The 142,605-nt window shown below is 36.7% G+C and overlaps 5 protein-coding genes, 1 long non-coding RNA gene and 2 pseudogenes across 15 annotated transcripts; 3 read left to right on the top strand and 5 right to left on the bottom strand.

Annotated features, from left to right (window-relative positions):
* Positions 1–4,496: 4,496 nt before the first annotated feature.
* Positions 4,497–60,081, bottom strand: LOC139783131 (uncharacterized protein CG3556). 9 transcript variants are annotated; one of them, XM_071722261.1, is made up of 8 exons: positions 59,852–60,081; positions 55,239–55,392; positions 54,872–55,103; positions 54,693–54,749; positions 47,053–47,162; positions 46,523–46,781; positions 27,031–27,275; positions 4,497–5,049 (listed from the first exon to the last, which is right to left on the bottom strand). In XM_071722261.1, exons 4-8 carry the CDS (start codon positions 54,746–54,748, stop codon positions 4,607–4,609), a joined length of 1,113 nt encoding a protein of 370 aa, XP_071578362.1. In that variant the 5' UTR covers position 54,749; positions 54,872–55,103; positions 55,239–55,392; positions 59,852–60,081; the 3' UTR covers positions 4,497–4,606. The 9 variants fall into 9 exon arrangements, with proteins under 9 accessions (XP_071578362.1, XP_071578364.1, XP_071578363.1 ...); XM_071722263.1 differs by having other exon boundaries at positions 46,523–46,763; positions 59,852–60,080; XM_071722262.1 differs by lacking the exon at positions 54,872–55,103.
* Positions 12,860–22,847, bottom strand: LOC139783130 (uncharacterized). Its single transcript, XM_071722260.1, has one exon. The coding sequence runs from the start codon at positions 21,956–21,958 to the stop codon at positions 20,660–20,662; it is 1,299 nt and encodes a 432-aa protein (XP_071578361.1). The 5' UTR covers positions 21,959–22,847; the 3' UTR covers positions 12,860–20,659.
* On the top strand, positions 50,217–50,838 carry LOC139783129 (uncharacterized). The gene is made up of 2 exons (XR_011721132.1): positions 50,217–50,609; positions 50,666–50,838. It is a non-coding gene; the product is annotated as an uncharacterized lncRNA (long non-coding RNA).
* A 34,005-nt stretch (positions 60,082–94,086) lies between the features above and the next one.
* Positions 94,087–98,655, bottom strand: LOC139783126 (serine/threonine-protein phosphatase 6 catalytic subunit-like; annotated as a pseudogene).
* Positions 98,656–101,255: 2,600 nt separating this feature from the next.
* LOC139783124 (uncharacterized) lies at positions 101,256–117,474 on the bottom strand. The gene is made up of 4 exons (XM_071722256.1): positions 117,336–117,474; positions 103,187–103,643; positions 103,002–103,103; positions 101,256–101,397 (listed from the first exon to the last, which is right to left on the bottom strand). Exons 1-4 carry the CDS (start codon positions 117,424–117,426, stop codon positions 101,256–101,258), a joined length of 792 nt encoding a protein of 263 aa, XP_071578357.1. The 5' UTR covers positions 117,427–117,474.
* LOC139783127 (uncharacterized) lies at positions 104,659–110,460 on the bottom strand. Its single transcript, XM_071722257.1, has 7 exons — positions 109,514–110,460; positions 108,332–108,497; positions 107,786–108,172; positions 107,073–107,189; positions 105,862–105,974; positions 105,164–105,377; positions 104,659–105,096 (listed from the first exon to the last, which is right to left on the bottom strand). Exons 1-7 carry the CDS (start codon positions 109,655–109,657, stop codon positions 104,924–104,926), a joined length of 1,314 nt encoding a protein of 437 aa, XP_071578358.1. The 5' UTR covers positions 109,658–110,460; the 3' UTR covers positions 104,659–104,923.
* Positions 110,596–116,535, top strand: LOC139783128 (uncharacterized). 2 transcript variants are annotated; one of them, XM_071722259.1, is made up of 5 exons: positions 110,596–110,836; positions 112,101–112,218; positions 112,303–112,407; positions 114,076–114,850; positions 115,050–116,535. In XM_071722259.1, exons 2-5 carry the CDS (start codon positions 112,102–112,104, stop codon positions 115,088–115,090), a joined length of 1,038 nt encoding a protein of 345 aa, XP_071578360.1. In that variant the 5' UTR covers positions 110,596–110,836; position 112,101; the 3' UTR covers positions 115,091–116,535. The 2 variants fall into 2 exon arrangements, 1 of the variants encoding a protein (XP_071578360.1); XR_011721131.1 differs by having other exon boundaries at positions 110,602–110,856; positions 114,076–116,535.
* Positions 117,475–120,814: 3,340 nt separating the features above from the next.
* On the top strand, positions 120,815–125,378 carry LOC139783125 (serine/threonine-protein phosphatase 6 catalytic subunit-like; annotated as a pseudogene).
* The last annotated feature ends 17,227 nt before the right edge of the window (positions 125,379–142,605 follow it).

Below are 142,605 nucleotides of genomic sequence, written 5' to 3' on the forward strand. Positions count from 1 at the left end.
GCGAATTGTTTCCTTGACGACGGTTTTTGTTTTGCGGCGATTCGAAGCCGAGCTTTGAAACTGATTTGACGTGTCGCACTGTATTTCTTGTAAATAAAGCGTTCTTCTTTGAGAAGTCGGAGAGTCTTTATTTCGCGAGTGCGGGAGTGCACGAATGCGGCGCGACTGCACGGGTGAGCCATGCGAACGATTCCACCGCGAGCGCAACAGGATATATAAAAAAAATTATAAAAAAAGAATGATAAAATTAAAAATAAAAAAGATAATTTTCGCAGTTTTTTTTTACAAAAAATTAAAGTTTGAGGAAATGAGAAAAGTTGCATATACAGCGTGTTTCCTAACATGTGAGACCCACTTCAGTAGTGAATAAGAAACAAAAACAATAAAAGAAGTTTATATATACATGCACTATTTGACCTTGTTTCCAAGTTATAGCCATTTTTATGCTCTAGTAATTTACAGCTGCTTACCTTTATACTCACAATTAGTATTATATACGAATCAGTACCTACACAGCAAAATATATCTGAGATACAGCCAGATATATTTACGGCTACAATTTTAAGTCAAATCTGAGATATCTTATTTTCAGATATTCACACAATATCTGCAGGACATTATTACTCGATATCACATTATATCTTTGAAAAATCTCTGCAACATTTGCATACAATTATATGCAAGTCGATTCACAGTTAGTTTTTATATTTTATAAAGATCAATTCAAGTTTATTTGTAGCCAATAATACAATCTGAGAGGACTTGGACGCCGTACCGATTCGTCCCGGCGAAAGCCACACGCCGCGAGGGGACTTAGAAAATTTTTGCTCGGGCGGCGCCGAAAGTAACGACCGCGGTGCGAAATCAATACGCTGCAAGGGGACTTAAAAAACTTTTGTTCGGGCGACGCCGGAGATAACGACCGCGGCGCGAAATTAACACGCTGCCAGGGGACTTAGAAGACTTTTGCTCGGGTGGCGCCGGAGGTAACGACCGCGGCGCAAGAGCAACACGCCGCAAGGGGACTTAAAAAACTTTTGCTCGGGCGAGCGCTATTAACATGCGCTGCCGCGATACGGCTACATGCGCCAGTACCTTCTCGTAAGCAAAAATCCTTACGCACTAGGATAAAAGGCGAGCCTATGAGATACTTGACTCTAATATTTTTCGTGATACCTCCGAGATATCACAGTGCAGAGATGGCAAAGTGCATTAGTACATTTTATGTTCTTTCTAATTGTAAAACAGAAACTGGATCAGAAGATTTTTGATAAATCCTTTTTGGATAAATCATGAAGAATTCTTTCTTATTCTTCTTCAGATACAAATTAGCGTTCAGATAAAGTTTCATATTGGAATAGTATCTAAGCATAATTAAATTTATTGCGAATTTTTATGAAAAGAACTTCTTTTATATCTGAAGAAGGATTCAGAATTGGTGACATAATAATGAATTTTTTTTTTAACTCTTAAGAGTCATTTTATTAAGAGTTATTTATTTCATAAATCGAGAATTTGGAAAGAATTCTTTTTTTCTTCTTGCTATTTAGGTTGTATATAACATTTCTGTTTTTAAATGAGGTATAGATATCCGATATATATGCAGAATCAGATATCATATCTAAGATAAAATTATCATGGCTTTTTATAATCTTGCAAATGTCTCTGAGATATTCTCATGATATCTCGACAAGTGTTGCATAATTAGATATTCTGTTATACAGATATCTTCTAGATATCTTAGTGATATATTTTGTTATATGGGTAGTTATACTGTTATAACGTTTTCTAAATATAAAAATTCAATTTATGAAGTAAAACGAAATTTATTTACAAATAACTCAATATTTCTTTTCTAAGCATTTATTCCGATAATTTTAGTAATGCAATTTAACAACTATTTTTACCTATTTTCACAGCAAAGAACAATATAAAAAGAGCGCGACAACTTTTGAGTTATAAGTGCTATTAGATATGTAATGAAAAATTTGAGAGTTGTATAGAAGTAAAATATGTTTGTCGTTAAACTTAAAAATATATATATTTATACAAGTATAATTATATTTATCTGCATCCAATAATCCGATCCAAAATCTAATCCAATGTAATCTAATCTAACTTTTGTTAATCATCTGTATATGGGACGTTCCACGTCAACCGGACCACCGCTGCGTCCAAAAATTTCCGCAATGGAATGAGACGTGTGACGGCTCAAAATGTTCGTTAGGACAGCGCCTTTCAAAAGCCATGTGGCCTTTCCGAAAAATCCAATATGGCAGTGCCAATATGGCGCTGACAATCTGCTGACGTGGTCCCTGATTGTACGAAATCTTTGATTTACGTGCCAAAACCACCTGGAATGACTCCAAAATCACTATTGGAGAGTTTTCAAAGCCGGTGAACATTAATCCGTACCTAAATTCTCGAAACTTTATATGGCGGATCCAATGTGGCGACTATATATCTCAATCCACCGTTTATCACAATATGTCCTTTTCCACCGTGAAGATTACTCAAAATGTCTTCTAATTTCTTATCTGGAGGTTTGTAAGGTCAATGAATATGATCTTGGAGCTTGGAAGTATGCGTAATACAAGATGGCGAATCCAATATGCCAGCGAAAACACTTGCAGTTTCGTTATAAACTCAGCTGAAGCGGAAGAAAACTCAAAATAGCTCGAAGTCGACCACATGTAAAGCGATGACGTTAATGACCATGAGTTTGTAGCCAGAATAGGGAACACCAAACTCTATTGAAGCACTTTTGAACCTATTATTATTCAGTATCAAAATTTTACATTGAGCACAGTCGAGTCTTCTTTGTGAGATTATACAGCACCTTAGGATACTCGAATTCCTGCTATTTCTAGGTGCCCTTCCAGTCGCTAGGTGATTATCATCACGACAAGCAGTTTTTCATCAGTTGTTTTCACGACTGTTTGTGGCGAACTGTTGGCGTTCCCTATTGTGGCTATAAACGCATGGTCATTGACGTCGTCGCTTCACACGTGGTCGACTTCGAGCTATTTAGAGTTTTCTTCTGCTTCGGCTGAGCTTATAACGGAACTGCAGGTGTTTTCGCTGGCATATTGGATTCGCCATCTTGTATTACGCATACCTCTGGACTCCAAGATCATATTCATTGACCTTACGAACCTGCAGATAAGGAATTAGAAGACATTTTGAGTAATCTTCACGGTGGAAAAGGACATATTGTGATAAACGATGGATTGAGATATGTAGTGACCATATTAGATCCGCCATATAAAGTTTCGAGAATTTAGGTACGGATTAATGTTCACCGGCCTTGAAAACTCCCCAATAGTAATTTTGGAGTCATTCCAGGTGTTTTTAGTGGATCAAAGATTTCCTACGATCAGGGACCATGTCAGCAGATTTTCAGCGCCATATCGGCACCGCCATATTGGATTTTTCGGACAGGCCACATGGCTTTTGAAAAGCACTGTCCTAACGAACATTTTGAGCCGTCACACGTCTCATTCCATCGCGGCAATTTTTGGACGCAGCGGTGGTCCGGTTGACGTGGAATGTCCCATATACATTAGAATATTAATTAAATTATTTAAGATAATTTTTGCTTCAATGTCTTTGCATCCCATTACATTATTTTATTTGTCTCAATAAGAATAATTGGTCGCAGTATTTGGATTTTATTATAATTTTCAGCGCGTTTGAAATATTTCCGAAAATTATTCTTATATTATGCCTCAGAATTAGCGGAATTATTTTTTAATATCCATGTTAAATCGAATAATTATTTTGAAAAGTTAATCCTTTGGCTACTATGCGCCACTGTAGTAATTTCCCGCTAACCGATAACGAAACGTCACTATACAGGATGTTTTAGAACCCTTGTTACAAACTATGAGAGGTGGTAAGACTTGATAAAAGCATCGTTTTTCATTAAGCAACTCCTGTCCTTTGACGTGTTCTTAAGGAGCTACGCGTCCTGGAATCCTGGCATCCATCGGTAGGCAATCCAACGGTAAGGGGCAACCTGGACCAACAACACCACAAAAGATATTCCAAGTGTCTTTTCCTTACTTCATTGTACTTATTACATCTGCGCAACGTTGACCTGACGGCGCAACCACCTTACATTTTCAAAAATGAAAGAATTGTTCCTGATTTGGTGAACGTTTTATTGATCTGGTCAATCGTTCCTTCCTGATGTCAAGGGGGGTGACGTATCTACATAGTACTTTTGACATGCCCCTAGTGGTAAAAATCAAGAGGGTTGAGGTCAGGAGAGCGTGCATGTCATGCGATAGGCGCCAGGACGCGTTGCCGTGTCGGAGGACAGAGGTTGCTTAATAAAAAACGATACTTTCACTGAATCCTATCATCCCTCAAAGTTTGTAACAAGGGTTTTGAAACATCCTGTATATGACGCACCTCTAAACGACTGTTTAAGATAAAACATTATACTGATTCTTTTCTGTACTCTGAAATCGCACTATTAAGAATGTCTTAAATTGTTTTGATTTGCATTTATTTCATTAAAAGAACGGTCGCATTTTTTAATCGTGTTCTGTGGTCGAGTTGCGCGTACAGTAGTACTGCTCCACGTTCAGCTCAGTTCTAGCTAGAAGGTTGTAGTGCTTGTTTCGAAACTTTGTAATATAATAATAAATGATTTACTGTTGCTTGTAGTCAGACGAGGTGGTGAATTGTCCGATAAACCCTGTCCGCAGTCAAGAGCTCGAATGCTGGCCAATCCACGCGGCGCAACACCTAACATTGCTTCGGCGGTGGCATGGACATTGCCGTGAAACGAACCATCTGGTTGTTGCTGATTGATCAGCCAGGTTAAGGCTGCAGATCTATTCCAGTTATCGGCCGGTTCATTTTCGACTTCTTCTAGCGCTTGCATCACCAACACGGTATTACGCAGGTCACCAAAACTGCCGTCATGCCTTTGCTGTCGTGCCAGCTCCATTGACGGTTTACGAACGATGTGATGAAGGTTGCGATGCCGATGATCTTGAACGATACACCGCAGTGCCAGGATCAACATCGCGATAGTATCTAAAAGTTTTATTCATTGATAAAAGTTTATAGTCATGTAAAGAATCTAAGCAGTGCAAAATAAGAATAACATTAAAATATATTGTAGAATTTATGAAAATTTTATGAGGTCTGAAAAACGCTGTATCTCCGAATCTTTTGAGGTACATACAAACGAAATAACAAGCACTACAAACGAGTACGAACGAACTACATTAACCATTTTTATTTTTTATAAAGTTGGGCGCTAGGTTCACATCATCATCAGTGCAACGCGATCGGCGCTGGCGGCTCGCAGTTTCGCTGATCGCGCGCAGTTAAATAAATTTTTTTCCTAGCATATAGAACAAAACTGCATTATCACACATTTTTCTGTAAATAAAACCTTTCCGCTAAAAAAAGTTTTATGTCCACTAGTGGAAAAATAAAATGAGTTTTATAACTTATATTTTTTATACAAAAAAATTAATTTTTATACCAGTGGATAGCTTTCGAAATTCTGTATATTTTGTACATTTAAGAAATTACTCTATTATGCTTGTTAGTTCAGAAGTTATAGCCGAAATTAATCAAGGTATGCTGATCGACCCAACTGGCCAAATTTTATTGATCAAAAAAACGCTACGTTTCGACCGTAGATTCCGGTCCTTTTCAAGCGTATATACTCACAACTCACAAATATTAATTAGTCAGACATAATGCCCAAACTACGCCGAATCTAAAAACTAAACGACAAAATTGAGCACTCCGCAATAAATATGAAAAATATATATAAACTCCATAAATGATTGTATAAACCAGAAACTTACATATTTGTGCGTCGAAATTAAAACGATAAAATATTTGTCAAACGGCATGATTCGTTAGATGTTTGTGTCATGTCAGAGCCGTGCGGTGGTAAAAGTTAAACTGATAAACTTGACAATATGAAACAGACTAGTGCCGTCAACAATAAGCAAGGGCGTAGAGAGGGAAGTGGCAAAGAAGGAGAAGGCAACTATGTTTCTTTTATAATATGTTCATAGAGAACGTTAAGGTTCTCCGTGTCCTTTTGTAAATTAATGGTGTCGTCAAATTTTTTAATAAAAAACATCTCCGCTAATTCCCTCTTTCTGATCTGTCTCTCTTTATGTATTACTTCTGGTTTTCCCCAATCAAAATCGTGCCCATAGGATATTCGGTGCTCACTTACTACAGAATGCTTGCTAGTGTGTTTTCTGATATCGCTCTGGTGTTCCCTGAGACGCGTGCACAGATGTCTTTTAGTCTGCCCAATATATGTAGCATTGCAATCTTTGCAATTAATCTTGTATACTACTTCGGTCTGTTTCAGATCATCAATTCTATCTTTACCTCGTTTAATTAAGCAGTCAAGTTTTTTAGGAACTGTAAACAAGGTAGTAATGTGGAGCTTTTTTAACGTACGACAAATGCTATCACTCAACCTTTTGATATAAGGTAACGGTATGCAGTTCTTTAAATAAAAAATTATATTATTGTCAGCGAGAGTGTTATGTGTAGTGTTACGTGTTTTGAGAATGTTTAAACGTTTAGCAATGTGTTTATTAATAATTTGTTTAGGAAAACTATTGTTCTTCAAAATTTCTTTAACTATTTTAATATTACAGTCATGGAATTTTTCGTCAGAAAGTAAAATAGCGCGATCCACTAAGCTAGTAATAGTATTTAATTTATATTTTAATGGATGGTTAGAGTGAAAGTTTATGTATCATCCCGAGAACGTCGGTTTTCGATACCAATTAGTTATCAGTGTATTACCGTTCCTGATAACAGTCGTGTCAAGGAAGTTGAGTGACGCATTCGTTTCTATTTTATACGTGAACTTGAGTCTGGGATGATACTCGTTGAAAACCTTTAATATCAAGCCCACACTCGTTTTGGGGACAACCGCAAAAATGTCATCCACATATCTAAAAAATACCGAAATATTAAAATTTAAGAGGTTTAAGCAATGCGTCTCTAAGTCATCCATAACGATATCAGCAGCATCAGGAGATAAAGGAGATCCCATAGGGCTGCCGAAAATTTGTTCATAAATTTCACCATTGAAACTAAAACTAGTGGACGATAAAATATGGTCAATTGCGTGTAAAAACTGTGGTAAATTGAGGTCAGTCTTCTTGGAAATGTGGTACCATCTCTTTTCTATTCCCTTTAGAACTAAATCTTTAGGAATGTTCGTAAATAGTGCCGTAGCATCTAGTGAAATAAGTATTTCGTCATCTTTAATTTCCTTGTTATTAATGTACCTCGCAAAGGACCAACTGTCTTTTATGTGTGATTTAGGTTTTGGGATCGACTAGTGTAAAATCTTTTGGAGGAGACTAGCAACATTATAGAGCGGGCTTCCCAACGCTGAGACGATAATGCGTAACGGGAAGCCAGCTTTATGAACTTTCGGCAGTCCGTAGGCTCTCGGTAGATTTCCATTAGTACAATTAAGTTTCCTATATACACCGTCACTGATGATGCCATTGTCATGCCAAGATTTAACCAATTCATTAATTTTGGATGTAATTTTATTTATCGGATCTTTCTTCAATTTTTTGTAAGTAGTTTGGTCATCAAGCATTTCAGTCATTTAGTTTACATTGTACATGTTCTTATCCAAGATGACAGTTACTTGGCCTTTGTCAGCTTTGGTGACAAGGACATCATCATTATCCCGTAAGAATTTTTTGCAAGCAATAAATTCTCTTGTGAAACATCTGTCGATATGGTTAACGTGTCTATTCATACTAAGAAACTTTTTATTAAAAAATTTGACGACACCATTAATTTACAAAAGGTCACGGAGAACCTTAACGTTCTCTATGAACATATTATAAAAGAAACATAATTGCCTTCTTCTTCTTCGCAACTTCCCTCTCTACGCCCTTGCTTATTGTTAACGGCACTAGTCTGTTTTATATTGTCAAGTTTATCAGTTTAACTTTTACCACCGCACGGCTCTGACATGACACAAACATCTAACGAATCATGCCGTTTGACAAATATTTTATCGTTTTAATTTCGACGCACAAATATGTAAGTTTCTGGTTTATACAATCATTTATGGAGTTTTTATATATTTTTCATATTTATTGCGGAGTGCTCAATTTTGTCGTTTAGTTTTTAGATTCGGCGTAGTTTGGGCATTATGTCTGACTAATTAATATTTGTAAGTTGTGTATATACGCTTGAAAAGGACCGGAATCTACGGTCGAAACGTAGCGTTTTTTTTTATCAATAAAATTTGGCCAGCTGGGTCGATCAGCATACCTTGATTAATTTTTAATTATTCACTGGCGACTTAAGTTCTCAAGTTTTGTTTATAGCCGAAAGATGAAAATTTGGTTGGAAAAACGATTTTCGAGGGCTGATTTCACTCCTTAAACATGTTGATAAAAAAATATCAAATATTTTTATCCCTTCTATAAATGCACCAAGTTTCATTAAAATCGGAGAGGAACATCTGGGAGATTTTTCTTGTCAGTTACCGTTTGAGCCGGACGAGGTAGTTGTCATTTAAAATCATGACTGTCTTTTGAGTACATTGTTGTCTTAATTATATATAAGTACGGAAATTTTGCTTTTTGTATATAACACTACATGAAATTATATATAATCATATAAGATTTATATATACTTCCATATGAATCTTATATGTATCCCCATACATGAGTGCATATATGATCTATTGTTACCCACACAGCAAAATATATCTGAGATATAGCCAGATATCTTTATGCCTACAATTTTAAGTCAAATCTGAGATATCTTATTTTCAGATATTCACAGAATATCTGCAGAACATCATTACTCGATATCACATTATATCTTTGAAAAAGACATCTCTGCAACATTTGCATTCGAATATATGGTCGATTTATAGTTAGCTCTTATATTTTATAAAGATCAACTCAAGTTTATTTGTAGCCAATAAAACAATTCGAGAGGACTTGGACGCCATACCGATTCGTCCCGGCGAAAGCCAGACGCCGCGAGGGTACTTAAACAATTTTCACTCGGGCGGCGCCGGAGGTAACGACCGCGGCGCGAAAGCAACTCGCCGTGAGGAGACTTAAAAAACTTTTGCTGGGGTTGCGCCGGAGGTAACGATCGCGACACGAAATCAACATGTCGCGAGGGGACTTAGAAAATTTTTGCTCGGGCAAGTGCTAGTAACATGCGCTGCCGCGACGCAGCTACATGCGCCAGTACCTTCTCGTAAGCAAAAATCCTTACGCACTGGGATAAAAGGCGAACCTGTGAGATACTTGGCTCTAATATTTTTCGTGATGCCTCCGAGATATCATACAGTGCAGAGATGGCAAAATGCAAAATATTGGAATAGTATTGATGCATAATTTTGAATTTATTGCGAATTTTTATGAAAAGAATTTCTTTTATATTTGAAGAAAGACTCAGAATTGATGACATAAAAATGAATTTCTTATGAACTCTTAAGAATCATTTTAGAACAGAGAATAAATACGGAAAAAAATACGGAATAAATACGGAAAAAGAATTTCATAAATCGAGAATTTAAAAAGAATTCTTCTTTTCTTCTTGCTATTTGGGTTGTATGTAACATATCTGCTTTTAAATGAGGCATAGATATGCGACATATATGCAGAATCAAATATCATATCTGAGATAAAATTATCATGGCTTTTTATAATCTTGGAGATGTCTCTGATATATTCTCATGATATCTTGCGCAATCAGATATTCCGTCATTCAGATATCTTCTAGATATCTTGGTGATATATTTTGCTCTGTGGGTAATATTTATAGTTATATTTGGAATTATATATGCCTACACGGAGAGAAAAATCAAGTCGTAATACTATGTGAACCTGTATTATAAATACCTTATACTTTTCTCATGTTATATTTACAATAAATTCAACTTCTTATCCTACAAAATTCATGTTTTTAGAAGGTGGATACTGTTTTTATTAGAAAAGCTTTATAGATATATGTATTATCATACGATTACCAAGTTTTAATTACTAGCGTCGCCACCTGATTTAGTTACTAGCGTCGCCACCAATGCGTGTCATTTAGCTGTCTTACAGTTACTATTGACCCACGACATTTTTCGGTGGGCGTTTAGTAAAAATACGTATATACTAGGGATCCATGGTGCTAGGCGGCTGAGACTTTACATGAGCGACATGGTAAAATCCGGTGGGTCGCATGTAAATTTAAAGAGGCAGAGCGTCTGCTGTTTTTATAGTGGCGTTGTTATTAAATAAAGATTTATTTCGAGTAATAATCCTAGGACAAGCGTACTTAGTATAAGATAGCTGTCAAACACGTTAAAAATACTTTAATTCACAGGATAATAACATGAGAAATAGATAGAAATTTAAGGTGAAAAATTATCACGTAAAAATAATTTGATTTTTCTCTCCGTGTATATATAACGATATATGGACCCATGTATAATTTTATATAAAGTACCAAATTTCATATATAATCACATATAATTTTATATATAATCACATATATATAAATCATATATATTTATATATATAATTATATATTGCGACGCTATTTCCCACGGTCTCGCTATCCGGAGGAGAGCAGTCGCGGATTTACAAAACGCGAAGTTAGGTTGAGAGACGAAAAGGTAACGCGGGCGGATGCCCGCAGATAATTGCCAGATGAACGTGATATAATGGACGCCAGGTGCGACTATTCGCAACACCGTACAATACCTTAGCACCAATACCTAACGCGATACCTCAGGGCGTAGTTTCTTTTTTCTGGAGATTTGGAGAGGAGGCGTGACGCAATTAATTATACACAACTTAACAGAAATAGAATAATATATAATCCAAATCAATCAGAAAAAGATATAGCATAGTTGAAATTAGAAACATCAGAAAAAGATATAGTATAGTTGGAATTAGAAACAGATATAGTATCGTCGAAATCAGTAAAAGATACGCAGGGACATCAGGGAAGATATGCGGACAAATATAAATGCGGCGAACCGCCTTCCACGCGAACGCGCTACTCAAAATGGAATCGCAACAAACCTACCGCGCAATACCGACTAGTTCTTACGCATATTCCCGAATCCAACGCAACGACGTCTACACGCAAAGACGCGATAACATTTAACACGAAATACCGGATACGCACCAACGAATCCAACGCAACAACGCATTCACACAAAGATTCGGATCACAACGAACCACGCCACTGTACCGAATTTACTCACGCAGTCTCACGAGTGCTCAAGCCACCACGATTCACGTACGACGCAATAACTGCGGGCGATCTCGCCGTATCGGCCCTGCCGACAGGCGATCGGCCTCGCAAATAATACCTACTTTCGGCGGGCGATCTCGCCTTGCCGATCACGGCAGACGATCGTCCTCGCCTCGGATATCCCCAAGCACAAAACGACCTAAGCCGCGGACGATTCCGCGGCTAGCCACGCTAATCCCGAGATTTCCCGCGAAACCCGGTGATTCCACGGCACCGCACCAATCCCGACGACTCTACGGTCCTACCTAACGTAAGACACAATATTCGATCTCCTTGCGGGCCCGAGTACTCTACGACTTACTTTCACGCCAACACACTAAGTGCGAAACCGAGTGCCATCCAAATATACATTGCCACTCGCGAAACGCATTTTCACTAAATTACCGCGTGACCGCCCGAATCCGCAACACGAATTACGCGATCGCGACTCTAATCTTTACCACGATTATTCCACAACATTTAACACGATTGACCGAACACGCAACGTGACTGTCGGCCGTGACGGTGTTCCCGGGGAGGGCGTACCTGATCTCTACTTGCTCGAGGATTCGTTCTCGGCGAGGCCCCTTCGTGGATTCCAAACCAGTCTTCTCGACAAGGTAGAGCACAAGGTAGCGATGGGCGCTCATTCTCCAGATAACAGGTATCGCCAGATATTCCAAGGTAACTGACACGCGATGGAAACCGAGGCCAGCGCCTCGAACGAATCCTCTTCACCGCGGGGACGCCAGAGTGGTGACCTTACAGAAAACGATGTCCTTGGCAGCTTTTGGCTCGGTCGTCGAAGGATGCTTCTCTGTCCCGGTCCGGCACGACAGTGCGGAGACAATGGCCCGCCGGGATCGCGCCGGTTCCCCGCGCCTGCGCAGTGGCGCACCGCTTGTAGTGTCCGCCGATCCGAGCGCGCTCCCATGCACCTAATGCCGCTCCTTCCTGCGGCGCGGCTCGAACTGACTTCGCCTCGCGCGGCCCTTTTAAATAATCCGGCTGTCCGGGCCGCTATTATTTGGCCGGCGTTACGTAGGCCAGGCTGGCCGGGCCATGGCCACGTCCACCGGCAGCCCCTCGGGGTGGCGGCCACAGGGCTATGCACGTTCCCTGGGCCGTACTGCTGCACCCTAGTCTCCATGACATTACGACAGGGCGTCCCCCGGGGTTCTTCGGTTTCAAACTTCTGCGGTGGCCGAGCTCGGGGTCGGATTTCATACGGCGGCCTTTGACGTTGCGCTTGCGGGGAGGTCCGGGCGTGACCCGACTGACAGCCACGTCCCTCGGTCGTTTCCTTGGATGTGTCTTCCGATTCCTCCCTCGTGGCGACTCAAGGCCATTACACAAGATACCCGGTCATCACCGGCAATCCCCTTAAAATATAAGCTTAGTATGCTAATTACTAATTCCGCCGAAGCGGTGCAATCGCCCTCCCCCGCTCCGAGCGAGGAAGCACCCCCGAATTTCCCCTCGGCCGAGCCCGTCCGGGTAGCGGACGCGACTTGTCACGTCACAATATAATCTTTTTTCCCGGGTTATTTCTCGCCGGAGAACGTGAGATTATTTTGATTTTATTGTTACCGCTGAAGATCGATGGCTCAAAGCACAATAGAAACGTCCGATGTATAATTATGTAGGGTAGTTCAACAATGAACCAGTAGTACACTATGAACTATTGCGATATTTCGTAAATGTGACGTTGTCAGATTGTGCTGTTGTCATGCAGCGACTCGCATTTGAACCCCTCTTCGGCTCCTCAATCGGCCGGCAGATCGCGCGAAGGACGGCCATTTGAGGTCACATTTTGTGAATTTTGGGTGACAAACTAACATAAGTTTTTTTGTAAGTTTTACGTGTTTTTCATGTTTATGTTGTTATATCTATCATTTTTTTTCATTATTCTATAGTTTATTGTGTATATTTGGCTTTTATAATTCTGTAAGCAACTTTTTCTATTGTATTATTTTACCGTATTATTTTAAAGATTATCATAAAAAATGTTATATGGTCTATAATAAACCATTTTGTTTTTGATTAGTTATCTGTGTTATAAGTCTTATTAAACTGACTAGTTGCTACAATAAATAATAATTTAAGTGAGAAAAAGTCTGATTAAAAATAATAATTTTGATTGTAAGGTTCAAATAATAAAAACATATAACATATATAATTAAGTTGGCTTTAATTTAAATTTATACTATCCTAACCTTACATATCATGTCTTACAATTATCTCTTCCCTAAATAAACATTTTAAAACATGGTAAAAATAAAATAACCCTAATAATTCACAGTATAAAACATGTAGTTTATTGTCAAAAATGGCTAGGGTTCATTGTGTACACATAGGGACGCATCTTTCTCGCATTTAAAATACATCCAGCCGCGTATATAAGCAGACCCCCTGTGAGGCGAAAAGTAGATTTGGTTTCGAAACCTCCATTATCATTAATAAAAATTATTCTTCTAACGACAAGAGTAAACGCTCGTTAAACGCTCAATAGAGGCTGGATGCAGTTTCCAATGATAAAAGTAGGCTGTGGTCCACTTGACGCTAAAAATGCTTTGAAATGTTCTTCTTCTCTTTTGCTTCCTCATAGAGGAAGCTTTGTTTTCGTGAATTTCGTATATGAACCTTCGATTGCATTTAAGTTGGGTTTAAGTCAACCAAATTTAAAAAAATTATATATGAAATAGGGGTAGAAGAAACCAACGAAGAGATTGGTTTTTGAGTTTTTTCTGCCAATATGTTCAGATAGTTGTAAAACGTCGAAATATCGCCTAAAAAAAAATGTCTGTGTGTGTGTATGTGTAGATTTAATGTCCGTGGTTACTCTAACTTCCGCAAATATTGAGATATCGGGCTGTTTTTTTTTTTAATCGATAGAGTATCATTCAAGGAAGGTTGGTATTGAATTTGGCGATAATCGGTAAAGGCGTTCTTTTTTAAAAAAATTTTGAACTTTTTTAGAAATGTCCGTGGTTGCTCTAATTTCCGCAAATATTGAGATATCGGGCTGTTTTTTTTTTTTTTTAATCGATAGAGTATCATTCAAGGAAGGTTGGTATTGAATTTGGCGATGATCGGTAAAGGGGTTCTTTTTTAAAAAAATTTTGAATTTTTTTAGAAATGTCTGTGATTGCTCTAACTTCCGCAAATATTGAGATATCGGGCTGTTTTTTTTTTAATCGATAGAGTATCATTCAAGGAAGGTTGGTATTGAATTTGGCGATAATCGGTAAAGGCGTTCTTTTTTAAAAAAATTTTGAATTTTTTTAGAAATGTCCGTGGTTGCTCTAATTTCCGCAAATATTGAGATATCGGGCTGTTTTTTTTTTTTAATCGATAGAGTATCATTCAAGGAAGGTTGGTATTGAATTTGGCGATGATCGGTAAAGGGGTTCTTTTTTAAAAAAATTTTGAATTTTTTTAGAAATGTCCGTGATTGCTCTAACTTCCGCAAATATTGAGATATCGGGCTGTTTTTTTTTTAATCGATAGAGTATCATTCAAGGAAGGTTGGTATTGAATTTGGCGATAATCGGTAAAGGGGTTCTTTTTTAAAAAAATTTTGAATTTTTTTAGAAATGTCCGTGGTTGCTCTAATTTCCGCAAATATTGAGATATCGGGCTGTTTTTTTTTTTAATCGATAGAGTATCATTCAAGGAAGGTTGGTATTGAATTTGGCGATGATCGGTAAAGGGGTTCTTTTTTAAAAAAATTTTGAATTTTTTTAGAAATGTCCGTGATTGCTCTAACTTCCGCAAATATTGAGATATCGGGCTGTTTTTTTTTTTTAATCGATAGAGTATTATTCAAGGAAGGTTGGTATTGAATTTGGCGATAATCGGTAAAGGGGTTCTTTTTAAAAAAAATTTTTACTTTTTTTAAAAATGTCTGTGGTTGTTTTAACTTGCGCAAATATTGAGATATTGGGCTTAATTTTTTTTTAATTGATAGAGTATCGTTTAAGGAGGGTTGATATTGAATTTGGCGATGATCGATAAAAAGGGTCTTTTTAAAAAAAATTTTTTTTAATTTTTCTAAAAAAATTTTCAGGGGTTTTTTTTTAAAAAATTTTAAATTTTTTTAGAAATGTCCGTGGTTGCTTTAACTTCCGTAAATATTGAGATATCGGGCTGTTTTTTTTTTAATCGATAGTCTTGTTCAAGGAAGGTTTGTATTGAATTTGGTGATGATCGGTAAAGGGGTTCTTTTTCTCTTAATGTTTTTTTTTTCGATAATACACATTTTTTATATGGAATTTTTAATCAATATATTTTACTTTGTCTTGAGTATTTTCTAACTTCGCTGTTTACTCACTTTCAGATTTTACTGCTGCTCAAATCAGAAGTTCGTCCCGAAATATTTATTTAAAAAAAAAATATATATAAATATATGAAAAAGTCGTTATTATTTTTTTTAACAAATACTGAAGAATATAATAAAATTAGAAATAGACTGATATAAAAAAATTTGCGAAAGTTAGAGCAACACAAACATTTCTACAAAAAGTACAAATTTTCTTAAAAAAGAACAAGTATTATATAGATTATTATTAAAAGAAAGTTGATATTAAGCAGCAGAGAAATAAGCTACTGAGAAAAAAGCAGCGGAGAAATAAGCAGCGGGAAATAACGAAAAATAACGATAAAGAAAAGAAGAAAAAATTTTTCATATTTTTTAAATTTTTATTTCAATTATAAATTTAAATTTATAAAAAGTATATTGTTTTTTATTCTGGACATTTTTAAAAAAATTTGGTTAATTAATCAATAATTCTTTAAAATTTCTGTTTAAAAAAACAGTCAAGTTCGCTCACAAAGCTTCCTCTATGAGGAAGCCAAAATAAATAAATACTAATAATTATACATTGAATAAAATACAAGCTTCCTCATAGAGGAGCTTTGTGAGCGAAGACAAGTTTCCACTTGCACACTTTAAAACTATGAGGAAGCAATGTGCAAGTTTCTACTTGCACACGTTTTACTTGTTTTTCATTGAAAGAAAGGAGAAGAGAAATGCTTCGATGCATTTGTAGCGTCAAGTGAACCGTAGCCGTAAACGCCTATTAAATGCTTAACAGATAAAAAACGCTATGTACAAACGCCTTTTAAACGCTGCAGTGTGCCAATTTCCGCTTTATGAAATCTTTACTGACCGTTTCCAAACTCTCAACAAACTCCCGCAAACGCTCACGTAAACGCCAAAGAAACGTTTACGAAACTTCTCATTTTCGCCAGGGTTATCTTATACAATATGTAGCCAACTAAATTTATGAACTGTATGCAAAAATACAGATCTTCAACTTAATAATTGAGAGAGATATATAAGCCTCTGTACATGGTTCATTGTTGGACTACCTACCCTATCCTATTAATTACACAGGAACACAAAAAAATTTTTTTGAAAAGCAACTGGGATCAGAGTAGGTGTTTCTTATAGATTTTGGGTCACTGAATCCGAATTCGTAAACCGTTTTGCTCCATCACGTCTAGATTTTTAGATAATCGAGAAAAATAGCCGAAAATCTGTGAAAATTGAAATAAACATTTAAAGAAAGAGCAAAAGTATAACATCAAAGAAAGAGAAAAAGTATAACATCAAAATGCGGTCGCAGAACTGATTTAAATATATTTTGGTAAGTTAAATAAAGTGCAAAAAAGGAGGATGTTAAAAAAGGGACGAATTTCGCCCAAAAAGGTGTAAGTAAAAAAAATAGTGTTTTTTGTAGATCTTGATCTCCTGAATACGATAAAGCTAATAAAAAGTTCGTGGTGCTTGGGAAACACCTTGAAAATTGAGCATAAACGTGGTGTATTTACAGAAATTCGGATGAGATATATGCTATATCATAAAATGTACTGGTGAAAGATTTGTTGGGGAGAGGGAAAAGGGGGAAGAAAGAGTGTTTTGTGTGCGTGTGTGTGTGCATGTGTGCGTGCGCGAGTGCGGGTGCGGGTGAGGGTGCGTGTGCGGGTACGGGTGTGTGCGCGCGTGCTTAACTTAAATCTTTTCCAAAAGACCTTTATCCGTGCTCCATTGCTTCTTACGCCAATATCCTGTAGTTAGATCTATTGGGATTTTTTCTGTAACTGCTCTATAATCCATGTCAAATATTTCAAATCTTCTTCTTACTCCAGTCTTTCTTTTACACCATTTTATTCTTCTCCATGTTTCTCCTATAATGCTTCTCTTGTGCATAGGATGTCTGTATTTCGCAAAGTCTTCATGTTGTATCAATTCTTTGATGCGCTCTCTCTCTCTCTCTCTCTCTCTCTCTCTCTCTCTCTCTCTCTCTCTCTCTCTCTCTCTCTCTCTCTCTCTCTCTCTCTCTCTCTCTCTCTCTCTCTCTCTCTCTCTCTCTCTCTCTCTCTCTCTCTCTCTCTCTCTCTCTCTCTCTCTCTCTCTCTCTCTCTCCGTATACGCTAATTTTATTTAAAAAATTTCTTGCCAGTAGTTCCGCTCTGTTTCTTAACAGTGTGACTTTCGCTTCCGCCACTATCATGTTATTCGGGGTACTATTTCTATATCCTAATGCTGTACGTATTCCTAAATATTACGCTCTTTCTACTTTTAGTTTTTGGGCCTCTTCTTTGGGAAAGTATTAAAGTTGCCATAATCCGTTATGGACCTAACCAAACTTTTGTATAACATCAACGCTGTGCTAACTTCCATACCTTTCGATTTTTTTTTAAATATGACATTAGAGAATTCGCCTTTTTTACTTTGCCTTTTGTCTCTTGAACTTGTTTGTGATAACTTAATTTATTGTCTAACCATATCCCCAGTTTCGTTTCTTTTTGAATATATATATATATATATATATATATATATACGAGTATTTTGTAATTCTATAAACATATTTCTATCCCATCCTCCATGTTTGGAGAATTCTACTAAAACTGTTTTTTTTTTTGGGTTGTAATTGTAATCCTAATTCATTTAATTGAACGTTTATACTATTCACAGCCTTTTCCAATTTCCGCTTATTCTCTATTTTATTACTACCTATAACATACGCAGCTATATCATCCGCAAATAGCACTGAATCAAACTCGAACTGTATCCTTATTTGTAACATCACATGTATATAAAGAGTATAAGATCGGGCTAAGTACTGCCCCTTGTGGAAGACCCTTAAAGACTCTCCTATGTTCTGTTTCCTGCCCATTTACAATAAACTCTGTGTCTCTGTAAAATAGCCATTTACTAATAAATTTTAAAATATCCTTTGGGCATTTAAGTTTGCTCAATTTCTCCGTACGTTATATACGACGTTATCGTAAGCCGATGATACATCCAAGAAAGCTGCCAAAATATACTGATCTCTGTACATACCGTTTCTGATGTCTGTCGTTAGCTTTACCAAATTTTCTGCACACGAGCGTCCCTTCCTAAAGCCATTCTGGTCTCTCGCTAGCTTATTTTTTCGTTCTGCCCACCAGACAAGCCGCTCGTTCACCATTCTCTCCATAACTTTCCCGACACATGAGGATAGTGCTATCGGTCTCACTTTCTCTTTGCCTATCTTGTCAATAAACATAATCTGGTATTTTCTCCAATCTTCCGGGAACCAATCCGTTGTCCAAACCTTATTGCATATATCCAGTAGTACTTTTCTTATTTCTTCTGTCATTTCTTTCAAGATTTTATATTCGATCCGTCTCTTCTTGGTGCAGTATTTTTTCGTATCATCTCAAGAGCTCTTGTCATTTCATCCATAATGAACTGTCCTTCTAAACATTCTTCCTTGTATGATTCTCCGGTTCTTCCTTTCATCTCTGTCTGTGCACTCGGAGGAACTAATTCTTCGATCTCTCTTCTAATTTCCTCTTCCCTATTTTTGTGTATCCAGCTAATCCAATTTATCTTCTTCCTCACATTCTTGAATATTCTCATTGTGTTTCACACGTATGCTGGGCTGGTGAATCTATTGATCGACGCACAGAAATCATTGAAATTTTCTCTTTTCTTACTGTTAATTATTTTTCTCGTCTCAGCTCTTTTTTTCTTATATTCAATAAATGAATGTAGGTCCTTTTTCCTTCTAAATTCTTTTAATGCCATCTTCCTCTTTTCAATAGCTTCCTCGCAATCAGAGTCCCACCAAGAAATTTATCTTCCTTTTGGATTATCTCTGCTGTTCTTTTTGTTCTTCTTATCTTCATCTGTCGATCTTTTTGCTTTCTTCTCATTGCCCGAAATAACCTCAATTGTCTTTCTAAATACTTCTGTAAAGGCACGATATCTTTCTTCTTTATTGACATTTTCTCCTTGTAGTATCTCTTTAATATTCCCGTTGTTTTCCTCGAGTAGTTTACGCATAGTATCATTGAAGTCCTTCCATCTTGTTTTCTTAGTTGATATTCTATTTGTCTTCTTAGTATAACTTCCTATTTCTGTCACTATTCTCATTTCTATGGGAAAATGATCCGATTCCTATGTATCATTTAGTTGTTCATACTCTATGTTGTCATAGTAATTTGCAGTAGTGAATATCAGATAAAGAAGAGGCGTGATCCACCTTCTCCAATCTAGATAACGTATCTTCGTTGACGCATATGAAATCCTGATTATACATCATTTCCCATAATCTCTCGCCATTGACGTCCGTATCTAGACAATTTTATGATGTATGATGGGCGTTGAAATCGCCTAAAAATATCGTTTGCAGACCTTTATTATCGAATTTGAAGATTCCTTCCCATGCGTTCTTCGAGAGGGTGTTTCCCGGTCTTCTATATACTGCTATTACATTTATTTTCTCAGTTGTGTTCTTCAATCGGACTCCTATAATATTGAATCTCTCGTCTACATTTTGCCCCATCCAGATATTATCTCAAACTCAATATTATCCCTTATGCAAATTGCCACTCCTCCGCTATTATCAATACTCTTCTTATTATACGTTTTATATCCTGAAAAATCAGAAAAATATATATTGTTTTTACTACACTTAGTTTCTGTTATAATCATAATGTCATAGTCTTGTATCCTTTGCTTTATCTTATTTTTTTTATTTTGTACACCTCTACAATTCCAAACCACCACTTTTAATGCAAACATGCTGAAAATTATCATGTGGGAGATGGCGTGATGGTCCAGGTTGTGTACCATCCCGTACCTCTCCTCGTCCATCTTTTCTCCAGTATTCTTTCTTTATTTCATGAACGATGATTCTCTGTTTCCTTGTTTTTTCTGCTAGTTCTGGTTCCTTCTTCCTTTGTAATATTTCTTCCCTAGTCCTAATGGCATCCTCTTGATTTCTTATCCCTAGTTCTTTTATTTCGGATCCCTTAACCATTTCCTGTATAATTCTTCTGAATTTCCAATCCTGGTCTGAATAAAACTTTAGTTTCGCAGCCAGGTTAATAACAATGTCTTGTTCGTATTAAGCCCTGGAGGAATCTTCTGTGTTAAACTTTCCCTTCTTCCTTGCGGATGTACATCTACTTCCTCCTCCGATACTTCACTTTCCCAGGTTTCTTCTCTTTGTTTTGCTTCTTTATCCTCGTGCCCTTGTCTAATAGCTAAGCCTCTTTTATCCTTCGTTACTTCTTCCTCTCTGTTGTTGAATCGTCTATAATAACAATTTTTATCCTTATCTCGCATGTGCCTATCTGAATCAGAGGCGGCCCTTACTCTGTAATTTCGTGGTAAAGCTCTTCTTTGTTTGAAGATATTTCCTTCATCTTTATACTGAATCACTTTCCTTGACGTTGAAGGTATATCGCTTCTATCTATTTCTCTTTTTGGTGACGGTAACTTCGGCCACTCCTTAGGCTTTTCACACCTGTCATAATCTTGTATCCTGTTCATTTCTCGGCCTACTAATATTCTCTCCGCCTTCTTACGAGATACATTATTGTACCCCATTATCACATTAATATTTTTATTCTTTTCGTAGACTGTGCATGCTCTATAAGTGGACCTATGCTGTCCTACGCAATTTCTACATTTTGTCATTCTATTACATTTACCATGTTCCAAGTCTCCACATATTATGTACCTTTCCTCACTCTTACATACAGCTTTGATATGTCCAAACCTAAAGCACTTGAAGCACTGTTTTACAGCCGCTATGTAAGGCCTAATTTTGATTGATGTCCTTTTTCCAAATAGATCTATCCTTTGTCTAACTCTATCTCCTTTAAATGTAACAATTATGTTTCCTGTATCCTTTTCTATCATTTTCTTGGTCTCTTTGTCCCACTTCTTCCTATACATGCAACCTATTCTTTCTATTTCACTGTGATCGTCTATAGAGTCCCAGAGATCCACTACGCTGTCCGGCCAGTCCGTGATTACGTCCACAAATTTCTTCCCTCTTTGCTCTATATTGGCTGTAATGCCAACCTCTTCCGAAAGCCGGTTCACTGTCTCTAAACATATATTAGCTTCATTACATTTATTAAACCTACATAGCGCTGACGTATAAGTTATCATCATAATTTCTTCCGAAAAAATCTTACTTCTCATTAACATTTTCCATATTTTAAAATAATTCTTACCTCTTTTCGTTTGAGTTCTATCATTTTTAAGCTTCAATACTAACTTAAAAGAATCGCTAGAACTTTCCTCAAACTTATCTTGTCTCTGGCCCGTAATCTCGGATGCATCAATTTCGCTCATTTTCCTCAATATTACCATACAGTTAAGGTATTCCTCCTACCTTGCTACCTGCATCCTTCTTTCTTCTTCCACCGTTTTCTCGTTATTATTTCCTTCTTTTCTCTTTGCAATGACCTTCGCACAGATACTGTTTACGTTGTCCCGCTCTTTGGCCGTGAAAGCCGACGTTTGCATGTTTTCCTCTTCCACTTCCATACTCGACGCTGATTCGTAGATCGAATCTTCCGTGTTGAGAGACGCTAACGCTGATTGGTTGTCAGCTGCATCTTCCTTGTCGCTGACCATCATGGCCGTCTCTTCTTCGTTTGGCGTCTCTTCGGAATTTGGAAACAAAATTGCATGTTTTTTTACGAATATTTTCATCAAAATTGATTTAAATTCGAAGAAAATATTCATAAAAACATGCAATTTTGTTTCCAAATTCAATTGAATTTTGTTCAAACTATATAAGAACTTTAGATGTTATTAATTATTTAATAATAATTGGACAATAAATTAAATAATTAATTCAATACAATTAATATCTTAATTTATTAAAATCAATTTTATTGTATAATAATATAAGTACAAAATTACCTTTTTCAAAAAAGTGCCAAGTACACACAATGTATTTTATAAATCCAAAAATCCAACCTAAGTGGTAGTAGCTTTATTTCTCCTTAACAAAATTATATCACAAAATTGCGTTACCTAACTTAACCTAAGTGATATGTATAAATCCAAAAATTTAACCTAAATGATAGTAGCTTTAATTTCTCCTTAACAGAATTATTATATCACAAAATTGCGTTATTTAGCTCAACGCAAGTAATATGTATTCCAAAAAATATATGAAATCTTTAAATTGCGCTAATTACAAAGAGAATATATATATTGCTTTAAAAAATAATTGTTGTGCAACTACTTTTAAAAAATAAACCCCAAGTGGTACATATCTTTGTGTTTCCATTCAAGGGTCTTTCTATCCCAATTCAAGTAGTAGTAGCTTTAATTCTCCTTAATAAAATTATAATATTACAAAGAATCATTTTAATCACAAAGAATTAAAGAGGTAACATTACAAAATAAAAATATTTAATTAAAATAAAATGAATAAGTTTTTCTTGTAAAAAAACTTGGTACTGTTTTTTTACTCCCGTCGTATTTTTCTCTAAATTATGTTTATTGTTTTTTTTATTCAATCAAAAATTTTAGTACTTTATTAAATTTCTAGCAGAGGTCTAGCAGCGCCAAGTTTTTTTACAAGAAAATTTTATTTATTTTATTTTAATTAAATATTTTTATTTTGTAATGTTACCTCTTTAATTTTTTTGTGATTAAAATGATTCTTTGTAATATTATAGTCTTATTAAGGAGAATTAAAGCTACTACCACTTGGATTGGGATAGGAAGACCCTTGAATGGAAACACAAAGATATATATCACACTTGGGTTTTATTTTTTAAAAGTAGTTGCACAACAATTATTTTTTAAAGCAATATATTGTATATATATTCTCTTTGTAATTGGCGCAATTTAAAGATTTCTTTCATATATTTCATATATTTCTTTGAAATACATATCACTTGAATTGAGTTAAATAACGCAATTTTGTGATATAATAATTTTGTTAAGGAGAAATTAAAGCTACTATCACTTAGGTTGAATTTTTGGATTTACAAAATACATTGCGTGTACTTGGCGCCTTTTTTTACCTTTTTTGAAAAGGTAATTTTGTACTGATATCACGCATTTTGTAGTGCATTAAGCAGGGAAACAAATTAAATTTTTATTGAATTAGCAAATTAGTAATTAGTCACAAAAAATTACTAATTAGGTACATAAAAATGAATAATATTTAGATAAAAGTGATTTACGCATTACTTAAGGAATTGGTAATTTTTTAGAGAAAATTTTCTAGTTACGTGAAAATTAGTATTTAGGTAAAAATGAATTAATTTCTTTTGTAAATTGGTAATTAATAGGAATAAATTCTTTATTATTAAAATAAATTAATATTTGTCAAAAATAAATTACTACTTATTTATAAATTAATAATTAGTGGAAAATAATTATTAATTTTTTCAATAATAAATAATTAGTCTCAAGTAATAGTTACTTATTTTAAAAATTATTAATTAATATAAATTGCGCTACCTATATATCACTTTCTCGTTCTCTTCAACTTTTACAATTTACAAGACCGCATATACGTACATACGAGTGCGATTTTGGATACACTTTCTTTCTTAAAGATCTCCTCGATATCAGCTCCCTACGATCAATATATATTGATATATTTGATGATTACTATTACAACGGTCACGACTGTCACTACACTGATAAATCCGACCCACTGACATTTCGCTTCTTGTGACGCCCATCCTAACGGTTAAAACTACTCGGATTTGAACGTTTTTTTTTTTAATGTTAGGTAATTAAAAAACACTACAATGTTTATGGGTTAAAAATTGACGCTAATTGTTTATTTAATAAATTTTCAGGTTTATTTTAATTATAAAAAAAAGCGTCAATTTTTAACCGATAAACATTGTAGTGTTTTTAATTACCTACATTTAAAAAAAAAACGTTCAAATCCGAGTAGTTTTAACCGGTTCCGAGATAACGCACTTTTTTGGTCTAATTTGCCTCTATTAATGGATGGATATAATATGGACGTCCATTAGACGTCTTTTATAAACATATAACCGCGAGCGTTAGTAACCCGCACTGCCGCGACGCGGCTACCATGCGCGAGTACTTTCTCGTAATAAAAAAACATCACGCGCTAGTATATTAAGAGGCGAGCCTGTGAGAGGCCTGACTGCGATAATTCTTTGCTGCAGATCATCTGAAGTGATACCTCTGGTATCACATAGCAGGGGTCTTCAAATCGTGACACTTCGATCTTTGCGTGACGCGACCGAAATTTGGAATTAAACGATCGTATTTAACGATGAGAGACCACGGTGTTGCACAATACATATTTCTAGGTTATAACTGACTGACAGCGCGCTGAACGCACTGTCTGCACTGAGCGCACACGCACACGACGCACATGTACGTATATGCTGTCTCTTTTCAATAGTCTCAAATGCCATCTATTGATGCAAAAGCAACCATACGTACAGCGACGATGACGACGTTTCTTAATTGTAAAATTTAACATTTCAGACTTTACGTCGCAATATCTCCGCTCGTAGGGCACATAGCGGAAAAATAAAAACACTTTTATTACATAATTCAAACCTAATTAGCTATTGATTAAGCCTACTTATTGTTAGAACTTGATTCGTTCACTCGTTATTGAGATCTCAAAATCTCGGGTACTTGCAACTCGTCCGTTCGCGTAAAGATGCACGACGGTCTCGCGCTGCGCGTGTACTTGGCGCGGGACACTACCGTGTCTCCTTGATAGAAAGTAAAAGTAACAGTTCGTAGTTGAATAACCTTTTTTATTTTTAGAAAAATCTTAAATATAAAAAATCCTATTTTTTATATCTTACAATAATTTTTGTAACACTTTTTTTTATAAAAACATTACCAACATATTAATGCTACAAAATAAATGTTAAATATTATTATGACAAATGTAAACATAATCTCATTATTCTTCAAACATGTTTAAATCCTTTTTTTCATAAAAAAGTAATTGCTTAAAAATAACTTTCCGCGTATTTTTAGCAATTATGAACACTTAAAGCGAAATGTCAGAGAAATTTTAACACGTTTTCAGAGAAATATCACCAAGTTTTCAAAAAAGTTTTCGGAAAAATTTCAGTTTAATTTCACAAAATTTTCAGCAAATATTCAGCAATTTGGCCAAAAATCCTTTTCAGCGAAATTTTAGAGAAATATCAGTAAATTTTCAGAGAATTTTTAGTAAATTTTCAGATAACTTTTTGGAGAAATTGTAGCGAATTTTTAAACAATTTTCAACAATTTGGCTAAAAATAACTTTTTAGCGAAATTTTAGAGAAATTTCAGCCTACTTTTAGAGAAATTTCAGCAAATTTTCAGATTTACGAAGAAATTTTAGTTTAATTTTAGCGAAGTACTTTTGCTGAAAAAATCACTTTTAGAGGAATTGCAGTAAAATTTCAGCGTCTTTTCAACAATTTTGCTGAAATATTACTTTCACCAAATTTCTGCGAAATTTCAGTAAAATTTTTCCACCAGGGCGGACATCCGGGTACCCGCCCGCTTGTCCGTTACCAGTTGTATATGGATCTGGACCGGTTCCGCGGGTATCCGGATAATTCGGGTACCCGCATCCTATAGGTACTTAACCTAACTCGAATTATCTCTGCATGGGTACTCGCGGAACCTGTTCAGATCTGTATACAGCGGGTAACGGGCGAGCGGATGGATCTCCGGATACCTGGGTATTCCGAGCTCTAGTTTTGACGAACACTTATGGCTAGGTCGGCTAGGATTTCTTGGTTAGCTAATAGCTTTATACATATATCTTTCTTTCTCACACTTCCGGTTTGACTCCAAAAGACAGAGCCAATCAGAGACCGTTAACGGTTTGTCTGATCTCTGGTTAAGGATTTCTAAACTTATGTATGTACTGTCAACCGTGTTCTACTTTCAAAGCGCTTGTTACTTATTTGAAATAAAAATTATTATATTTGCATTTCTTCTCTCTACTTACATAATTATGACAAAAATTTAAAACTTACTTTCTTCTAAATATTAAATTTAAAGTACTAAAAAAAGTGGAAAATTTTTATAAAATAATTTTACGTAAAATTTCTTTTATTATTTCTAACAAAATATAATAAAAAAATAGAATCTGTTATAATCAGACATAAAGAATAAAATATAACTGTTTAAATATTGAAAATATATTCCTTAGAGTAAAATAAAGCTAATAATTCTAAAAATTCTCTCAGACAAAAACCTTATATTTTGATACCTATTTAAAATATAGCACATTGGTACTTATAAAATAACAATATAATTTTTGAAAAGATGGTTTCGATAAAAATTCCCCGAAAATTTCGAGTTTTTTAAGTCTTTCTAGATAATAAATACTCTGATTCATTTATTCGTTTCTTATTATTTTTGATGACATAATCATTTTTAAATAAAAGGAAACAACTTACCGACGTTATGATCCTGCGCGGCATTCGCGATATCCAAAAGACGGCGCATCTGTCGTTTGCGCACATGCGCTTGCGCACTGCATGCTGCCAGGGTGGTAAGCGCGAAATCGTAATCGGTTGATGGATCATGATGTTGCAAAGTACCGATTAGATCGTGTCCGTGAAATTGTCTTGGATCCATGCACATCGCGTTCAAAGCCAAGGTATAGCGTGCCAGTTGCACCGGAGAAAACCCCTCTCGATGTCTATAATCCAGAGTTGCGAGGAATTAATTACTTTTTTAATTAATTTCGGTCTATAGCTAATGATTAATATTAAACAATGTAATTAAATATGTTTGATTAAGAATTGAATTAAGCGGAGTTAATCGAAAGCCGTTTAATTGACGATTGATATGAGCGAATTCAATCAAAGATCATTTAATTAACGATTAATTTTAGCAAAATTAATCAAAAATCATTTGATTAACGATTGATTTAGCGGAGTTAATCAAAAGCCGTTTAATTGATGATTGATATGAGCGAATTTAATTGAAAAGATTTTAATTAACAACTAATTTGTGCGAATTTAAGAATATTTCTCTCCATTAGTTCTGGCAACTCTCTCACATGTAATGTAGCAACCATTTTAAAAACTCGTGCGTTATGGCCTTATAAACTTTAAACTATCATGATACTGTAATAGTATATTGTGCACCAAGAGGAGAAAGCAGCGTTTTTCGCCCGCTATGCCGGGTTTAAAGTATCAATTTTCTTCCCTAGGGAGGAAAGTAAGCCCTGGGGTAAAATTGGCCACTTTCGCCCCTCTCTACAGGCATGAAAAGTCGAACTTTCCGTGGAGGTGTTGTGAAAAAGTATTTCTCAATCTTCTATAATTATTTATGCTTAAAATAATAACATAAAATTATAAATATTTATGTAATTTTTAGGTTGCACTTTTGAGATCATTATAAGAAATTTTATTTAAATACCTCATTATATATTTTAAGTATAATTAAATCGCTAGATATAAATAAGTACAAAATGTAAAAAACAAGTTTCAATAAATAATATATATAAATAATCAAAAACGGCCAAATTTTGAGCAAATAAAGGATGTTAAAAATAAATTAATAACTTCAATAAAAATATACAATCATGTTAACGTTTCGAGCCTTACTTGGCCTTCTTCAGAACCATAAATAACGATGAATAACACATTAAAAATATCTCGTATCAATTTACAATAAAAGAATCGGAGTAGATCTGACGCATCAATTTACAATTAAAGAATCGGAGTAGATCTCACCTATGAAATATGGACAGATAGTCAAAGTGAAGTCGGAGAGTACATCGTCGAATATTCATCAAAGTTACATACAATATCGGCCGTATTCTTCATTGCATGACCCATGTATGTCCATGGAAACCAAGTAAGAGTTCAATAATTGTATTGAAAAACCTTCTCTGTCGCAGACCACCTTAGTGGCAACTATACAGAAAAATTTTTTGAAATTCCCGTAAGAAACAAAGTAAAATTTCTTTACTGAATTTAGACTAATAAGAGGACTCACATAAGCGGTCAATACAACAAGAACGAGGATGAATTCTTTCCATCATCTTACGAAAGCATGTGATCACCGTGAAGAATTACAGCTGACTGAGAAAGTATTCACATCGCAAGGGCACAGTAACCAATAGTCATTGTTGTTAACAGACATTTAAGATAACAAATTCAAAATATCAAAATAGACATCGTCCAATAATTCGGTGTCCTTGTTTAAATTTATACCATTTGGCTGGTCTTTAATATAAATTATTTCCGCGATCAATCTTTTTTGGTAATTATGCTCTATTTTTAAAATGCGTGTATTATCCCAATCGAATGAATGATTGAATTTAGCAATATGTTCTGAGACAACCGAATGTTTGGACTCATCCAGTCTAATATTGTTTCTATGTTCTTTCAATCTGGTATGCAATTGCCTCTTAGTCTGACCGACATAAGAAGCATCACAATCCTTACAATAAAATTTGTATATCACATCGCTGTTAGAAAAATAGAAATTCCTATCCTTCTGGACCTTAATGATGCTACTAAGTTCATTAAGAATATGATATTCCACAGAATTTTCTGATTTATTCACAGCTGAACCAATGATTTCCGAAGTAACTTTGACGAATATTCGACGATGTACTCTCCGACTTCACTTTGACTATCTGTCCATATTTCATGGGTGAAATCTCCGATTCTTTTATTGTAAATTGATGCGTCAGATCTACTCCGATTCTTTTATTGTAAATTGATACGAGATATTTTTAATGTGTTATTCATTGTTATTTATCATGGTTCTGAAGAAGGCCAAGTAAGGCTCGAAACGTTAACATGATTGTATATTTTTATTGAAGTTATTAAATTTATTTTCAACATCCTTTATTTGCTCAAAATTTGGCCGTTTTTGATTATTTAGCTGTTTTGCTTAGTCGAGCGAGATCATATTGTTGTTTAATAATATATATGCTTAAAACACATTAATTATTTATTATTGTAGTAAAAATAGTTATATTTATACACTCATTATAATGATCATACTCTTTTATAATGTAATGAAAAAAATATTCTTTTGTTATTATAACAAAGAAGTCGTCATGGTGACGAAATTTCTTTGTTATAATAACAAAAAAATATTTCTTTTACATTAGAGATCCTAAGAGATTGGACACCGTTTAGATAACTTTTGATTAGTACTTTGATCCGCCATATTGTTCAGGACAACTACGGGGGAAATTTAAGTTATCATTATTAAATATTTATTAAAAAAAAAACTCGTAAACTATTATTTACTGTATATCCCCGTAGGGTTCACAGTCTAGTATCTTACGGCGTTTTTGCAGGGACGTACCCAACCCTATCCCACTCTCATCCATTTCCTTTGGACCAACGGTTTAACGTCTCTTCCGAAAGACGGAGCCCAGTTTTTTCCGCACAAGATCTTATCTTGCACGGAGGGCGCAGTTTCTTCGGAAAAAAACTTTTTCCATACTACATGGCTCTAGTGGACTCGAACCTGGTTCCTCAGATTACGAGTCTGGCGCTCTACCACTAGACCACACTGCCGCCCTATTAAATATTTATAATATACTTAAATAATAAATTATTTTTCACAACACCTCCACGGAAAGTTCGACTTTCCATGCCTGTAGAGAGGGGCGAAAGTGACCAATTTCACGTCAGGGCGGCATAGCGGGCGGAAAGTAACCACTTTCCTCCCTAGGGAGGAAAGTATCAATTTTCTTCCCTAGAGAGGAAAGTAAGTCCTGGCGTGAAATTGGCTACTCTCGCCTCTCTCTAGGCATGGAAGTCGAACTTTCCGTAAAGATATTGTGAAAAATATTATGTGCACCTCGGGGCGAAAGCTTTTTCAGACTCGTGTAATTTGCCGCCCGAGCCGAAGGCTCGGGCGGCAAACTTCACACTCGTCTGAAAAACGCTACTTTCGCCCCTTGGTGCACAATATACTATTCTTTAAAATTATAAAGTATTAAATCAAAACATTACAATTATAATTATTTAACAAAATGAAAATATTTAGACTCTAGCGAATTAACAAAATTGTAATAATAATGCCAATATAGGTCAAAAATTATGTTTGTAATAAAAGTTTTTTCATTAAAAAATAAACAAAAATTTTGAGGAGGCTAGTATAAGTTAAGAGGTTAATAGGTTAATTAAATATATAAGATATAATCTAACTAATACTTTCTGTCAATGTTTTAAATACTTCCGCTTCTTTAAAAATATAAATAGGAAGATAAATAATTTTGATATAGTGGTTATATATTCCGCGCTGTTTGAACACATCATTATAACGTGTTTATTTTCAAATTTTTCCAAAAATCAGATTTTGTTTGAACTATTAATATAAACACATATGAATTTTTAATTAAATTCATTTTTTGTATGTTAATAAACTGTATAGATACTAAACTGATTTAAACATTTTTTTGAAAACACGCCATAGGTGTCCTGAATAATATGGTGGATAGTGTCCAATCTCTTACTTGAGGATCTCTATTTTACATTACATTATAAAAGAGTATAATCATTATAATGATTGTTAATCATATAATGGTACTAAGCCTTTTCTTTTTATTAGAGTAAATAAATTGCTATCACTTTATCATTAAATAATTAATGTTTTTGTTTTAAAATTTAGAAGATAGAGCAATTTAATTATACTTAAAGTATATAATATTTAACTAGATGTTTAACTAAAATTTCTTATAATAATTAATCTCAAAAGTGCAACCTAAAAATTACATAAATATTTATAATCTTATGCTATTATTTTAAGCACAAACAATTATAGAAAATTGAGAAATACTTTTACAGTATCATGATAGTTTAAAGTTTATAAGGCCATAACGCACGAGTTTTTAAAATGGTTGTTACATTATATGTGAGAGAGTTGCCAGAATCAATAGAGAAAAATATTCTTAAATTCACACAAATCAATGGTTAATTAAAATCTTTTCGATTAAATTTGCTCACATCAATCGTCAATTAAACGGCTTTGGATTAACTTCACTTAAATCAATTGTCAATCGAACGATTTTCGATTAATTCTGCTTAAATTAATCGTTAATTGAATAATCTTCGATTGAATTCGCTCATATCAATCGTCAATTCAACAACTTTCGATTAACTCCGCTCAAATCACTCGTCAATCGAATGATTTTATATTAATTTTGCTAAAATTAATCGTTAATTGAATGATCTTCGATTAACTTTGCTTATATCAATCGTCAATCGAAGAGACTCGAGATTACATTTATTCACATTAATTCTTAATTAAATGGTTTTTAATTATATTTATTTAAAATATTTATTAATTAAGTTGTTTTAATTATATTTATCTAAATTAATTATTTAATTTAAAAATTATAATTGATTATAATTCAAACCCTGCTATCACAAGTAGCAGCAAACAATTTATGTAAGAGCGTTTGATATAATGAATAAAATTTATATCCAGTAGGTATATATTTATATCAATACATGAAAATTAACTCTTCGGGACACTCATACATTGTGAGTTTCAAAGATTATTAATAATCAATTAAAAAGACGTTAAATTGTAGCATAGAGACAAAAACAATTAAAATTGTTCTATTTTTAGAGGATCGCAGAGGCGTTATAATACATCTTCGAGAAAAAATTTTTCATATATAATTATATGTAAGTATATAAAATAAGTCATATGTATATATGTTTTCTTTCTCTTGCGTAATCTCTGTTCGTAGGGGAGACCGGGGCCTAACCGTCAGTTTTCTTTCGGTGCCGATTTTTAACAAGAAAATAAATAATTTTAGTTAAATGTGGTATATCACTGTAAAGAGTGAACCTTTAGCTACAAAATTTATATAGGAAATTTTTCTCTACGTCGCTTTGTTTAACCGGTATAGAGCAAAAACGACAACGGTGGAAAAATTGAAATCTCAAAAATGCCGGGGTTTAACCGTCACACTGCATTTTCAATACATATACGTACATCTAATCCTGAAAAATAATAGAATACATCTTAATAATTGTTTTTTAAGAGAAAAATATAAAAATTTATTTAAAATTTTTATGCGAAACATTATTAAAAAATAGTTACGAGGGTTCCTCTTTCCGCAGAAGTCACTCGCCCGACTTCCCTTACGAAAAAGTAGTACTAGCAATCAGTACTCAGTACTGAGTGATCAGTACTCGTAGTATTGAGAGTATTAGTATGTTAATACTCATGAATACTGCAGAATGGTCAGTACTGTGTCTGTCAGTGCTTACAGTACTAGCAGTACTACAAACAATCATACTCATTAGTACTTCAAAGTATTGAAGTGGTCAGTACTTTATCAGATTAATATTCGGAGTACTATCATAATAGTACTGCCATGTAAGAAACTAATAGGCACAGTACTGACCATTCTGCAATATTCATGAGTATTAACATACTAATACTGTCAATACTACGAGTACTGATCACTCAGTACTGATTGCTAGTACTACTTTTTCGTAACGTATCTTGGAAATACTAAATTAATAAAATACTAAATTAACACACTAAACTATCAATATGACGTTATTTTGATATCATCTTGACTTTTTGTTCTACTTGGATAGTATTGCGTAAGTAGGGGAGAGTGGGCTCCCTTGAGCCACGGGGTCCAATGTGACAGTGCGAGTTTTCTGTATTAACGTTCTGCAAAATAGTGACGGTGGGTATGAAAACTTTCGTTTTCAAAACATATAACTTCCATCAAAAAATTATGCCGAAATAAGCATATATACTTTAGTTAAAGGCAGATATGTAATTGGAGCCTTGCAAAGTAAATTTTTACTTGTCCTAACTTTTTGATATGTATAATATGGATTTCTAGGAATTCTACAGTTAAAAAAAATTCATAAGACGTTCGTCGGGATCTAGGTTCAATACCAACGTGCGCACAAAAACGTTTAATTGTTCTGTATCTGAAATATTTACGATAAATAATATCGATGTTCAGTGGGGTCCAATGTGACGCAGGTTGATGGGGTCCTCTGTGCCACGCTTACAGAACTACCTAACTTACCTACGTGACAGCGCGAGTTTCCGTAGTGTGTTTCGATCGCGGAATAGTAAATGTTAGTGCCTAAATTTTCCTATAAAATGAAATAATTTCCATCGATAATCATATCCACACTTTCATTTTCTCTTTTTTTCACCCTTTAGTTACAGATCACATGTAATCGAGTCGCTGTGAGGCAATATTCGTTGATCTCTGCTAGGTTACGACAAAAAGTGAGGTTATAAGACTTTGTTTTCAGTTTTCAATTTCTTAGGTCATCTGATGAAACAAATATGACACGATTATTGATAAATTGGTTCTCTAGCACAGTCTTGGTTTTTCCTTTTTGTAGAGAGAAGAGTTAATAGACTACGTGTCACAGGGTACCCTACCTTTCACATTACATGTTACAGGGTACTCTACCTTTCATATTACATGTCACAGGGTACCCTACCTTTCACATTACATGTCACAGTGTACCCTACGCTATGGCTCAATCGACCCCACGCGTGGGGTCCACTGTGACAAACGCAGCATTTCGAAATATCATTATTTTTGCAAAATATTTCTGAAAATTTACTTCTTAAATCATTTACAAACAAAGTTTATTATATTAAACATCGAATAGTCTCATTTATATTATAATGAAGTTATTAAAAACCATTTTTAATGTGATTTGAAAAAACGTGGTTCAAGGGTGCCCACTCTCCCCTACTGCGCCTGTACCACACGTTAGTATCCCACGAGTATTCGATAAGTACTAAAAGAGTACTGGAGGGAGTACTGGAGGGAGTACTGGGGAGAGTACTGGAGGGAGTACTGGGGGGAGTACTGGGGGGAGTACTGGAGAAAGTACTGGAGGGAGTACTGGAGGGAGTACACTGGAGGGAGTACTAGAGGAAGTACTGAAGGGAGTACTGAATGAGTATTGGATGAGTACTGGGAAGGAGTACTGACGAAGTCAGTATGGTCGAATTTAGTAGTACTTTGAGTACTTATGTCTTCAGTACTTTCACCAATACTTTTTCCAGTATTAAAACCAGTACTACTTTTTCATAAGGGGTGAGCCTGGAAATGCCCGGAAATGCCTTGGAAATGCACCCGGACTGCTTACTGACGGATTAACCCCAAACACAAGTTTCAGGTTTGATCGCCCACGAAATATTAGACATCAACGATAATGAAAAAACTACACTGGATTCGTGTTCAGCATGCATTACTCTTTATAATCACGTACCTCGAGATTTGGAGAGCAAATATTATTGCAGATATTACAAAATTTCCACGCGCAGAAAATGTAACTTTCACCTTCCAAAAACACGTTTGCCCTCGTAAAAATCATAACACGGCAGGTAACCTGCCGAAACTCCGTTGGTCACATGGGTACCATAAGCAGCGTTTACAATGTTAATAGCGAGTTCGCACAATATACAGGTTCCGAGATATTTGATTTGACGGTTCAACCCCGGCGACGGTTAGGCCCCGGTCTCCCCTGTATATAAATGATAGATAATGGCAGGTTTACGCAGTTTAATGTATAACTTTATTTGGCAAACGTACAAAGAAAACGAACGGGAAATGTAACGAACGCTCACATACATCAGAGAGAGAGAGAGAGAGACAAACAAAAGCAATCTACACTCGCATACATGACGGTAGCGTTTTATCGCGTATTGATCCTAATACTATGCATTCCAACACCCTCTCTATCAATACGCTCGATACAAATAATGTATGCAAAAAAAACTTACAACTTAAACATGTTTCTCACATAAAACCTTTTTACGCTCTTATGGACTGAAGGTTTAACATTTTTACGCATTTTTCATGCTTCGCTTTAGGTAATGCTTTAGTTAGTATGTTAGCTAACATATTTTGGGATTCTAAATATTTGACCTGAATATCCCCATTTTCACTCGCTTCTCTAGAAAAGTGATACCTGATAGCAATATGTTTGCTCCTACCATGATACACGTTGTTTTTATTTAATTGTATCGCACTCTGATTATCGCAAAATACAGTAGTTGCGCCGTCGACAAGCTTCACAAAACCCATATATTCTAATAACCGTCTTAAATATATCGTTTCTTTAGATGCATCCGATAAGGCCATGTATTCCGATTCCATCGTGGATAAAGCTACCGATTTTTGTTTTTTCGATTCCCAGCTAATCGGCCCGTTCGCCAATATAAAAATATTTCCTGAACATGATTTTCTATCATCGATGTCGCCTGCCCAATCGGAATCTACATTAGCGCGTAGCACATCATTTTGTTTACTATATGTAATACAATAGTCTATCGTGCCCTTTAGATAGCAGAACTCGTTTCGCTAATTTCCAGTGTATTAAACCGGGATTTCCGCAAAAACGGCTGAGCGCGCTAACTGAAAAAGATAAATCTGGGTGTGTCGCGTTAGATAAGTATATAAGTCCACCAATGAGTTCTTTATATGGTACGTTCTTCATGTGAGCCCTCTCTGCTTCAGTACATGGACATTCTTCTTTGGAAAGTTTCACATTTGCCTGTAATGGGGTCGTAACAGATTTAGCGTCTATCATACCAAATTTCTCAAGTAATTCGCATATATATTTGCGCTGCGATAGTTTTATGCTACCTGTTAATCCATCTCTTTTTATATTAATCCCTAATATACTGCTCGCTGGACCTAAATCTTTTATTTGAAAGTGACTCATTAACATTTTCTTAATTCTAGTCAATTCTTTAATATCACGAGACGCTATAAGCAAATCATCTACATAAATGACAATTATAACTCTATTCTCTTCCGCGGAATTAACATACATACACGGATTTATATCAGTCTTTCCCATACCTATACTTAATAAGAAATCGTTTAATGTGTTATACCAAGCTCTACCTGCTTGTTTCAAACCATATAATGGTCTCCGTAGACGGCATACTTTATCCTTTTCATTTGGCTTAACGAACAATTCGGGTTGCTCTATATAGACTTCTTCCGTGAGATCTCCTTGAACGTAGGCCGTGACGACGTCCATCTGATGGACATGCATCATTTCTTCCACTGCTGCTGCAAGTAAGGTCCTTATAGTGTCGTATCTCGCTACAGGCGCAAATACTTCATCGTAGTCTATGCCTTCCTTCTGCTCACAGCCTCAAACGACTAATTTCGCCTTGTATTTATCTATAAAACCGTCTTGATTCTTCTTTATCTTAAAAACCCATTTGTTAGATAGTATCTTCTTGCCCGTTGGCCTTTCGACTAGTTCCCATGTTCCATTTTTCATTAGTGAATTATATTCTGCTTTCATTGCTTCTAGTCATAACAGTCTATTTGCCCGGCTTAGCATGTCTTCCACATTCGTCGGACCATGTTCGCCGATGGTATAATACGCTGCTTCTTGGAATAGTCGCCTTGGTCTACTAGGTTTGCCTGTTCTGATCTTCTTCGGCCTTCCACGTCCTCGCTTTACTCCGCTCTCGATTCTTACATCTTCCATTGATGCACTTGGTTCTTCATGTAGATCATCATCTTCATTGCTGATTCCCCTTGGAGTGTCGCATGGTTCTTCACGGTCCACGATTGCGATTGGAGTATCATATTCTTCCTTTTCTTCTATCGATTCTGTTTCTTTATCATCGTAGTTGTCAATATTTTCTTTGTTTAAATTCATTGGAGCTTCAAACAATTCAACAGCTTGATTGGAATTCGGCTGTGCATCTTCGAGAAAACGCACGTCGCGGCTCTTGATAATCGTTTTCAAGCCTGGCTGCCACAACCTGTAAGCTTTGGATTCACTTGCATAGCCTACTATTATCATCGGTTTCCCTTTAGCCTCAAATTTCCTTCTATTCGTTCCTTTGATCAAGGATATTACCTTGCATCCAAAAGTACGCATAAAACCCACGTACGGTTTTCGATCGCTCCACATTTCCAACGGTGTTTTATTGTCCAATGCTTTGGTTGGACATCTATTCCTTATAAAATTGGCTGTATTTATTGCTTCTGCCCAGAGACTCATAGGCATCTTGGATTGTAGCAACATGCATCGTGCCATTTCTACTAACGTGCGATTGGCTCTCTCAGCCACGCCATTTTGCTGGAGAGTGTGGGGTACTGTTAGTTCGTGCTTGATACCCTCTGATTCCAATAATCCTGAAAATTCTTTTGAAGTATATTCCTTTGCGTTATCTGTGCGTAGTATCTTAATGCCGTAACCACATTCTTTCTTGACTCGTAACATGAATTTTCTGAAAGCAGGCAAGACTTCTGAACGATTTTTCAACATAACAACTTCCGTATACCTTGTGTGATCATCAATAAAGGTAACGAAATATTTTGAGCCACCAATGGATGTGGTGCTCATTGGTCCACAAATGTCCGAGTGAACCAAACCTAACTTATCTTTTGTTCTGTTCAATGACTTTCCATATGGAATTTGGCATATCTTACCTATATGGCAGACTTCGTAATTAAATTGAGCCTCATTTGAATTGAAGTCGATTCCGCTTACCATGTCGTCATTTTTCAATTTCTTCAGATCGTTAAATTCAAGTGGCTAAATCTATTATGCCATCGTTGCAACTTCTTGGATGTACGATCTTCGGAGTTGAATGCGCTTTCTTCATTACCGCTATCGACTAAATATAGTTGTCCTCGACGCTTGGCTGTTAGTGCGACCAATCCATCCGAACGTCTGACTAACGCACTTTCCTTTCTGAAAATTACAGTGTAATTATTATCTGTCATTCTGGATACAGATAGTAAATTATTTCTGAATCCAGGCACTAAAATCGCATCACACAGTTTTACATTGTTTGACGTGTTTCTTGACAGTCTCACTTTCATTTTAATATCACCGGCACCTTCAGATCTAACACAGTGCTCTGCTGCCATATATACTTTGCACGCTTTGTCTTTAGAAAATGTGCTGAATTTTTCGCGATCATTGCACATATGTCTCGTTGCGCCACTATCTAAACACCATTGTACAGACCTCTCGGGTTCAACGTTTAAACCTATGGCTTGCATCGCATCTTCTGCTTTACTTTCTGGAACGAATGTCTTCTTGGCTCTACAGTCGATTGCCCGGTGGCCGACCTTGCCATACTTAAAGCAGCTTCCCTGCAACTTATTAATCTTCTGTTTCGCCTGATGTTCCTTTGAAGCAGTCTTATGATTTCCCTTGCCTTTAACTATTAATGCATCATTTTGATTAGTATCATCATATTTGGAATTTCGTTTATTTAGTCTCGCTTCTTGTTCTATTAATTTTAGTTTTAAAGATTCAATATCCGGTACTTGATCACGCGATTCAATCGCCACACAAAAACTGTCGTATTCTGAAGGTAACGAACTTAGCAACATTACCGATAATAACTCATTAGGAATCTTTATACCGACCTCTTCAAGCTGCTCGGCTTTCCGCGTGAAGAAATGAACGTATTGCGTCATAGATTGACTTGCATCCTTCTTCATTCTGTATAATTGTTTGTAAAGGACGGCTTTCCTCACCGGCCCTTTTGATTCATGTACCTTTTCTAGTTCCAACCAGGCTTCGCTCGAAGTTTTCGCCTTCTTGATGTGAGTGAGCTGGTTCTTCGATGTGCTGAGCGTTATCAAAGCCAACGCTTTTCCATCCTTCGTCTTCCATTCGATCTCGTTATGTTTAGTTAAAACTGTTTCGCCGCTGACGAATCCCCATAAATCATTGACTATAAGGACACTTCTCATCTGAATCTTCCATGATTCATAATTCGTGTCTGTTAATTTTTCGATGTTGTACGTTGCGCTTGACTCGGACATTATTCCTGTTTCGCAATTCTTCACCTTTTACACTATATGCCTTTTAAGCGTAATAGAAATATCCACCACGTCCCGATAACGAGCCTGGGCCCATAACCTGATAGATAATGGCAGGTTTACGCAGTTTAATGTATAACTTTATTTGGCAAACGTACAAAGAAAACGAACGGGAAATGTAACGAACGCTCACACACATCAGAGAGAGAGACAAACAAAAGCAATCTACACCCGCATACATGACGGTAGCGTTTTATCGCGTATTGATCCTAATGCTATGCATTCCAACAATAAAAAAAAATTATAAGAAGAATAATAAAATAATTAAAAAGATAATTTTCGCATTGTTTTTTTACAAAAAATTAAAGTTTGAGGAAATGAGAAAAATTGCATATACAGGGTGTTTCCTAACATGTGGGATTCACTTCAGCAGTGGATAAGAGACACAAAAACAATGAAAATAGTTCTCATATATACATATGTCTTATTTGACCTTGTTTCCGAATTATAACAATTTTTGTGCTCCAGTAATTTACAGCTGCTTACCTTTATAGGAGGTGCTTGAAATGGCATCCTTCAGTGTATGCAAACTTGCATCATATCAAAGAATTTTTCAATCTTTCAAAAATTCCACTTACTTCATACGCACAGCAAATTAGTGAACAATCATAAAATTCAAAATGGTATGATAAGTTATTTTTATACATACAGGATGTCTAATAATAGGTGTAACACCCGCCGTAGGTAGGTAGAGCGAGTCAAATTGAATAGAAAAGTCTTATTTTGCGATTATGGCAATAAATAAATGAAAAATGAATTTAAAAATATCTGCGAATCAGTGTGCGTCGCGTGATTCGGCGAGAAAAGACAGCCCAGTGTTTGCGCGGAGGCCTAATAACGTCATGCGAAGCCATCGCTTCCCATACAGCACAAAATGTTTTCAAAAAATATTTCTGAATATTTCTATAAAAATATTGCAAGAAATATTTTAAAATGGCTTTAGGAATATTTTAAAATAGTTAAAAAACCTTTTGTGGTAACATTTTTAAGAATATTTTAAGAATCTTTTAAAAATATTTATAAAAATGTTTTTCTTTATCACCCAGACAATATTTTCTTAAATATTTGAAATATATTTTTAAAATATTAATTTAAATCTACATATTTATTGTTTATCTCGTTCCAAGATATTTAAAAATATTTTTTTTATTATTGGTTCTATAATCTTTTTTCAAATATTTTTGAAATGTTATGAAATATTCTTAATTAAAAAAGATGCATGGTAACGCATTTTTCCGTGCTAGTTCGGAACGACGCCGCTAGGCGGCGCATAATGGTAAGACTAACTCGTAAGTAAAGGGTACCCCACGGTAAGATAGGCAAAATGCCACTGTCAATGAAACGGAAAAATGACTTTAGATTTGCATAAGTACACTAAAAAAAGAATTTTATACGATTTTTTCGACCATCCATCCCCCCTCCTTTTCTTAGTGGCACCAAAAAACCGCTTTTTTCGAAAATTATTTTTTTTCTCCGGTTCCTTCATATTAAAAATTTTGAAAAAATTTGAGAATATAGCTTATAAAAAGTACTTAGCAGACAATTTTTTTTAGCTTTAGGCGCGTTGAATACCTAACCTAAAAAAATAAAATAAATATTTGAATCAATTTTTTTCTAATTTTTTTGATAGTTGCAGGTCTAATTACTTTAGAAAATTGTATATTTTAGTGTTCTACATGTATTAGAATTTTTTCAGATTTTTTGGAATGGTGGGCCGTACTCAAAAATGCGAAAAACTCTATTTTTAGCCACTTTTGGGCCTTTTAAGTACACCTGCGTTATTCTTTGACAGATGTACCGCCTCAGTCAAACTCCCCGCCTGGCAGTGTCCTCGAATCGGATCACGCGGGAGTATTAACGGCGATCGGCCGCGAGGCCTCACGCCACTCTGACACGCTTGGCTCTAGAACACCGTGACCGCCGGGGCACGAAGCCCTCGGGGCACGCGCTCCGCCTAACCGAGTAAGTAAGGAAACGATGAAAGTAGTGGTATTTCACCGGCGATGTTGCCATCTCCCACTTATGCTACACCTCTCATGTCTCCTTACAGTGCCAGACTAGAGTCAAGCTCAACAGGGTCTTCTTTCCCCGCTAATTTTTCCAAGCCCGTTCCCTTGGCAGTGGGGGCTGGAGGAGAGAAGAAAGGAAGCAGGAAGAGAAAGGAGAGTTATGGACGGAGGAGAGGTGGGAGATGGCACGAGAGAGAGAAGGATAGGGAAGGGTGGGACAGGGAGGAGTACGGGGGCGGGTATCGAGAGGGTGGGAGAGTGCTAGTATGTTAAGGGTCGCTATGGCCAGGCCGGGACACGACAGAGACTTGTAAAGGGTTGGGTACGTCCCTATAAAACGCCGCATGTGTGGATAAGGAGAGGTGTATGTATTTGTTTGTAAAGGGTTGGGAACGTCCCTTCAAAACGCCTTGCAACCCCGAGGGGAGACAATAAACGTATCTATCTACTTCTCTTAAGTTTAGACAAATTTACTTACATTCAGCAATTTGTTTACAACAGAAAATATTACTGGTTTTAAATAAATATTTACTATAGGCAATCCAAATATTCTTATATTGATAAAAAATATTGCTTGATCAAGAGACACGGTAGTGTCTCGCGCCAAGTATACGCGAACTACGCGAAGCAAGACCGCACCGTGACTCTTACGCGACGCGACGAGTTGCAAGCACTCGATATTATTAGATCTCAATAATCGCTCAACCGATCAAGTTCTAAGTAGACCCAATCGATAGCTTGGGTTTGAATTATGTAATAAAAGTGTTTTTATTTTTCCGCTACGTGCCCTACGAGCGGAGATATCGCGACGCAAAGTCCGAATTTGAAAATTTTACATTAAGATACGGACTTTTTTTAGATACGTCGTTTTCATGTCGTTCTCAGAATGTCACTTTCACGCTTTTGAGTACAGATGGCTCTGATCTAATAAATCACGCGCGAGTTCTTATCGATTTAGTAGGTAAATATATCAGGTCGATATGTATAGACTTATCGGCCAGGAGGAAGATTTCTATCATATATGTAATATTAACATAATTATTTTTTTAAACCACGTTTAACTGCAGTAATTAAATTATTTATATTAAACCAATTAATAATTTTTAAAATAAGTAATTTACCTGAGACTAATTATTCATTATTTAAAAAATTAATAATTATTATCCACTAATTATTAATTTTCAAATAAGTAGTAATTTATTTTTGACCAACTATTAATTATTTTAATAAAAAAGAATTTATTTCTACTAATTACCAAATTGCAAAAAAAATTAATTTATTTTTACCTAAACTACTACTACTAATTTTCTATTACTAATTTGCTAATTCAAGAAAAATTTAATTTGTTGTTATTGCTAATTTCATGAATAATAAAAAAATTAAAAAATGGAAATTTTTTGCCGACTCCCGTTTAACACTACAAAATGCGTGATACCAGTACAAAATTACCTTTTTCAAAAAAGGTAAAAAAAGGTGCCAAGTACATGCGCAATAATGTATGTTGTAACTCCAAAAATCCTAAATAGTAGTAGCTTTATTTCTCCCTAACAAAATAATTCACAAAATTGAGTTACCTAACTCAACCCAAGTAATATCCCGAGAAAAAATGATTAGATATAATCACATATGATTATATAAAATCGACATTAGATATAATTAGATATAAAAAATGGCCCGATATAATTGTATATAATTGTATATAATTATATATAACCACATATAATTATATAACCATATATGGTTATATATAATTGTATGTGGTTATATGTAATTATATACAATTATATCGGGCCATTTTTTATATCTAATTATATCTAATGTCGATTTTATATATAATCATATGTGATTATATCTAACATAATAAATATTTTATATATATATATATATATATATATATATATATATATATATTGCTTTGAAAAATAATTGTTGTGCAATTACTTTTAAAAAATAAAACCCAAGTAGTACGTATCTTTGTGTTCCCATTCAAGGATCTTCCTATTCCAACCTAAGTAGTAGTAGCTTATTCTCCTTAGCAAAATTATAATATTATAAAGAATTATTTTAATCACAAAGATTTAAAGAGATAACAGTACAAAATAAAAATATTTAATTAAAATAAAATAAATAAATTTTTCTTGTAAAAAAACTTGGCGCTCATAGATCTCGAAATTTAATAAAATACTGAAATTTTTGATTAAATAAAAAAACAATAAACATAATTTAGGGAAGAATGCGACGGGGGTAAAAAAGCAGCGCCAAGTTGTTTTACAAGAAAAATTTATTTATTTTATTTTAATTAAATATTTTTATTTTGTACATACTATTACCTCTTTAATTCTTTGTGATTAAAATGATTCTTTATAATATTATAATTTTGCTAAGGAGAATTAAAGCTACTACTACTTAGGTTGGAATAGGAAGATCCTTGAATGGGAACACAAAGATACGTACTTGGGTTTTATTTTTTATTTTAAAAACTGAAGACACCAAGTAATTACATTTTCTCGATTCTAGTATTTTTTTCCTGTGTATTTATTGTTTTATTATCTCGTTCCAAAATATTAAAATAATATTTTAAATTTATTATTGGTTTTATAATCTTTTTTCAAATATGTGTGAAATATTCTGGAATATTCTTAATTAAGAAAGATACATGGTAGCGCATCTTTCCGTGCTAGTTCGCAACAACGCCGCTAGGCGGCGCATAATGGTAAGACTAACTCGTAAGTAAATTTTAGTTGCTAATGTGGGGCTAATATCTTAAAACATATCCTATACAGCACAAAATATTTTTTGAAATATTTTTTAGGAAGATTAAAATAATTCACAAAAATATTTTTAGAATGTTTCTATGTCCGCCAGATCATGTCAGAAAAATTTTTTCAAAAATATTTTTAAAAGATTGCAAATAAACATATTCTATAATATTTGTAAAATCTTTTAGAAATATTGCTTCCAAAAATAAAATATGTTTAACCCAATTAGCAATAATTGTTTCACGTTGGAAAGATTTTTTTAATATTTGAAAAATATACATCTTTACATTTTACTTTGTGGAAAATATTATATTGTATATCTATATTCTATATCATCGCACAGCAGTGTTGGGTGAGCTTTGCGTTGTATTGCTGGCAAAGATCTGTCTTACGAATGAATGAATGTCATGATTTTGTTTCGCCGGAGGCCAACTTATATTAGCCCCCAACAGAAATTTACTTACGAGTTAGAGCCACCGCACAAGACTCTCGTATGGTCACGTAGCGTAACGTAACGTTAATCAACGCACAAGAAACGTATCGGTAAGAGCCTCCACATAAGCTCTCGCATGGTAACGTAACGTAGATCAACGCACAAGAAACGTATAACGCCGTAACGGCCGTAACCAATACGTTTCTTGTGCGTTGGCTCGAGTTACGTTACGCTACGTGACCATACGAGAGTCTTGTGCGGTGGATCTTAGTCTTACCGTTATGCGTCGCCTAGCGGCGTCGTTACAAACTAGCATGGAAATATGCGCTACCATGCATCTTTCTTAATTAAGAATATTTTTTTAAATTTCACAAATATTTGAAAAAAGATTATAAATAAGTCAATAATAAATTTTAAAATATTTTTTAAATATTTTGGACCGAGATTATAAAACAATAAATATGTAGATTTGAATTAATATTTCAAAAATATATTTCAAATATTTAAGAAAATATTGTCTGGGTTATAAAGAAGAACATTTTTATAAATATTCTTAAAAAATTCTTAAAATATTCTTGAAAATGTTACTACAAAAGGTTTTTAAACCTTTTTAAAATATTCCTAAAACCATTTTAAAATGTTTCTTGCAATATTTTTATAGAAATATTTAGAAATATTTTTTGAAAACATTTTGTGCTGTATTGTGATGGGATATAACTGGAAGGGGCATTGCCTATACCTCCCGTGGAACGAGCCGTGTCCAACATTGTGCGAGAGAGAAAGGTAGTGGATCCTAATTGCCCGCAATGCGCATGCGCCATGCATCGTCTGCTATATGGTTATCGATATCTGCGCATGCGCATTGCGGAGGATCCACTACCTTTCTCTCTCGCACAACGTACGTTTCTTTCTCACACGATGTTGGACACAGGCTCGATGCTCAATTCTCCTTCCAGTTATATATGTTCTAAGGCTAATATAAGCAGGTCTCTGGCGAAGCAAAATCATGACATTCGCAAGACATATCTTTGCTAGCAATACAACGCAAAGCTCACACAACACTGCTGCGATGATATAAATATACAAAATAATATTTTCCAAAGTAAGATGTAAAGAAGTATATTTTTCAAATATTAAAAAAACCGTCTTTCAAACATGATTACTTGCAATAATTATTGCTGATTAGGTATTTTATTTTTTGAAGCAATATTTCTAAAAGATTTTACAAATATTATTAAATATATCTATTTGCAATCTTTTAAAAATATTTTTCTGACATGATCTGGCAGACTTAGAAACATTCTAAAAATATTTTTGTGAATTATTTTAATCTTTCTAAAAAATATTTTTAAAATATTTTGTGCTGTGTGGGTAGACATTGAAAAAGTTCCTTGAGAGACAAAATCGATGAGAATATGTGCGTGACAAACATTTGATTAAAACTGAAATTAAAACTCCAAAAATGTCACTTTTTGCGTAATAGATCTTGAGATTTTGAGATATATACATATACAATACATAACTCGAGAGCTCATTTAACATAAGAATTTCGAAATAGCTTGAAATAGAAATAAGCTTGGTAACACCTCGTTTATGTAGTGACGTAGTCACGTGATCAGTCACCCTTTTTATGTACTTTGCATCGCGATGTTACGCGTCGCTTGATATTAAAATTGAGAAAGCTTTTTTGAAAATAATATGAGAGCTACGTTCTTTTTTTAAATTCAGCTAAGCAATCGACATCATTAATATAAGTTTATCTCCAAAAATGCAATAAAATAAAACAGAAAATGCAAAACCTATTTTTTAAGAGCAAATAAAGCAAGCATTTTTCTAAAAATAATTGTGCAGATTAAAGCAATTATCACAGATTTTTACCTCCAGAGCAAAAGCACGATTTCAAGTTCCATCTGTTTGGCAATGAGTTGCAATTCAAGAGGCGCCGGCGGTGCGACGTTATCATCACGGGAAAGATTAGCCAGACGAAGAACCAGAAGTACTCGATGTGTGTCGTTACCCCAACTGGCATCCTTATCCCGTTGACTCCATAACCACGTGGCCGCTCGCTCGAGAATGGTTTCCGCTTCGGCGTCGGCCAACGTTACCTCAGCATTGCTCGCTGATGATCGACAGTTTTCTCGTTACAATCAATCCAAGGATATTACATGTTACAACATATGTGGAAGGCATATGTTATTACAAACAATCTTTTAAATTTTTATTTCAGTAAGTATTGTTTAGATTGAAGAAATATTTATTATAAAACAAAATATTTTAAAATACTAAATAAAATATTTTTTAAAATTTTTCTTTTTATTTATTCATCGGTCAAGTGTTGTTTAATAGAGTTTGTCTTGTCGAATTATTTCTTTTGTTAATCTTATATACATATAAATAGAAATACCTACCTTCTGCACGAGAGAAAACGCATAACCATTCTAGAAGAAAGATCACAGCAGCCATATTTGCTCTGCCCCACATGATATTCGGACGAGTCTCACAAATTCCACTTATACTACTGTAAGTCAAATCACAACCGTAATCGTGAAACACATTTTAAAAGAACACAATTTAAAAGATGTGATATAAATCTTGTCAACTTTATACGTATATTTACCATTTCTTTAGAAATAATTAATAATTTCTCTAGAAGTATATATTATGTAATAATTTCTCAATTTCTTGTTTTTGTAGAAAACTTTGCATTCTGCGTAAATGTAATACTCAAAAGCGTGGTTACCCACACAGCAAAATATATCACCAAGATATCTAGAAGATATCTGAATGACGGAATATCTGATTGCGCAAGATATCATGAGAATATATCAGAGACATCTCCAAGATTATAAAAAGCCATGATAATTTTATCTCAGATATGATATCTGATTCTGCATATATATCGGATATCTATGCCTCATTTAAAAGCAGATATGTTATATACAACCCAAATAGCAAGAAGAAAATAATTCTTTTTAAAATCTTGATTTATGAAATTAATTGTTCTTCCGTATTTATTCTCTGTTCTAAAATGATTCTTAAGAGTTTAAAAGAAATTCATTTTTATGTCATCAATTCTGAGTCTTTCTTTAAATATAAAAAAAGTTCTTTTTATAAGAATTCGCAATAAATTCAAAATTATGCTTTGATACTATTCCAATATTTTGCATTCTGCGTAAATGTAATGCCATCTCTGCACTGTGTGATATCTCGGAGGTATCACGAAAAATATTAGAGCCAAGTATCAGGTTCGTCTTTTATCCTAGTGCGTAAGGATTTTTGCTTACGAGAAGATACTGGCGCATGTAGCCGCGTCGCGGCAGCGCATGTTACTAGCGCTCCCCGAGCGAAAATTTTCTGAGTCCCCTGACGGCATCCCAGTGAGAAATACCTCATCAAAACGATATCAAATTGACGTCAAATAGATGAAAATTTCATCTATTTGACGTCAATTTGATATCGTTTTGATGAGGTATTTCTCACTGGAATGTTGCTTTCGCGCCGCGGTCGTTACCTCCGGCGCAGTCCCAGCAAAAGTTTTCTAAGTCCCCTTGCGGCGAGTTGCTTTCGCGCCGCGGTCGTTACCTCCGGCGCCGCCCGAGTGAAAATTTTTTAAGTACCCTCGCGGCGTCTGGCTTTCGCCGGGACGAATCGGTACGGCGTCCAAGTCCTCTCGGATTGTTTTATTGGCTACGAATAAACTTGAGTTGATCTTTATAAAATATAAGAGCTAACTATAAATCGACCATATATTCGAATACAAATGTTGCAGAGATGTCTTTTTCAAAGATATAATGTAATATCGAGTAATGATGTTCTGCAGATATTCTGTGAATATCTGAAAATAAGATATCTCAGATTTAACTTAAAATTGTAGGCATAAAGATATCTGGCTATATCTCAGATATATTTTGCTGTGTGGGTAGCTTTGAATAAGGATGTATTTGAGATATCCAAAATCTTGAAATTTGCAGTCTTCCACTGCCTAATAAAAAAATTGGCAAACATAATCATTAATACCATCTCAAAGTACGGACTTTGTCCTTTCAAATGGAAAAAAAAACTTTGGCCTACGCCGATTATTTAGCGAGATATCGCAATTTAAAGTAACCCCTATTTTTTTATGATTTCATCACAATACCGCCGGGATTTCCGTAACCCGATGTGCACTACGAGGAGGTTGCTCGGTCGGATTTTGCACATCATGTAGGTATGTGTATGTGTATGGAGTGTACATGTATAAATTTTTTTTTAGTAAGAAGTGTTGCCACTTCTTCACCGTATCACCTCGCGCAATCTTGATCTCATATTAATTGCACTGCGTCAAATTTGGAATAAAATTTCTCAATCTGATGTAAAAAAATGCATTAATATGAGATCAAGATTGCGCTAGGTGACACGGCGTAGAAGTGGCAACACTTCTTACTAAAAAATACATGTACACACATACATATGTACACTCCATATACATACACATTCCTATATGATGTGCAAAATCCGACCGAGTAGTCCAGTCAAAATACGATTAGACCTAGAAAAAATTGCAACACAAGGTTTTATTACGTCATTGTGTTCAGAAAAATATACTGAATAACATATCCAAATTCCGCCATTTTTTGCTATCCCTAAGTATGTTTTTTATTAACAATTTATAAACAAATTCGTTTTTCTCCACAAATACGATAAATTTCGAAATTTTTGTAGAGATCAAAGTTGTAGAGCAGACAAATATCTAATCAATATCTAATTTAATAATATAATCAAAGTTTTTTTTTTATTTGAAACGGCAAAGCCCGTACTTTGAGATGGTATTAATGATTATGTTCGCCAATTTTTTTGTTAGGCGGTGGAAGACCGCAAATTTAAAGATTTTGGATATCTTAAATACGTCCTTATATATTCAAAGTTGAACACGCCGCTTTTGAGTATTAAACTGAGTGAAAATTGAACAAAAGCACCTTATAGTAGAAAGTTTGCCCTGTAAAACCCTTTAAAAAAATTTTTTTACGTTAATTATTTGCTAAGTAATCACAGTTTAAAAATCCCGGGAAAAAAGATTATATATAATTATATATAAATATATATGATTATATGTGATTATATATAAAATTTGGTACTTTATATATAAAATTATATATGGGTCCATATATCATTATATATGGGCATATATAATTCCAGATATAACTAGATATGAACAATAGATCATATATGCACTCACGTATGGATACATATAAGGTTCATATGGAAGTATATATAATCCTATATGATTATATATAATTTATATATAAAAAGCAAAATTTCCATACTTATATATGATATTATATATAATTATATATGACTGTATATAATTATACAGGCGATTAAAATATATTTAAATATATATAATATTTTAGGGCGGCAGTGTGGTCTATAGTGGTAGAGCGCCAGACTCGTAATCTGAAGAACCAGGTTCGAGTCTACTAGAGCCATGTAAACATGGAATGTTTTTTCCGAAAGCTGCGCCCTCCGTGCAAGATAGGCTCTTGTGCGGAGCAAACTGGGCTCCGTCTTTCGGAAAGAGACGTTAAGTCGTTGGTCCAAAGGGTTAAGTGAGAGGAGAAGGGTAGTATTGGATGAGAATTGAATAAAGGGTTGGGAACGTCCCTACAAAACGCCTTGCAACCCTGAGGGGAGTCAATAAACGTATTTATCTTTTTTATCTTATACAGGGTGTATCAGAATGTTTGGTACTTTTTTCATATTTAGATAGAGCGAGCCAAACTGAGTCGAAAATTCATGTACCATTTTGCAATTTTCGCAATAGTTGATGAGTTATTAATGATTAAAAATCGCCGTATTGGCCCTGCCCACCGCCAAATCCAAGCGCGCGGCGAGATGCGGCCGCCCCGGCGACAAGATCGTCAAGTCTTCTCCCAGAGAGTATTCATTATGTACATGGCTCTGTATTCCACGTTATTCAGACCGAATGGTGAGTTTCCTAAGGAATCTTTTTAATATCTCAACATTAATTGAACAAATTTACAGATATGGATCAATTGGTCTATGTTTCTGATACTTTTAATCAGTAAACTCACCATACGGTACGGAGAACGTGTAACTTAATTTCTGTAACTGCCGCTGAAGATGGCTCAAAACTGAGCCGAAACGTACGGATCGATGTAATGTATCAAAACGACGAATAAATCAGTTATTTCTGATATTACGCACTGTGATCTGCGTCTGACCCTCATAGCCTTGACTTCTCCTATTTTAATCTCGAGGGTCCTCATATTACTTTATTTATTATTTTGACTTTTCTTTAATAAAATTTTATTATGTTCTTTGAAGGAGTATAAATTCTTCTTTCGAGTACATGATAAAGACTCTTTCTAAAATTTGTACATTTTAAGACTATTATCAAGAAAATATTCTTTCTTAAAGACAACCGTTACTTACTAACAAAAAAAAAGTAAATTGAGTAATCGCTTTTTTAAGCAGTACAATTGATATTTTACTGTGTATGCATGTACACACGTATGTACATAAGTACGCACAAAAAATTTTTCTATGTTGTTAGAAAATTTTATTTCTATTTAAAAAAGGCGAGAAACTATCATCGCTCAGGACGGGGGCCCGGCGTTACGCGCCGCTCGTGCCGCTTGAAGTAAACAACTGCCCGCGCGCCGACCGCGAAGCGGCCGCATCTCGCCGCGCGCTTGGATTTGGCGGTGGGCCGGGCCAATACGGCGATTTTTAATCATTAATAACTCATCAACTATTGCGAAAATTGCAAAATGGTACATGACTTTTCGACTCAGTTTGGCTCGCTCTATCTAAATATGAAAAAAGTACCAAACATTCTGATACACCCTGTATATAATATTTTATATACAATTTGACATGATTATATATGAGTTCTTATAATTTATATATAAATTATATAAAGAAAGCATTTATCCACATATATTATATATAATTATATATAACCATATATGAACACAACACATGTGCATTATATATATTACACTTTTAAATTCGGATTATCCGATAGATGGCATCCGATAGGATCCGTTTCTCGTATTTAAAATTTGACGAACAGTGGTATAAAAACAGTAGGCCTGTTCGTTTTAGCTGAACTTCTTGCACGGTCATCTTTTCTCTTTTTCTCTCCATCGTGAAAAGAAAAAGAGGAAAGACGAACCGTGCAAAAAGTTCAGCTAAAACGAACAGACCTAGTATCAAGAGACACGGCACGTGTCTCACATCTCACGTCTCACGCCAAGTTATAATATATGGAATAAATAAATCATTTTACTTTTGATTCTATAGCTGTTGAAAAAATATACACTTAATTTATCAATGCTTTATTATTAAAGTTAACAGTTCTTTTTCAATATATATTGACTATATATGGTCATATATGATTATATATATTTACATATATATAATCTCATTATATATGTTCATATATGATTACATATGATTATATATAATTATATATGATCATATAGAGACAAAATTCATATATAATTGCATCATATATAATCATATATATTTATATGATATAAGAACGGGATCAAGAGACACGGCATCAGCAAGCAGCATCAAGTTATATATGTAAATCACTTCACCTTTGATTCTAGCTTTTGAAAAAATATACACTTAATTTATTAAATGCTTTATTCCTTAATCGAAGTTAACAGCAGTTCTTTTTCAATGTATATTGATTATATATGGTCATATATGATTACATATATTTACATATATATGTAATACATGCCATGTAATCTCATTATATATGTACATATATAATTATATATAATTATATATGATTATATATGATCATGTAGAGACAAAATTCATATATAATTGCATTATATATATAATCATATATATTTATATATAATTATATATAATCTTTTTTTCCCGGGATAGGCAAAAATTTACTGAGAAAAAGTGATCCCCCAATTTTTTTTAGCAGTGTAATATGTTAATATTTCACGTTAATAATACATTAATATTTCACCAATAAAATTTCTTCTTCATTTTTCTTGGAGCAATTAAAAGACATTGCAGCGATATTTGAAGAATCGTTCTCGGGGTGCCATTCAATATAATATTCAAAATACCTACGCATGTCACTTTCATGAATAGAAAGTAAACTTTCGACACAAAGTTTTCATGATTTCCATAAAATATTCAAATTATTATTATTCAAACTTTTTCACTAGCTTTTCTAGATTTCGCTTAAATTTCTTGGCCCACAGACAAACATAGTAGAATAGAAAATAAGGAGATAGAAATAGAGATAGAAAGGGAAAAGAAAAAAATAAAATGATAGAATTTTGAAATTTCTCATTTTTTGGAAATATGAAAGAGATTTATACGAAAAATTGAAGAGTTGTCTATTTTTCATAACAGTTTGAAATAAAACGATTTGTCTTTTTGGTAATTATGCAGAGATATACGGGAGGATACGGGCCATCCTCTGATGACATTGACCTTGACATATGTTGTCCAGGTCACCCTTCTGAATGACCTTAAGATTTTAGCCGTCGGTCATTGTTTATTAAAAAGTTATAAACAAAAAAGTTTAAGAAATATAATTGTGTTAGTGCTAAGGAAAGTAATTTGCTGATATGTGTGTATGGACAGTATACATGTAGGCGAGGGTAGGTGGGGGTAAACCTCGCTTCGCGTGGATGGTTCTCTGGATAGCATTATACTTTTTAAGTTTCCATGCAAAATCATTGTATGGTTTGGATTTTCAACTTTCCACGCGAAACGAGATCCACCACCACCTACTCCTGCCTGGGGGTAGTAGCCCCTCTCCTGCCTACATGTGTACTGTATATACATACATATTAGCAAATTACTTCCCTTATAGACCTCGTTCCGTGTACACGTGTGGGTGGGGGAGGGGCTCCGCCGCCCACGCATTCAATAAATAATATTTACAATTATAATTAATTATACAGTTATGATTAAAGCAAAATACTTTGTATTCATACTTTCTCTAACATATAAAATTGTATACATATATAATATACTTTTTTATACCAAATATTCTCTGTTTTAACAAAAAGACTGTTCAATATATTAACGATTCACTGCTTTAAGGCGGTATTCTTGTCTAGAGTGCTATTTTGGAGGTGATTTTTTTAGGATAGAATAAATTTAAAACTGTTCGAGTTTTCTTTCTGATATTTTTTACACATATTTATTATGTTGCTTTAAAAACATATATGTATAAATTTTATAGAGAAAAAATTTAACATGTGGTTTTGTACGCTCGGACACAATGGTGCGCGGAAAAAACCCCTGATTGGCAGCCAGTGTTGCGGACATTGTATGTATCTGAAAAAAAACTCAAACATATTCTTAATCTGTATGAGTGTTGTGAAGGTTGGTAGAGCAGATTCAGCCAGAAAAAAATTTTTTTTACCAAATGGTGGCATGCTAAATGTTGATTGTTGATTTTTCCTACGTTTTTTCCCTTCAGCGAGTTATAAAAAAAGATAGAAAAATTATTTTAACTTAATTCTGCTGCCAACCCTCATACAGATCAAGAATATGTTTGATTTTTTTTTCAGATACATACAACGTCCGCAACACTGGTTGTCAATCAGGGTTTTTTTTCGCGCACCATTGTGTTTGAGTCCCCGAGTATAAACCTGCACATGTAAAATTTTTTTTTCTGCAAAATTTATACATATTTTTAAAGCAATAATAAATATGTGTAAAAAATATGTGTAAGAAAACTTGAACTGCAGTATTTTATTGCAGTAAATTTATTTTATCCTAAAAAATCACCTCCAAACAGCACTTTAGACAAGGATACTGCCTTAAATGACTTTTCTTTGTTCATACATGTACTATTTTCACATACATATTAGTCGTTTATGCCTTTCAATACTTAAAATAACTGCTATATTTTTTAAAATTTTTTTTGTTAATAACTTTTTAATAAACAATGACCAACGGCTAAAACCTTCAGAAAGTCACTCAGAAAGTTACAACATATGTCAAGGTCAAGGTCATCGGAGGATGGTCTGTATCTCTGCATAATTACCTTTTATATGGATATACAGACATATGTATCGTATTAACTCCATCCAATAACTCCATCCTAAATTTAAAAATTAACAATTATTTTGATGAAATTCTTAATATATGACATAAATTAAGTATGCAACAAAAAAACATTCTTTGCTTTTTTTGATTATTGATTATGTAGATTAAAGCTTATACCGAACATTATTCCTCCATCACAGTACGTTATTAAATTTTTTGCTCATTCATCAACTTTGATATATTGATAGTATTTCCAGCATGTCATACACAAAAGCCACGCGTATGAGTCATTGATGTCTACTCCTTCTGGGACACCTCATAGACATTGGCGAACTGATACCGCGCGTGCAATCGATCAAGCTAGTGCCAAATCGAACGAACATCATCGCGTTGCGGACTATCGGTGAATCTACAAGCGACCGATACTTTCTTGATGAAACGTTTTAATAAAGACTGGCGTGGAGATATACAGTCATGTATATGCGTGAATATATACACGTGCGCGCATACATATGAGCATGCACACCATTATATGAACACTCACGATAAATCGAGTTTCTCGACGGTGGTATACTACCGGAGCAAGTGGAACACGAGGGACGCCGGCGTCGGAACACTGAGCCAAGGCGCGCGGATATTGCGTGGGATCGATATCGCGCCTGTCGCCCACCCTGTATATATACCGCACACGGAAAGTCCTGTAACCATGTATATAGATAGGTGTGTACATATTCGAACGATTCTCTCTCTCTCTCTCTCTCTCTCTCTCTCTCTCTCTCTCTCTCTCTCTCTCTCTCTCTCTCTCTCTCTCTCTCTCTCTCTCTCTCTCTCTCTCTCTCTCTCTCTCTCTCCTCTCTCTCTCTCTCTCTCTCTCTCTCTCTCTCTCTCTCTCTCTCTCTCTCTCTCTCTCTCTCTCTCTCTCTCTCTCTCTCTCTCTCTCTCTCTCTCTCTCTCTCTCTCTCTCTCTCTCTCTCTCTCTCCTCTCTCTCTCTCTCTCTCTCTCTCTCTCTCTCTCTCTCTCTCTCTCTCTCTCTCTCTCTCTCTCTCTCTCTCTCTCTCTCTCTCTCTCTTGTCCTTGTTTTAATTTTTCATTGTCCGTTTCATGACGCGTTTTTTATCATGACATTATCTTGTCTCTATCGAGCTGTTGCTGACAAATTTTAAGAAGAATATGTAATTATATATAAGAAGGGAGGGGGAGGGGGGAAGAGAGAGAGAGAGAGAGAGAGAGAGAGAGAGAGAGAGAGAGAGAGAGAGAGAGAGAGAGAGAGAGAGAGAGAGGAGAGAGAGAGAGAGAGAGAGAGAGAGAGTTGCTAAGTGGATATATCGTCGTTCTAAATAAATCAGCTCCGAAACTGGTGGCTGGTATAGTATACAGATCAGTTAAAACATGCATTATTTTTTTGTAATTTCGACATTTGGCACTCAGTTTTTAGATTATCGATCGATGTCTGTTTACTAACTTTTTATTTTTACCAATGTTGTCAATAAGTTCCTCGGTATAACTGCCCGTAATTATAGAAAAGTCTCAAAATTGACAGCTTTTAAAATGATGAACTTAAATGAGGGACGCAATGTATTTTATAATTTTGAAAAAAGTTATAAGAAGAGTTACATTTTTTACATAGTTATATGTATGATTCGAATGTGATAATATTGAATAAATAAATTTAATTCTGCCATATCAGCGATGGTAACAACGACGATTCAATATGATTCTAATAAAATACGCATTTCTTATATATATTATATATAAGAAATTATAATTTTTATTTTTAGAAAACTACATTAATTTTTTTTCAATAATTACGCATTTAATTATAATAAAATCGAAGCAAATGTTTTATTTAATTAGCATAACTTTTGTTTAGGTAAAAGATATTCGAGTAAAAAAGTCATATTATTTATATAAAATAATGTATTACCAAAAATGATACAATTAGTAACCATTGCGCGCCCTAATTAACTTAACTTTTTAATCATACGTGATACATATAATAGTAATATTAAATTATTTCTGAATTAATTTCGATTTTAATATTTGCTCTGTATATTTGTCTACACACAGTGCTCTATTTTTTAATCTCTATTTATTAATATCTTGACACAATAACACGTTGTCACGAATTGATTTAATCATCATTTTCATAGAACGTTTAAAATATTTTCGACAATCATTCTCATATATTGTCGCCAAAATTTTCGAAATCTTCCTCCAATAACAGTTAAAAATAAAATTAATAAAAAATAGTTTTCTTGCGTTATAATTATTACATTTTAATATGATATTCCAAATTATAATCTTTGTAATGTTATAAAAAGCATTATGATGAAAAAGTTGGTTTCGCGAGCTTTTCATTTTCTCAAACAAGGAAAATATAATTTATACAGCTATTCCACCAATAATACATTCGTAGATGAGAAATAAGTCAAAACATAGTAATGTTTAAATATGGAGTACAATAGAATCTTCAGCTGGATTAAACCTCTATGATATAATTAACTTTAATGGTATTATATCGAGTTCTTCAACGTGAAACGATAATAAAGGTATCGGTAGTGTAATATCGCGAATTACGCCGTGGTGTAATGGACAAAAGGCTCGGTTACTCTCCCTGTGGGTGGTAGGGCCCGGCTCGAATCCCAGCCGCCCCCGTTCCCCATGCATCGCTAGTGCTGTATATACGTATACAGTTATGCACCATTGTTCTCTGGAGACTCGGAACTCACTTAGGAACGTGGTTAAACGGCTCCGAAAACTGCAAAATGCAATAGCTCTCATTGTTCCCTGCTTCAATCGTTTAGGATTACGCGATCTGGCCAACTGGCTTCATTCTTTGTGGAAATCTCCCAGCGCGCCCGCGGCAGTTTTTCCGATTTTTCAACTGCGGTAAATAGTGGTTACATCGTGCGCGTTGCTAACGACTTGGAGTTCGCGACAAAAGCGTCAACGCGTTTTGTGTTTAATAGGATTGTGAATGGTGAAAGACAAGAAAATCATTAAGAACAATGCTGTTGTTATTGGACTAATTGTGATATTTTTGAAAAAGAGAACGGTTAATCGCGAAACTGCACAATAAGCATGTGAAGAATTCTAGTACAGTAGAGGAAAGTTGAATTTCGGTAATTCGTGGCAAATTATAATTTAAAATATAATGGTTATAATAAATAATATATAAAATAGACAGTAATGTGCGATTGTCTGATTACTTCTCCGGTGTTAAGCATTTCAAAGTTAAATGTAATATCATTATTATCAAAATTTGGAATGCAATTGAGACTTGTAACATATATACTGACATATCAATTTATTTGCATTCTATTACTGATATTGTCGATATGATAAATTAGCACCAATTGCGACAAGAAATAGTGTTTTATTACATTCAATTTTAATATTCCTAACATTGATTAATAATATTTATCAGTCAAAAACATTTTTAACGCAATTGAAATCTATATTTTCAATATCAGGCAGCGGAATTCAATTGAAAGCATGGCATATAGAAAAACCAATAATGACAACAGATGTTTATAGACTTTAAAAGTAACGTTGGATGGGCTATTGACCGAGCAGCTTTTGAAGTGATTAAGTTCAATAAAGTGCGCGACTATATAAGCAACATAATATTCGACTATCTGTAATACATCTGTATACACAAAAACATTTAATATCAATGTTGTTAAGATGAAAGAATTGTTAAAATATTAGTGAAGGAGCTTCAAATTTATTTAACTATCACTATCACATTTTACAAAGTGCCATATAAAAACTATTATCAATGATAAATTTCTCGATATAAACGTAAAATTACGGAATGACAAAATGCAATTTTGATATTAATTTCTTTTAACATATTTTCTATTAACATCTCTATAAAGTAAGTTTTACAATTTTTTTTATAATTATATATAAATTACATGTAATTATATATGTATAAATACATACAAAATATACAGAGAAATTTTATATATAAAGGTGACGAATCTAAAAGACTCTTTAAAATTAAAAGATTAGACTTTTTATTAACGAGTTTGCGAGATATCTAATGTAAAAGCTAATTGAAATATTATTCTTATTATTATTATTTATTGTAACATTTTCCTATGACAGTAGTTACTCTAACTCATTGGAATTCATTTTAAAGATCGTAACTGATCTTTATTAGTTGGACAGTAAAATTAATATTTATGATCTCGGTTAATTTTGCATTTACACAACTTCCAATTACATGACTTTATAATTATGATAAAATATTCATTTGCATATATCTACTCTCTCAAATATATGCGACTTATTAGGACTAAGAATTTATATGAATGTGCACAATATATATGTGATATAATATACATACGCACCAAATTAATTCCAGTGTTGTGTAATTTTCTTTAGCACAATTTCAAAAAAATAATAACAATTTATTATATATTGCTTTCTCTAATACATCCTTCTCTGTGACAAGATTTTATATATCTTCCAAATTTTATACTCTTTTATGAGAAAATTACGAAGATAATAAGAAAAAATTTTTGTAAAAAATTCATATACATTACATACATTTTGTTGCAGCTTATCATACGTAATTATTTGAAATTTTTGTATACATCTTTTTGTGTACTTTTATTATTATTATTTGTACTATGTAATATTTTTATTTGTGTGTTTACTATAATATAAAATAAAAATTTTTGTCAAAACAATTCTCACGATATTATCTAATTTTATTTAACATATCGATATGCTGTGAATTTTAATACATATTTCTATTCACATATTTCTACTTGCACAATGTATAATACAGTACAATGACTTAACTTATCATTCTATCAGGTTACTAAAAGTCTTTCTCGATTTATTGAACGTTAATTGCATATTAGAACATACAGTTTATTGTGTCATCAAAATCTTAAACAAATTAAAAAATTGTTTATTACTGAAATTAATAAATCTGAAATTAATCTTGTTTAACGTGATATCAATTACATCTCCTAATCTTCGCTTATGCGATGATTCGTCTAATCTAATTGCCTTAAAGAGAAAGCCCAACAACTGAATCAAACATGAAAGGCTCAATTAAATCGAGCAAGGACTTTCTCAGACTTTTGTGTCAATTCGAGCTTTCAATTTTGATTGTGGAGGTAAAAAATTCCGCTTACCGTTTTAACGAAGAAGGTACGCTGGTTGTCCGTAATATGAGATTGGATCGTTCACTTGATTCTGTGTTTTTTTACTTCTGCTTTTGTCGTCGTTGACTTTTTATCAAGATTACTGCCGAAACTGATTCGATGGCGGCGATGGCAACGATAGCCACGGCGGTGATGACGACGGCGACAACGAAAGCGCGACGACGGGGTGGCCGCCACGATACGCCTGTCTCGTGAATGCGCAATGCAGACCAGAAACGCCGCGCCGCGACGCGTGAGGGAAGTTGGAGAACCGCCCTCCTCTCACCCTCACACAAGCATCGCATGTTCAGCGAGAGCGCCTGGTCGCATTCTAATATAATTAGAGTTTTGAACAAATGGAATTATTTCGATAAATATAATACAAAAATATGATATTCCTTTCTCTTATTTGACAGATGTTTCGATGACTTTACCAACGGAACAAGAGAATATGTTTTCAAAAATATTTTAAATATTTGAAAATAATGGAAAAAAATGATGAAAAAATGTTGCTGCGACTAGTTGTTAGATATTGACAAAAATGGAGCAATGTAAAGGGATGCAAACATTGAAGTCGGTATCAACTTAGTTAATATAATATTAAATCAATTTATACATAATATTATTACAATATTATTAACAAAATTTATAGGTTAGGTTAAATTTTACATTACATTAAGACAAATAGTCATTAAAATTTATAATATTTTATTTATAACATAACTTTTGCAGACACGTTTCAAAACCAAATTAAAAATCGAGATATTTTTATCATATATCTAATATATTTAATTCAATAATTAGAAATTATCGCATGCTATGATTTTTTTCATTATTTTTATAAAAGTATTATTAAAAACAATTATTAAAAGTCTTGTTTAATATAAAAAATACGTATACTTAATTGTTTGGAAGCAATTATTTGTAAATATTGATATTGACATTTCTTGTACATATATTCTTAAAAATACGACGTTGACCATAGAATATATAAGTATATTTTTGAAAAATTTGATTTAATACAGGGTAATTTGAAACAACCCTAATGTCCCGCAAATGTCAGATTTCTGACTCGATTTTGAGACAATTTTTCCTGTAGCAAAATTTTCGCCGAAGCCTAGTTTTCGAGTTATAAAAGGAAATAGTTACTTTATTACGGGCCGGGTACATATTGTATATATACAGAAGGTAGGCAGGGGCGGCGCGACTCACCGTCGCGGGCGCGATTCATCGTCCGCTAGATGTAATCCGTTAGCGTGCAATTAATTCACTTGCAGAGATAATGGCATGATATATCGATAATTTTTTGTCACGTTTTGTGAAGATGATTGACTCGCGGAGGCGAGGGACCTTTTGCGATCAGTTGTTGCGCCGCTCCTGCTTACCTCCTGTACTCTGCGGCTCGTAATAAGGTAACTATTTCCTTTTATAATTCGAAAACTAAGCTTCGATGAAAATTTTGCTACAGGAAAAGTCGTCTCAAAATCAGGAATTTGACATTTGTGGGACAATAGGGTTATTTTGAATCACCCTATATATGTGTAAAAGTCCAAGTTTACATGTACAACAAAATAATATGTAAAATGCTATATGTAGTTAGCTATATTTAGAAGAATTTGCGGTCAATTATTATTAATTATAAAAGATCACGCATGAGTGTTTGAAACCCATTTCTATTCGTATCATTATCTCTTTCTAACATTCCTAATGAACGCCGTTCGATTTTCTCCCCTTGTCTGCGAATTTCTATGCACCCTTCCTGACAGACATAGTCAATTCCCTTGAGTCATCCTATTCTACTCATTTCCATCCATTTTTCCTCACTCCTTCCTCTTGTCTACATACACATTTTTCCTCTGCTCGCTTATTGTCGCCTCCTTCCACGGATTTTCCTATATTGCACTTTTACATTCGTCGGAGGACACCATTTTTTTATGTTTTGCGTTTGTTTCTCTGTCCTACTTCTTCCACTGTCCGAATCAGCCAGCATAGAACACTTTCGATGAATCAGTGCCTCTATTTTCTCCCTCCCAATCTTCTGTCTTGTCAAAAGCTAGCTAGAGAGAAATCTTCTAGATGAAATTAAGGGGACCCTAAACTGACCCAAATTACCGACAATTGCAGGGAGAGCTCCAACTTTGAGTAGACTGCACAAAACTTAAAAAAATTTGTACACAATTAAAATATGCATGAAAACACATCGCGCGAGTGTTGATTTCAAGACAAAAATCGGAAAAAATTAAAAAAATACATTTTTGAGCTGTTACCTACCGTAAACGTTTGCTTAATACAGGAGTTATACAGTTTGTATGTACAAAATAAGATACACGCGCTATTCGTATAATGTGAACAAAGAATATCGTACATAAAAAACTAAAAGTAAAAACGTAACAAAAAAGTTTGAGCCTTCGCTACTATTTTGTGCTAAAGCACATGCAGGTTGATAGGATAAGCAGTATTGCGTGTAGCGAGAGATGGCGCAGCGATCAAACAAGGACAGATTACTATAGTTAAACAAGGACAGATATAGAGAAAACAGGATTAGAAATATTGACATTATCGACATCGAGGAAGTTCGGCCTTCGCTTTAGGATCCCCAGGAGAACTGATTTCTTTGAGGAATCACTTTGAAGTGGCTTTGAAGTGCCGGTCGACTTGCCTTCAGGGAAAGTACTCTAGCTAGTTTATAACAGCAATCCTCTAGTTTATGTTGAAAGAAGTCGAGATATGCCACACCGGACAATATTTCATTAATCAGAAACGGTAAATTTTGGATAAATATTTGCTATCTTTTTTAAATCTATTAGTTTATTACTTTTTTATGTATCCTATGAAAAATTACAACGCAAAAAATCCGAATCAGCAAAATAGTATAATAATAAAATAATTATGTTGTATATAAATTTTATTTTGATTGGTACAACTTTGTGATATCATTTTTTAGAAATCGATTGTTTGTTCCGCCAATGATAAAATTAAACAAGAAAAGTTTATTGCTTTCGACTACAATTGGCAATATGTACAATGGCGACAAAGACCTTTTTACCAGGTATCTATTTTATCATTTATTGACTATGTATTTTATCTCATCGACCAAATTTACACCAAATTGTCTTATTATCTAGATGCTTGAAAAGGACCCGATCCGAAGGGTTGAAACGTCGTAACGTTTCTTTGTACATATTGCCAATTGTAGTCGAAAGCAATAAACTTTTCTTATATCATTTTTTAATTAAAAGAAAAATATGTTTAACCAATAATATCATATTTTTCACATTAATTTTTCACGTTTTATTTAAAATTATTATAAGCTTTTGAATGTTTTTAAATCTAGACTCCGCCAAATAATTAAAGGATCAAGAAAAATTGTTTAAAAAATAAGCAAAAACAGCTTTTAAACTTTGTTTAAAAAAATGGAAATTCAAATCTAAAAAAAAAGAATTTTAAAACTTGAAATCGCTACTTTTAAAAGGTTGCAGCTGTTTTTTAGTTTCTTCAATTGTGGCGGTCTACGCCACTTATGGTACACGCCCGCGTGGTAACTCTATGGTATCTGTATTACCGGCGGCTACTTTGCATCGACGTCGTTAGGCGCCGCAACGCCTGTACCGTTTCGCGTATTTCAGATTCAACCACGACCACGGTCTTCTACTCAGGTCTGGAAACTCCAGTGGTGGGGGTGTCCAGTTTTTCGACGATGAAATGATTAGTTCTTGAATCTACCGATAGAGGCGCATGTTGAAAAGGATCAGAGTTTCGTAATGGCGGAATACGTTCAATCTTCGTAAACGTGCGGGAGTATTAGAGCCACCGCACAAGACTCTCGTATGATCTTGTAGCGTAACGTAACGTGAGCCAACGCACAAGAAACGTATCGATTAGAGCCTCCGCACAAGCTCTCGGTAACGTAACGTAGATCAACGCACAAGAAATGTATAACGCCGTAACGGCCGTAACCAATACGTTTCTTGTGCTTTGGCTCACGTTACGTTACGCTACGTGATCATACGAGAGTCTTGTGCGGTGGCTCTTACACGGGAATATGTGTAATAGTTTGTAGATAAACTAGTTGTGATCAACTTTGCATAATATAGTGACCTAACAACTATGGTCAAGCCGTGTGCGGTGCCAAAGTGCAACAAAAACTCGAAGAGTTTGAACCTCAAGCGTTCACTCTTTAAAGTGCCGGTGAACGAGATATTGCGTGATAAATGGAGAGCTGCGATCCCGGGATTAAAGGCAACGCAATTTGTGTGCGACAGACATTTCGATGCCGGTTGCATTGTTAGAAAGTACGTGAGACACGATGCAAATGGCCAGCTCCTCGCTGATGTAAGTAAAATTCTAACATATTCTGTATTTTCGGAGCTGATGAGCAGTCGGCATTTGCGAATACTAATTGCATACGTGTTCTGATGCAGATTGCGTATCAAAAACCTCACCTAACTTCCGATGCAGTTCCGACAATATTCCTCACGGAAGGTATTCTTTTGTTCACCGATTTCATCTAAATATATAGGTCTCAATTTTCCGCTTAAATTAATGCTCCAATTATTATTGTAGGTGAATTTGACAAGTCGATCCTTCAAAATGAAACAGAAAATGAGGCGTTGATGGACCTGGATTCATCACAGCAGGAACAGGAAGTTGCAATTACTAGTTGCGAGATGATAGCACATGACCCATCGCAACAAGCTTCAAGTATAAAAGATGTCGAAGCTAGTGAGATGATCCTCGACGCAACAATAGAATTGCAACAGCCATGCGTACCAATCCCAAGAGCATTTGCGATGGATGGAACAAGCAAGGACTCTGAAATGGAGCATGATCTTGCTTCAAACATCGAAGGTACGAAAGTACAAACCAAAAAATCAACGCTCTCCAATGTCAAGAAGTCGTCGCCGGCATCAACTGTCCGTAAACTACGTGTTTCAACTGTTTCTAGTGAGTGTTATTTTAAAAAGTTGTTATTCGTCCGTTTTTCAATATTTTTCAATGTATTCTATTTTTACGGAGTCTTATTGCATACAGATATCAGCGATGAAAAAGGCGTAATTACTTTGCCGCCAACATGGAGCATCAGTCAAGCACCTGTGAAGCTCGGAATATAAATTATACTCTGTCAAATAAAGACGTTGATGGAAAACGACAAAAAAAACTTGGCAGTTAAAAAGTATATTGTCATCGCGGATTGGAGCGGTTGCATGCAGTATTACGTTCACGGGAAAGAAGTACAGGCTAACGAAGCACCGTTACCGAACATCCTGAACGACGTATCCGAGCTACCAACCATTCTAGCCAAATTTGAAAGAATGCGCGTATGCACTGGCCTCGGATCTGTAAATACTACGTTCGTAAAAACCGCGGAAGCATTTACAGATTATACTCATTCGTGGCACCACAACGACTGCAGCCTAATAGTAAAAAGAAACAAATGTGATAGCTGCAAGAAATTCAAAAGCCTTGTATGGCAACGGGAACATCGAGCCTCAAAAAACGTAAAGTCCAAACGTATTTCACGAGTCGTTGATGATCGAATTAAATTGAAATTATTAAAGAAAAAGCTGCAGACACAAAAACGTTTGAACAACCGCGCAAAGTTGCGAATGAAAGTATTAACGAATGCGTTGAACGAAGCGCAAGTAGAAGTTGCAGCTCTAAAAATGGAATCAATCGAGGAAAAGTGCTTAAAGTTTAACATTCCAGATAAACAAAGAATCGCGATTAAAGAAATTTTCGTTGCCGCCAAAACGACAAAAACAGGTCGACGATACTCTGAAGATTGGCTTATGCAATGCATGCTAATGAATATCCGCTCACCGTCGTATTATCAGTTTTTACGGAACAACGATATTATTCCTCTGCCATGCACACGAACCATTCGAAAATACTACTCGATCATCGATACGAAATGCGGTTTCGACGCAAATTTCGCAAAGTTGATTAGTAAGCATCTCTCAGCCAAAAATCCAATGCAACGACACGGCGTGTTGGCCCTCGATGAAATAAATCTTCGCAAATCGATAACGGTTTGCTCAAAAGATCTGACTTACTCGGGCCTCACCGATTTCGGAGATGACAGATCAAAATCGCAAGATATCAACGAACAGGCGAATCACGGTTTGACAATCATGTTCCAACCGTTAGCTGATAATTATTCCCAACCAACTGCCGTGTTTGCCGCGAAAAACTCAGTGAACGGTGAGGAGCTTGCGAAAATCGTGATCAAAGCGATAACATATATAGAAAATTGCGGAGCCAAAATTCATGGCATCATTTCGGATAAGGCCTCGACTGATAAAAGAATGCAGTCGCTGCTGGGTGTTCAAAGTACGTTGGATTACACGAAAACGTGGTTCACTCACCCAAACGACGACGATCGACGAGTTTTTGTGTTTTCGGATGTGCCACACGTGATTAAGTGTATTCGGAATCGACTGTACGGGAAGGGCCGTTTGAAGGTTGGTATCATAATAACAAATCATTGCGATAGAGTTTTTCTACTTTTCATTTTGAATCTTGGTCATAATGAATACATTTATTACAGTTGAGTGGCGAAAGTAATTATATTGCCTGGAAGTACTTCGTAGAGTTGTTTAACTTAGACAGCCAGCAGTTAGGGCATGCTCGAGCCTGTCCCAAACTCTCAATGCGACATATACAACTCGATAACACAGCAAAGATGCGAGTCCGCCTTGCCACACAAGTATGAGTAAAGCGACTTGTTCAGTTGCATGCTAAAACGAAGCTTCGGCCAAATTATAAAATCCGCGTCAAATCTAATGATGTTGAACAGATTTTCAGCAATTCCGTGACTAATGGCTTCCAATTTTACTCACGCTATTACCCTGAGGCACTCCGAGGCTATGAAGAAACGGCTAAGTTCTGTAAAAAGATAAACGACATGTTCGACGCTCTCAATCGAAAGATTCCTAATCAAGGTCTCGTCCCGGACAACGATGACTTCAAGGTTTATAACTGAATTCAGTACTTATATGTTATTCCACTTTTTAATAGCAGCTATCTTGTTTATTAATTGGTATATCTGATGATGAACAACCTACTGTGTCATTTCTAGGTTTTAAATTCGTCATTGGATTTATTGAACGATTGGGAGCGAGCCATGCGAAAGGGTGAAATCTCGGCTGACGAATTTTTAACTCCTGGAACAGCTCAAGGACTGCGACTGTCTTTACAATCAACGATGGATCTTTGCCGTTACTTAATCGATAATTGTGGCTTTAAATATTTACTCACTGGCAAAGTAAATCAAGACAATCTCGAGGTAGCTTCGCGGAAAACGATTATTTGAATCTGCCGAAATAATGTGTAACGGCAGAATGTTGTCTATTTGAAATTCGGATATTCTTTTGTTAGAAATTTTTTGGAACGGTACGTCAGGCTGCCGGAAGTAACGAACATCCAGACTGTTCAACGTTTCTCCAGTTGTACAAAATACTGTCAGTATATTGTGTCATCAAACCGCCGAAAGCAGGCAATTGTACACACAATGATCTGACCTCGCCGAAAGTCTTGGTTTCTCTAAGCGAGCTGAAGGATATTTATGGCAGTAAGTCTTCGAGTCTCGTCGAGCGTCGGCAGCGTCTAAAAGAGAAGTTAGATGAAATTATTTGCAACGAAGACTGGGAGGCGGATGATATTATTCAACGCGATCACAATTATTCCTCTTCCCCTGTACTTGACTGCATCATCTATTACGTCACATTTCTATTTTCTATTATATCTCCAAAACGTTATCTTAAAAACATCACAGGCAAGCAATATTAGTGGGTGACAAGGTAATTACGCTTCATCGCTTCGACTAACATCTTTTAGTATGCAGTTTAATATCAATCGCTTAAATCTTTGCTATCGCTTATTAATCTCTTTAATGCAGGCTGCAACATTTATATTCCGATGGGGCATTTTTCAGAACGGTTCTCTCAATTCTTAGCGAAAATGATTTCAAGCATTTGCAAAACAATTATACTGATGTAATGTTTTGTAAACGCTATATGTTGTTCTTGCTGAGATACTTATTTAATATATTATTTCATGGGATATTTCAGGATATCTGTGCAAGCAAGTCCTTCGCCGATTTAAGTCCTGTCTTATTTGCTCCGAGGCTATCCTTAAGCCCGATAAAAATCCCATACCCGAGTCAACGCTAGTAGACCTGCGATCTCGAGGAGGATTAATTCACTCGAACCTCAAATTTTTTAATTTGATTCGTTACGTCGAAGAGTGTTTCGCGAAGCATGCCAAATCGTCCGAAGTCTTCGATCTAACAATCGAAGAGGTTCTCTCTAATTATAATTTTACATTTCCGTGTAAAGATCATGCCTCGGAGATTCTCTCTTATGCACTCTGTTACTATGTAAGGTTGAGGATGCGCCAATTTACGTACCAGGAAAATCAAAAACTCAATAAGAAATTTGTACCTCAAAGAAAATTGTCGAAATTGTCCAATCAATAAAACAAGTTAAAAATTTAAACCATGTCACCTGCCATTCAAACCATGTCACAACGGACAAGTACGCATGCGCGTCGACGATCCTCCGATCGACACGACTAGTGCGGAGACAGAGCGAACTACCGAAAAAGGCTTTGTTTAGCGAGACACCCCCACCACCATCAAATGGTGCGAGTTTCCAGACCTGAGTAGAAGACCGTGACCACGACCTGTATATAAAGGGACCCCCTGACGAGGCCAAACCAGATCTCCTCGGGCGCTAGCCGTCCACGATACCCTAATAGCGGGTATTTCTCTTGAAGAGGTTTTACCTCTCAAGGCGCATGGTCGCCGTTCGGCAGTAGCGCTTGGACGCTCGCCGACATCTAGGCGCTTAGACGCCCACCGACTTCCTCGGCACACGGACGCCTCCGGCAGTAGCGCTTGGAGGCTCGCCGACTCCTCGGCGCACAGACGCCTCCGACAGTAGCGCTTGGACGCTCGCCGACTCCTAGGCGCTCGGACGCTCATCGACTCACCGAAGCTTGGCACCCCGGACCTAATCGTCAACACCGGACACAACGCCTCTTCATCACTGACGTCCATCCTCGCCGAAGTCAAGATTAATCAACGTCGAATAAAATGCAATTATTTACACAGACACAACTAACACATGTACATATGTAGGGGAGACCGGGGCCTAACCGTCAGTTTTTTTTCGGTGCCGATTTTTAACAAGAAAATAAATAATTTTAGTTAAATGTGGTATACCACTGTAAAGAGTGAACCTTTAGCTACAAAATTTATATAGGAAATTTTTATCTACGTCGCTTTGTTTAACCGGTATAGAGCAAAAACGACAACGGTGGAAAAATTGAAATCTCAAAAATGCCGGGGTTTAACCGTCACACTGCATTTTCAATACATATACGTACATCTAATCCTGAAAAATGATAGGATACATCTTAATAATTGTTTTTTAAGAGAAAAATATAAAAATTTATTTAAAATTTTTATGCGAAACATTATTAAAAAATAGTTACGAGGGTTCCTCTTTCCGCAGAAGTCACTCGCCCGACTTGTTTCACTCCTCGACGTCCGATGACTCTATTCGGTGTCTGAACGGTTGTAATTCCCGTTTCATCCATATTCCATATGCAGTGAGCCTGGAAATGCCCGGAAATGCCTTGGAAATGCACCCGGACTGCTTACTGACGGATTAACCCCAAACACAAGTTTCAGGTTTGATCGCCCACGAAATATTAGACATCAACGATAATGAAAAAACTACACTGGATTCGTGTTCAGCATGCATTACTCTTTATAATCACGTACCTCGAGATTTGGAGAGCAAATATTATTGCAGATATTACAAAATTTTCACGCGCAGAAAATGTAACTTTCACCTTCCGAAAACACATTTGCCCTCGTAAAAATCATAACACGGCAGGTAACCTGCCGAAACTCCGTTGGTCACATGGGTACCATAAGCAGCGTTTACAATGTTAATAGCGAGTTCGCACAATATACAGGTTCCGAGATATTTGATTTGACGGTTCAACCCCGGCGACGGTTAGGCCCCGGTCTCCCCTAAATATATTCATTGTTATAATGAAAAAGTGTCTCCTTCCTTTCTACCCCTTTGCGATTACTCAATCCATGGGCCAACTCCTACTCACGCATTAATAAATAACTTAGAATAAGGTAGATAACCGCACATAAATACCAAGTAAGGTAAACGTCCCAATGGCCGGACACGTCCCAGTGGCTGGACACATTGGAGAAAAATATTTACTATTTATTTAAACAATTAAAAATGAAAATAATAATTATTGTAACAAAAACTTTAATATTTAACAATTAATTGGGAAAAAGAAGTAAACCTAATTAAACATTTTTGTATTTAAAAAAATTGATTAAATAAGCATGTGTCTGTTGTTTGTCAAAATGATGGCCAATCGTTAACAGATTCGTTAAGCGCAAGCATATAGCTAATAGTATAAAAATTGGATATTTAATTATATTTGTAAATAAATAATCAATTATCTAATTTTAAAGATTAGTTAGAAACTCGTTTTGACGAAATTCATCCTAAAAATCACAATTAAAACGATAATTTGGAGTGTCCGGATACTGGTACATTAAAAATATCAGTAGTCCCAATCGCCGGACACATGTGCGAACGCAATTTGTTAAAAAATGAGAGGTTAGTGTCATGCAGTGTCGCTTGTTGGAATCGATAGATTTTTGCGGTAAGTGTAATAATTACATGTTTTTAAAGGCATTTAGGCTACGGTCAACGTGACGCTACAAATGCTTCGAAGCATTCCTCTTCTCTTTTCTTTCAATGAAGAAAGAAAGAGAAGAAGAACGCTCCAAAGCATTTATAGCGTCACGTTGACCGTAGCCTTAATTGCATGTGAGCTGTTAAAGCTGTTTTTTGTTATTAAATATTAATAAATCTCCATTTGTGTAACAATATTTTTCATCAGCATACTAATTTTTTAATTGGTCGGACACTGGGACAAGTTATGTCCGGATGCTAGGCCATAACCTATTTCAGCTGTCCGGCTACTGGGACAAGTTATGTTCGGATACTAGGCCATAACCTATTTCAGCTGTCCGGCCACTGGGACAAGTTATGTCCGGATACTAGGCCATAACCTATTTCAGCTGTCCGGCCACTGGGACAAGTATGTCCGGACACTAAGCCACAACCTATTTCAGCTGTCCGGCCACTGGTACATTGACACGCTCCATTACTTATGTAAATATTAAATTATTAATTGATATATGTGAGTTAAAATAATTTTTCCCTGCTTAAGGGAATCTTAAGTTTTCGAATGAATACAAATATTTATATTAAACATCTTTCTAAATATTATAAATTGTATTATTTATGACAAATCATGCTTAACCGTCCGGCCACTGGGACGTTTACCTTAGTTGCCCAAATCAATTATGGTAATTTTGACGAAATGGGAAAAAATGATGGGTAAAATAGGCCAATTTCTGTCTAATAAGTGCAATAAAAGTTATACATGTAATTTTATGTTTTTCAGGTCGCTGAATACGATAGTAGCATTTTTATCCGTCTAAACCCGTGGGAAAATGGTCCAAATTCACTTTAAAGGGGTCGAAGTAGAAATAACCCTGGCGAAAATGAGAAGTTTTGTGAACGTTTCTTTGGCGTTTACGTGACCGTTTGCGGGAGTTCGTTGAGAGTTTGGAAACGGTCAGTAAAGATTGCATAGAGCGAAAATTCTCTCACTTGTTTGAAAGGCGTTTGTACATAGCATTTTTGAGAGTTTGCACAGCGTTTACATGATGTATGACGTTTGCTGAGTTCTTTAAAACATTTATAGATCCTCTGTTAAGCATTTAATAGGCGTTTCCCATACAGCACAAAATGTTTTTAAAAAATATTTCTGAATATTTCTATAAAAATATTGCAAGAAATATTTTAAAATGGTTTTAGGAATATTTTAAAATAGTTTAAAAACTTTTTGTGATAACATTTTTAAGAATATTTTAAGAATCTTTTAAAAATATTTATAAAAATATTTTCAGACAATATTTTCTTAAATATTTGAAATATATTTTTGAAATATTAATTTAAATCTACATATTTATTGTTTTATAATCTCGTTCCAAAATATTTAAAAATATTTTAAATTTATTATTGGTCCTATCCCATACAGCGCAAAATATTTTAAAAATATTTTTTAAATGTTTTTTTAGAAAGATTAAAATAATTCACAAAAATATTTTTTAAATGTTTCTATGTCCGCCAGATCATGTCAGAAAAATATTTTTAAAAAATTGCAAATAAATATAGTCAATAATATTTGTAAAATCTTTTAGAAATATTACTTCAAAAAATAAAATATGTTTAACCCAATCAGCAATAATTATTTTACGTTTAAAATTTTTTTTTAATATTTGAAAAATATACATCTTTAGATCTTAATTTGGAAAATATTATTTTGTATATCTATATCATCGCAGCAATGTTGAGTGAGCCTTGCATTGTATTGCTGGCAAAGTATGTCTCGCGAATGTCATGATTTTGCTTCGCCGGAGGCCTGCTTATATTAGCCCCCAATTGAAATTTACTTACAAGTTAGTCTTACTATTATGCGCCGCGTAGCGGCGTTGTTGCAAACTAGCACGGAAAGATGCGCTACTATGCATCTTTCTTAATTAAGATTATTTCATAATATTTTTAAAATATTTGAAAAAGGATTATAAAACCAATAATAAATAAATTTAAAATATTTTATAAATATTTTAGAACGAGATTATAAAACAGTAAGTATGTAGATTTAAATTAATATTTCAAAAATATATTTCAAATATTTAAGAAAATATTGTCTGGGTGATAAAGAAGAACATTTTTATAAATATTTTTAAGTCTAAAAATATTCTTAAAAATGTTATCACAAAAAGTTTTTAAACCATTTTAAAATATTCCTAAAACCATTTTAAAATGTTTTTTTCAATATTTTTATAGAAATATTCAGAAATATTTTTTGAAAATATTTTGTGCTGTATGGGATAATCTTTTTTCAAATATTTTTGAAATATTATAAAATATTCTTAATTAAAAGATGCATGGTAGCGCATCTTTCGTGCTAGTTTAAAACGACGCCGGTAGGCGGCGCATAATGGTAAGACTAACTCGTAAGTAAATTTCAGTTGAGGGTTAATATAAGCAAGTCTCTGACGAAGTAAAATCATGACATTCGCAAGATATGTATATTTTTCAAATATCAAGATATACCTATATTTTACAGATATAGTATTAAAAAAATCTTTCAAACGTGAAACACACAATTATTGCTGATTGGGTTAAACATATTTTATTTTTTGAAGTAATATTTCTAAAAAATTTTACAAATATTATTGAATATATTTATTTGCAATCTTATAAAAATATTTTTGAAAATATTTTTCTGATATGATCTGGCGGACATAGAAACATTCTAAAAATATTTTTGTGAATTATTTTAATCTTCCTAAAAAATATTTTAAAAATATTTTAAAAATATTTTGTGCTGTATGGATTACGGCTATGGTCCACTTGACGCTACAAATGCTTGGAAGCATTCCTCTTCTCCTTTTTTTCAATGAAAAAGAAGGAGAAGAAGAACGTTTCAAAGCATTTGTAGCGTCAAGTGGACCGCAGCCTACTTTTATCATTGGAAACTGCAAGCAGTCTCAGTAGGAAGATGGTGAGACTCCTATATCGGGTGCTCCGAGGGGGGAGCGGGGCGGGGGGGAACTCTAGCGCCACGGTCCGGCCGAGGGGTCTGCGGGGGGGGAGGGGGGACCTGCGTTCCCAGCATAGGGTTCGCGAGGGGGGGGGATGAGGGCCTCGAGATCGCGGAGGTCCTAGGGAAGGGGGGGAGGGGGATCAGGCGAGCGCGTCGGGACATGTTCGATAAACAAATGCCGCCTCGCGTCGATGTTCGGTCGATAGTATTTATAAACAGATGTCATTTCACACATCAGATGCGAGCGAGCGCCTATGGCAGGCGGCTATAATTTATGACCTGCGACTAGCGTGACGCCGCGGTCCTTTTCACCTTTCTTCGTAGGAAGAGTCGCTTATCGGGGTTTCGCGGCGCCATTCGGTTATGGCGTCGCGCGTTACAAAGGCGAGCGCTGATGACAGGCAGCTATATTTTATCAACACTAGACGGCATAAGCGCAGCAACGCGACTCAATTTCTATGGGTATCGACGAACGTCGATGACAGAATTTATAAACGAATATCATCTCGCACTGCAGATGCGAGCATCGATGGTCGACGTAGGTACTTGACCAAAAATTTTAGGCGACTTAACCGTCGCGGTCTCTCCTCTTTATTTGTCTTTCTAGGAAGAGTCGCTTATCGGGGTTTCACGGCGCCATTCGGTTATGGCGTCGCGCGTTACAAAGGCGAGCGCCGATGACAGGCAGCTAGATTTTATAAACACTAGACGGCATAAGCGCAGCAACGCGACTCAATTTCTATGGATATTGACAAACGTCGATGACAGAATTTATAAACGAATATCATCTCACACTGCAGATGCGAGCATCGATGGTCGACGTAGATACTCGACCATAAATTTTAGGCGACTTAACCGTCTCGAGCAGCAACGCGACTCAATTTCTATGGGTGATATTGTTTCTCTGCAGTGTATGCACACCATGCACTAAAACAGAAGAAACGATACGCGATGCTCTAGTTGAAACGAGAGGAAAAGGCAATTGAAAAAGTATATAAGGAAGAATGAAGCGAGTCAAAATCACAGTCTGTGATTTGAAAGTCTACGCGTCGGTATATCGATTGGAAAAAAAGTATAGCGGTTATTTTGCATTTTTTGTGCCGAGTATTCAATACAGAGGAATATTTTTCACGATAAAGAAGATGACAATAATTTCGATATGGATGTAGACGAGGATCGCGCGTTAACGGACGACAGTGATTATTTCAGTGATGAAGACGACGATCATGAAGAAGTCATCGATAGAATGGTGCTGCCTTGGGAAATCGTTGCACAAAATTTACGTAGGAAACGTTGCGTAATATATTTTTATTATTCAACAGGTGGTGCACTTGCACTATGTGCTCCGTGCATGGTTGTTCTATCGGACCTTGGCGATTACATGTACGCTCGCCGAAAACACTTCGTTGAGTTACGCGGAATGATGCATACCCGGTGTTGTTCAAGATGTCATGAAGCATTGTATATGATATTTCCGCGTAATATGTGCCCGATTTGCACACGAGATGGACAATAATTTCGATATGGATGTAGACGAGGATCGCGCGTTAACGGACGACAGTGATTATTTCAGTGATGAAGACGACGATCATAAAGAAGTCGTCAATAAATTAGTGCCGCGTCCCGAATTTTTAGCGGTGGATGGACATACGAAGTGTTGCGCGATTTATTTTTATTTTAGATACGGTTCGGATAAACTGTGTTATTCGTGTATGATCGCTGTACCAGATACTGGTGAGCACATACGTGAATATCAAGAGCATGTTAGCAAGCCGTACAACGTAATGAACGGCCGATTTTGCGGAGATTGTCGCACTCCATTGTTCCAAATATATCCATGCAACATGTGCCCAATTTGCAAGAATTGATCAAAAAACATTATCGCGAGTGGGACATAATATAATGTGCGCAACATGGAATGGACAAGTGGCGAGAGCTCTACGGAGTCTCCACAATTTGTGGATGTTGTAACAACGGAAGATATAATAGATGTCACCGATGCTTTGAAGAATGATGAAGATGTGCGAGACGAAAGATTGAGGGATGTGCGACGAATATCACCGGTGCAGTTTCTTCGCGATCGCGAACTAGGTATACGCGGAACCAGTGAACGCATCGTTAGACAAGGAGTTGATATCGATACCAATTCTCCTTATTGGTGGAGATCTAATGTGAATTGAAAAGTGTATCAACGGCTGCGGGACGAGTGCGTTAGCGAGAAAGAATCACGTGCAGCTCGTCGTGCTGACGTTGTGCCGTATTCTATTAAACCTATTGTTAACCATCGCTATTGGGCGTCTAAAATTTTTGAAAAGCTCGACGATTGTGAAGCAACATACATTAAGATTCGCACAAGTATTGGGAAATACGTTGAATTGGTGGTGATGAACAATTCGGTACGTATGTATATGTACCCTGGCCGTATCAATGATCCCAATCATCTATTGATGCTTGAAAGAACTTATGAACGTGATTATGTTGATATTAATAATTGGGAACTTAATCACTTTAATGCCCCCTACTTCAGGCTTAATAATTTTATGTCTGCGCACTTTGAAATTCAACGTTGCAAACGATATTGTTCAGCGTGTGATCGAGTCACGTGCAAGTGCTCCATCGAAGAATGTGACGTGATCTAAAAAATAGTGTGAAAAAGACAGTATTAAAAAAACATGGAACATATCGATAAAACGGAACGCAACCTGTTGGAACAATCCGACCAAATTGCTACCTCGGACAAATATCATGCATGGGCACAGCGATGCGAGGAGTTTATCGAGCAGCTCGAAGAAGACTGTCGTGCCAAGCGTCCGCGGCTCTCAATCCGCGAAACAGACAATCCGGGACACAGACAATCTTTAGTGGCAAGAATCGCGCGACTCGAAGGTGCGAAGACTCTATTACAGAGACGGTTCGTACGTATCGGTGGTGAGTACGCGGCGGGCAGTAGTAGCGGTAACGAAAACGTGGAAAGACTCGTCTGGCGAGAGATCGATGCCGCGTTCGAAAGCCGTGTATTGACCGGTGCAGTGATAAATACCAATTACATCGAACCGCAAAAATTTCTCGAAGATGCTGAAGTAATCGTGCTCGATCATGTGCAAAACGTCATGCAAAGACACGCAAGTATAAAGATAAACACTGTGTTCAACGGCGAGTTTGTGACGGGTGAGAAACGTGCGAACAAAAGTATCAACACGAGAAACAGTGAACTCTTTCGTTCGTCCGATCGGTCCGATCTGCGCGAGTGGTACAAGTTACACGTTATCGAGCCAACATTAGCGAAACTCGAGGAGTTTCAGGAACGCGACAGCGGGTGGGCGTTATCGCGTATACTCAATTTGACAGTGAACGTGAACAAGTACAATCCTTTGCGCGCGGGATTTTACATCATTTTACCGCAAGAAATTAAATCGAAAAAAGCTGTGATCAACGTGCAATCTATGGACAATGCGTGCTTCGCGTGGTCAGTGGTCGCCGCGCTGTATCCTGCCAAGGACAATAATAATCGGGAATCTTCGTACCCTCATTACGCAAAAATATTAAAATTACAAGACATTGAGTTTCCAATGACTTTGAAACAGATTAAACAGTTTGAACAACGCAACGATATATCCGTCAATGTGTATACCATCGAGGGAGAGAAGACGCCAACCGTTCTCCCGATACGGCTCACCGACCGGAAGAGAGAAAAGCACGTAAATCTGCTGTACGCGCAGGACCCGCGAGACGACAACGTCGGACATTTCGCGTGGATAAAAAATCTATTCCACCTCGTGAGCACGCAATTGAGCAGGCACCATGGTCAGAAATACTTTTGCGATCGGTGAGTACCTATACTTCTTTTAATAAAAATTATAAAATATTTTATTTTTTATTTAATAATTTACAAAAATTGTGTTTTTCTTTTTGCAGCTGTTTACATTATTTTTACACGAGCGAGAAATTGGAAGCCCACACCGTCGACTGTCGGCAGATGAACAAGTGTGCCATCCGACTACCGAGCGAGGACGACAAGTGGTTGGCCTTTAAGAATCACAGCAGGAAGAAACGACTTCCATATGTCGTATACGCCGACCTGGAATGTACCCTCGAGAAGACGGATGCGGATCCGACAACGTCCACGTTCAAGTCTCAACATCATCAGGTATTTAGCATAGGATACTACGTGCGGTGCTCGTACGACGACTTGTTATCCGCGTATCGATTTCGTCGCGATAAGGATTGCGTCGCGTGGTTCGCCGAGGAACTAAGACGTTTAGCACACGACGTAAAGAACATCTTGTCCGCTAATATACCCATGGCGGATTTCACGCGAGACGAGTGGGAAAAGTTTAACAGCGCAACGCACTGTCACGTGTGCGAAAAACCGTTCGAGCCAGACGACGTGCGAGTACGCAATCACTGTCACTTGACCGGCAATTATCGAGGTCCCGCGCATTCTAATTGTAACTTGAATTATAAAAATTCTCACTTCATCCCAGTAATATTTCATAATTTATCGGGTTATGATTCTCATTTTATAATAAAGACAATAGCTACCGCGTACAAAGGACGTGTAGACTTACTCCCAATTACCAAAGAAAAATACATTTCGTTTACGAAGAACGTTAAAAGCACTGAGGATAAAGACAAAAAAAATTGCATCAAATTAAGATTCATCGACTCATACAAATTTCTCACCGCAAGTCTCGAAAAATTAGCATCATATCTCAGTAAGGATAAACTGCAAATATTACAACGCGAATTTTGTGAATTATCCACAGAAAATTTTGATTTGCTGACGCGAAAAGGTGTATTTCCGTACGAGTACATTGACTGCGTCGAAAAGTTGGAGGACTCGTGTTTACCATCGCGCGACTCGTTTTACAGTTCATTGACAGGTGACACCGTATCCGAGAGCGATTACGAGCACGCCGTCAACGTCTGGCAGCGGTTCTCCGTTCAAACCTTGGGCGAATACAGCGATCTGTATCTAAAGACCGATGTCTTGTTATTGGCCGATATCTTTGAAAATTTTCGCGATAGCTGCGTCGCGAGTTATGGACTCGATCCGGCGTATTATTACACTCTATCGGGATTTACGTGGGACGCTATGTTGAAACATACGCGTATCAATTTCGAACTGCTCACGGACATTGATATGGTCATGTTCATCGAACGTGGTATACGCGGCGGTTTGAGTCAATGTTCAAACAGATACGCACAAGCCAATAACAGGTACATGCAATCTTACGATTCGTCGAAACCAACGTCATACCTGATGTATTTCGATGTAAACAACTTGTACGGCTGGGCGATGTGTCGACCATTGCCCTATGCAGATTTTCAATGGGTCGAAGACGTAACCGATTTTAATGTTATGGATGTCGCGTTGGATTCGCCCACGGGTTACATTCTCGAAGTCGACCTAGAGTATCCGCAGAATAAACACGACGCGCACGCCGACCTACCGTTTTGTCCAACGCGCGATAAACCGCCCGGCAAATGACAGGAAAAACTTCTCGCAACATTATACGATAAGAAGCGTTATGTAATACACTACCGCAACCTACAGCAGTGCACGCGCCACGGCCTTCGCGTCACAAAAATTCATCGCGTATTACAATTCTCTCAATCTCCATGGCTCCGCGAATACATCGAACTTAATACAAAATTTAGAACACTGGCCAAAAACGATTTCGAGAAAAATTTATATAAATTGATGAACAACGCGGTTTTCGGTAAAACTATGGAGAATGTTCGAAATCACGTTAATGTAAAATTATTAACAAAGTGGAGCGGTAGATACGGCGCGGAGGCACTGATCTCGAAACCAAATTTTCACAGTAGGACCGTTTTTTCGGAAAATCTGATAGCCGTCGAACTGCGAAAACTCGAGGTTAAATTTGACAAACCTATTTACGTCGGCATGTGCATTCTCGATATATCCAAGACGTGTTTGTACGAATTTCATCACGAGTACATGTCTCCCCTGTATGAGGACATGTGTAGAATTATGTACACCGATACGGACAGTCTGATATATCACGTAAAGTGCGAGGATGTGTACAAGAACATGAAACGCGATATCGCTAAATTCGACACGAGCGATTACGCGATCGACAACGCGTACGGTATACCGCTCGAGAACAAGAAGGTGCCGGGCTTGATGAAAGACGAAAACAACGGTGCGATCATGACCGAATTCGTCGGGCTTAGAGCAAAGATGTACGCCTTGCGAGTGGACGGTAAGAAAGATACGAAAAAGGCTAAAGGTGTTAAGAGTAACGTCGTAGCCAGGTCGATAACGTTCGACGATTACACGAGGTGTCTGCGCGACGAAATTGAAATGACGCGACAGCAGGCTTGCATAAGGTCCGAACTACACGAGGTGTACACCGTGAACGAAACGAAAATCGCTCTGAGTCCATATGACGATAAGCGATACATTATACCCGATTCGACCGATACGTTACCGTGGGGACATTATCAAATACCCCCTCCAAAAACGTAGTGTATTGTATGTATAAAATGTAATAGTATAACGTATGCAGTAGTATATGTATGTAATAGTATAACGTATGTAATAGTATAACGTATGTAGTAGTATAACGTATGTAATAGTATAACGTATGTAATAGTATAACGTATGTAATAGTATAACGTATGTAATAGTATAACGTATGTAGTAGTATATGTATGTAACGTATGTATGTCGTATAACGTATGTCGTATAACGTATGAATGTATGAATGTATAACGTATGTATGTCGTATAACGTATGTAATAGTATAACGTATGTAGTAGTTATGTATGTAACGTATGTATGTCGTACGTATGTATGTCGTATAACGTATGTAATAGTATAACGTATGAATGTATGAATGTATGTAGTATAACGTAACGTATTGTGAGTATTATATTACAGTATTGGAAAGAATATTAATAAATATATTGCACATGTGTGTATTTCACATACTTTATTTGTATTTCATATATCAAACACTTTACATATGTATTACATATTGCATATTTTTTATGTTAAAAAATAAAAAAAGTTTGCACGTATTAAATAACATTTTCCTTATGTATCCATGAGTTGTGCGATCCATTGAATCCTAGCCATTTAACGTAAACCTCGTCGCCCCTCCTGCGCAGTACTTTCTCCACGAGATACACGTCCGGATAAGTCGCGCGATGCAACTCGTGTTCGTAGAACCCTCCAGCGACGGATTTTCCACGATAGTCCTCGAGTAGATAGGTTACGGGATTGGTACGCTGCACTTTAACGATCTTAAACACCTCGGTGGTCCAATTCGGCGTGTAACCCTTTTCGAAAATCGTCTTGTATTTGCTAACGCGTACCGAGTCGCCCGCTTTGAACTTTGCCAGACCTGCGATTTTTAACGCGCTGTATACGGTAGCCAAGAGTTTTTCAGCGATCGCGGGGGTAACGTCGACGGGTCGCATGCCGATGGTTCGATGCTTGCGCGCGTTGTAATCCGATACGAGTCGCGGCAAGGCGCCGACCCATTTGTAACTTCCATTGAGCGTAAACATCTTCCACATGTCGTTCTTGAGCGTGCGATTGAATCGCTCGACGACCGACGCCTTCAATACCGAATATGTGGAATAATGATTGATACCGTGTTTCCTCACGAGACGTTGCACGTCGGTGTTGTAAAATTCCTTCCCCATATCGGTTTGTAGGTTACTAGGGCACCTCCCGCTGCGTCGAATGATCTCAGCGACAGCGTTAGCTGTTTCGCTTCCGCCTTTACCCTTGAGTGGCAGGGCCCACGCGTGCTTGCTCAATACATCGATGACGGTAAGTATGTAGTGATAGCCTCCGTTGAAACGTGAGTACGGACGCATCTCGACGATGTCAGCCTGCCACAGGTCATCGTACCCTCGCACTATGACGTGTCTTCGGGGAAAATTTCTTCTCGCCGGAGCGTGCAGTTCCTCAACGAGTCGTTGCTTCTCGATATTTTTACGTCCGTCGGATTTTAGCGATGTCATGTTTTTGTTGCCGTTTATAACTGCTCGTTAGCCGTTTTTTAGCCGTTCCTGAGTCGTTTATTTCCGTTTGTTAACCGTTTATTTCCATTCGTCGTCGACGTCGTCGACGTTCTTTAACCGTTTGTAGCCTTTCCTGTCTCCGCGTAGTTCGCAGCTGTTTCTAAACCGCTCGTAATCGTTTTTAAGCTGTTTTTGAACCGTTCGACCTCCGTCCGACAACCGTTCTTGAACCGCTAGACAGCCGTCCGACAACCGTTCTCGAATCGTTCGTTTTCGTTCGTCGCCGTCGTCAATTAACCGTTGTCTCTCTTCACTCGCCGCCTTTCGATAGTCGTTTCTGCTGAACCGTTTGTCCATTGTTGTTCGTTGTCGCGTCTGATTCAACGATAGTCGAATGGCGAAGCTCGTTTATCGTAGTCCGTAACGCTTGCAGATCCTTCTCGAACGTAGTCAGCTTCTCGTCTGATTCTTTTCGTTGATTGCTCAACATTTTAAAGAATTGATCAACGTATAGTTTATTAACCACGTCATCGTCAGCCTCCGGTTGCGCCACGCGGCGAATCTTCCGCAACCTTGCGTCAAAGTCCGTAACGGTGCGACACAGAGCGTTATCGCGCACGAAATTTCTCATTAATCCGCTCCATCGATGGTATGGTTCCGCCCCGTCTCTTCCGAGCGATATGCCAAACTTGTTGATCGGCATTTCAATGCTGATTGAATGGTTCACCGACGCATGGTTTAATTTATAATAAGTCCGGCTTCGCGAAGTTCCTCGATGATCGACATGATCTCGTTGTCGTGAGCATTGTTGCCAGCGTGGCGCGAAGCGTCGAGCAATCGGAGACGATCCACCAGCTCGTTGGGATCGTCCCAGTGCACGTAGTCGATCTTATTGTCGGTTAGCGTCATCGCGCGAGGCATGGATAATCCCTTTCCAGATTTTTTCTTTCTGGATTCGATAGATATCAACGGTGCGATTACATATCTATACTTGTATCCCCTGTTGCCCAGTAATGGAGCATGCGCATTGTGTTTGCGTTTATGAGCACTCGTCTCCAACAGGATGCTCTTGTACGTTTGCTTATCGTCCTCCGTGTAGATGTCGTCATTGGGATGATTCTTGAAGATCAACTCGTAAAGACCAGGTGTGCCGATATATCGTACGCCGCCGATAATTATGTTATCCGCCTTGTCCACGTCAAAACGTTTATTGCCGAGCATCATTCCATCGTTGTCGAAACGAACGCCGTACACGTAGTCTATAACCTTTTGATTGTCGCTCAAAGCAGTTCCGATGTACTTTTGGCCCAACGGACCCAAGTGATTTCGCTTTGATTCTTCAAATATTTCTCGACCCTCCGCTGTCTGCAACTGCTTTCGAATGGACGTCTCAAGATTACTTGTGTTCATGCTTTCGAAATCATCATCATCATCATCATCATCATCATCGCTCGCGAGTGATTCGGAACTTGTACGTTGTACGGTTCGCGTCGCCGCGGATGGTGTAGAGGTTATCAGTGCAGGTACATTTAGTGGAGCAACTTTCGATCGTTTCGATTTAAGAAAATTAAGCGGCGTCGATCCGAAGCGATTCGACCAGGAGCTATCTCGTCTCCTCTTTCTCGACATCGCATCCTCCTCTTCGCGCTGTTGATCGGGTAACGTTTCCATCCCCGCGTCAGCGACGCTTTCCGGCTCCTCCTTCACCGCGATCGAGTTGTCGACGATCTTTTGCAGCGGTCCGATGAGGGGCTTAAAGTGCGTGTCCAACTCAATGTCCTTCTCGATCTTACCGGTCTTCAAAGCGCAAAGTTTCTTGCGAATCGAATCACTCGTTTTTGCAATCTCTTTCACGATCTTCTCGCGTTCGCGAATATTCTCGCCCCCGTTGATCGCGGCCATCGCGGGGAAAACAAAGCAGAGTGTCGATGTCTCTATAACGCTAACGTTTCACCTCCGACGAGGTATCGGCAACGACTGATCGCTTTTGCGGTATCGCGAACACGTTAAATCCTTTTCTGTATCGGCCGTTCGAAAGCGCGCTGTCCTTGTCTATCACTACGAATCCGTACTTTTGTTGCCAACAATCGTGGCACAACGAGCAAAATTCGTCGTACGGCATGTCGGTATTTACGTGATCGTTGTACACGTGTTTCAAATTGGTACCATCCTGTTTGAACAGGATCAGCAGGTTCGCGTTGTCGCGTATCAGATGTTTAGGTATTCTCGCGTACGTCTGACAGAGATAGAAGGAGTCAACGCTCGAGTGCCTGCCCATTGAGAAATACTCTCTCACCGCGTCTTGCTTATCGCACGCCACGTCATCGAAGACGAAGATCGAGTTTGGACGCGCGTCGCTCGGTGGAATGACGTCACTGTTATTGGAGAACGTAAAGTAGCCGATTTCATCGATCGATGTCAACAAATTCTCCAAATATCGATATTTCGGCTGTTGCAACGATTTCGAGTATACGTACACGTTTTCGAAACGTACGCCGTGCGGACTTTCCAACATGCTTATCAAAACGTTGGTTTTACCGCAATTCGAGGGGCCGCAAATGATCGCGCGTATAGTAGTCGGTAACATCGTACCGTGCTTGCGTTTCTCCGCGTTGCCCCCCATCGACCGTAATCTGTCGTCGCAATTGGTCACGCGAATCGCCAACGGTTGTCGCACGAATCTCATTTTTTCCACACTGCCGATTCTCTGGCTGACTCGAACGCCTATTTATAGGCGAGCGGAACCGCGAATCGCTCAGTAGCAAAGATGTTCGTCCTACTGTCGAGACCTTCCGATATTCGCGGCTTGAGCGCCGAACAGCTGCAATTTGTGCCGAAAGCCGTTCTGTTGCAAACGTGCGGTGATCACGTCCACTGCGTGTGGGACAAGCTTCCGGAACATATAAAGACGGATTTAGAGGTTCAGACCTATCGTCGCTGTTACGAACATTACAATCAACCGTGGCAGCGAACGCACATCGACGGTCCCGCGCCAATGATAAAGGATTGCGGCGAATGTCAACGAAAAAAATTGGTAGAGGCTTGTTAAATCGCGCGATAAACGCACTTCCGATCGAATTGCATATTCCCGGCTATCAATTTTGTGGCCCGGGCACTCATTTAGAAGAACGATTGGCGAGAGGCGATCAAGGTCCATTAGACGCGGCGTGTCGCGAGCATGACATAGCTTATTCGCGTAGCAACGATATCGCCGAGAGACACGAGGCGGACGAGATACTCGCTGCGGAAGCGCGAAAACGGATTACCGCGAAAGATTCGACTCTCGGAGAGAGAGCTGCCGCTACAGCCGTCTGGGTGGCCATGAAGGCTAAGACGAAGCTCGGAATGGGCTTGAAAACAAAGAAGACGAAGAAGAAGAAGAAGAGAGTATCGAACAGGCGAATACATCCGACGGCGAAACGAGGTGGCGTATTGCCGATTCTACCGTTGTTGGGAGTTCTCGGCTCGTTGGTCGGCGGAGCGGCGGGAGTCGTAAAGGCCGTGAACGATAACAAAGCCGCGCAGCGTCAGCTGGAAGAATTGAAACGTCACAATCGCGCCATGAAAGGTCATGGACCTTATCTCGCTCCGTACAAACGCGGGCAAGGAGTGGCATTGAAGAAGAAAAAAAAAGTCGCGGAGATACTGAAAATTCCCAAGGGCGTAACAACCAACGTACAACTACAAAAACTGGCAAAACGTATGCGCATTCCATATTTTAGAGGTATTTTCATGCGTACTGCCTTACCAACAGAGGGAGTGCGTCGAAACGAGAGTGGTATCGTGAATTTGGATAACGCCGAGGGAGCGGGTACTCACTGGGTGGCGTACGCGAAGAGGGGAGATCGAGCCATATATTTCGACAGTTTTGGCAATCTTCGACCGCCGAGGGAATTGGTGCTGTATCTAAAGAACAACGTGACGAAGATAGAGTACAATCACATACCTTTTCAACGATACGATCAGAGCAATTGCGGACAACTGTGTCTACGCTTTCTACAGACGGTTGACGATCAATTTAAAGACGACCGTCGCGCTGTTTGAACTCAGTATTCATTCAAACATGTCGCTGACATTCACGCTCACCGGCAAGAGTAGCGTCCTCGCGGTAAGCTACTTTCCCGCCGTGGACTTGAGCGATGGCGATTACGAGCTCGGCCTGACAAATTTTGAAACCTATTACACGATACCGAACGTGAATTCTTCGAACAATAAATTCTACTTTGACGACAAGGAAATTACCATTCCCGAAGGATCGTACGAATTGCGTGATATAAACACGTATCTAAGACGCGTCATTTTACGGGATCAATCCAATAATGTCGCGAGAAAGAAACACGTCGGCGAAAATGAAGACTATCCGTTGATTATTCGTGCCAACAACAATACGATGAAGAGCGAGATCAAGTGCGCTTTCAGAGTAAACTTTAACAAACCGAACAACATTGGATCGCTGCTGGGATTTTCAACGAATCGCGTGCTGGAGCCGCGACAATGGTACGAATCGGACGTACCGATAAATATCATTAGCGTAAACATCATTCGCGTAGAGTGTAACGTGACCGCGGGCGCGTACAGCAACGACAAGTACGTGCACACGATACACGAGTTTTCACCGAGCGTGCCACCAGGATATAAGATATCGGAAACGCCGGCACAGATCATTTACCTGCCAATCACCGTACGGAGCATTACGGACCTAACGATTCGCGTTGTGGATCAGGACGATCGATTGATTGATTTTCGAGGAGAAGAGATCACCGTCAGATTGCACGTACGACTGCGACAGCGATAACGCGCGCGAGTGTACGGACGACATATGAGATGCTCTACTGAACGACTCGGAGCACGCGAGAGATAAGAATATCTTTACGGCAGCGGTCGACGATATCACCCGATCAACATTCTGTGGAGCTAAAAAGAGACGAGAAAGAAGCTCACCGCATCGAACGTTGAATTTCTACGATCTTTGGGATTCGCGGTGCGAAATATCTGAGGAAGCATGGTCGATATCCTTAACATTGGAGGTGAACCGATCTTTGACGACAGTGTCGTCAAGATTGAAACACACACGTACAGTCCGTACGCCAATACGACGTTTGGACACAGTGACGAGATAAGAATACCCATACAACAACAAGATTTATACACGTTGCCGTGCGAAAGCTTTCTCTACGTCGAAGGAAGATTGGTGGTAAAGAAAAGGAGTAACGAGTCTATGACAGCGTTCGTAACTAATTGCGTGGCGTTCATGTTCGATGAAATTCGATACGAGCTCAACGGCGTGGAGATTGATCGCAGCAGAAACGCTGGAATAACCAGTACTCTCAAGAACTATGTATCGATAACGTACGACAAGGCGGAGATGTTGCGGAATGCTGGATGGGACATTTCACCTACCCGCTCGGAAGGATATTTCAATTTTTGCGTTCCGCTCTACACATTGTTAGGCTTTTGCGAGGATTACAAACGCGTGATTGTTAACGCTCGTCACGAATTAATTTTGATACGAGCGCGTAACGATAACAATTGCATTATAGGAAATCCGGCGACTGAGCCGGAAATCGAATTGTTCAAAGTACAATGGCGAATGCCTCACGTTACGTTAAACGAGGTCAATAAACTGTCCATGTTACGGGCCTTGGGAAGCGGACGATATCTTAGTGTCAGTTTTCGTTCGTGGGATCTGTACGAGTACCCCCTGCTGCAGAGCACGACCAAGCATTCGTGGGCCGTCAAGACTGCGACTCAGTTAGAGAAACCGCGATACGTTATCTTTGCGCTGCAGACCGGTCGCAAAAATATCATGGCTCAAAATATTGGCTATTTCAATCACTGTAACTTGACCAATATCAAGCTTTATCTAAACTCTGAATCTTATCCATACGATGACTTAAATCTAGATTTTGAAAAAAATCGATACGCCCTTCTTTATGATATGTATGCGCGTTTTCGTAAAGCTTATTACGGATACGATCGCTACGATACGTTTCTCAATTTGACTACATTCCTGACGCTTGGACCTTTCGTCATCATCGATTGCTCCCGACAAAACGAGTCCGTCAAGAGCGCCACCGTGGATGTGCGAATAGAATTTGACTGTAAAGAGAACGTGCCTGCAAATACTACCGCCTATTGTCTCATCTTGCATGACCGCGTAATCGAATACTGTCCGTTGTCAAACGTAGTGCGCAAACTCACGTAAATTGTAATGTCGGTAAAAATTTCGATATAAGAGAGACAGATGTATCGCGATGTGATACAGTACGGATCGTTCCTTCGTTGCATCATGATCGCGCCAACGTTCGTCGATCTGCAAGGATTCATCGTCGGGATGAAATTTGTCGTAAAGGAGGTAGCGGTGCTGAGAAACGGGGCTGTTCTGGCGCATCACATCTTTACATGCCCCATGCCATGGAGTCTCCTTACAAAATTCGACAAGTCATGTGCTTCCTGGTTGATTCACAATCACCATGGATTAAGATGGGAAGACGGAAACGTGCCGTACAGCATGGTGAAACGTTTAATTACATCGGCCGTGCTCGGTGAGCACGAGGACGACGACGATGACGACAAGATGCCGACTCTCGTGTACGTCAAGGGATGCCAGAAACGAGAATGGCTGGTGGATCTGCTTGAGAATAAAGCGAGAAAAAATTTAACCATCGAGACTTTGGATGCGGATTACGAAGATATCGAATCTTTAAATAATCTAGATGTTACCAATACTGTGCGATGTGGAAACATGTTAAGAATTGCGCATTGCAAAATGTATTAAAAATATTTAACTGGTGGTCGCGATGCCAGAGAGAGATGTAATTTTTTTTTAATAAAAAAATATAAATTTTACAATGTTTAATTTCCTTTTCCCTTTCCCATTAGTCGATAGTGTAAAAAATTAAAGAATAAGTAGGTATACGTGACGAATTCTAACTCGAGAGCTTCGAGGGGGGGTATCAGGTTTAGACGAACATGTCTAAACATGTTTCACGGTTGATGTCATGTGGAGAGGGGGTATACGTCTTAATACAGAAAAAATCCTACCTTAGTCCCCTCTGCTAAATTTCAGAGCTCTGATTGCGCATTACAGAAACATTAATTTCCCCCTCCTTCATCATAGTTTTTTGGAAGTTGCCGCGTATACTCGATTAATTTTATACGATTAGTCTCGTATCGGCTGCTTGTGTGAACGGTCCGCTTCTCATAACCGAGAGAAATAATGTATTCCGTTGAAGGAAGGAAGCAACGGCGGCAGTAGACGTGTGAATTATTACGTACCGATTCCCGATGTTGAAACTCCAACGTGTGAAAACAAGTAAGTTTTGTTTAATTTATAGAGCTATATATTTTTATATCTTTTTGCGAATTGTATTATTTTGAAAATAATCTCATTATTTTTTTTCTACAACATCTCGTTGGAGCGTCGCGCGGTTCGTATACTAGGCAGACGATACGCATTGACATCAACGGCTTATAAATATTTGGATATTGGAATCAGCGTGGGACCTGTGTCCTCTGTGGAACTACTTCTCGGTGATAACCGAGGAGGAAATCAGATGGTGTTGGCTCATACGACGTGGACAGCGCTAATTGAAAGACGTGCGGATATCGAACGACTCCTGCAGTCAACCGCACCTTCATCAATGTTGATTCGAGATCTGCGTATAGAACTCGTAAAAATACGCAATGCGAATGTTGTAAAACTTACGTTGCATAATAATTCCATGTATATGAAATCATCGACCGTATTCTTCTTGTTCGAACTAGAACATTGCGTCGAGAATGTGTATTTTCAACTATGCCAAAATGTTCATGGCGTAAGTGAAAAATTTAAACAATTTGTAATCATTTTACGAAGAAATTGTATAACCGATAAATGTGATGCAGCAAGAACCTTGCGCGACGTTTTTGATAAAAATTCGATTATTGATTGCGAATTATTAGCTTATGCTTTAGACAACATTGTATACGATGCGACACATGAGAAATAAATTAACGTTTATATGATAAAAAGTTTATTATCTTTCAATTCTCCCAATTATTTATTATAAAGAAAAGAAACGTGAACGAGGAGACGCGAGAGAGAACGCGAACGAAGAGATGCGAACGAGAGAGAACGCGAGCGAAGGGACGCGAGCGACAGAGAACGCGCCTATGTATTCTTGCCCGCCATTGTAGTGCGAGACATATTTCATCTTTATTTCTTTTCGTCGTAAGGGGCTGTCCGATTTTAAACTGTTACCATATTGTTTTCTCTGGTGACATTTTACCCCCGCTTCGTTTTGCAATCTTCGTTAAATTCAGTCTCGTCGAGTCCCCGAGCAGTTCGGACGTGTTTCATGAAAATTTCGCAAAAGTTAGTGATTTCTTTTTGAACAAGTTTTGTTGTTATTTTTAAATTATTTGCATATTGAAAATTACAATTATGGCCGAACGTGTGGAAAGAATAGAAGACCATATCGAAATTACTTATCCAGCTGCAGGAGTAAGTTTACATAATTGTATATTTAAAATATTTTTAATAATTTTTAAATATTTAAAATAATCATTCTTTTTTTGTTACAGTGGATATGAGTAGGCAACTTGCCCGTAATTGAAATCTCACAAAAATTGTCTCACAAAATTGTCTCACAAAATTGTCTCACAAAAATTGTCTCACAAAATTATTAAATTACAAAATTGTTACTTTATTCAATCCAAGTGATATCTATCTTAACAAAATTATTAAAAACAGAAGTCGTTTTTGTTCGACCCAACTGGCCTAATAATTAATATATTTAAACTCACAACGTTTCGAAAAATTATCTCACAAAATTGTCTCACAAAAATTGTCTCACAAAATTGTCTCACAAAAATTGTCTCACAAAATTATTAAATTACAAAATTGTTACTTTATTCAATCCAAGTGATATCTATCTCGAAAAAACCTAAATAACAAGTGGTATCTATTTAAAAAAAAATATGTGAAATCTTTTAATACTGCGCCAATTACAAAGAGAGAATATATATATATATATATATACCTTATAACAAAATTATTATTATATCACGAAATTGCGTTACCAAACTCAATCCAAGTGATATATATATTTCAAAAAAATATATGAAATCTTTAAATTACGCCAACTACAAAGAGAATATATATATTGCTTTGAAAAATAATTGTAGTGCAACTACTCTTAAAAAATAAAACAAAATTGTGTTACCTAACTCAACCCAAGTGGTATGTATCTTTGTATTCCTGAGGATCTTTCTATCAACCCAAGTGGTAGTAGTTTTAATTCTCCTTGATAAAATTATAATATTACAAAGAATTATTTAATCATTTTAATCACAAAGAATTAAAGAGGTAACATTATAAAATAAAAATATTTAATTAAAATAAAATAAATAAATTTTTCTTGTAAAAAACTTGGCGCTGCTTTTTTAAAGTCTATCCAGACAAATTTGCATCGCGCATAAACATAAGCGTAAGAAATTTATTGGTTCAGATATATGTGCAAAAGGAAATAGACCAATCCATCTCTTTATGCATATGCTTATGCACCTATGCAAGTTTGTCTGGATTAACCTTAAAAAAGCAGCGCCAAGTTTTTTACAAGAAAAATTTATTTATTTTATTTTAATTAAATATTTTTATTTTATAATGTTACCTCTTTAATTCTTTGTGATTAAAATGATTAAATGATTCTTTGTAATATTATAATTTTATCAAGGAGAATTAAAACTACTACCACTTGGGTTGATAGAAAGATCCTCAGGAATACAAAGATACATACCACTTGGGTTGAGTTAGGTAACACAATTTTGTTTTATTTTTTAAGAGTAGTTGCACTACAATTATTTTTCAAAGCAATATATATATTCTCTTTGTAGTTGGCGTAATTTAAAGATTTCATATATTTTTTTGAAATATATATATCACTTGGATTGAGTTTGGTAACGCAATTTCGTGATATAATAATAATTTTGTTATAAGGTATATATATATATATATATATATATTCTCTCTTTGTAATTGGCGCAGTATTAAAAGATTTCACATATTTTTTTTTAAATAGATACCACTTGTTATTTAGGTTTTTTCGAGATAGATATCACTTGGATTGAATAAAGTAACAATTTTGTAATTTAATAATTTTGTGAGACAATTTTTGTGAGACAATTTTGTGAGACAATTTTTGTGAGACAATTTTGTGAGATAATTTTTCGAAACGTTGTGAGTTTAAATATATTAATTATTAGGCCAGTTGGGTCGAACCAAAACGATTTCTGTTTTTAATAATTTTGTTAAGATAGATATCACTTGGATTGAATAAAGTAACAATTTTGTAATTTAATAATTTTGTGAGACAATTTTTGTGAGACAATTTTGTGAGACAATTTTTGTGAGACAATTTTGTGAGACAATTTTGTGAGACAATTTTTGTGAGACAATTTTGTGAGATAAAATTAATGATACTACCACTTGGTTTTTTTCAGAGGTAACAACCACGCGTGTACTTGGCGCCCTTTTTTTAATTTTTTTGAAAAAGGTAATTTTGTACTGATATCATGCATTTTGTAGTGTTACGCATCCTCTTCTAACTAGTCTTATAAAGAGTATATCTTACAAACAGTATGTACAGATTGTAAAGCTAAAGGTGTTACAGACTATTATTTCTAAGAAAATAGATTTTTTTAAATAACATGTAGACATGATACAAATAAAACAAATTTATTCTTTATGTTTTTTTGTACTTTTAAGTACTCTGCATTTAAAAATAATTTACATTATTTTCATCCATTTGTATCATGTCTATTTGTTATTTTAAAAAATTTGGCAATTATACCGTTCAATAAAGCAAAGTTTCAGCTTTAAGAATCTGTTTTTTGAATTGTAATACGATGTTTTTTAAGGAAGTTATGAGCAATCAAAGTCAAAATGCTCATTTCTTATTCAATCCACGATAAAAACTTTCAAAAGTAGAGATTTCAAGCTTTAAAATCCTTTTTTTAAATTTAAATTTTGTTCATTTTTAACAAAGTTACAGCTGCTTGAATTTTGCCTATTTTTAAAGATAAATTTAGTGTTTTTTTTTAAATACCTGACACATTGAAGATAATGAAAGTGCTTCTAGCATGCTCGGATTTTAGATTTCGAATATGCAACAAAATCAATCTGTAAGTATTTCTTCAGAAAAATGCATCAACATTGGTTAGCGCTTAAACATTAAATTTTCTTTTCCTGCGTTAAAAACTAAAGCTACGATTTATTTAAACATTATTGGTGCAATAACTAGGTAAAACATCAATTTAAACATACATGTGTAGTTTAGACAGGATATAAATCCAGGTCAGAATTACAAATTTCTTGAATGTACCAGCATTTAATTATACAGTAAATAATAAATTTATTTACAGTTACAATAGATTATACATATTAAATAAAACTTGATTTGGTAAGTATGAAGTAAATAACAATATAATAGTTTTATTAAATGTTTATTTAGCAATTATGTTTTCATGTATGTATAAGAAACGTAGCATATTCACATATTCACACCGGGGCACGTTGTCACACATTTTTTTCAATATTTTTTGTATTTTTTACATTCAATATTTGAGAGTACTGTGATATGCCAAAATTTCGAGTGAACCCTCAGCTTCAATTGGACAGTATCGAATTTTGTGTGATTGTTACTCTACAGTTGTTACATAACAATAAATAACGACAGGTCGCTTGTGACAACGTGCCCCGTGACCGGGGCACGTTGTCACATCAAATGTAATTGCATGCAAAATGTTATCCAAACTGTATTTAACGTAAATATCAATATATTATAGTGCGCTGCAATGTAAAAAAGTAAAATCCTTCACAGAAACATTTATTTTATTTCAAAAAAGTACAAAAAGCACGAAGTTTTCGTCTTAATCTAAATACAAGAATTCCACTCGAATGCGCAACTTATTGATCGTTAACAGCAAGACGAATTACTTCTAGATCGACTACTGCGGCTCTCGCAGTTTTCTGTTTGTAGGAGCGCACCATATCCCAATTGCACCTATGACATTAAAATTCGTGACAACGTGCCCCGAGGGCATTTTTTTACTCCAAACAGCCTCATGGCCAACACGTTTGAGATATTCATAAGGTTAGGTATTGCACGCGGTAGGTAAAAGTACATACTTTAATATAATATAAAGGTCTATTCTGAAAAAACATAAGCTTCATGTCCAGTACGTTGAATGTTAGACAATAAAATTTTACTTACGGTCGCAAAAAACTTTCAAGTTGATTTTACGTCAACACGGCTGGAGCAATCTCAACACTGTAAACACACCAAAGATGGGCATACACTAACACGTTTTGGGAATGACGGGTGCTGCCCTCTGGTTATTAGTTTTTTAAATAAAGCCGATGTGACAACGTGCCCCGTGTGACAACGTGCCCCGGTCTACCCTACATATTAAATAAAACTTGATTTGGTAAGTATGAAGTAAATAACAATATAATAGTTTTATTAAATGTTTATTTAGCAATTATGTTTTCATGTATGTATAAGAAACGTAGCATATTCACATATTCACTTTGTATGTGTGTGTTCATATGTGTATGGTCAGAGGTACGAATATATAATACTGACGGTTTATATTACTGCTTAAAAATACGGCTTAAAAATAATTATGTTACTGTCTCGGTCTTCTGCCTCGTCTACCCCAATGGTGGTTAGCTGACGACATCTTTCTTCTTGTCGTCGTATCCCCGCGGCTCTACCTCTTGGTCTTCGAACTGTAAATATGCTCATGTACCATAGCGTTTGGTCCAAAGCGTTTGGTCTGCACTATGCGATCGTGTTCTTCTCTATTATTGACAATGCGATCAAGTGCGATTTTTTGCGAATTTTTATTACAAACGTTCTTCATTACATTAACATAACAAAGTCTATACTTTCAAGGTACATGATGATCGTTTTAAAATGGTGTCCACCTGTGAGATCTTTAAGGATTATGCGCAGTGTTCAAGCTCCCGCACGGAGCACATTAAGCTAAATTAGTCTTCGTTATTTTATTTTTATCTTGCAAATTGTCTTTATTTGTTCTCTCTCTCGCGAGCTTACCGATTATTAATATCGAGTCGCCGCAAGCGCTTGGACACTTCGATAAGATTAAAGCGATCACAGACAGAGGCATTCCGGTAAACGAAACGCCGCGAACACCCCAATAGATACAGAGGCTAATACTTCTTTTCTTTTTTTTTTAAGGATTTCTAATGATATCCGTACCGCACGTAGGGCGTTCTCGTCGTTGCGAAACCGTTTCACGACTCGGAGGCTGCAAATGTAGCGAGTCGAGTTTGTAACGCAAGCTCCGTGTCCCAATTCGTTCTAGATGCGCTCCTCTCTACCTTATGTAATACATTACTCGCGTAAAGTATCGCGCAATTGTAATTGTACGTTATAATATGTAGTACAAATAGAGAATATACCGCGCGCGCGTGATGTAAAATTGTAAGAGTAGACCTAAAAGGTAGTAAAATCGTAAAACGTAAATATCGTAGAAAAGTTTCGCGAAAAAGCAAAGGCTCGTTCCAAAACAATAGCGGAAGGCTTATATGAAATAGAATAAGAAAGCATTTATACTTCTAGTAGACCGTCGTGTTATAGTTCTGAAGGCACTGTTCAAAAGTTTATTACATTTCTTGGAATAACGGATCTTCGCAAAACACCTCTTCGTATGGTGCGACAAGGAGAGTCGTTATAAACATCGACATGACCATTGCACACGCCTCCTTCGGTCTATATCACAAAATTCAAAATAGAGTAGTCTCAACTTGACAGCCTGTGCCACAATGCCAATGCCATATTTGTCGGGTCTGTGATCGGTTAGGAATTATCGTGAGCTAGCAAAAATCGATGGTCAGAATTCAGGCTTATGATACGCAATGGCCGGTGCATTTCCATTAATTATGTCATATCAATATCGTATCATTATATTACACAAACGCTTATTAATTTAGAGGCACATTGCTAAGGGTCTCGGTTTTTTTTCTTTTCAAGTTGCTCCCTACATTAATGAACTTATGACAATTAGTTAATTACGATTATTCAATACGACAGCGATTTGGCATATATGTATATATATATATATATAAAAGAGAGAAGTGTGTGTGACGAACGAACGGTGGATATCTTTCTTGAAAAGAACATTAATGTGTGTCAAGGTAGTTTAACCTTTAGAGGCCGGGGGTGGTCGAAATATCGACCACCCAAAAAACACAATCTATTTGATGTTTTCGGGCAAAATTTGTGTGTTGAATAAGGGAAAAATAGTAAAAAAAAAAAAAAAACTCTTCAAGTCCTTTTCCCGGCCTCTAAAGGTTAAAGACAATATTTGAGCTCGGAATTTCTTAAAATTAAGCGTAAAAAAATGTCATGTGCATAAAAATAATAAGACAACTCTCTACAGATGCTATAACGATCCCGCTATCGGATTTCCTTACCTAAGCAGGAAAACTTTGGCTACTGCTACACGCTATTTGTACTTCGGCGAAAAAGAGCCGAATTTACGATTCTTGCTAAGAACACCGATTGCGCATTTAGAAGAAAAAAGAACGGTACGCAGCACACACAGTACCTAAACCAGCAACAGATCATTTATATGTTCAGGAAGACCTTAACAGTACTATATATGCTCACGCTTTAATAAATCTGAATTCTACGCACAACGATTGTAATGTCAGAGAAGCATTTACTGTACTCAGAGAGTGTACTTTTTGCCGGAATGTTTAAACGTGATATTTCTTTTCTTTTTATATTCACACACAGCACTGGACTATTTGCGTTATTCGCGCTCATAAATTATTTAAAAGCTCTTAGTCTTTTGAACATTAAAGTCCAGAATGCTGCTCTGAGATATGAATGCTCTACAGAATGTACATAGTAGACAGCAAAAGCGTCTATACCACAGAATGTTCACATTTGCTCTGATGCAAAATATCGTTTTCTTTTTTTTTCTCGAGCTACAAAAATCAGGCTGATGCAATGGCAGATACTATGTAGATATATAAAAGTTAGCTTTACAACATGTAATTAACTTTACAACATGTAAAACCTGATAAAGTTCTTAAAAAATCTAAAGAACATTCCCTGAATAAGATCAATCACACGACAATTCAGTCCTCTCTAAGTATCGTACTTTGATCGTAGAACGCATCAAATAATTTCTTTTAAGGGAATCAAAATTTTCTAAAGTAATATGTATATAATCAGTGATATATTCTCATGAATGTGTGGGTCCGTCATGGTACCAGCCTGGATCCGGCCAATCAAATCATGTGATTCCGTAGAGTCTAGACACAGACATTTCTCTTCCGCATCCGTACAGATGAGCCACTAAGATAGATCACAAAAAGTACGGAGTGGGCATTAGAGGTGGGATTACTCTCTCGGAATCAGGCACTGCCTGGAACAGCACTGGTGATCTCTGATCCACTGTCGTGAACTGCATGATACTAGCTGTTACCACATCGATAACAATAATTTGGGACCGACCACACTGTGACGAGTTTGTCATTAATCATGTACCTATAACCTGCATGATAAAAATATGCGTCATCAATACATACTTCCGAGATATTTAAAAAAATCTGCGACAGAAATATTTGAGCAAAGACATACCTTCCTGAACTAATTGGTGCGCCCTACAGATGAGTTTAAGATCACTCACTTCCATGAACATGTAAGTCACTTTGCTGCCAAACAGCCAGCCTGCACCACGCGGACTTACTGTCCATGTTTCTACATCTTCTGGATCGGACCAGACCAAATCACAGAAAGCACCTGTAATATGGCAATTAAGCAACGATATTTTATTATTATTGTACAATAACAGTAAATATCCAGTCATGTAACTTTTATTATTATGTAACTTTTGCAATGACATATCACTTTATACAATTAATACCTTTGTGTGGAATCTCTTGATTTCTTTCAATCGTTCTAATTTGATCTAGTGTTCTAATAGCTGGAGACAATCCACCGTGTACACAAAGAACCTGTTCATCAATTAACTAAAACAGAATTTTATTCGAGCGTAATCAAAAGTGGAGTTATACCCTACAACAGTACTTCCACGCATTAGCATTGCCGTACTTGTTTTGGCATTCATCTAGAACAGAAAATGAAGAGACCAATGAAATCAAAGCTTTATTATACACAAATGTAAAAAAAGCCCAGAAAAGAAAGTATCGTTGCGCACTTACCGTAAAATCCAAATAAACGTGCGTGATTTGTCTAGTTTCGTGATTACCGCGTAGTAACGTTATCCTGTCGGACATTTAGCTTTAAATGTGAGCAGACGAGTAAACGTTTCTAAGCTATAGTAGCCCCGATCGACAAAATCTCCCAGGAATATGTAATTTGTATCTGGCACGGGGCCACCGTTACGAAACAGTTCCTCTAAATCATAGAACTGTAACAGCACAAAAACATGAACAATCTGATGTATATTAATATCACGATTGTGTACAAATAACTATACAGCTACAGAATATTAAAATCGAAAAGTTGTGAGGCAATAGATAATGGAAGACTAATATTGTTGCGACGCTAATTCGGAAGATTAAAATCCGCTAAAACTTTACGTCGATCCCGGTGAGCAAGGATGCTCCGACTTTGAGGTTAGTACAACATTCATCGCACGATACTGTTATAATTGCAAATCGGAAACGTACCTCGAGTCCAGCTCTTCTGCGATCAACGAAGTCGGGATCGAACGTGTCAGTCGTCACTTTCTGCCAAGCGTAGAGAACCTTCTTTTCCGGCAGCGGTGGTAACACGATGTAGGGATACGAAATCTCCAGATAAGCACGAAGCAATTCAAATTCAGTATATCGCCGGCACGATTACGGTGTTACTACCGTTTCGCGTACGCGCGTTGTCGCACCTTACCTCGCGACAGCGTGCGGCTCGTGCAAACGTTAACGCACGGCCGCAATCGCGCGGCAGAAACGCCTCGTGTGAACAGGCTCCTTGACTCCTTGATCTCAGTATCAGCTCTCTGCTGTCAATATATATAAAGAGTCACACGGTCGGTCTCGCTCCGACACTACCGTATCTCTCGATAGGTTAAGTGAACTGACTGTGACGTGACAGCACGCTGAACGCACTAACTATCTGCACTGCGCGCAGTACATCTGCACTGCGCGCAGTACAAACACGTATATGAACGCACTATATCTGCACTGCGCGAAAGCGCCGCCAGTGGCGAAAAAGTGAAAGGGACATTTTCTCTGATCACGTGATCAAGATATCGCGGCGTTAGGAGGAGTATCTTAAATAAAATTTTTCACATTTGGACTTTGCGTCGCAATATCTCCGCTCGTAGGGCACGTAGCGGAATATTATAAGAGAAACCCCCCCCTATTTCGACCCCAAGCTGTCGATCAAGCCTACTTAGAACTTGATCCGTTCACTCGTTTATCGAGATCTCAACATCTCGAGTACTCGCAACCCGTCGCGTCGCGTAAAAGAGTCACGGTCGGTCTCGCTCCGCGTGTACTTGGCGCGAGACACTACCGTGTCTCTTGATAGAAGTAAATAATATGGTGAGGATTCGGATCCCTCGCAATCCGGTACGTATGAAAATATTCATAAATTTTACATTTTTTTAAATTTTTGTTTATTCTGTTTTCAGCGCCAGATATACATGCATGAGATAAATATACGAGGATTCGTAAATTTGGCGAGCCAGCGTTGGGTGCGTTGGTTTAGGACGGATGACCAGGAAAACAACGCTGTAATCTGGGAAACTTCCGGGGACGTCGATATTTTTGGATTACGTCGTTTATTCGATATGGAGGCCTTTGAAGAGGAAGAAAAAGAAGAACACTGGTAAATTACTCGTTTTTTCAATACAAAATATTGAATAAACATTGCTTTATATTAATCATTATTGCATTTGTGTGTTTCAGGTGAAGATCCTCCACTTGCTCAATATTTAAGGTTTCGCTTTTAAGAAAACATTATATACATGCCACATGATAAATAAATGTATATAATATAATACGGTAATGTTTACCGATGAAGCTATGTTCCATCATAACGGCCAATTAAATAGGCACAATTCACATTATTGGTCGCCTATAAATCCTCATTGGACTCACATGGTTGACAATCAACACAGGTGGACTCTTCATGTATGGTGTGGAATAATTAATGGTTATTTGATAGGACCTTACCTTTTTGAAGACAATTTAAACAGTGCAAGATATCTTGCATTTTTGCAAAACGAATTACCAGGTCTTTTAGAAGAGGTTGATCTCAACACTCGTCAAAGAATGTGGTGGCAACAAGATGGAGCACCGCCTCACTCGGCTCGAATAGTCACCGCTTACCTTAATGAAGTGTACCATGAAAAATGGATAGGCAGATTTGGCGCTACGAAGTGGCCTCCACGTTCTCCAGATTTAACTTCACCAGATTTTTACTTGTGGGGTTATTTGAAAAATGTAGTGTACAAAGAAGTTCCGACAACTCGAGAGGATATGAAAAACAGAATAAAAAGAGCCTGCAATAATATTCCTCGGCAAGTTTTGTTGTCTACCATTACAATTTTTCAGAAACGGCTCCGTTTATGTTTACAACAGAATGGTAGTTTATTCGAAAATTTATTAAATGGATAAATTTAATAATGAGCGCTTCTAAGCCTGGTATCCGTCACACGCACACACGTACACACATGAGCGGCAAGGAGTCTTACGTAAAACGAACACCCCGAAGTGAGAGGCAAAGGGACTCACGTTAAACAAGCACCCCGAATCGTGAGAGGCAAGGGGACTCACGTAAATCAAGCACCCCGAATCGTGAGAGGCAAGGGGACTCACGTAAATCAAGCACCCCGAATCGTGAGAGACAAGGGGACTCACGTAAATCAAGCACCCCGAATCGTGAGAGGCAAGGGGACTCACGTAAATAAAGCACCCCACAGGGATGAAAGCCCCGTCACGTCCACGTCGTTCATCCTGGGTAATTCTAAGCACGGGAAAATGTGTGTCAAGCGGTCTGGAGCTGGTTGACCATCAAACAGAATCAGTCCAGACAACGGATAGGAACAACACACACACACACGCACACGCACACGCACACGCGCGCGCGCACAGCATGCGCACACACACACACACACACACACACACACACACACACATACACACACACACACACACACACACACAGAGAGAGAGAGAGAGAGAGGGGGGTAGAGGGCGGTTTGGAGTCACAAAATACGTACACTGCATGGGGGTGGAAGCTTTTTACTTAAATTGTAAATTTGGAACTCTGTAACTCAGTGAAAAATGATCCTATTTCAAAAAAAAAAACCGTTGTATTCGTCTCAATGCCAGCTACAACATTCAATAAAACAAAAAATTGACTGCCAATTGAAAAAATGGCCGCCATGCAGAAGTCTAGAAAGTGGTGCCACCTACAATTAAACTGATGTGGCCAACTTCTGCCTCTCTCGGAACCATAAAACTATTGTCTGAAGCAATTTTTCCAATCTCTTTTACTTTAAGAGATATTCAGCTGAATCACTTAAAATGATACACCCTGTATATATATATACACATGTAACATGTTAGAAATTATATATAATTATCTTTTTTACATTAATGGAATATATTTCATTATACCTTGCTGGTATAATTATTTCCTGTAGTAGTGTCCCTCGTCATTCCTATTTCGATTGCATTATCATTTTCCTCTTGTATATTATGAGAGAGTATGTTTGAATTTTCATCTAAATTTGTATTTGGATTAGAAATAAATCTACAATAATATAACATATAGATTTCTGTTCATTAAATGTTAATATCATATTAATTATTATACAGAGTAGTCCACATAACTCTTTACAGTTTGATATCTTGGAAACTATTTCATTAAAAGGTTTAGGTCTTGAATTGTGTAGATCTGAAAGGTCTTCAGATCTAATTCAAGACTTAAACATTCAAGACCTTTAAAATCGATAAAATAGTTTCCAAGATAATAAGCTGTAAAGAATTATGTATATGGGCTATCCCCTGTATATTAATATTTATTTATATATTTTTCTTAAGTAAGAAAAATATTAAATGTTGAACCTACTGAGATGTACTAAGTGCGCAACTAAGTTTCCGGGTTTCACACATAGATGGCACCAATAACACATGTACTCGACTTACATGTCTGAAGTTGTCTGAAGTTATAGCTTGGACATCTGTTAACAATAACCAGTCGTTATATAAACACATATCGCAACGCAAAAATATTTTTTCTAACAACGGAGATGTCGAGTTTTGTGCCAAATAAACAGCATTTGCGGGAAGCTTTGCTTTTCTGCTTTAACTTGAAAAAAAATGCAGCTGAAGCACGTCGTTTGCTTGAGGAGGCCTACGGCGAACATGTACCATCGAAAACTACCTGTGAAGATTGGTTTAAACGCTTCAGAAGTGGCGATTTCGACACTGAGGACAAGGAGCGCTCCGAAAGACCAAAAACAATTGAGGACGCCGATCTGCAAGCGTTATTGGATGAAGATGATACGCAAACACAAGATCAACTTGCGGAGGCATTAAACATGACTCACCAAGGTATTTCCAAACGTTTACATGCCATGGGAAAAATTCAAAAGGAAGGAAAATGGGTGCCGCATGAGTTGACTGAGAGACAGATGGAAAATCGAAGAGCCACTTCCGAAATTTTGCTTTTGCGGCATGAAAGAAAGAGTTTTCTTCATCGAATTGTTACTGGCGATGAGAAGTGGATATATTTAGAGAATCCCAAACGCAAAAAATCGTGGCTTTCACCTGGTGAAGAATCAACATCGACGGCACGGCCAAATCGTTTTGGAAAGAAGACAATGCTCTGCGTTTGGTGGGACCAGAAAGGAATCGTGTACTATGAGCTGCTGAAACCGGGCGAAACTGTCAATGGGCATCGCTACCGACAACAACTGATCAATTTAAACCATACATTGCTCGAAAAACGGCCAGAATGGGACACGAGACACGAACGAGTGATATTGCAGCACGACAACGCTCCGTGCCATCGCAGTTCCATCGTCCAGGACACCATCAAAACGCTGAAATGGGATCTGCTACCGCCGTATTCGCCAGACCTGGCGCCTTCCGATTATCACTTGTTCCGGTCGATGGCGCATGGCTTGGCTGGGCTACACTTGACCAATTTCGAAGAAGTGCAAAATTGGTTGGATGAATGGTTTCGGTCCAAAGACGCGTCGTTTTATTGTCGCGGTATTCATGTATTGCCAGAGAGATGGCGAAAATGTATAGCTAGCGAGGGACGATACTTTGAATAAACCATTTTTTGTATTTTTCTTGAAATTTTCCATTTTTTATTGATCAAAAAAACCCGGAAACTTAGTTGCGCACCTAGTACTTGCTCTCACATCTTCTCGTAAAATTAAACCTTCTCTGCCAGAAACGGCCAAAGGTTTTACATTATGCTTATAACCTAGGAGTTCTGTTAATTCCCTATAATAATAAATAATGTTAATTTATATATTAATCCTTTGTATATTACAAGTTTTCAAATTACAATAAAAATTGAAATTTACGCTTGATATGGACATGTACGTCCTCTGCCCGTCTGTTTATTATTTGTAATCATGTTTTTAAATGATCTTTTAAGAGATTTATATTTGTTTTCGATTTGAATAACTGTAACATTGTATCCTTCTGATTGCATAATTCCACGTATTTTGTCCCATAATATTTTTCTTGTTTTGATTTTTTGGTTTATCAAAAGTTCTATTTTTTCTTTGTATATACTTAAAAACAATTTGGTACTTGCATCGGTCCAAGCAAAAGTATCATCTATCCTACGTTTTTCTTGTATAATCGTATTATTTTCATTTTGTATTACTGGAGGAGATATTATATTTTCTTTATTTATTGATGTATTGTCTGTAGTTTCATGTAATTTTACATATACTTTTCTATTGTCAACAGTACATTCTAATCCATCACAAGTAAAATCTATTTTTTTATATGGTACTTGAAATTGCGAACCTCCTTAAAAAATAAATATTAACAAACATTATATGTATAATTTTTTACATTATATGTATTTATTATATTAAAATAATTGAAATACCATATATGGGTGTTTCTACGTAAATAGCGTTTTTTACTGTCCAAGCTTGTTATATGTTCATGATTGAGAGGAGGGTAAGCAAGCGTTGTGAAAGTTCACTACTGCATCGTATTTGAAGTATCGCACAATAATCTGTTAATTGGGGAGTGGCTTATCCAATGGAAACATGCAGAAACTCCTAAAAATGTCAGTTACCTGGCCTGTCCATTGTCGAAAATTCTCTATTCCAGTTACACTTACTCCCTCCAATTGCAAACTTAATTGAAAATTCCCCATGTTCATTCAATCATAATATAGAACTAAGATTTTAACATCATTATTAAACATAAATCTCCCTTTGGAACCGAAAAAACCGGCTTCAAACTTGGTCCGGACATATGGAGTAAAATTGCACATTTTGAATTTTACCGCGGTTCCGCCATGTTGCATCGATTCAATGGGAGTCTGGTGTGGAGATTTCAAGAATTGGACATCAGGTGTGTTGTTTACATTGTTGGTGGTTTGTTGTTTTGAGCGTGATACAATCGTAATCGTGTATTTCACTTGAGAAAAGGTATGTCATAAAATTACGCGTCATTTGCCTGGCACATCTTTTTTTATTATATCGCAGTAAATTTTTCCTTCTAGTGGTAAAATTCTGATGATATTCGGTAGGCTAAACTTAATTTTTAATGGAAATTGGTTTACGTCAATTCAGGAGAAAGTGAGATTAATTCAACCATGAAATGTCAGCCCTACTGAAAAAATTTTATTGAGATCACAATTGAGAACTCCATAAATAATGGAATGAGAACTGTTATGAGAAATCAAATACGATTATTGCAAAATTCCTCATAATAATTCTCATTAAATTTCTCACTAAAAAAGTTTAGTTTAAAAATTTTAGTCTTTTAAAGTAAGAGAAAAGGTGAAATCTCAAAAATAGAGCATAAATTAAGTGTATATATTTATTAAAATATATTTTTTAAATATTTTTGGCGAAACAATTTCAATTTTTGTTCTTTGGTCCATTAGTATTATTTTAGGAGTATTGCATATGCACATACAAGAGATGTATACAAAATATATAAAAAATCCAAATAAACTACATTATTTAAAAACAAAACATAATGTATCTTATTATCTTTAAAAACAAATATATAAACTTGTAGGTACTAGTATGTACGTAAATTAGGAACAGTAAGAACTGCAGGTTATTTTAATTGCTTGTTTCACTTCTTCTTTCATTTGCCATCTCTGTCTCGCTCTGATCCTTATATTTTATTCGTACATCTCTTATTTTCGTACAAATTATTTTAAATGAATCATTCAAACATTTAAATCGTATATCATCTTTCATTTTTAATTCACGTAGGTAGTCATTATACAAACCTACAAAAAATCCACGAAATTATTAAAACATAAGTGAAAAATTGTATAAAGAAAAAATTGTGCTTACTTAATGCCAAAGACAGTTTTCTTGGACTAAGTACTTTAACTGTGCCACTGGATGACTTATAACGTGTTCTACTTTTATCAAGGCATCTATTTTTCAGAATGTTGGGTGGCCAAATATGAACCAACACATCATTAAAAAATAAAGAAGGCTTCCTTTGCATTTTGGTCATTTGCCAAGACAATAGATCCACTGATATATTTTCTCCTAAATATGTCTGTTAAAAATATATTTTTTAAATAGATATCTTAAAAATAACAAAACTGAAGGAATTCATTAATTAATTCACTAAACAAAGTAGAAAAGGTTTATATAAATAATTTTAAACTTGTAATTAAAATAATTTACAATAAAATTGGTAAAAATAAAATATAGTGTGTTATTTGACGTATCTGACTATTTAATTATATTAATTTATTGATATTTAATTTATTGATTGACCAATATGACATGGAAATTTTATTTACACAAAATAGAAAAATAGGATTACTCGTTCTTCAATCAATATTACAATTGTAATTATTTTTAGTTTATAGATAGGACTTATTGCTTCCACAATGGTCACTCTGTAATTTGTCTATAATATTGAACCTGAAGAGGACTAGAATTCCCGGTCGAAACGTTGTAATATAATTAATAAATAGCCAGATACATCAAGTAACACGCTATATTTTATTAAAATAATTTAACAAATGTCTTACCCTTTTATTTGAAATTGTCTCATAACGCTTATGAGTATTATAAGAATCTACATAATCCAAAGCATCCTGTATCCTTTTTCGTTTCAATAGTTTATTATTTAACTTTTGTGAAACTAAAAAATAAAGATCAGTCTTAACATTCGTTATATATTTTACTTTAAAACGTATTAAAAAAATAGAAATACATTTGTAATACGTTGTAAAGTAAAAACATAAATTAGATATTTTACAATCAAGAACACTTTTTTGTGACATTTATTTTTCCAAATAGATTTACTAAGATTATGTAATGGATTATCAAAATTATATACAGTTATACCTATGTACCGCTCATAATTATTCAAACGACAGATACGAGTTTTATATTTTACTCCAATTTTAAAACCTAAGTCTAGTCAAGTTTTTTTACAGGAAAAATTTATTTTGGACCAAATTGTTTAAGAATTTTCTTAAACACTATAGTCTATAATATAATATTTAATTAAAAAATTATTCATTAATTCTTATTTAAATAACATTCATCAATATGCGCACTTTTGCTTTGATTATTGGTTTACAGAATTTTGCATTTGTTCAACTAATTTTGTCATTTGGATATGCTGATATTTTTTCTCTTATATGTCTCTTATAATTTCTTCCATATGTCGTTTCCGTTTATAAAAAACATAGATTTTATTAAATAAAATAATAATATATTAATAGCGGCTTCATAATAATTGGAGATAGTTTGATGGATGTTGTTTCAATAATTTAAATTCAGTATATGTCCAATTACAACCAATATACTACAGAAACAGCGTTATACCCGTATCACACTAGCGATTGGCGATTGCATTTACGTTTGCATCTACGTCTTTTGACCAATCAGAACGGAAATCGCGAATCACAATCGCCAACAGCTACTTTCTGATTGGTCAAGAGACGTAAACGCAAACGTAGACGCAATTTGCGAATCGCTAGTGTGATACGGGCATTATTATGTGCTAACAGTATGGGACATTTATCTACTTAGGTTTTAAAATTGGAATTGGAGTAAAGTATAAAAGTCGTATCTGTCGTTGGAATAATTATATATAAGCGGTATATTATTACATACATTATATATATATATATATATATATATATATATATATATATATGAATATAATATATAATGTGTGTGTGTGTGTGTGTGTGTGTGTGTGTGTGTGTGTGTGCAAAATATTACTTACCACTTTGTCCTTCACATGACACATCGTTGTCTTCATTGTCATCTATATTTTGCTCCGAGCACCGAGTATTATTCTCTTCTTCAAATAAACATCTAACGTTTTCATTACTTGTACTTGCTATAAGTTCATGCAAAAAACATTGATTATAAATTTTTTCTTTTGCATTGTACATTAGCATAAGAATGTAACAATCTGAATAAAATTACATAAGAAATTTAACTAAAATTAATTAGTACAATTAAGAATTTTTAGTTGACTGTAACTGGCAATGATTATAATCGTAGCAACGATTATACTCGTCATGACGAATCGTCACCGCGTTTCGACCAAGGATTCTTGGTCATTTTTACATGCCTCGGTGGTCGAGTTGGTACGACGCCTGCACGGAATGAGGGAGGTTCCAGGTTCGAACCCTGGCTGAGGTAATATTTTTCGCAATGAATTTAATTATTTAATCAAGACGCTTATATTATAAGCATCTAAAATTACATCAATTTAAAAATGACCAAGAATCCTTGGTCGAAACGCGGTGACGATTCGTCACGACGAGTATAATCGTTGCTACGATTATAATCATTGCCAGTTACAGTCAACTAAAAATTCTTAATTGTATTTATTATTCTTTCTGGCGAAGCAAATGTTACTTATTCGGTTTAAAATTAATTAGTGCAAAAAATTATTAATTATTAATTATAAATTTGATTTTTACTTACCATTATTAGAATCACTAGAAGATTTCAATATATTCCGATTAAATAATCTTCTCTTAACATGATGTATCTTTCTTGACCTTTGGCGAATACGTCCGTTATCACAAATCTTTGAAACGTCATCAGAAACATCATCTACAACATCCTGTTGGTTTCTGTCTTCAACATCGTCGTCACTTTTATCTTCAACATTGTCTTCAACATTGTCTTCACTTTTATCTTCAACATTGTCTTTACTTTTATCTTGAACATTGTCTTCAACATTGTCTTCACTTTTATCTTCAACATTGTCTTCAACATTGTCTTCAACATTGTCTTCAACATTGTCTTTACTTTTATCTTCAACATTGTCTTCAACATTGTCTTCAACATTGTCTTCAACATTGATATCTGATATATAAATAACAAGAGCATTTCAAACATTTCAATATTTGTAGCACATTAATCAAATATATTCATTATGCAACAATCTTTATATATTCATGTACTAATTCGGATAATTTCTTCAAAAATACTATGTAGTTTCATAACTTAAATTTTATCAATTACCTTTATGTAGAACATCATTAGGAATGTTACGTTGATTCGCGAAACTTGTTATAGAGTTATCATTAATTTTTGGCCTTTCATTCAGAAAATTACTTTTTTTGTATGATTGCAGAACTTCCTGGGCAATTGTTATTGCCACATTTCTTTTTACGGTGTCTGTTTTATGCTGAAAAAATATTTATATATATTTGCAAAAAGTGTTATGCAATGTCTTTTATATGAATAGAAAAGTAACTGTTTAATTCTAGAATATTCTGTTACACGAGAAAAATTACACTGTAGAAAATTTTTTCATGACGACTACAATCTATTACAGCGAATTCGGTTGGACACATTAATGCGCATTAATGTATTTTAAAGCCGTTGTGCACTGATGTAAGCTGAGTGTAAAGTGAAATGCAAATATCTCGAATGATAAAATAAATATTTTTCCAAACAGCACAGTAAAGTATATTCAAAATTTTCGTGGCTTAACCCGTGTTTATGTATTAAACACATATTTTTACATCGATTTGTGTACAACGACTTTAATGTGCAACCGAATTCACTATTATAATAGCTGTCTTGACATCTTTTTCGTTGCAAGTATTCTTAACTGCAAAAAAGTTGTATTCTAAAGCGTCCAAAAGTAAATAATGAAATAATGAAGTAAAAAGAAATACTAACTATTTGCATGTTCTGAAATAATTAACAGTAGTTCAAAATAACAAGTTTGACATTTAGGGATACTCCAAAGTATTTTTATTAAAATTTTACAAATAATTAATTTTCTTTACAATGTGAAGAATATAGATTTTTCGTCCTACGTTGAATAAAGTTCAATATTTTAAATATGAAATAAAATGTTAAGCGGGTACACAGACTTCTACATATAACGCATAAGGAAATAAACCAGAGTGCTTCATTTCTATGGAGAACTCTGATTGGTTTATTTCCTTACGCCTTATGCATTATGCGTTATACAGAAGTCTGTGCTCCTTGCTTTATTAATAGCAAAAAATCTGAAAAAGTACATTTAAAGAGATGCCTAAGCCGTCTGTATTACAGATAAAATCACGATTTTCGTTCTACGTTCCTTCCGTTATGTTAAATGAACAGCATAAAAAAAAGGTGGATGAGGGATTCTCTTAATAATTATTTTTTTTGTATCTATTATAGTAATGTAAGTAAAGATAAACTTACTATCTTTCTACGACACAACCCCTGTGTGTCAGAAGAGGAATCTTCATTATAATCGGAACTTGTTACATCCACCTTCTGTGAGGCATAGCGTATTCTTTCGCACTTCATCCGTTTTTTAGCGACAGCTTCATTTTCTAAAATCATAATTATTTCCTGTATTTAAACTATAAAAAGCTGTTTTGTTTATTTTTTTATTGAGCTACTTATAATAAGTACTAAATAGAATTTATATGTAACAAAGAATAGTTATTCCATTATTTTATGTATTGTAACTTTTACATAAATTGTTTTACATAATGTGTTTGAAACATGACTTAAATTTAAATAAAAAATGATACTTATTATGAATACTAAATTGTCTTATTACCAGCTAGAAATCCAATTTGAGCTCTGTAATATCCATCATGCTCGTGATCATCGTTGCATTTATTTGCACACTGCCACTTTACGAAATATATATTATGTTTATGGAAATCACTCTCGTCTTTTGGATTAAAGGATACCAGTTTTTTTTTGCTATTCTTGATTTTTATGAAGTCTATTGGCACGCAAAAACTTTCCGTTTTTGTGTCCATAAATCTGATACAAGCGAATGTAGGTTTTCCGCTCATTTCTCATTAAATGTATTTTACACTAGGTTATATTCACGGATATATGTATAATAACACTATATTAATAGAAATCACAACGTGTATTTATCGACAACAGCAGTAATATGACAAAAGCAACAATTGCTAAATCTCAGACTACTGCGTACTACTGAGACCGGGTTACCGGGTAAAGTCGCGAACTCGCGAGAGATCTCGAGCACGACATCAAAAGTGAAAAGAGCCCGCGTGTATCTCGTACTACGTAGGGATCGGTAACCAATAGGCGGATGCCGTGTTGCCAGGCACGAGTTGTCGCATGCGTAACCGCCATCTGCCCCGTTTTACACCAGGGCTGTGTTCGAAAACCTCACCCAATGGATAAAAACCCTAGAAAATCCTATAGTGCACGTGACGCATGCTATAGATTTTCATCACTCGTGGTGCACCCGGGTGACGTTTTCGAACGCACCCCCACACCCCCAGTTGACCAGTTCAAACAAGTTCAGTACGTTTATCTAATTGTAAGAAGGACGAATACTTTGTGTTTATGTGCGTCATATTAAAACTGTTTCTTGAGTGATTTGTACAAAGTATATTTTGAAAGGCCTGGATGAAGTGAAGGCATTAATGTGCGATCATCTGTACTAATTTAAAGGATAACGACTTGAAAACTTATAAGCAACGCGCTATGTGAGAAGAGTGAATAATTAGCATCTACATACTTTTATTGCCGGTAAATATGTTTTAAAAATAGTGAGTAAAAAAATTCTTAGAAGTATGCAAGTTCTGACTTTGTTCCATTCAAGCTAACCTCTAATCAAACCTAACAGTAGCATTAGCTGAAGGCACTAATTTTCGCTCATCCGAGAGAACTAACAAAAAAAAAAATAGTAGCATTACAGCAATATTATAATTTGCAATTTTGCAATGTAATACGTTTGTGTATCAGACAATTAATCCCCGATAGAAAAACAAAATTACATGACAAAATCTGAAATTTGGAATGCTGTTATGTGTCTACATTTGGAACAATATATGTAGAAATTTATACTTTTCATTAAATATTTATAAATATATTTGCACAATTTATTTCTAAATAGTATTTTAGCAAAACTATAACATAATGGCAAATCATGTTAGCGGAATATTTTCATAATTTAATTTGGAAAGAAATTACCTAATATAAAAATGAATCAATATGTATCGCTTAAAAAAAAAGTACAATATTCTGAAATTATAATTTTAAAAGAAAAACTTTCAAAACTTTTTAACAAAAAATAATTTTTTGAGACTGCATGATTGTGTATAATTTATATCCTGAATTGAATTGATAAATTTTTGGCAAATATTATTTAGAAATTTTATCCCGACAAAACTGCTGCGTTATGCAGCATCTTAGTGCATCAAAATGTGAGATTCCTCTATTTCGTGATGCAATTATTGTACAATATATATTTGGGTCATATTTCTATCGGGGATTATTTAATAGGCGATTTTACGGAAAATTATATCAGTGTTATATATTATTATTGTTTGGTATTTACTGCGATATAGGTCTACATCGATCATTTGAAATGCATATCAAGTAGTATTGAGTTGATCAGCCAATTATTAAATTAATTTTCTAATTATTTACTACGTAATTGACCTATCAAATAATTGGTGTAAACTAACGCTGATGAAAAATCATTGTTTATCATATTTTCTTAGAAATTTTCTAATAATTTTTATACTTTAGATTTATGCAAAATTCTGAGAAAATACGTTAAATTGCTCAGATACTCTAAAAAATAATTGGATGAAGATTTTTATAATATCAGTACATTCTATCTGTATGTTTGAGAATTTCTGATGAATTGTGCGATTTTTTCATATTTATACAGATTTCGAAAAAGATACGTTACACTACGGTCCACTTAACGCTTCGAAGCATTTGTTGCGTTAAATGAACCGCAGCCTTGATTACAGACTTTAATAGCAATTTTAAAATATTACAGAATGCAGAATAAAAGAAATACCAGAAAGAGATATTTGATTGAGGGTGACGATGCAATTACTGCTTCACAAAAGTCCAGGTTGAAACGATGGGCTAGGACACGTAACCAAAATGAAAATGTAATATTCTTGTGTTTAATATTTTCTGTACGTTTCAAGTTGTTTTAGCCAAAATATGTCCTTATTTTTAATGTAAATGTACAGGTTGCAGACAAACATTGTGAAGAAGCAGAGCACAACAACAATATTAATAACATAAACATTTCTTCGGAAAGAACAATTTTAACTGATGATGATGTTATTGAGGAAGTAAGTTATAGCACATCTCTATTATAAAATTTTTTGTACAAATATGGCCGATATTTATAGTCGATTCTTATATTTAAGATCATCTTAAGTACAGTCTTAAGATGTCATAAGCCACTCACAGAGCCATATTAGCATCTTAAGACATTACTTACGATGATCTTGAAATAAGAACCAACTATGAATTGGTTCTTGCTTTTAATTCCTCGCCGGATCCAAGTATATACGAACATTATGAACCAATCATATGAAAGAATTATTGACCGATTGCTTTCCAACTACGACACAAGTCGACACAATCGTATAGAGCTAAAATGCAATCGCTTAGTGATTCTTTTATACGATTAGTTCATACTTTCATACACGTGGATCCGACAAGGAACTGAAAGCAAGACATCATGCGACACCAATGAAGTCTATACTATACCGAAATATAAACTTCTATAGAAGAAAATATTACAAGTGATAGTGAAAATTATTCTGAACCCGTTCTTTTCTCTCATTTTGTCAGTTCTTCTTTTGCCAGTCCTATTGCCCAATCAAAAATTGCTGGATTGAGACAGAAACGGAAGAAAGTTACCCGTCTCTCTTTTTTCTGTCCCTAGCGCTAAGCACGACAGTTTACTTTCCAGTATAGTATAGAGTTCACTGGGCGATGCTGTGTAACACAGTGTTCCGTAGCTGGAAAGCACTCGATATATACTAGGATAATGTCCCTTATTTTTATATGATAAAATATTCTTATATATTTTTATGATCTGAACTTTTTTGTGTGTGATTCTTATACCAATTGTTAACCTTTTAGATCGAAAAAATGTATAATATCTATAAAAATGTAAATATAAGAATATTGTATTATCGTATAAATAAGAAACACCCTAATATACATCAGGGTCCCATTTTAAAGGACCCAGGAAAATATCTCTAAAAATATGAAAGATACGGAAAAATATTTTGTACAAAAGTTTGATGACTTCGAGGAGGGACATAAGATTGTACATACCATTGGTCTGACCTTGGATAATCGTTTGAAGGTCACATAAAGATCACCATCAATCTCTTAAATTGAATCCCCATATTTGATTGCATTTTCTTATAGCTTATCTTGAGAGCTTTTCAAAACGTTATAATAAAGTATTTTTTTAGTTATAAGGCTTGAAAGTTACGTGTGTGTGTGTGTGGCGCGCGCGTTTTATAATAACTGTTCTGGCATCTCTGCTTTTGAACAGTTATTATAAAAAAAACAAAGACATATAAAAGAAATGTAAATCCAACCGGGCAATCTTTGTATGGTACACCTTGGGTAATGCTAATGCCGGCGGTGCTGTAACTTTCAAGTCTTTAACTCAAAAAAAACTTAATGAAAAAATACTTCATTATAATGTTTCGAAAAACTCTCGAGGTAAGCTATAAGAAAATGTAATAAAATATAGGGGGTTTAATTTAAGAGATTGATGGCGATCTTTATGTGACCTTCAAATGATTATCCAAGGTCCAAACAATGGTACCATCTTATGTCCGTCTCGAAGTCATAAAACTTTTGTACGAAACGTTTTTCCGTATCTTCTATATTTTTCAAGATATTTGCCTGGATTCTTTAAAATGGGACACTTTATATAGTTATTAGTATTTATAATTTCAACATCATCATTATTATATAAATTGTTTTAGGTAAAAATTTGTGACAAATCGGAATCATTTAATTCACTTCAGGAATGTTCGTCGAGTAATGAAGAATATTTTAGTAGCTTAGATTCCAAGACAACAGCTACAAATATTTTGGAATTTCTTTCAATCTCAGATAATTTGCAAACAATTATAACTCCGATTAAAACAAATTGTGCTGAACTTATGTTAATGATATTGCAGTTTAGTAATACTTACATGCTACCCTTAACTGCAATTAGTAATTTAATAAGTTTGATCAATAATATATTTGTAAGTCCTATATTGCCAGAATCACGTTATCTCATCGACAAACTGTTTAATTTTGAAAATAAGGCACAGTTCCATACAATTTGTCCTAATTGTAACAATTATTTGGGAAAGAAAACAGAAATTGGTAATGAGGTTTATTGTAATATGTGCGCCTCATCAATTAATGTCTCAAATTTATCTTCTTCTAACTTTTTTGTGATTCTTGATCCTGCAAAAGAAATTTCAAATCTTATAGAGAGCCATAAAGATTATTATAATTATATTGTGCACGAGAGGCTGAATGAAACTGGAGAAATTAAAGATATTTATGATGGATATTGTTATAAAAAGTTTGTAAACAACTTATCTGAACATGAAAGAAATCGATATGTCACTGCTGTATTCAATACGGATGGTGCACCAAGATTTGAAAGTTCTCAGGATTCTATATGGCCGATACAAATCCAAATCAATGAGTTACCACCTCAATTCCGGTTGAAAAACATGATAACATGTGGAATGTGGTTTGGTAAGAATAAACCAGAGATGAATACTTTCTTACATATATTTGTTAAAGAAATAAATATGTTGAACGAAAAGGGAATAGAATGTACAATCTATGGAGAGAAGCGATTACTTAAATTATACATGCTCATATGTTGTGTCGATGCTGTAGCTCGTGCTCCAATGCAAGGATTAGTACAATTCAATGCTTACAATTCCTGTAGTTGGTGTTTACATCCTGGAAAATGGCATGACGGATGCGTGAGATTTCCAATTCTTCATTATCGTCCAATAGAGAGAGACGTTGTATGTACGATAATAAACGGCGAACGAGCTATTAAATCCGGAACTGTTATCATGGGTATAAAAAATGTTACATCTCTAATTAATTTTCCATTTTTTAACATAATTGATGGTTTTGTACCAGATTACTTGCACTGTTATTTAGCCGGAGTTGCAAAACAAATAACTGAATGTATTTTAAAATTACTGAAGAGAAGTGACATTGAGCAACTAAATTCTCTTTTGCTTGAAATTAAAGTTCCAAATCAGTTATGTCGATTAACAAGATCATTAAAAGATAGACACCATTGGAAAGCAAGAGAATGGGAAAATTGGCTATTATACTACAGTGTACCTCTATTTGGAACTGTAGTAAATAATGAAATTCTGCAGCATTGGTTATTATTAGCAGAAAGTTTATATGGCCTTTTAAAAACTTCCCTATCAATAGAGGAATTAGACAGAATTGATGAGTCGCTACATAAGTTTGTGCTAGGTGTAGAAATATTGTACAAAAAGCGTGCTATGACATATAATGTGCACCAATTATTACACATTAGCAAAAGTGTATATAATTGGGGTCCATTATGGGCTCATTCTACTTTCCCATTTGAATCGAAAAATAATAAATTATTAAATGCTATACATAGTGCAAAAGGAATAAATCAACAAATTATAAGATATGCTAATTTTCAGTGTAGCATGTCAATTGTAGAAAGTAGAATGAAGCATAATATATCCGAAGCAACAAATAGCTTTTGTGAAGATCTCACAATTATGCGAGTTAAAAAATGTATAAAACATGATAACATTATGTATTTTGGCTCAGGAAATGCTATGGAACATGATATAGCATTGAAATGTAATGTTTCAGTACATTCAGCTAAAACTTATAATCGAATAGTGAAATGTGGTTGTCTGTATACGTCATGCTTACAACAGAATAATCGCTCAAATAACTCTTATGCTCAGTTAGTCGATGGGAAGTACATCAAAATCATTTCGTTTATTCTTGATATTGAATCTAACATTGCACTTACGATATGTAATAACATAAATGCGGTACCAATGCTTGAAAGTAATTATTTATGTAAAATCATAAGTATTGACATGGACTTGCGCACAGTTGCAACAAAAGACATAGAAAAAATTTGTGTTTATATAAATATAAAAAACAATATGTACATTGCTGCTGTGCCAAACTTATTATTTTATTAATAATTTGTTTTCTGAACATGTGGTTACACAGTTATCTTTTCGCATGTTGTATTATTTATAAATTATATATTATATAATACATTTCGAATATTAAATCCCAATAAAGAAAGAATAATAACAATATAAATATTATAATTTCCTATTTAACAATGTCATTGTAATATAAAACATGTAAATGAAATACTTGAATAAAAATTTATAACATTATAATATATGGATATAAAATATTTATAATATGGATATTATGTTATACTAGTTTAATTATATTTATTATAATTTAAAAATTCTAAGAAAAAATTTTTTTACTTGTCACATATGATCTGTTAATTTCGATCTCATATGAGGAAATTTTCAATAATTTCATTTAAGAACTTATTTATGTTCTTAAATACATTTTTTGTTGAGTTCTCAATTGTGACCTCAATAGAATTTTTTCAGTAGGGAGTCTACTGGCATGTCATTCACCTGGCCATTCATGGGTTTTTACCAATAAATATTGATTCATGTTTGTATTTTTATTAAATCACGAAGTCAACTGACAGATTCCCAATTCCTTGACGTCAATATTTATGTAAGAATATCAAAATCTGCTAATTCCATACGAAAATGGTAAACCGGCATTTATCAAATTGAATTTTTTTGCTAATTGTGAATTTATCTCGGGAATAAGTAATTTTAGGAATTTTTTTGACATTTCCTCTCAAAATCACTCATTGTTGAGGTAATTCAATATTTTACTAGACATGCAAAGTCGACTCATTACCGCACTTTACCAGATCACTGATGAATAAGCCATTACTTTCAGGTTTTTGATGTTGTAGTACGCTGGCTTTCAGGGTATGTTTCTGCTTCTATATTCACTCAAAAACAGGAAAAAAAAATTTTTTTAGGTATGTTTGAAATTGAGAGATTTGCAATCTGAAAAAACGCTATTTACGTAGAAACACCCATATATATGTTAAAGTTTTTATATTTACTTATATTTATGTTTATATAATTAATTTTCGTACCTTCAAAAGTACATGTGACAAATCCGTTTACATCTACTAAAATGTTTCCACTTGAATCTTTTGATAAAACAGCAAATTCTTGTTCTTCCATTTTTTCTGGTTTATTTCTTTAATATTTTTAGGTTATGAATTTCTGTTTACTTCCAAATGACTGCTAATAACTCTGCACTGCACTGGCTGACCCTGCTCAAGACCTGGGGCAGGTAGTACAGTGAACTGTTACACTGCATTCGGTTGTACTGCTGAAAAGAACAGCATTACATGACGTCACTACTGATCTCTAGTGTCGAAAAGAACGCTTCAGTGCACACTTCTTGAACTAGTGCAACGAGTTCAGCCGAAAAGAACAAACCTCTTATCTACTTATCTTTCTCTTTGTCATACATACAGGCCACCATATTCTTGGTGTACCCCCACCAACTGGAATTTCGACCCACTAAAAACGTTTACTGTCGCTACTGTTTATATTGTGTCCATAGGGCATTCGCCGTTGCGCGTGGTCGCGCGTACGCCGTTCCGCGTACGCGGGTACGCGCGCGTTCTTGCACTTCGCCTCGTGACAACGTGCGACTCATGCGAACGTTGACGCGCGGCGGCAATTGCGCGTCATCCGCGCGACAGAAACGCCTCTTGTAAACAGGCTTTAACATAATTATTGTACTATTAAAAGTAACTTCCCTGGCGAAAATAAGAAGCTTTATAAAGCGTTGACAACCGTTTGATGAGGGTTTTTTTAAGAGTTTATACGCTTTCAAACTTTGTAAGAACGCTTACACGACGCAGTTAGGTTTTAAACGCTTTTAAAACGCTTATCAAACGCTATATATAACGTTTCGTGAAAGTTCTGCAATTGAGAAGACGCTTTTCAAAGCACGTTTTAGTAAACGCTGATTCACTTTCGTGCAGAGAGTTTGTTGTCAGACTTTTCAAATGTTTAGCAAATGCTTTTTCCAACGCCGTAAGACAAGTGTTTTCCCTCCGTTCAACAAACACTTTTTCAATGCGGCGAATTATAAAGCGATTACGCAAACGACTTGGAAACGCCTAAGAAACGCTTTTCCCGACGCTGTAACACGAGCGTTTTCCCTCCATTCAGCAAACGCTCTTCCAACAACGCCGCTAAGCGGCGCATCTTTCTCGCATTTAAAATACATCCAGCCGCGTATATAAGCAGACCCCCTGTGAGACGAAAAGTAGATTCGGTTTCGAAACCTCCATTATCATTAATAAAAATTATTCTTCTAACGACAAGAGTAAACGCTCGTTAAACGCTCAATAGAGACTAGTAGGAAGATGGTGAGACTCCTATATCGGGTGCTCCGAGGGGGGAGCGGGGCGGGGGGGAACTCTAGCGCCGCGGTCCGGCCGAGGGGTCTGCGGGGGGGGGGGGGGGGGGGGGGGCCGGGGTTCCCAGCATAGGGTTCGCAAGGGGGGGATAAAAGCCTCGAGATCGCGGAGGTCCTAGGGAAGGGAGGGGGAGGGGGATCAGGCGAGCGCGTCGGGACATGTTCGATAAACAAATGCCGCCTCGCGTCGATGTTCGGTCGATAGTATTTATAAACAGATGTCATTTCACACCTCAGATGCGAGCGAGCGCCTATGGCAGGCGGCTATAATTTATGACCTGCGACTAGCGTGACGCCACGGTCCTTTTCACCTTTCTTCGTAGGAAGAGTCGCTTATCGGGGTTTCGCGGCGCCATTCGGTTATGGCGTCGCGCGTTACAAAGGCGAGCGCTGATGACAGGCAGCTAGATTTTATAAACATTAGACGGCATAAGCGCAGCAACGCGACTCAATTTCTATGGGTATCGACGAACGTCGATGACAGAATTTATAAACGAATATCATCTCGCACTGCAGATGCGAGCATCGATGGTCGACATAGGTACTTGACCAAAAATTTTAGGCAACTTAACCATCGCGGTACGTTAAAAAAAACTCCGAGATATATGGGGTAATAAAAAGAGAAACAATGAAACGCCGAAAAAGAAAGTTGGCCTGGGAGTCTCTCGGAGACCCCCGCTGTGCATGTCTAGGGTCCCGCTGTCCTCTTTACGCACGTTGTTTAGGACAATTTATCGGTTTTTTGGTGAACATATGTGGGTCACAGGTTCACTAGGTCATGTTTTTTTGCAGCACCGATCGGTTATGACGTCGCGCGTTATTTCCTTCTTTCCTTCTTTTCTTCTTTCTTCCTCTCGAAAAGGACCGTCTTCTTGTTCGCGTTCTCTCTCTCCCTTGCTCCCGTTCCCCCCTCGTTGATGTTCTCTCTCGCTCCCGGCCCCCATTCGCGTTATCTCTTCCTCGCTCGCGGTCTTTCTCCATTCCTCTTCATAGCTCGTATTCATGTCCTCTCTCAACAGTATCTTATTTTTTCGGATAATTTTTATTAATTTATTTAATTAAACCTGAGGACAATATCGCAACGTAATTCTAATGACATGGAATAAGAGGAACGGTAAACGAAAAGGAAAAATAATTTAAATTTTTTACCATATTATATACATTTATTTATCATGTGGCATGTATATAATGTTTTCTTAAAAGCGAAACCTTAAATATTGAGCAAGTGGAGGATCTTCACCTGAAACACACAAATGCAATAATGATTAATATAAAGCAATGTTTATTCAATATTTTGTATTGAAAAAACGAGTAATTTACCAGTGTTCTTCTTTTTCTTCCTCTTCAAAGGCCTCCATATCGAATAAACGACGTAATCCAAAAATATCGACGTCCCCGGAAGTTTCCCAGATTACAGCGTTGTTTTCCTGGTCATCCGTCCTAAACCAACGCACCCAACGCTGGCTCGCCAAATTTACGAATCCTCGTATATTTATCTCATGCATGTATATCTGGCGCTGAAAACAGAATAAACAAAAATTTAAAAAAATGTAAAATTTATGAATATTTTCATACGTACCGGATTGCGAGGGATCCGAATCCTCACCATATTATTTACTTCTATCAAGAGACACGGTAGTGTCTCGCGCCAAGTACACGCGGAGCGAGACCGACCGTGACTCTTTTACGCGACGCGACGGGTTGCGAGTACTCGAGATGTTGAGATCTCGATAAACGAGTGAACGGATCAAGTTCTAAGTAGGCTTGATCGACAGCTTGGGGTCGAAATAGGGGGGGGTTTCTCTTATAATATTCCGCTACGTGCCCTACGAGCGGAGATATTGCGACGCAAAGTCCAAATGTGAAAAATTTTATTTAAGATACTCCTCCTAACGCCGCGATATCTTGATCACGTGATCAGAGAAAATGTCCCTTTCACTTTTTCGCCACTGGCGGCGCTTTCGCGCAGTGCAGATATAGTGCGTTCATATACGTGTTTGTACTGCGCGCAGTGCAGATGTACTGCGCGCAGTGCAGATAGTTAGTGCGTTCAGCGTGCTGTCACGTCACAGTCAGTTCACTTAACCTATCGAGAGATACGGTAGTGTCGGAGCGAGACCGACCGTGTGACTCTTTATATATATTGACAGCAGAGAGCTGATACTGAGATCAAGGAGTCAAGGAGCCTGTTCACACGAGGCGTTTCTGCCGCGCGATTGCGGCCGTGCGTTAACGTTTGCACGAGCCGCACGCTGTCGCGAGGTAAGGTGCGACAACGCGCGTACGCGAAACGGTAGTAACACCGTAATCGTGCCGGCGATATACTGAATTTGAATTGCTTCGTGCTTATCTGGAGATTTCGTATCCCTACATCGTGTTACCACCGCTGCCGGAAAAGAAGGTTCTCTACGCTTGGCAGAAAGTGACGACTGACACGTTCGATCCCGACTTCGTTGATCGCAGAAGAGCTGGACTCGAGGTACGTTTCCGATTTGCAATTATAACAGTATCGTGCGATGAATGTTGTACTAACCTCAAAGTCGGAGCATCCTTGCTCACCGGGATCGACGTAAAGTTTTAGCGGATTTTAATCTTCCGAATTAGCGTCGCAACAATATTAGTCTTCCATTATCTATTGCCTCACAACTTTTCGATTTTAATATTCTGTAGCTGTATAGTTATTTGTACACAATCGTGATATTAATATACATCAGATTGTTCATGTTTTTGTGCTGTTACAGTTCTATGATTTAGAGGAACTGTTTCGTAACGGTGGCCCCGTGCCAGATACAAATTACATATTCCTGGGAGATTTTGTCGATCGGGGCTACTATAGCTTAGAAACGTTTACTCGTCTGCTCACATTTAAAGCTAAATGTCCGACAGGATAACGTTACTACGCGGTAATCACGAAACTAGACAAATCACGCACGTTTATTTGGATTTTACGGTAAGTGCGCAACGATACTTTCTTTTCTGGGCTTTTTTTACATTTGTGTATAATAAAGCTTTGATTTCATTGGTCTCTTCATTTTCTGTTCTAGATGAATGCCAAAACAAGTACGGCAATGCTAATGCGTGGAAGTACTGTTGTAGGGTATAACTCCACTTTTGATTACGCTCGAATAAAATTCTGTTTTAGTTAATTGATGAACAGGTTCTTTGTGTACACGGTGGATTGTCTCCAGCTATTAGAACACTAGATCAAATTAGAACGATTGAAAGAAATCAAGAGATTCCACACAAAGGTATTAATTGTATAAAGTGATATGTCATTGCAAAAGTTACATAATAATAAAAGTTACATGACTGGATATTTACTGTTATTGTACAATAATAATAAAATATCGTTGCTTAATTGCCATATTACAGGTGCTTTCTGTGATTTGGTCTGGTCCGATCCAGAAGATGTAGAAACATGGACAGTAAGTCCGCGTGGTGCAGGCTGGCTGTTTGGCAGCAAAGTGACTTACATGTTCATGGAAGTGAGTGATCTTAAACTCATCTGTAGGGCGCACCAATTAGTTCAGGAAGGTATGTCTTTGCTCAAATATTTCTGTCGCAGATTTTTTTAAATATCTCGGAAGTATGTATTGATGACGCATATTTTTATCATGCAGGTTATAGGTACATGATTAATGACAAACTCGTCACAGTGTGGTCGGTCCCAAATTATTGTTATCGATGTGGTAACAGCTAGTATCATGCAGTTCACGACAGTGGATCAGAGATCACCAGTGCTGTTCCAGGCAGTGCCTGATTCCGAGAGAGTAATCCCACCTCTAATGCCCACTCCGTACTTTTTGTGATCTATCTTAGTGGCTCATCTGTACGGATGCGGAAGAGAAATGTCTGTGTCTAGACTCTACGGAATCACATGATTTGATTGGCCGGATCCAGGCTGGTACCATGACGGACCCACACATTCATGAGAATATATCACTGATTATATACATATTACTTTAGAAAATTTTGATTCCCTTAAAAGAAATTATTTGATGCGTTCTACGATCAAAGTACGATACTTAGAGAGGACTGAATTGTCGTGTGATTGATCTTATTCAGGGAATGTTCTTTAGATTTTTTAAGAACTTTATCAGGTTTTACATGTTGTAAAGTTAATTACATGTTGTAAAGCTAACTTTTATATATCTACATAGTATCTGCCATTGCATCAGCCTGATTTTTGTAGCTCGAGAAAAAAAAAGAAAACGATATTTTGCATCAGAGCAAATGTGAACATTCTGTGGTATAGACGCTTTTGCTGTCTACTATGTACATTCTGTAGAGCATTCATATCTCAGAGCAGCATTCTGGACTTTAATGTTCAAAAGACTAAGAGCTTTTAAATAATTTATGAGCGCGAATAACGCAAATAGTCCAGTGCTGTGTGTGAATATAAAAAGAAAAGAAATATCACGTTTAAACATTCCGGCAAAAAGTACACTCTCTGAGTACAGTAAATGCTTCTCTGACATTACAATCGTTGTGCGTAGAATTCAGATTTATTAAAGCGTGAGCATATATAGTACTGTTAAGGTCTTCCTGAACATATAAATGATCTGTTGCTGGTTTAGGTACTGTGTGTGCTGCGTACCGTTCTTTTTTCTTCTAAATGCGCAATCGGTGTTCTTAGCAAGAATCGTAAATTCGGCTCTTTTTCGCCGAAGTACAAATAGCGTGTAGCAGTAGCCAAAGTTTTCCTGCTTAGGTAAGGAAATCCGATAGCGGGATCGTTATAGCATCTGTAGAGAGTTGTCTTATTATTTTTATGCACATGACATTTTTTTACGCTTAATTTTAAGAAATTCCGAGCTCAAATATTGTCTTTAACCTTTAGAGGCCGGGAAAAGGACTTGAAGAGTTTTTTTTTTTTTTACTATTTTTCCCTTATTCAACACACAAATTTTGCCCGAAAACATCAAATAGATTGTGTTTTTTGGGTGGTCGATATTTCGACCACCCCCGGCCTCTAAAGGTTAAACTACCTTGACACACATTAATGTTCTTTTCAAGAAAGATATCCACCGTTCGTTCGTCACACACACTTCTCTCTTTTATATATATATATATATACATATATGCCAAATCGCTGTCGTATTGAATAATCGTAATTAACTAATTGTCATAAGTTCATTAATGTAGGGAGCAACTTGAAAAGAAAAAAAACCGAGACCCTTAGCAATGTGCCTCTAAATTAATAAGCGTTTGTGTAATATAATGATACGATATTGATATGACATAATTAATGGAAATGCACCGGCCATTGCGTATCATAAGCCTGAATTCTGACCATCGATTTTTGCTAGCTCACGATAATTCCTAACCGATCACAGACCCGACAAATATGGCATTGGCATTGTGGCACAGGCTGTCAAGTTGAGACTACTCTATTTTGAATTTTGTGATATAGACCGAAGGAGGCGTGTGCAATGGTCATGTCGATGTTTATAACGACTCTCCTTGTCGCACCATTCGAAGAGGTGTTTTGCGAAGATCCGTTATTCCAAGAAATGTAATAAACTTTTGAACAGTGCCTTCAGAACTATAACACGACGGTCTACTAGAAGTATAAATGCTTTCTTATTCTATTTCATATAAGCCTTCCGCTATTGTTTTGGAACGAGCCTTTGCTTTTTCGCGAAACTTTTCTACGATATTTACGTTTTACGATTTTACTACCTTTTAGGTCTACTCTTACAATTTTACATCACGCGCGCGCGGTATATTCTCTATTTGTACCACATATTATAACGTACAATTACAATTGCGCGATACTTTACGCGAGTAATGTATTACATAAGGTAGAGAGGAGCGCATCTAGAACGAATTGGGACACGGAGCTTGCGTTACAAACTCGACTCGCTACATTTGCAGCCTCCGAGTCGTGAAACGGTTTCGCAACGACGAGAACGCCCTACGTGCGGTACGGATATCATTAGAAATCCTTAAAAAAAAAAGAAAAGAAGTATTAGCCTCTGTATCTATTGGGGTGTTCGCGGCGTTTCGTTTACCGGAATGCCTCTGTCTGTGATCGCTTTAATCTTATCGAAGTGTCCAAGCGCTTGCGGCGACTCGATATTAATAATCGGTAAGCTCGCGAGAGAGAGAACAAATAAAGACAATTTGCAAGATAAAAATAAAATAACGAAGACTAATTTAGCTTAATGTGCTCCGTGCGGGAGCTTGAACACTGCGCATAAACCTTAAAGATCTCACAGGTAGACACCATTTTAAAACGATCATCATGTACCTTGAAAGTATAGACTTTGTTATGTTAATGTAATGAAGAACGTTTGTAATAAAAATTCGCAAAAAATCGCACTTGATCGCATTGTCAATAATAGAGAAGAACACGATCGCATAGTGCAGACCAAACGCTTTGGACCAAACGCTATGGTACATGAGCATATTTACAGTTCGAAGACCAAGAGGTAGAGCCGCGGGGATACGACGACAAGAAGAAAGATGTCGTCAGCTAACCACCATTGGGGTAGACGAGGCAGAAGACCGAGACAGTAACATAATTATTTTTAAGCCGTATTTTTAAGCAGTAATATAACCCGTCAGTATTATATATTCGTACCTCTGACCATACACATATGAACACACACATACAAAGTGAATATGTGAATATGCTACGTTTCTTATACATACATGAAAACATAATTGCTAAATAAACATTTAATAAAACTATTATATTGTTATTTACTTCATACTTACCAAATCAAGTTTTATTTAATATGTAGGGTAGACCGGGGCACGTTGTCACACGGGGCACGTTGTCACATCGGCTTTATTTAAAAAACTAATAACCAGAGGGCAGCACCCGTCATTCCCAAAACGTGTTAGTGTATGCCCATCTTTGGTGTGTTTACAGTGTTGAGATTGCTCCAGCCGTGTTGACGTAAAATCAACTTGAAAGTTTTTTGCGACCGTAAGTAAAATTTTATTGTCTAACATTCAACGTACTGAACATGAAGCTTATGTTTTTTTAGAATAGACCTTTATATTATCTTAAAGTATGTACTTTTACCTACCGCGTGCAATACCTAACCTTATGAATATCTCAAACGTGTCGGCCATGAGGCTGTTTGGAGTAAAAAAATGCCCTCGGGGCACGTTGTCACGAATTTTAATGTCATAGGTGCAATTGGGATATGGTGCGCTCCTACAAACAGAAAACTGCGAGAGCCGCAGTAGTCGATCTAGAAGTAATTCGTCTTGCTGTTAACGATCAATAAGTTGCGCATTCGAGTGGAATTCTTGTATTTAGATTAAGACGAAAACTTCGTGCTTTTTGTACTTTTTTGAAATAAAATAAATGTTTCTGTGAAGGATTTTACTTTTTTACATTGCAGCGCACTATAATATATTGATATTTACGTTAAATACAGTTTGGATAACATTTTGCATGCAATTACATTTGATGTGACAACGTGCCCCGGTCACGGGGCACGTTGTCACAAGCGACCTGTCGTTATTTATTGTTATGTAACAACTGTAGAGTAACAATCACACAAAATTCGATACTGTCCAATTGAAGCTGAGGGTTCACTCGAAATTTTGGCATATCACAGTACTCTCAAATATTGAATGTAAAAAATACAAAAAATATTGAAAAAATGTGTGACAACGTGCCCCGGTGTGAATATGTGAATATGCTACGTTTCTTATACATACATGAAAACATAATTGCTAAATAAACATTTAATAAAACTATTATATTGTTATTTACTTCATACTTACCAAATCAAGTTTTATTTAATATGTATAATCTATTGTAACTGTAAATAAATTTATTATTTACTGTATAATTAAATGCTGGTACATTCAAGAAATTTGTAATTCTGACCTGGATTTATATCCTGTCTAAACTACACATGTATGTTTAAATTGATGTTTTACCTAGTTATTGCACCAATAATGTTTAAATAAATCGTAGCTTTAGTTTTTAACGCAGGAAAAGAAAATTTAACGTTTAAGCGCTAACCAATGTTGATGCATTTTTCTGAAGAAATACTTACAGATTGATTTTGTTGCATATTCGAAATCTAAAATCCGAGCATGCTAGAAGCACTTTCATTATCTTCAATGTGTCAGGTATTTTAAAAGAACACTAAATTTATCTTTAAAAATAGGCAAAATTCAAGCAGCTGTAACTTTGTTAAAAATAAACAAAATTTAAATTTAAAAAAAGGATTTTAAAGCTTGAAATCTCTACTTTTGAAAGTTTTTATCGTGGATTGAATAAGAAATGAGCATTTTGACTTTGATTGCTCATAACTTCCTTAAAAACATCGTATTACAATTCAAAAAACAGATTCTTAAAGCTGAAACTTTGCTTTATTGAACGGTATAATTGCCAAATTTTTTAAAATAACAAATAGACATGATACAAATGGATGAAAATAATGTAAATTATTTTTAAATGCAGAGTACTTAAAAGTACAAAAAAACATAAAGAATAAATTTGTTTTATTTGTATCATGTCTACATGTTATTTAAAAAAATCTATTTTCTTAGAAATAATAGTCTGTAACACCTTTAGCTTTACAATCTGTACATACTGTTTGTAAGATATACTCTTTATAAGACTAGTTAGAAGAGGATGCGTAACACTACAAAATGCATGATATCAGTACAAAATTACCTTTTTCAAAAAAATTAAAAAAAGGGCGCCAAGTACACGCGTGGTTGTTACCTCTGAAAAAAACCAAGTGGTAGTATCATTAATTTTATCTCACAAAATTGTCTCACAAAAATTGTCTCACAAAATTGTCTCACAAAATTGTCTCACAAAAATTGTCTCACAAAATTGTCTCACAAAAATTGTCTCACAAAATTATTAAATTACAAAATTGTTACTTTATTCAATCCAAGTGATATCTATCTTAACAAAATTATTAAAAACAGAAATCGTTTTGGTTCGACCCAACTGGCCTAATAATTAATATATTTAAACTCACAACGTTTCGAAAAATTATCTCACAAAATTGTCTCACAAAAATTGTCTCACAAAATTGTCTCACAAAAATTGTCTCACAAAATTATTAAATTACAAAATTGTTACTTTATTCAATCCAAGTGATATCTATCTCGAAAAAACCTAAATAACAAGTGGTATCTATTTAAAAAAAAATATGTGAAATCTTTTAATACTGCGCCAATTACAAAGAGAGAATATATATATATATATATATATACCTTATAACAAAATTATTATTATATCACGAAATTGCGTTACCAAACTCAATCCAAGTGATATATATATTTCAAAAAAATATATGAAATCTTTAAATTACGCCAACTACAAAGAGAATATATATTGCTTTGAAAAATAATTGTAGTGCAACTACTCTTAAAAAATAAAACAAAATTGTGTTACCTAACTCAACCCAAGTGGTATGTATCTTTGTATTCCTGAGGATCTTTCTATCAACCCAAGTGGTAGTAGTTTTAATTCTCCTTGATAAAATTATAATATTACAAAGAATCATTTAATCATTTTAATCACAAAGAATTAAAGAGGTAACATTATAAAATAAAAATATTTAATTAAAATAAAATAAATAAATTTTTCTTGTAAAAAACTTGGCGCTGCTTTTTTAAGGTTAATCCAGACAAACTTGCATAGGTGCATAAGCATATGCATAAAGAGATGGATTGGTCTATTTCCTTTTGCACATATATCTGAACCAATAAATTTCTTACGCTTATGTTTATGCGCGATGCAAATTTGTCTGGATAGACTTTAAAAAAGCAGCGCCAAGTTTTTTACAAGAAAAATTTATTTATTTTATTTTAATTAAATATTTTTATTTTATAATGTTACCTCTTTAATTCTTTGTGATTAAAATGATTAAATAATTCTTTGTAATATTATAATTTTATCAAGGAGAATTAAAACTACTACCACTTGGGTTGATAGAAAGATCCTCAGGAATACAAAGATACATACCACTTGGGTTGAGTTAGGTAACACAATTTTGTTTTATTTTTTAAGAGTAGTTGCACTACAATTATTTTTCAAAGCAATATATATATTCTCTTTGTAGTTGGCGTAATTTAAAGATTTCATATATTTTTTTGAAATATATATATCACTTGGATTGAGTTTGGTAACGCAATTTCGTGATATAATAATAATTTTGTTATAAGGTATATATATATATATATATATTCTCTCTTTGTAATTGGCGCAGTATTAAAAGATTTCACATATTTTTTTTTAAATAGATACCACTTGTTATTTAGGTTTTTTCGAGATAGATATCACTTGGATTGAATAAAGTAACAATTTTGTAATTTAATAATTTTGTGAGACAATTTTTGTGAGACAATTTTGTGAGACAATTTTTGTGAGACAATTTTGTGAGATAATTTTTCGAAACGTTGTGAGTTTAAATATATTAATTATTAGGCCAGTTGGGTCGAACAAAAACGACTTCTGTTTTTAATAATTTTGTTAAGATAGATATCACTTGGATTGAATAAAGTAACAATTTTGTAATTTAATAATTTTGTGAGACAATTTTTGTGAGACAATTTTGTGAGACAATTTTGTGAGACAATTTTTGTGAGATTTCAATTACGGGCAAGTTGCCTACTCATATCCACTGTAACAAAAAAAAGAATGATTATTTTAAATATTTAAAAATTATTAAAAATATTTTAAATATACAATTATGTAAACTTACTCCTGCAGCTGGATAAGTAATTTCGATATGGTCTTCTATTCTTTCCACACGTTCGGCCATAATTGTAATTTTCAATATGCAAATAATTTAAAAATAACAACAAAACTTGTTCAAAAAGAAATCACTAACTTTTGCGAAATTTTCATGAAACACGTCCGAACTGCTCGGGGACTCGACGAGACTGAATTTAACGAAGATTGCAAAACGAAGCGGGGGTAAAATGTCACCAGAGAAAACAATATGGTAACAGTTTAAAATCGGACAGCCCCTTACGACGAAAAGAAATAAAGATGAAATATGTCTCGCACTACAATGGCGGGCAAGAATACATAGGCGCGTTCTCTGTCGCTCGCGTCCCTTCGCTCGCGTTCTCTCTCGTTCGCATCTCTTCGTTCGCGTTCTCTCTCGCGTCTCCTCGTTCACGTTTCTTTTCTTTATAATAAATAATTGGGAGAATTGAAAGATAATAAACTTTTTATCATATAAACGTTAATTTATTTCTCATGTGTCGCATCGTATACAATGTTGTCTAAAGCATAAGCTAATAATTCGCAATCAATAATCGAATTTTTATCAAAAACGTCGCGCAAGGTTCTTGCTGCATCACATTTATCGGTTATACAATTTCTTCGTAAAATGATTACAAATTGTTTAAATTTTTCACTTACGCCATGAACATTTTGGCATAGTTGAAAATACACATTCTCGACGCAATGTTCTAGTTCGAACAAGAAGAATACGGTCGATGATTTCATATACATGGAATTATTATGCAACGTAAGTTTTACAACATTCGCATTGCGTATTTTTACGAGTTCTATACGCAGATCTCGAATCAACATTGATGAAGGTGCGGTTGACTGCAGGAGTCGTTCGATATCCGCACGTCTTTCAATTAGCGCTGTCCACGTCGTATGAGCCAACACCATCTGATTTCCTCCTCGGTTATCACCGAGAAGTAGTTCCACAGAGGACACAGGTCCCACGCTGATTCCAATATCCAAATATTTATAAGCCGTTGATGTCAATGCGTATCGTCTGCCTAGTATACGAACCGCGCGACGCTCCAACGAGATGTTGTAGAAAAAAAATAATGAGATTATTTTCAAAATAATACAATTCGCAAAAAGATATAAAAATATATAGCTCTATAAATTAAACAAAACTTACTTGTTTTCACACGTTGGAGTTTCAACATCGGGAATCGGTACGTAATAATTCACACGTCTACTGCCGCCGTTGCTTCCTTCCTTCAACGGAATACATTATTTCTCTCGGTTATGAGAAGCGGACCGTTCACACAAGCAGCCGATACGAGACTAATCGTATAAAATTAATCGAGTATACGCGGCAACTTCCAAAAAACTATGATGAAGGAGGGGGAAATTAATGTTTCTGTAATGCGCAATCAGAGCTCTGAAATTTAGCAGAGGGGACTAAGGTAGGATTTTTTCTGTATTAAGACGTATACCCCCTCTCCACATGACATCAACCGTGAAACATGTTTAGACATGTTCGTCTAAACCTGATACCCCCCCTCGAAGCTCTCGAGTTAGAATTCGTCACGTATACCTACTTATTCTTTAATTTTTTACACTATCGACTAATGGGAAAGGGAAAAGGAAATTAAACATTGTAAAATTTATATTTTTTTATTAAAAAAAAATTACATCTCTCTCTGGCATCGCGACCACCAGTTAAATATTTTTAATACATTTTGCAATGCGCAATTCTTAACATGTTTTCCACATCGCACAGTATTGGTAACATCTAGATTATTTAAAGATTCGATATCTTCGTAATCCGCATCCAAAGTCTCGATGGTTAAATTTTTTCTCGCTTTATTCTCAAGCAGATCCACCAGCCATTCTCGTTTCTGGCATCCCTTGACGTACACGAGAGTCGGCATCTTGTCGTCATCGTCGTCGTCCTCGTGCTCACCGAGCACGGCCGATGTAATTAAACGTTTCACCATGCTGTACGGCACGTTTCCGTCTTCCCATCTTAATCCATGGTGATTGTGAATCAACCAGGAAGCACATGACTTGTCGAATTTTGTAAGGAGACTCCATGGCATGGGGCATGTAAAGATGTGATGCGCCAGAACAGCCCCGTTTCTCAGCACCGCTACCTCCTTTACGACAAATTTCATCCCGACGATGAATCCTTGCAGATCGACGAACGTTGGCGCGATCATGATGCAACGAAGGAACGATCCGTACTGTATCACATCGCGATACATCTGTCTCTCTTATATCGAAATTTTTACCGACATTACAATTTACGTGAGTTTGCGCACTACGTTTGACAACGGACAGTATTCGATTACGCGGTCATGCAAGATGAGACAATAGGCGGTAGTATTTGCAGGCACGTTCTCTTTACAGTCAAATTCTATTCGCACATCCACGGTGGCGCTCTTGACGGACTCGTTTTGTCGGGAGCAATCGATGATGACGAAAGGTCCAAGCGTCAGGAATGTAGTCAAATTGAGAAACGTATCGTAGCGATCGTATCCGTAATAAGCTTTACGAAAACGCGCATACATATCATAAAGAAGGGCGTATCGATTTTTTTCAAAATCTAGATTTAAGTCATCGTATGGATAAGATTCAGAGTTTAGATAAAGCTTGATATTGGTCAAGTTACAGTGATTGAAATAGCCAATATTTTGAGCCATGATATTTTTGCGACCGGTCTGCAGCGCAAAGATAACGTATCGCGGTTTCTCTAACTGAGTCGCAGTCTTGACGGCCCACGAATGCTTGGTCGTGCTCTGCAGCAGGGGGTACTCGTACAGATCCCACGAACGAAAACTGACACTAAGATATCGTCCGCTTCCCAAGGCCCGTAACATGGACAGTTTATTGACCTCGTTTAACGTAACGTGAGGCATTCGCCATTGTACTTTGAACAATTCGATTTCCGGCTCAGTCGCCGGATTTCCTATAATGCAATTGTTATCGTTACGCGCTCGTATCAAAATTAATTCGTGACGAGCGTTAACAATCACGCGTTTGTAATCCTCGCAAAAGCCTAACAATGTGTAGAGCGGAACGCAAAAATTGAAATATCCTTCCGAGCGGGTAGGTGAAATGTCCCATCCAGCATTCCGCAACATCTCCGCCTTGTCGTACGTTATCGATACATAGTTCTTGAGAGTACTGGTTATTCCAGCGTTTCTGCTGCGATCAATCTCCACGCCGTTGAGCTCGTATCGAATTTCATCGAACATGAACGCCACGCAATTAGTTACGAACGCTGTCATAGACTCGTTACTCCTTTTCTTTACCACCAATCTTCCTTCGACGTAGAGAAAGCTTTCGCACGGCAACGTGTATAAATCTTGTTGTTGTATGGGTATTCTTATCTCGTCACTGTGTCCAAACGTCGTATTGGCGTACGGACTGTACGTGTGTGTTTCAATCTTGACGACACTGTCGTCAAAGATCGGTTCACCTCCAATGTTAAGGATATCGACCATGCTTCCTCAGATATTTCGCACCGCGAATCCCAAAGATCGTAGAAATTCAACGTTCGATGCGGTGAGCTTCTTTCTCGTCTCTTTTTTAGCTCCACAGAATGTTGATCGGGTGATATCGTCGACCGCTGCCGTAAAGATATTCTTATCTCTCGCGTGCTCCGAGTCGTTCAGTACGAGCATCTCATATGTCGTCCGTACACTCGCGCGCGTTATCGCTGTCGCAGTCGTACGTGCAATCTGACGGTGATCTCTTCTCCTCGAAAATCAATCAATCGATCGTCCTGATCCACAACGCGAATCGTTAGGTCCGTAATGCTCCGTACGGTGATTGGCAGGTAAATGATCTGTGCCGGCGTTTCCGATATCTTATATCCTGGTGGCACGCTCGGTGAAAACTCGTGTATCGTGTGCACGTACTTGTCGTTGCTGTACGCGCCCGCGGTCACGTTACACTCTACGCGAATGATGTTTACGCTAATGATATTTATCGGTACGTCCGATTCGTACCATTGTCGCGGCTCCAGCACGCGATTCGTTGAAAATCCCAGCAGCGATCCAATGTTGTTCGGTTTGTTAAAGTTTACTCTGAAAGCGCACTTGATCTCGCTCTTCATCGTATTGTTGTTGGCACGAATAATCAACGGATAGTCTTCATTTTCGCCGACGTGTTTCTTTCTCGCGACATTATTGGATTGATCCCGTAAAATGACGCGTCTTAGATACGTGTTTATATCACGCAATTCGTACGATCCTTCGGGAATGGTAATTTCCTTGTCGTCAAAGTAGAATTTATTGTTCGAAGAATTCACGTTCGGTATCGTGTAATAGGTTTCAAAATTTGTCAGGCCGAGCTCGTAATCGCCATCGCTCAAGTCCACGGCGGGAAAGTAGCTTACCGCGAGGACGCTACTCTTGCCGGTGAGCGTGAATGTCAGCGACATGTTTGAATGAATACTGAGTTCAAACAGCGCGACGGTCGTCTTTAAATTGATCGTCAACCGTCTGTAGAAAGCGTAGACACAGTTGTCCGCAATTGCTCTGATCGTATCGTTGAAAAGGTATGTGATTGTACTCTATCTTCGTCACGTTGTTCTTTAGATACAGCACCAATTCCCTCGGCGGTCGAAGATTGCCAAAACTGTCGAAATATATGGCTCGATCTCCCCTCTTCGCGTACGCCACCCAGTGAGTACCCGCTCCCTCGGCGTTATCCAAATTCACGATACCACTCTCGTTTCGACGCACTCCCTCTGTTGGTAAGGCAGTACGCATGAAAATACCTCTAAAATATGGAATGCGCATACGTTTTGCCAGTTTTTGTAGTTGTACGTTGGTTGTTACGCCCTTGGGAATTTTCAGTATCTCCGCGACTTTTTTTTTCTTCTTCAATGCCACTCCTTGCCCGCGTTTGTACGGAGCGAGATAAGGTCCATGACCTTTCATGGCGCGATTGTGACGTTTCAATTCTTCCAGCTGACGCTGCGCGGCTTTGTTATCGTTCACGGCCTTTACGACTCCCGCCGCTCCGCCGACCAACGAGCCGAGAACTCCCAACAACGGTAGAATCGGCAATACGCCACCTCGTTTCGCCGTCGGATGTATTCGCCTGTTCGATACTCTCTTCTTCTTCTTCTTCGTCTTCTTTGTTTTCAAGCCCATTCCGAGCTTCGTCTTAGCCTTCATGGCCACCCAGACGGCTGTAGCGGCAGCTCTCTCTCCGAGAGTCGAATCTTTCGCGGTAATCCGTTTTCGCGCTTCCGCAGCGAGTATCTCGTCCGCCTCGTGTCTCTCGGCGATATCGTTGCTACGCGAATAAGCTATGTCATGCTCGCGACACGCCGCGTCTAATGGACCTTGATCGCCTCTCGCCAATCGTTCTTCTAAATGAGTGCCCGGGCCACAAAATTGATAGCCGGGAATATGCAATTCGATCGGAAGTGCGTTTATCGCGCGATTTAACAAGCCTCTACCAATTTTTTTCGTTGACATTCGCCGCAATCCTTTATCATTGGCGCGGGACCGTCGATGTGCGTTCGCTGCCACGGTTGATTGTAATGTTCGTAACAGCGACGATAGGTCTGAACCTCTAAATCCGTCTTTATATGTTCCGGAAGCTTGTCCCACACGCAGTGGACGTGATCACCGCACGTTTGCAACAGAACGGCTTTCGGCACAAATTGCAGCTGTTCGGCGCTCAAGCCGCGAATATCGGAAGGTCTCGACAGTAGGACGAACATCTTTGCTACTGAGCGATTCGCGGTTCCGCTCGCCTATAAATAGGCGTTCGAGTCAGCCAGAGAATCGGCAGTGTGGAAAAAATGAGATTCGTGCGACAACCGTTGGCGATTCGCGTGACCAATTGCGACGACAGATTACGGTCGATGGGGGGCAACGCGGAGAAACGCAAGCACGGTACGATGTTACCGACTACTATACGCGCGATCATTTGCGGCCCCTCGAATTGCGGTAAAACCAACGTTTTGATAAGCATGTTGGAAAGTCCGCACGGCGTACGTTTCGAAAACGTGTACGTATACTCGAAATCGTTGCAACAGCCGAAATATCGATATTTGGAGAATTTGTTGACATCGATCGATGAAATCGGCTACTTTACGTTCTCCAATAACAGTGACGTCATTCCACCGAGCGACGCGCGTCCAAACTCGATCTTCGTCTTCGATGACGTGGCGTGCGATAAGCAAGACGCGGTGAGAGAGTATTTCTCAATGGGCAGGCACTCGAGCGTTGACTCCTTCTATCTCTGTCAGACGTACGCGAGAATACCTAAACATCTGATACGCGACAACGCGAACCTGCTGATCCTGTTCAAACAGGATGGTACCAATTTGAAACACGTGTACAACGATCACGTAAATACCGACATGCCGTACGACGAATTTTGCTCGTTGTGCCACGATTGTTGGCAACAAAAGTACGGATTCGTAGTGATAGACAAGGACAGCGCGCTTTCGAACGGCCGATACAGAAAAGGATTTAACGTGTTCGCGATACCGCAAAAGCGATCAGTCGTTGCCGATACCTCGTCGGAGGTGAAACGTTAGCGTTATAGAGACATCGACACTCTGCTTTGTTTTCCCCGCGATGGCCGCGATCAACGGGGGCGAGAATATTCGCGAACGCGAGAAGATCGTGAAAGAGATTGCAAAAACGAGTGATTCGATTCGCAAGAAACTTTGCGCTTTGAAGACCGGTAAGATCGAGAAGGACATTGAGTTGGACACGCACTTTAAGCCCCTCATCGGACCGCTGCAAAAGATCGTCGACAACTCGATCGCGGTGAAGGAGGAGCCGGAAAGCGTCGCTGACGCGGGGATGGAAACGTTACCCGATCAACAGCGCGAAGAGGAGGATGCGATGTCGAGAAAGAGGAGACGAGATAGCTCCTGGTCGAATCGCTTCGGATCGACGCCGCTTAATTTTCTTAAATCGAAACGATCGAAAGTTGCTCCACTAAATGTACCTGCACTGATAACCTCTACACCATCCGCGGCGACGCGAACCGTACAACGTACAAGTTCCGAATCACTCGCGAGCGATGATGATGATGATGATGATGATGATGATTTCGAAAGCATGAACACAAGTAATCTTGAGACGTCCATTCGAAAGCAGTTGCAGACAGCGGAGGGTCGAGAAATATTTGAAGAATCAAAGCGAAATCACTTGGGTCCGTTGGGCCAAAAGTACATCGGAACTGCTTTGAGCGACAATCAAAAGGTTATAGACTACGTGTACGGCGTTCGTTTCGACAACGATGGAATGATGCTCGGCAATAAACGTTTTGACGTGGACAAGGCGGATAACATAATTATCGGCGGCGTACGATATATCGGCACACCTGGTCTTTACGAGTTGATCTTCAAGAATCATCCCAATGACGACATCTACACGGAGGACGATAAGCAAACGTACAAGAGCATCCTGTTGGAGACGAGTGCTCATAAACGCAAACACAATGCGCATGCTCCATTACTGGGCAACAGGGGATACAAGTATAGATATGTAATCGCACCGTTGATATCTATCGAATCCAGAAAGAAAAAATCTGGAAAGGGATTATCCATGCCTCGCGCGATGACGCTAACCGACAATAAGATCGACTACGTGCACTGGGACGATCCCAACGAGCTGGTGGATCGTCTCCGATTGCTCGACGCTTCGCGCCACGCTGGCAACAATGCTCACGACAACGAGATCATGTCGATCATCGAGGAACTTCGCGAAGCCGGACTTATTATAAATTAAACCATGCGTCGGTGAACCATTCAATCAGCATTGAAATGCCGATCAACAAGTTTGGCATATCGCTCGGAAGAGACGGGGCGGAACCATACCATCGATGGAGCGGATTAATGAGAAATTTCGTGCGCGATAACGCTCTGTGTCGCACCCGTTACGGACTTTGACGCAAGGTTGCGGAAGATTCGCCGCGTGGCGCAACGGAGGCTGACGATGACGTGGTTAATAAACTATACGTTGATCAATTCTTTAAAATGTTGAGCAATCAACGAAAGAATCAGACGAGAAGCTGACTACGTTCGAGAAGGATCTGCAAGCGTTACGGACTACGATAAACGAGCTTTCGCCATTCGACTATCGTTGAATCAGACGCGACAACGAACAAACAATGGGACAAACGGTTCAGCAGAAACGACTATCGAAAAGGCGGCGAGTGAAGAGAGACAACGGTTTATTGACGGACGGCGACGAAACGAAAAACGACGATTCGAGAAAACGGTTGTTCGGACGGCCTGTCTAAGCGGTTCAAGAACGGGTTGTTCGGACGGAGTGGTCGAACGGTTCATAAACAGCTTAAAAACGATTACGAGCGGTTTAGAAAACAGCTGCGAAACTACGCGGGAGACAGGAAAGGCTACAAACGGTAAAGAAACGTCGACGACGACGACGACCGAATGGAATAAACGGTTATACAAATACGGAATAAACGACTCAGGAACGGCTAAAAAACGGCGAACGAGCAGTTATAAACGGCAATCAAAAAACATGACATCGCTAAAATCCGACGGACGTAAAATATCGAGAAGCAACGACTCGTTGAGGAACTGCACGCTCCGGCGAGAAGAAATTTTCCCCGAAGATCCCGTCATAGTGCGAGGGTACGATGACCTGTGGCAGGCTGACATCGTCGAGAGCGTCCGTACTCACGTTTCAACGGAGGCTATCACTACATACTTACCGTCATCGATGTAGTTGAGCAAGCACGCGGTGGGGCCCTGCCACTCAAGGGTAAGGCGGAAGCGAAAACAGCTAACGCTGTCGCTGAGATCATTCGACGCAGCGGGAGGTGCCCCTAGTAACTACAAACCGATATGGGGAAGGAATTTTACACACCGACGGTGCAACGTCTCGTGAGGAAACACGGTATCAATCATTATTCCACATATTCGGTATTGAAGGCGTCGGTCGTCGAGCGATTCAATCGCACGCTCAAGAACGACATGTGGAAGATGTTTACGCTCAATGGAATTACAAGGGTCGGCGCCTTGCCGCGACTCGCTATCGGATTACAACGCGCGCAAGCATCGAACCATCGGCATGCGACCCGTCAGGACGTACCCCCGCGATCGCTGAAAAACTCTTGGCTACCGTATACAGCGCGTTAAAAATCGCAGGTCTGGCAAAGTTCAAAGCGGGCGACTCGGTACGCGTTAGCAAATACAAGACGATTTTCGAAAAGGGTTACACGCCGAATTGGACCACCGAGGTGTTTAAGATCGTTAAAGTGCAGCGTACCAATCCCGTAACCTATCTACTCGAGGACTATCGTGGAAAATCCGTCGCTGGAGGGTTCTACGAACACGAGTTGCATCGCGCGACTTATCCGGACGTGTATCCTGAGAAAGTACTGCGCAGGAGGGCGACGAGGTTTACGTTAAATGGCTAGACTCATGGATATCGCACAACTCATGGATACATAGGAAAATGTTATTTAATACGTGCAAACTTTTTTTTTTTTTTAACATAAAAATATGCATATGTAATACATATGTAAGTGTTTGATATATGAAATACAAATAAAGTATGTGAAATACACACATGTGCAATATATTTTTATATTCTTTCCAATACTGTATATAATACTCACAATACGTTACGTTATACTACATACATTCATACATTCATACGTTATACTATTACATACGTTATACGACATACATACGTACGACATACATACGTTCATATCATAACTACACTACGTTATACTATTACATACGTTATACGACATACATACGTTATACATTCATACATTCATACGTTATACGACATACGTTATACGACATACATACGTTACATACATATACTACTACATACGTTATACTATTACATACTTTACTATTACATACGTTATACTACATACGTTTATACTATTACATAGTTATACTACTACTACGTTATACTATTACATACGTTATACTATTACATACATATACTACTGCATACGTTATACTATTACATTTTATACATACAATACCTACGTTTTTGGAGGGGGTATTTGATAATGTCCCCACGGTAACGTATCGGTCGAATCGGTATAATGTATCGCTTATCGTCATATGGACTCAGAGCGATTTTCGTTTCGTTCACGGTGTACACCTCGTGTAGTTTTCGGACCTTATGAAGCCTGCTGTCGCGTCATTCAATTTCGTCGCGCAGACACCTCGTGTATCGTCGAACGTTATCGACCTGGCTACGACGTTACTCTTAACACCTTAAGCCTTTTTCGTATCTTTCTTACCGTCCACTCGCAGGCGTACATCTTTGCTCTAAGCCCGACGAATTCGGTCATGATCGCACCGTTGTTTTCGTCTTTCATCAAGCCCGGCACCTTCTTGTTCTCGAGCGGTATACCGTACGCGTTGTCGATCGCGTAATCGCTCGTGTCCGAATTTAGCGATATCGCGTTTCATGTTCTTGTACACAATCCTCGCACTTTACGTGATATATCAGACTGTCCGTATCGGTGTACCATAAATTCTACACATGTCCTCATACAGGGGAGACATGTACTCGTGATGAAATTCGTTACAAACACGTCTTGGATATATCGAGAATGCCATGCCGACGTAAAATAGGTTTTGTCAAATTTAACCTCGAGTTTTCGCCGTTCGACGGCTATCAGATTTTCCGAAAAAACGGTCCTACTGTGAAAATTTGGTTTCGAGATCAGTGCCTCCGCGCCGTATCTACCGCTCCACTTTGTTAATAATTTTACATTAACGTGATTTCGAACATTCTCCATAGTTTTACCGAAAACCGCGTTGTTCATCAATTTATATAAATTTTTTCTCGAAATCGTTTTTGGCCAGTGTTCTAAATTTTGTATTAAGTTCGATGTATTCGCGGAGCCATGGAGATTGAGAGAATTGTAATACGCGATGAATTGTTGTGACGCGAAGCCGTGGCGCGTGCACTGCTGTAGGTTGCGGTAGTGTATTACATAACGCTTCTTATCGATAATGTTGCGAGAAGTTTTTCCTGTCATTTGCCGGGCGGTTTATCGCGCGTTGGACAAAACGGTAGGTCGGCGTGCGCGTCGTGTTTATTCTGCGGATACTCTAGGTCGACTTCGAGAATGTAACCCGTGGGCGAATCCAACGCGACATCCATAACATTAAAATCGGTTACGTCTTCGACCCATTGAAATCTGCATAGGCAATGGTCGACACATCGCCCAGCCGTACAAGTTGTTTACATCGAAATACATCAGGTATGACGTTGTTTCGACGAATCGTAAGATTGCAATGTACCTGTTATTGGCTTGTGCGTATCTGTTTGAACATTGACTCAAACCGCCGCGTATACCACGTCGATGAACATGACCATATCAATGTCCGTGAGCAGTTCGAAATTGATACGCGTATGTTTCAACATAGCGTCCCACGTAAATCCCGAGAGTGTAATAATACGCCGGATCGAGTCCATAACTCGCGACGCAGCTATCGCGAAAATTTTCAAACATCGGCCAATACAAGACATCGGTCTTTAGATACAGATCGCTGTATTCGCCCAAGGTTTGAACGGAGAACCGCTGCCAGACGTTGACGGCGTGCTCGTAATCGCTCTCGGATACGGTGTCACCTGTCATGAACTGTAAAACGAGTCGCGCGATGGTAAACACGAGTCCTCCAATTTTCGACGCATCAATGTACTCGTACGAAATACACCTTTTCGCGTCAGCAAATCAAATTTTTTCTGTGGATATTCACAAAATTCGCGTTGTAATATTTGCAGTTTATCCTTACTGAGATATGATGCTAATTTTTCGAGACTTGCGGTGAGAATTTGTATGAGTCGATGAATCTTAATTTGATGCAATTTTTTTGTCTTTATCCTCAGTGCTTTAACGTTCTTCGTAAACGAAATGTATTTTTCTGTTGGTAATTGGGAGTAAGTCTACACGTCCTTTGTACGCGGTAGCTATTGTCTTTATTATAAAATGAGAATCATAACCCGATAAATTATGAAATATACTGGGATGAAGTGAGAATTTTTTAATTCAAGTTACAATTAGAATGCGCGGGACCTCGATAATTGCCGGTCAAGTGACAGTGATGCGTACTCGCACGTCGTCTGGCTCGAACGGTTTTTCGCACACGTGACAGTGCGTTGCGCTGTTAAACTTTTCCCACTCGTCTCGCGTGAAATCCGCCATGGGTATATTAGCGGACAAGATGTTCTTTACGTCGTGTGCTAAACGTCTTAGTTCCTCGCGAACCACGCGACGCAATCCTTATCGCGACGAAATCGATACGCGATAACACTCGTCGTACGAGCACCCACGTAGTATCCTATGCTAAATACCTGATGATGTTGAGACTTGAACGGACGTTGTCGATCCGCATCCGTCTTCTCGAGGGTACATTCCAGGTCGGCGTATACGACATATGGAAGTCGTTTCTTCCTGCTGTGATTCTTAAAGGCCAACCACTTGTCGTCCTCCGCTCGGTAGTCGGATGCACACTTTGTTCATCTGCCGACAGTCGACGGTGTGGGCTTCCAATTTCTCGCTCGTGGAAAATAATGTAAACAGCTGCAAAAAAAAACACATTTTTGTAAATTATTAAATAAAAAATAAAATATTTTATAATTTTATTAAAAGAAGTATAGTACTCATCACCGATCGCAAAAGTATTTCTGACCATGGTCCTGCTCAATTGCGTGCTCACGAGGGAATAGATTTTTTATCCACGGAAATGTCCGAACGTTGTCGTCTCGCGGGTCCTGGCGTACAGCAGATTACGTGCTTTTCTCTCTTCCGGTCGTTGAGCCGTATCGGAGAACGTTGGCGTCTTCTCTCCCTCGATGGTATACACATTGACGGATATATCGTTGCGTTGTTCAAACTGTTTAATCTGTTTCAAAGTCATTGAAACTCAATGTCTTGTAATTTTAATATTTTTGCGTAATGAGGGTACGAAGATTCCCGATGATTATTGTCCTTGGCAGATACAGCGCGGCGACCACTGACCACGCGAAGCACGCATTGTCCATAGATTGCACGTTGATCACAGCTTTTTTCGATTTAATTTCTTGCGGTAAATGATGTAAAATCCCGCGCGCAAAGGATTGTACTTGTTCACGTTCACTGTCAAATTATATACGCGAATAACGCCCACCCGCTGTCGCGTTCCTGAAACTCCTCGAGTTTCGCTAATGTTGGTCGATAACGTGTAACTTGTACCACTCGCGCAGATCGG

The sequence above is a fragment of the Temnothorax nylanderi genome, unplaced genomic scaffold, assembly GCF_030848795.1.
Source record: "Temnothorax nylanderi isolate EJ_2023f unplaced genomic scaffold, tnyl_v1.0 TNYL_tig0471_pilon, whole genome shotgun sequence".
NCBI lineage: Eukaryota > Metazoa > Arthropoda > Insecta > Hymenoptera > Formicidae > Temnothorax > Temnothorax nylanderi.

Excerpts from the sequence above, each read along its gene's own strand:
- LOC139783130 (XM_071722260.1), bottom strand. The coding sequence starts at position 21,958 with ATGGTAATATTGAGGAAAATGAGCGAAATTGATGCATCCGAGATTACG.
- LOC139783131 (XM_071722262.1), bottom strand. The coding sequence starts at position 54,748 with ATGGAGTTATTGGATGGAGTTAATACGATACATATGTCTGTATATCCA. Across the intron at positions 47,163-54,692 it reads TCTGTATATCCATATAAAAG|TAGTATAAGTGGAATTTGTG; the intron begins GTAATTATGCAG and ends TTTGACTTACAG. Across the intron at positions 27,276-46,522 it reads ATCGTGCTTTTGCTCTGGAG|ACATCGAGAGGGGTTTTCTC; the intron begins GTAAAAATCTGT and ends TCTGGATTATAG.
- LOC139783127 (XM_071722257.1), bottom strand. The coding sequence starts at position 109,657 with ATGATTTTAGAAAATGAAGCTGTCGCTAAAAAACGGATGAAGTGCGAA. Across the intron at positions 108,173-108,331 it reads TAATGATGTTCTACATAAAG|ATATCAATGTTGAAGACAAT; the intron begins GTAATTGATAAA and ends TTTATATATCAG. Across the intron at positions 105,378-105,861 it reads AGACAATTTCAAATAAAAGG|ACATATTTAGGAGAAAATAT; the intron begins GTAAGACATTTG and ends TATTTTTAACAG.
- LOC139783128 (XM_071722259.1), top strand. The coding sequence starts at position 112,102 with ATGCAGAATAAAAGAAATACCAGAAAGAGATATTTGATTGAGGGTGAC. Across the intron at positions 112,219-112,302 it reads CACGTAACCAAAATGAAAAT|GTTGCAGACAAACATTGTGA; the intron begins GTAATATTCTTG and ends GTAAATGTACAG. Across the intron at positions 114,851-115,049 it reads AACATGTGGAATGTGGTTTG|TTGGTGTTTACATCCTGGAA; the intron begins GTAAGAATAAAC and ends CAATTCCTGTAG.
- LOC139783124 (XM_071722256.1), bottom strand. The coding sequence starts at position 117,426 with ATGGAAGAACAAGAATTTGCTGTTTTATCAAAAGATTCAAGTGGAAAC. Across the intron at positions 103,644-117,335 it reads TGTCACATGTACTTTTGAAG|GAGGTTCGCAATTTCAAGTA; the intron begins GTACGAAAATTA and ends TTATTTTTTAAG. Across the intron at positions 103,104-103,186 it reads CGTACATGTCCATATCAAGC|GGAATTAACAGAACTCCTAG; the intron begins GTAAATTTCAAT and ends TTATTATTATAG.